Source organism: Saccostrea cucullata, unplaced genomic scaffold (assembly GCF_032062105.1).
Source record: "Saccostrea cucullata isolate Sc308-1 unplaced genomic scaffold, CSIRO_AGI_Scuc_v1 ctg358, whole genome shotgun sequence".
NCBI lineage: Eukaryota > Metazoa > Mollusca > Bivalvia > Ostreida > Ostreidae > Saccostrea > Saccostrea cuccullata.
This window is the reverse complement of record NW_026923356.1, coordinates 8,613-152,791: the sequence shown is the minus strand read 5'-3', so window position 1 is coordinate 152,791 and position 144,179 is coordinate 8,613. Positions and strand designations below refer to the sequence as shown.

The 144,179-nt window shown below is 33.8% G+C and overlaps 9 protein-coding genes and 1 pseudogene across 11 annotated transcripts in view; 5 read left to right on the top strand and 5 right to left on the bottom strand.

Annotated features, from left to right (window-relative positions):
• Positions 1-4,492, bottom strand: part of LOC134263845 (casein kinase I-like) — an 11,444-nt gene extending 6,952 nt beyond the window's left edge. For both annotated transcript variants that reach the window (XM_062746214.1, XM_062746213.1), the window contains exons 1-5: positions 4,199-4,492; positions 3,962-4,068; positions 1,403-1,529; positions 716-814; positions 1-102 (exon numbers count right to left, since the gene is read on the bottom strand). The exon at positions 1-102 is cut by the window's left edge and continues 117 nt beyond it. In XM_062746214.1, coding sequence (XP_062602198.1) covers positions 1-102; positions 716-814; positions 1,403-1,529; positions 3,962-4,068; positions 4,199-4,324 — 561 coding nt within the window. In that variant the 5' untranslated portion in view covers positions 4,325-4,492. The remainder of the gene's footprint in view (positions 103-715; positions 815-1,402; positions 1,530-3,961; positions 4,069-4,198) is intronic.
• A 6,034-nt stretch (positions 4,493-10,526) lies between these two features.
• On the bottom strand, positions 10,527-11,256 carry LOC134263838 (BBSome-interacting protein 1-like). Its single transcript, XM_062746207.1, has one exon. The coding sequence runs from the start codon at positions 11,250-11,252 to the stop codon at positions 11,025-11,027; it is 228 nt and encodes a 75-aa protein (XP_062602191.1). The 5' UTR covers positions 11,253-11,256; the 3' UTR covers positions 10,527-11,024.
• Positions 11,257-16,296: 5,040 nt separating this feature from the next.
• LOC134263844 (exportin-7-like) lies at positions 16,297-46,904 on the top strand. The gene is made up of 29 exons (XM_062746212.1): positions 16,297-16,350; positions 18,393-18,539; positions 18,853-18,946; positions 19,558-19,628; positions 19,837-19,932; positions 20,189-20,266; positions 21,404-21,553; positions 21,923-22,049; positions 22,328-22,401; positions 22,768-22,887; positions 23,227-23,373; positions 24,776-24,951; positions 25,102-25,159; positions 31,565-31,694; positions 32,885-32,990; positions 33,517-33,652; positions 33,881-33,954; positions 34,381-34,525; positions 34,841-35,000; positions 37,263-37,330; positions 37,594-37,682; positions 37,927-38,117; positions 38,433-38,489; positions 38,855-39,012; positions 39,493-39,631; positions 42,026-42,180; positions 42,279-42,377; positions 44,312-44,439; positions 46,344-46,904. The coding sequence occupies exons 1-29, from the start codon at positions 16,336-16,338 to the stop codon at positions 46,450-46,452; spliced, it is 3,297 nt and encodes a 1,098-aa protein (XP_062602196.1). The 5' UTR covers positions 16,297-16,335; the 3' UTR covers positions 46,453-46,904.
• Positions 46,905-52,333: 5,429 nt separating this feature from the next.
• LOC134263837 (uncharacterized) lies at positions 52,334-54,728 on the top strand. Its single transcript, XM_062746206.1, has 2 exons — positions 52,334-52,542; positions 54,139-54,728. Exons 1-2 carry the CDS (start codon positions 52,402-52,404, stop codon positions 54,604-54,606), a joined length of 609 nt encoding a protein of 202 aa, XP_062602190.1. The 5' UTR covers positions 52,334-52,401; the 3' UTR covers positions 54,607-54,728.
• A 362-nt stretch (positions 54,729-55,090) lies between these two features.
• LOC134263842 (uncharacterized) lies at positions 55,091-71,112 on the bottom strand. 2 transcript variants are annotated; one of them, XM_062746211.1, is made up of 20 exons: positions 71,020-71,112; positions 70,613-70,689; positions 68,764-68,877; positions 68,315-68,405; positions 67,926-67,971; positions 66,536-66,663; positions 65,911-66,006; positions 65,727-65,788; positions 65,507-65,597; positions 64,930-65,140; positions 64,167-64,487; positions 63,765-63,886; positions 63,290-63,369; positions 62,673-62,999; positions 62,023-62,219; positions 61,393-61,582; positions 60,644-61,041; positions 60,302-60,427; positions 55,638-55,764; positions 55,091-55,234 (listed from the first exon to the last, which is right to left on the bottom strand). In XM_062746211.1, the coding sequence occupies exons 2-20, from the start codon at positions 70,675-70,677 to the stop codon at positions 55,162-55,164; spliced, it is 2,865 nt and encodes a 954-aa protein (XP_062602195.1). In that variant the 5' UTR covers positions 70,678-70,689; positions 71,020-71,112; the 3' UTR covers positions 55,091-55,161. The 2 variants fall into 2 exon arrangements, with proteins under 2 accessions (XP_062602195.1, XP_062602193.1); XM_062746209.1 differs by lacking the exon at positions 71,020-71,112 and adding an exon at positions 70,921-71,013 and having other exon boundaries at positions 55,092-55,234.
• Positions 71,113-72,742: 1,630 nt separating this feature from the next.
• LOC134263841 (receptor for retinol uptake stra6-like) lies at positions 72,743-81,060 on the top strand. The gene is made up of 19 exons (XM_062746208.1): positions 72,743-72,962; positions 73,261-73,372; positions 73,978-74,038; positions 74,389-74,468; positions 74,659-74,795; positions 75,675-75,838; positions 76,125-76,364; positions 76,740-76,752; positions 76,834-76,893; positions 77,108-77,169; positions 77,287-77,449; positions 77,724-77,799; positions 78,575-78,653; positions 78,704-78,752; positions 78,976-79,090; positions 79,368-79,469; positions 79,721-79,884; positions 79,978-80,151; positions 80,844-81,060. Exons 2-19 carry the CDS (start codon positions 73,263-73,265, stop codon positions 80,978-80,980), a joined length of 1,986 nt encoding a protein of 661 aa, XP_062602192.1. The 5' UTR covers positions 72,743-72,962; positions 73,261-73,262; the 3' UTR covers positions 80,981-81,060.
• A 1,212-nt stretch (positions 81,061-82,272) lies between these two features.
• Positions 82,273-84,659, top strand: LOC134263836 (uncharacterized). The gene is made up of 5 exons (XM_062746205.1): positions 82,273-82,452; positions 82,705-82,801; positions 83,785-83,983; positions 84,084-84,153; positions 84,256-84,659. The coding sequence occupies exons 1-5, from the start codon at positions 82,349-82,351 to the stop codon at positions 84,389-84,391; spliced, it is 606 nt and encodes a 201-aa protein (XP_062602189.1). The 5' UTR covers positions 82,273-82,348; the 3' UTR covers positions 84,392-84,659.
• Positions 84,660-85,515: 856 nt separating this feature from the next.
• Positions 85,516-89,703, bottom strand: LOC134263835 (NF-kappa-B-activating protein-like). The gene is made up of 8 exons (XM_062746203.1): positions 89,107-89,703; positions 88,797-88,886; positions 88,377-88,423; positions 88,079-88,148; positions 87,600-87,703; positions 87,430-87,502; positions 86,241-86,390; positions 85,516-85,838 (listed from the first exon to the last, which is right to left on the bottom strand). The coding sequence occupies exons 1-8, from the start codon at positions 89,673-89,675 to the stop codon at positions 85,670-85,672; spliced, it is 1,272 nt and encodes a 423-aa protein (XP_062602187.1). The 5' UTR covers positions 89,676-89,703; the 3' UTR covers positions 85,516-85,669.
• A 13,419-nt stretch (positions 89,704-103,122) lies between these two features.
• On the bottom strand, positions 103,123-107,286 carry LOC134263840 (uncharacterized; annotated as a pseudogene).
• Positions 107,287-112,514: 5,228 nt separating this feature from the next.
• On the top strand, positions 112,515-136,814 carry LOC134263849 (uncharacterized). The gene is made up of 8 exons (XM_062746221.1): positions 112,515-112,522; positions 112,612-112,817; positions 118,122-118,187; positions 120,450-120,644; positions 126,030-126,167; positions 127,844-128,047; positions 129,648-129,926; positions 135,643-136,814. Exons 1-8 carry the CDS (start codon positions 112,515-112,517, stop codon positions 136,812-136,814), a joined length of 2,268 nt encoding a protein of 755 aa, XP_062602205.1.
• Positions 136,815-144,179: the final 7,365 nt, after the last annotated feature.

Below are 144,179 nucleotides of genomic sequence, written 5' to 3'. Positions count from 1 at the left end.
CCGGGCTGTGCCCGTCAGATTTTTATCCTCGCGATACTGAATGTGCTGTCTCGTTCGACTGTCCCGATATTTTTTAGCTAAGCCAAAATCTATCAAATAAACCTGTAAAATAAAAACAAAATGTACTTATTTATATAAATGTCTCCTTAACATGTACATATGTAAATTTCATTACAGGAAAGTTGATTTTTATAAATGCTAAACTATTTTGTTTATTTGATAGTAAAGCTTTGTTCACATTATCACCTTAATATATTCCTATTTTGGACTCCACCTTTTTTTTTCATTTTGATCCACACCCCAAATTAATGGATTTTTTCTTTCATATTTCAGTTACCATATGTAAAATTTCCTTTCCAATTTTGCGGACTCATTTTTTTCATTTTGATCCACGCCCAAAATTAGTGGATCATCATATTTTTTCTTTCATATTTCAGTTACCATATGTATAATTTCCTTTCCAGTTTTGCTGACTCATAAAGCAAAGTCATATACAATTTGCCTGTACTTAATTCTAATGGGTCACACTTATCTCTTTGAAGGACATTTGAAATAATTGGCAGTTACTTCCCGTAAAAAACTTGGAATGTGTCACGTCTATAAATTTCAGTGCCATTGAAACACAGAAAACAGTTTCCTGGTTTAATTGTATTTTGCAATAAAAACCTTGTTCTACTTGAAGCTATGATATTGGTTTTAAGTAATCTGTGTTTACTTTGTTGCAGTGTCGGCCTATACCCATCAGGAAGTTGTCTGGCTTGATATCACGGTGGATGAAATTCTTATTGTGAACGAACTCGATCCTGTTAATCATCTGCAAAAAAAGAAAGATGAAATTTTATAGTACACATAACAATAAATTTTAAACGATGTAAGCCTCTAAACTCACTAAGCTTGTACCAACTTATGCACACTTTAATTTTAAAGGGGTCATAATCATCAAATATAATATTATAGATACGATAAACGACATTCAATTTTTATGCTTCAAAAATATCCATTTCACTATTCAATCACTGAGGAAACAGGTTGAAACAGAATTTTTTTTTTTTTTTTGGGGGGGGGGGGGGGGGGGGGGGGCACTGCATGGGCAGCACCCCTCTCCACATATATCTTACCAGTGCGCATTCAGTGAGAAGAGAAGCTAACTATACTTTATTGATAGTTTTATATTCTGAAGTTGTGCAGCATGCAGTAACTTGATTTACAATCCAATAAAAGTTTTGCGCAGTGCCCTTTAATATTAAATTAACTGTATTCAGCCTCCCCTCTAGAACCAATCAACTGTATAATATAAAAAATTCAAGTTACATTTATAATAGATCAAAACTGCTTGCTACTGACCCGTCCCTATAAACCTGATTTACTGTATTATATTGTATCATTCAGTGGCCCAACTCACCTGATCTGCCAGCATAAGGACTGTCTTCATACTAAACTTGCGAGAACAGAAGTTAAACAGATCCTCGATGCTTGGACCCAGGAGGTCCATCACTAACACATTGTAGTCCCTCTCTACTCCCCACCATCTAAAAACAAAATGGCAAATATTATTTTAATTTTTCACAGTTAATATTTAACGATAAATATTGTCAAAACAGGCTATCATTAAAAATATTTTTGTTTGAATTGTACTCCAACCCATGCTTTTTAAGGTGGGTAGGTAGGTAATTATTTTTGTTTCTCCTCCTTTACAGTATTGAACAAATTCTCATAGAAATCACAGACTTGAAATATTTATTGATGTTTTCAGTACAAACTGTATAGCTAGACAGATTTGGGTTCTGATTCACAGAAAAAAATGACACGAAAAAAACCTGATATATGGTATAATCACATCACAGAAGTCTGAAGTTTTTATCGTGAAAATTTCCCACCCTCAATTTTTTCCAGATTTTTTCTTTACGATAAAAACTTCAGACTCCTGTGATCATATCTCATAGCAATTCTGTGATCAAAGCTTTTATCACATCATTCATGTTCAACATCATTTCCCTTGGATATCACTCATTGGATATTTTTTTTCATATCCCACTGCTTTGATTTCACAATGGGTTTTGTGAGAACATGATGATTTAAATCATGGTAAATTAATAATGTGTGGATTCATATATAAATTCACTTTTAGAAAGTAGAAACAGTATAAATTCCTAGTGATTGAGGCATAAAATATATGTCATAAAAAGATTTTCCAGAGATTTTTTGTTTGATATGGTATTTAAAGCTTGTGTATTTAATGGGTTAAAATATACAAACTTATTGGATAAAAATCACTTGGGGGGATTCTTTCTTTTAGTATCTTACACAGAGAGCCAATCTGAGCCATATACCGTATAATCCCTATTTACCGCTCCTGCCCCTATAAGCGCCCCCTTAGGTATTTTTTAATTGTCAGGAAATAAGGGCCCCCTGTACAATTATTAAAATCAACTAGAATCGAATCAAAAAATTGGATAAAGTGAAAATAAAACTTGTCTATTATCCAATTTCTCAGTGGAAAATGAATAATTTAGCATAATTCAGAGTTCTTGAAATCTTTCGGTCCTGTCGGCAAAACCGATAGAAACAACCAAGGACCGATTACTTTCCGTTCTGTGTCAGTCCAAATGACCGGACGGTGTTGACAGAGAACTTGCGAAAATCCGACTAAATTTCGTACAAATTCCCTATAATCGATCGATCGTTATCTTTCAGACTCTTTTTCTGCATGTTGTAATGGCTTCTTGATTAATACAAGTGCAAATTTAGAGACAATGTTCTATCGTTAAAATGATAAATGTCCTACGGACCCGGTTTAATAATAGAATTTGTTCCGTATATTCACTATGTCGCAAAATAAACACGGTCAATGACTCGAACTCAGTATATTTACTACAAATATTCCAAGAGTTTTGCAAACATGGCGTGTAAATTTTAAGCGAGAAAAAAACGGAAAGAAAATTAGTTGAATTATCGTCTTTATTTGGATCATAATTAAGGTTGAAAGACATACGCGACCTAAAAAATAGGTTTGTTGTAATTAATTTTGAAGTTATTTCCAGTGCATATCCTTTTCTATACTTCAAATTTGTTTCGGAGCAATTCTGTAACTATTTGCTACATTGCGAGTATAACTGTTATGAGGACTTGTTCCGAGACACAGATTATTCTAACTTGCGCCAAACTATTGGTTAACTGTTAAAACAAGTTTCTTGACGGTGCTAGGGTAAGAAGTGTGCAGTGTTTATATAGACGCCGTGTTTATTGATAATAAAATTTAAATACAATTTTTTTTTCATGTTTTTATTGAATTTATTTTGGACTGATAGAAATCTGTCTGGACTGACAAACTTCACATGGCAGTCGGTCCAAATGACTGACAGCGAAAAAAAGATTTCAAGAACACTGATAATTTGGGTGGATTATCCTCACTTTAAGAAAAGCTATAAACTATTTTAGTGGTTCTTTGTATTTATTTGTTTTATTTAAAGATTTTTTAAGTTAAAATATGACATTAAATATCATAAAGAGAATACAAAAATAACCGCCCCCTTTTCACAATTTTCTAAGCGCCCAGGGCGGTTAATAGGGATTATACGGTAAATCATTTTGCATACTATATATAGTATCAAAATAGATTTACACATTAAAAAAGATAAACCATATATCTTGTTAAAAGGATCCAAATAGTACATTGTCAACATGGTCGAAAACTGCAAGAAAATGTTATGTCTTATATAATCTTTTATCATGCGATAAAATTTAAACTTCTTTAAAGTTTAAATATAGCCTAAGGAAAATCTGTATGCTTATGTCATCCATTTGCTTATGTCATTCATGTTACTGACTTGAGGATATGATGTCACAAAGTACATACTTGTATTCATTTTTCAAAGAACTGTATCATGTAAATAAATGCCCCGCCCCCTTTAATTTTTGATCCACCACGGATGAACATGTTTCTTGAAGTCTTTGTGTTTACCGTATATGGGGAATGCCTACGCCTCCTTGGAGAATTTTGTACAGCTTGCTCTCGTAAATCAGCTGGGGGTGTCTGGCCTTGACGGACTCTAGTTTGACGGCCACTTCCTGCAAACGCCACAAAAACACAGACAATGGAAGAGAAAAATATGGACAAGGAAAACATAACAATACAAAGCAGCTATAAATAAACTTATATGGAAAATTAATTAATTGTATGTCTTCAAATTATACAAACCTCTCCATTAGCTATATTCATAGCCAGATAAATGTCCCCAAAAGATCCGCTCCCGATTTTTCTCACAAGTCGATATTTTCCCCCAACATGAAATTCCCCTTTCGCAGAACTTTTCGCACTAGCCATGGCCTCTTTCTGGACGAATATAACAAACAATACACAATACTAACAAAGTACACTATCCTTACAACATAAATAAGTTCATTTTGCTGAGGTCCATTCACAGTTATTAGTCACGAACCCAAAACAAAGAAATGTCGAGTTGTGACACATTCACAACAAAGAAGAAAGTCGCTGTGCATTATGGGAAATCGTCTTAACTCAAAACAGCTGATCGGCTTCATTGTTGCTAGGGGTTGTTTCCGAATATGTATTGGTCGCTAGGCAGCCAAAATTAATGTTTAATTAGTGTTTTTTTAATATTTTGGTCATCACCAACAGGTGCCCGTTGCACTTCTTCACATTTTACTTTTGAAATGAATAACTTTTGCAACGTTGTACCAGGAACTGCATAGACTAATGCTGTTGAAAGATTTTTGTAAACTTTCGAAGAGAAAAAAATGTATACCGATAATCAATGATCAAATTTAAAAAAATTTATTTATTAATATGATCAAACAAGCTAGACTTTAAATATACAAACCATGATCAGCTGATAATATAAATTAATTTTCAGAAAGACTGGGAAACTGTACAATAGGCCTAATTAAAAAAAAATACATATAGGCCTAATACTAAATGTATATGAAAGAGTTCAATATATTTTATATATTTTGAATTAATTTTTCTCTACCTTTTTTGACAGACTCGTGTCAAAATCCCACTTTTATGTATAATTTTTAAATCTAATCCCAGTCTTAACATAATAATCAAGGTTAATCACACAAATCTTTACAACGTTTATCAACAATTCAAATGTTTTTAGGCATATTGCAAATATATTTGGATATTTTTCTGAATTTATTTTTTTTCGCTAGAATATTTTTAATTGATCGATAGATAATGCACAGGATAGGAAAGAAGTTCAATCAATTAACAACATGCAAACGAAATAAAATATTTTCAAATGCATAATGCTGTAAATATTGATTTATGATTTAGAACATATATATGTTACCACCAAAAAATGCGGGAAAATGCACAAATTTGCTGAAGGTTCGGAATCTTAAAATTATAGCGCTATTTGATATAAAATGTAACACAACCGAACACATGCAAGCGACCGCCCCCCCCCCCCCTCCCATGGCATTCAACCCACAGCCGCGGGCTTGTGAGGTTGGATATGCATTTTTCTCCCCCGCTTCGGTGTCTTTTAGTGGTTGAGATGCTATCATCTCAAATTTATGGTCAAGATTATAGGAAGTAATAGTATATTTAAAAAGGTCTTATAATTGTCACAGGTAATATACATGTATAATATGGAAAACTTAACTTTATCATAACTTTTGAATGGTTAGTGCTTGAGCTCTCATTTTTCACATTACGAGTTATATATTCATTGAGATGAGTCTTTTTTATGCGCCCGGATCGATAGATCCAGGGCGTATATTGTTTTTGTCCTGTCTGTCTGTCTGTCTGTCTGTTTGTTTGTTTGTCCCGAACTTAACCTTCACCATAACTTTTGAACCATGAAAGATAGAGACTTCATATTTGGTATGCATACTCCACTAATTAAGCTCTTTCAAATGACACCAAGGTCAATGACCTTGTGACCTTGACTGTGGCCTATATGCTAAAAATAGTTTTTTTCTGCAAACTTTAACCTTCGCCATAACTTTTGAACCATGAGAGATAGAGGCTGCGTATTTGGTATGCAAACTACACTAATCAGGTTCTTCCAAATGACACCAAGGTCAATGACCTTGTGATCTTGACTGTGACCTTAATGCTACAAATAGCTTTTTCCGAACTTCGTTGCCGCCGGGCGCATTGTGTTTCACAAACACGTCTTGTTTTTGTTTTTTTTGTTTTTTTTGGATATCAGCATTTTTCGATCTCTTGATCAGTTACTTTTGAGAAACTTTAATCTTTGCTAAAAAGTCACATCAGACATCAGTTTTTCACAGACACATCTTGTTTGTTTGTTGTTGTTTTTTGTCCCTCCCTCCAAACACCCCAACGCTTTCGCGAAAGCGAAGGGGCATCAAATTTCATTCATTCGTCTAACTGTACGTGTTAGTTAATTTGTAGTTTTGTCCGTCCATCACTAAAACTTTAACCTTAATGGTTATACATGTATCTTAATTTTGAATGAGAAGAAATGGGTCTTTCATATGCCGGTATTACACATGTGTGTTGCCTGTGACAAGACCTTTCTAAATAGACAATGATTTTTGACTCCGTGACCTTGACTTGAAGTTTGACCCACTTTTTAAAAACTTTAACCTTAATTGGTCACATCTTTTGAATGAGAAAAGATAGGGATTTCATCATAGTATTACACAGGTGTGTTGTACTTGTGACAAGACCTTTCTAAATACACTATGTTTTTTAACGTGTGACCTTGACTTGAAGTTTGACCTACTTTTCAAAAACTTTAACCTTGGTCATATCTTTCGAATGATATGAGGTAGGAATTTCATAATACACAGGTGTATTTCCTGTGACAAGACCTAACTAAATCAATCTAACATCTAATTTTAATTTTATTGTACCTAAATACACTATGATTTTTTTTAACCTGTGACCTTGATGTTTTGATCTACTTTGAATAAACTTTAACTTTGGTCATGACTTTTGAAATCGGAAGATATAGGGCTTTCATATTATACCTGTGTATTAAGTATGACAAGACCTTTCTAAATACAGTACACTATGATTTTTGATCTCGTGACCTTGACTTCCAAGTTTAAGGCAGGCACGTAGCAACAGGGTTTTTTCCTCAACATTACCTTTACTGTAGAAAATGTCCATTGAGAAGATGATTGGCCCCCCCACTTTTTACCACAGTATATATATAGGAAGGCAATATAGGAAAAAAAATTGGAAGTGGAAGGAAGTTGGCCTTGAAAAAAGTTGGATTCTAACCCACCCCCCCCCACCCCCCCACCCCCCCACGAAATAGGATTTTCGGGTTTGGGCAATTTTTTATTTTCCTTTTTTTTTGAGTTTTTTTGGGCTTGTCAGCTTTTTTTAGGTAAGTAAAAAAAAATTTCTCAGGTTGCCCCCCCCCCACTTTCAAAAACGATGCTACGTGCCTGTAAGGTAGTCCGATCCTCAGGTTTATAAAATTAGCAGTTAAGTAATCAAAAATAATCATAAGAATATCTCTGAATCCACAAAGTAATGTAAATTTATCCACAGTATTTCTTTAAAGTTAAAGATTAAAGTTAATCATATTATATTGGGAAAATTGTCAAATCTCCAATATTTTTGCAGAAAAGGCGATTTGGAATATCAGCAATGCATTTTCTAATTGCAAATTGATCAACAAATATATTTTAGGTTGAAAAACGATAGGTATCCAGGCATTCAGATAAATTGTCATGATTTTTATACTTATTTGATAATTTTTGTCTTCTATTTCCGTCATGTATTCTATAATACATAGTGTAAAAGGCTTTTGCTATCATTGCAAGACACCACAAATCACTTCTTATTTCATATCATGCTAATAAGCTTTGGTATCTAAGGCTGGATTCAAGAAAATCTTGTTTCTCTGAAACTGTGTATTTTTTTTCCTTTTATAGGGTAATACAAATGTCAACTTTTATAAGACCTTTTCTAAGACTTCCAAAAAAACCTTGAATCTTATAAAGATGAATAAAATGAAAATTGTTGCATGAAAAAAATTAATTTTCAAGCTTCATTTTGATGTCTTTCAAATTAAATCTTAATTTTTGGAGTTATCCTTCCTGGCTGAGGATCGGATATCGTTAAACTACTTTTCAAAAAAAAAAAAAAATTATGCCCCCCGTAAACGAAGTTTCGGGGGTACTAGTATATAGTTTTTGCCCTGTCCGTCCGTCTGTTTTACAAATACATTCCTTGTAACAAGAGATTTCTTTGGGTACCACCTAATTTGACCTCTTCACCTTGGAGTTTGACACACTTTTACACAAAAATTCCAAACTTTTACTTTGGCCATAGGTGCTGGGACTTTCATACTTCAAATATGTATTCATTGTGACAATACCTAAATGGGATACCAACAACTTTGACCTTGGAGTTTGACCTACTTTAAAAAAAACTTTAACCTTGCCAATAACCTTTAAATGGTTGGTGCTAGGATTTTCATATTTCACACATGCATTCTTTGTGACAAGACCTTTTATTGGATACCAACAACTTTAACCTTTTGACCTTAACCTTGGAGTTTGACCTACTTTTTAAAAATTTTAACATTTGTCATAACTGTTAACTGGTAAGGGCTAGGACTTTCATACTTCATACATGTAATCCTTGTGACATTGCATACCACCAACACTTTGACCTCGACCATGGAGTTTGACCTACTTTTTAAAAAAACTTTAAACTTGGCAATAACTTTAAACAGTTAGGGCTAGGGCTTTGGTACTTTCCATATGTCAGTAATCTTTATTACAAGTCCTTTCTGTAGAAACTAACATTGACCCTTTGATCTTAACCCCGGAGTTTGACCTACCATACACAACATTAACCCTGGTCATAACTTTTGAAAAGGTGGTGCTAGGGTTTTATATTTCACATTTGTCATTTGTAATTCTTGTGAGATGGCCTTCATGTTGGGTATCAACATGTCTGTTTTGCATTTGAAAAAAAAAAATTAACCTTCACCATGATGCCATGGGGGGGGGGGGGGGGGGGGGGAGGGGATCAGTGTTTCACAAACACATCTTGTTTTTTTCAACTTAAATTCTGATTGAGAAGAGATATTTGATATGTGCATTACCTGTGACATATTGACAAAAACCTTGACATTCACAACTGACCTAATTTTCAGAATATTCAAATTTGGTGATAACAACTGAATGAAATATATCATATGATAGGGCATTCATATTTGACATAATATGCTAAAAATAATGACATCTCACCCACAAGGACACCGAAAGCGGAGAGCCACAATTCTTGGAATTTGCTCTTTTTTTCCTGCAATGTTTAATGTCATGTCCATGTTTTTAGCCTGGCAATAAAGGCACATACAAGGACATGTATCTGCATATGCACATGCATACTATACTGCAAATGTAACCTGTGACCAAATTCACATCCAGGGGTCAGGGGTGGCGCATGCCACCCCATCCCTGGATCCGCCTCTGTGAACCAAATAAGTTGTATTCATTTGAAGTTTCAAATATCATGTTTATTGTGCCCCCATAATCGAAGACTAGGGGGGTATAAAGTTTTTGCCCTGTTCGTGCATCTGTCTGCCTGTCTGTTTGTCCACAAAACTTTTAACCTAACTTTTTTGCCTATAACTTTAGAATGGTTGGGTTTATGGCTTTCACATTTTACAGGTGTATTCTTTGTGACAAGACTTTCTCCGGGTTCCACCAAACCTCTTAACCTTGAGTTTGACTTGCAGTTGAAAAACTTCAATTTTTGCCATAAACTAGCAGCCATATGAGGATATCAGTGTTTTGTCCTTGTTTTGTCCTTAAACTGCAGATAATAGGTTTAAAGTTTTTGAAGATGGTCTTATTCCAGTTAAGTTAACTAGAGGAATGGCTGAATAAAGTGTTGAAGTTTTACGTCTATGATGTTAATATATAGATTTTCGTAAAATTTTGTTTTCAAATTTTATGAATGATCCTTGGAGTTTTAAGTATCCACATCTGATTAACACTTCTTTAATTTACTGTTATACAGTGCTGTACTCCTAAAGGCCCCCCTTTCACCCTGTTAATATATTGGTAAGGAGTAAAGAACAAGGCTTGGTACATGTCTAACATTTACTGAAATCTGCTGCTATGCATCATATTTATTGTAAATTAAGAATCTTGTAATTCAATTTGATTATATGGGAAATTTTTTTTAAAACAGACATTGGATTTTGAAGAATTTCCTCCTGAGGAAAGTAGCAATGAGTGTAAATTCGATTACCACTTCAGGATTCTCCCCAAGACCAGGGGGGATTTTCTGCATACAATGATTTAATCCCCTTGTTATTTTGGTATTCCTCCTAAACTGACTTCCCATTAGGGGGAGAAACTCCAGATCCCCTTCTAATCTTTAAATGTTCTGTTTTATTTCCTTTCTTAGGGATAACCTTGCCACTTGCAGAATCAAATCTCAGCTCCTCTAAAATACAATTATAATCCTAACACTGACAATGTTGTTACCTGCTTTCTCAGCTGGGACCAGCATATATTGATTGTGCAGATACAAGACATTCAATGCATAATACTTAATTTAATAATTTTGTACTGGTACAAAGAAAGCATAACACATCAAAGATGACATTGGATGTATTATTCATAGACAGATAGAATCATAAAACATCATACAAAATGAAACTACACAAAGTCATATCAATAAAACAATGGTGGATTTTACTCAAAATATTGTATGTTGTTCACAAAGAAAAAAATGCATGCATATGCACATTCAGAATTCTTGAAATCAAATAATACAACCATTTCTATTTTTCCTAATAAATACAGAATTCAAATGTACAAATTAACAGGCTCATTGAATTAAACTGCATGTTCATATACATTGTATATACATGTTGTACATGTTAAACACAAAATGAAAGATTTCTCAGCAAAAAATCACTGTGGATCTTCTGAACCATAAAATGTCACTAAATAAGTCTTTCTTCAGAACATCACGAGAACTATGAGTAATCACTGAAGAAGTCTAGTTTATCCCCAATAAGAAAGTCTCTATGGTGTTTCCTGAACTATGAGTAATCACTGAAGAAGTCCTGTTTGTCTCCTTGCTGCTGTTGAGCTTCTTGTTGTTTTACTGTGTCCTGCGCTTCACGCTGCATGCGTTCTAATTTTTCTAGTGTCACTGACTTCAAGGGAAGAATTTTAGGCTTACACAAAACCACTGTAGGCATGTCTTCTTGGTAGAGGAGTCCCTGCTTTGGAAGGACTTCTTTGAGCTGCTGTTTGGTTTCTGGCATTTTGGTCCTAAAATATAATGTGCAAGAAATTTTAAGAAATCTTACTATTGTAGAAGTGGACATTTTCATAAGGCAGATGACAGAGCTACAATCTATCTCATTATATTTAAATTAAACAGCTTCCCAGTTATGAAATTAATTATTCCTATATAATATTGTGATTGACAGAGGAGTTCAATCATCTGTGGCCAGATAGCTCAATTTGTAGACCACCTCACTGGGTTTTCAGGGGGCCTGGATTTAAATCTTGTTCTGGTGACTCTGGTCAGTTGCTATTTTCTTCTGTCCTACATTTGGTGCCATGCCCTGGATGTGATAGGTAATTAAAAGACCTAATGGGGAGGACCTGTGTTGTGTCTTCAGGAGCAGAGGACCTTTAAGGAGGGAGTAATATGGCGGTCAGACGGGTTTGATCACCAGAGCATGGCCAGAGAGCTCATTTATTAGAGCACCTGACTGGAAATTATAGGGACCCTGGTTCGAATTATTATCAGGTCCATTGCACCTTTCTCCTTTACAATATTTTCAAATTTCTTGACTTAATTTGACACGGATGTTGAAAAATCATTATTATTGATAATTGATGTTGAAATTTTCTTGGTGGAGAGGTATTCTCCATCTATTATTAAATACTTAATTTTTTATCCTGAGATGGGCAAGAATTACAGGCCTTGTTGTCAGTGCTTAAAATGGAAACAAGATATACACATCTTATATTTAAACAACTTTATAAATATGCATTCTTGGACCTTGGTTTCCATAATAAACATTAGAGGAAATTCGGAATAGTAAAGACGGAATTCTTCCGATTTGTCTCATTAAAACCATTTCATATACAATTTGAACCACAAGAGCATATACATGAACGTCATTCTCGCGTAGTTATTTCTTCTTTAACTTTAAAATGCGAATAAAATGTTACCTTCTTCGAGTGGGGTTCTGTCAAATGTTTGCTTTCTTAATTTTACTATATTTCTAATTTCGGATTAAAACGGAAAAATAACATTTTGGAAAAAAAAAAAAATCACAGTCGCATTCAGTTCACACACGAAACTAAAAACAAAAGATATCGAAGTGAACTGAACTTAAAAGTTTTTATTTAGTTGCGAAAGTATGAGAGACAAAAATAAAACAGAAAGAAAAAAGCAGCATCTCATAACATGCAGAACATAAAGTTTCATAGATTGAACTTTGTCCAAAGTTCAATCGTGACATTCATGTTAAGTAATCCTACTCAGAAGTAATCTGATTAAACTGACACTGAAATGTATTTTTGCTTCTCTACTTTAATTTTCATTACAATATATTTTTTGCAAAGATAGAAATTATACTTTTGAAAATTTGGACTTATCCCCCCCCCCCCCCCCCCCCCCCCAACGTGTCTATTCAATTTGTTTCCGAAATTTCATGAAATGATTAAAGAAATTGAAAATAAACGATTAAATAATAAACAGAACAAAGTAAAGTGAAAAAAAAAACAACAACTATAAAACATAATTTTTTGAGTGTGTAACCCTAACTTAATTTGATTCTTCAGAGAGCAAACAAATTTTAAGCAATTGTATTATAATTTTACCAAATTATTTTACCACGATTTAAGTTGATTGTAGGGTTCCTGCAATCCTGGGTGTATAGGTGATATTAAGAAGTCTAGAAAAAATATATGCGTGAATTCACTTTTTTAATTGCGAAATGAACACTACAGGGACGTAGTATCGTTTTTGAAAGAGAGAGAGTGTGTGTGTGTGTGTAGGGGGGGAGGGGGGGTTCGAAACTTCAGAACCAACTTTACTCATGTATTACCACATAACTCTAATTTGACTTATATACTGTAACAAAAAAGGAGGGAACAGCCGACTTTTCAATGAACCTCTTCAATAATCAATTAAAGGTAATGTTTGGTAAAAAAAATGTAGATGGGTGGCCCCTTTACCCTGATACTTCGTGCCTGATTATTTGAAGGTAGGCCTGGTAGGGTATAAAGAGGTCAATCTTCCCACCTTAAAAAGGATATGTGAAATGTACAAGATAGGGATAACTTGTGGTTTTGTCTAATGTAGAGATTACTTGTGGTGTTTGTACATGGTACTAGATTCATTAGAGATTACTTGTAGTGTTTGTACATGGTACTAGATTCATTAGAGATAACTTGTGGTGTTTGTACATGGTACTAGATTCATTAGAGATTACTTGTGGTGTTTGTACATGGTACTAGATTCATTAGAGATTACTTGTGGTGTTTGTACATGGTACTAGATTCATTAGAGATTACTTGTGGTGTTTGTACATGATACTAGATTCATTAGAGGTTACTTGTGGTGTTTGTACAAGGTAGATTCATTAGAGATTACTTGTGGTATTTGTACACAGTAGAGATTACTTGTGGTGTTTGTACAAAGTAGATTCATTAGAGATTACTTGTGGTGTTTGTACAAGGTAGATTCATTAGAGATTACTTGTGGTGTTTGTACAAGGTAGATTCATTAGAGATTACTTGTGGTGCTTGTACACAGTAGATTAATTAGAGATTACTTGTGGTGTTTGTACAAGGTAGATTCATTAGAGATTACTTGTGGTGTTTGTACAAAGTAGATTCATTAGAGATTACTTGTGGTGTTTGTACAGTAGAGATTACTTGTGGTGTTTGTACAAGGTAGATTCATTAGAGATTACTTATGGTGTTTGTACAAGGTAGATTCATTAGAGATTACTTGTGGTGTTTGTACACAGTAGATTCATTAGAGATTACTTGTGGTATTTGTACACAGCAGATTAATTAGAGATTACTTGTGGTGTTTGTACAAGGTAGATTCATTAGAGATTACTTGTGGTGTTTGTACACAGTAGATTCATTAGAGATTACTTGTGGTGTTTGTACAAAGTAGATTCATTAGAGATTACTTGTCGTGTTTGTACACAGTAGAGACTACTTGTGGTGTTTGTACACAGTAGATTCATTAGAGATTACTTATGGTGTTTGTACACAGTAGATTCATTAGAGATTACTTGTGGTGTTTGTACAATTAAGGTAGAGATTTCTTTCGGTGTTTGTGCAAGGTATAGAGATTAATTACTTGTGGTGTTTGTACTTAAGGAGGAACAGGACCTTTAGCTGAAAAAATTCCTGTCAATGAATTTTTTTCGTATTTTTTATATTACTAATTTAATGTGTACTTAACATTTTAAAACGGTCCTGTCATGGGATTTCTTGACTTATTTAAAAGATATCACCCCACAAATACCACCCTGTGTAGAGTTTGTATGGAGTTTAGATACTTCATGTTTACGGGCCCATAACGGAGTCCATCGTGCGAATTTTTTACGCACAAACGATAAATATTATGGATAATACTAAATACTCAAATATTTCATAATATTCATACGGTTTAAATTATCTGAAAGTAATTGTTTTAATTTTATATAGTATTTGGGTGGGATAATTTCTGCATTTTTCAAGGCAGCTTCAACGACAAAAACCTCATTGGGAAAAAATTCTGTCAATAAATATTTCTAAATTTACGATTGAATGTCAGTCCTTCATCGTAATTATTTACTGCAAAAATATCACAGGGTGAAGCTTAACTCAATATCGCACAGGACATCGTTGAATTAGACGTAAGCATGATAAAAACGCTTCACGTTTGTATTTTCCGAGTGCGGGAAATCAATTGTGACGTCACACGAAAACATAAACATTCAAAATTATCTAAATAGAGAGAATCTCTGCTACTAAACGAGAAAAAATATTAATTAAAACAAATCTGCTTCAGAATTTATCACGAAACATTGACTGTGACCTGTTTATTATGAAATAAAAGATTATGACGGATGTGTGTACTTGATCTCGCTGCACTGAAAATTCAAACACTACGTCTATGACGTCACTGACGTCAAACTGCAGGGTTAAGAGAAACAAATGTGTGGATTGGGCAACTTCATAATATCTAAACGATGACAAGATCTTTAAAAATTTTATGAATAATAATTTCTAAAATTAAATGTTTAAAATACAATTTTAGAATTTAGAATAATATTACGCAAGAACTGTTGATTTTAAGGTCAAGATCTAGTAAATAACTGGAGATACTTTTTGGTGCTAGATCCATTATGACGTCATAATCAATTTCAACTTTCTTTTTCCCGTACTTTACGGCTTTAGCAGAATTCTGTAGAAAATAGGGTATTTTCATGACATTCAAGTTGAAATCATATGAAAAGTAAACTGGATACCCATATTAGATTTGATATTGATTTAAAGAAGAGGCCATGAACATACTAATTACCGTTTTCTGAGAGACTGTAGGCAATCTGGATGCATTTCCTTGGTCGAATATGAGAAAAACTCCCATATTCATGACTGGTTTTCCTAATTTTTCAATGAAAATGACAGTTTAAAATATAGTTTTTCATCTTGTTTACCTTTAAATTATACCCCGAAACATCTTATTTGACCAAGCTAAAGTTGTAAAGCATCAATAAAGGAATTTATTTCTCAAGTTTGATAAATCTGTAGGCACCTTTCATTTACTAGATCTTGACCTTAACAACGTTTAACATGTATATCATCACCGATTATGACGTAATATGTCTTTTTAGTCATGTGACATGTTCCCTGTCTCCCCTTAAGGTAGAAATTATTTAAACTGTTGTGTTTGCTATTAAAAGGTAGAGATTACTTATGGGGAATCAGAATCTATCAAAATATATACGTAATTAAGGTAGCTTGCCTCGAAGTACTTTAGCTCAAAATGTTTTTATGCATAAATTGATGCATTGATGGAGAAAATATATGTTTGAATCAAGTTTGAAAATCACTTTTAAAAATATTCATTTTATCACGAACATTAAGGTTTTTTAATAATGTACTTTTGAATAATTTAGACAAATATAGGTAGAGAATAAACAATGAATGTTGATAATGAAATATGAATTTCTATTCTTCTAATAAAATCTTTTAGAACTATTCTCTCATTTCGTTTGCTATATCGCAATGATTTTCTGACCTTATTTCCAAATTTATCCGAATGATTTTTTCCTCGCGCATGCTTAGCACGTTGAAAAAATTTGAGAGGGGAAAACAAAAATGGCGGAAGAACAGGTAAGATTTGCGTAAATTCATTTGAAAAAGTGACCATGCGTTTGAGCTGTTGATGTCTTTATGATGGAAAAGTAAACCATCGCTATTTTTAGCACCAATGAGTTCCATTTTTGTTGAAGACATTATCCGTTTATGAACACTGAAATAGAATAATCTTCGTTAATTTTTTTTAACCCCATTTCCAAATTTAATTGCCCCTACACTGCAGTTCAGAGCTGATGACCGGTCATCAGAAGTGCATTTAAACACCTCGTATAATTCAGTGTAATAAAACACCTTCAATTGTAAACATTTGCTAAATTGAGCACCTTATTTCTTTTTTCAACAAACTTGAGATGAAATTGCCCTGTGACCTATAAATAATTTACTGAAAGGGCCATTAACCTCTTATCTCTGTGTGAAGAAGTTAGACAATAAGGGCAACAAATTGTTGAACAATGTAAAAAAAAAAAAGCTAAATTAGAAGGTGAGAGTGCAAATGAGCAAGACTGATATCATAATTATAACAGGTTGGGACCAATCGCCCAAATGGGATATAATAGTCCGTTTGGGATATAATATCCCAAATGGGCTATAAATTTACAGTGCAAAAATTGAAAATTTTTATTTTGGCAATAAATATCATAAATCCGCATCAAAACACTTGAAAAGGAATAACTTTTGGTAAGCAAGTTTTTCTGCAACCCAACCATTTGTTAGATTGATCCCCAAGAAGTTAAGGAACTTCCGAGGGATCGATCTCCTAAACAAATGACATACAGGAAAACTTGTCAACCAAAAGTTATTCCTTTTTAAGTGTTTTGATGCGGATGTATGATATTTATTGCCATAATAAAAATTTTCAATTTTTGTACTGTAAATTTATTGCCCATTTGGGATATTATATCCCAAACGGACTATTATATCCCATTTGGGTGATTGGTCCCAACCTGTATAATGTCGTGAGGAAAAGGCACAAGGGTCAATTGTGGTGATGCCACGAGACAGTCTTTGTGTATTATTTACTATTACTAAGTCATTTATCAGATCTGATCTTCAGACCTGACAAATGTACATTGTCTCAGGCCCAATGCCTTGTCTTTTTAAACACAGGACAAGAATGTCTGATGTCTGCGTCCAGTTTTGACTCTTTTTTTTGACAGTCTCTAGTACCATTATGCTAACATCTCAGAGTTCTTGAAATCTTTCTGTCCTGTTGGCAAGACCGATAAAAACAACCAAGGACTGATAAGTTTACGTTCTGTGTCAGTCCAAATGACCTGTAAATGTTGAGAGAGCAACTTGTGAAAATCTGAATAAATTTCGTACGAATCCCTTATAACCGACCGATCACAATCTGTTAAATGTTTTTCAGTATCTTGTAATGGCTTATTCGATGAACGCAAGTACCAAACTATGATTGATTAATTGTGTAAACAAGTTTGTTGACGGTGCTAAGGTAAGCTAGGCGAGAAAATTGAACTAGATTAAAAACTTATGAAGAAAATCGACCTCCTACAAGAATTCAACGAAAATTGTTATACAATGATTAAATCGGCATGAAGTGTGCAGTGTGTATTGACACAAGGTGCAAAATGTATTGATAATGAAATCAAACAAAGTTTTCATCTTTTTATTTAATTCTTTTGGACAGATAGAAATCTGTCTGGACTGACAAACTTCACAAGGCAGTCAGTCCAAATGACTGACAGGGGAAAAAAGATTTCAAGAACTCTGCATTTTGCAGAAGAATAATTTTTTTTTAAATTTAGGATGTGTAAGTTGCTTTAACAATATTGAATGTTTACTAGAGGCAAGTAAATTAAACTTCCTGTATTTATCCCCCTTTTCCATTTGTCTGTTTTTCTGTTTTTTTTTTGTTTTTTTTTTTGCTTTTATTTTTACAAAGTTGCATGACAAAAGCATTATGAAATATTCTCTTTCCTGTTCTCAATCTTTAGTGCTAATGTATAACCATCCCCAACTGATATATTTTTGGTTGCTGACTTTTTAAGTTATGAAATTTGAAAATGGTAATATCATTTTTAACATTATAATAACAGGAGCTGTTACAGCTTGAGCTGCTCTGTAAACAGCTTTATGAGACAGCTGATGCCAATCTCCGCACGGAGGCAGAAAAGGCTCTAGTGTCCTTCGCCAATGCCCCGGACTGTTTGAGCAAGTGTCAACTTCTGTTGGAAAGAGGAAATGTAAGAAATCACTGATAGTCAGTGGAAATTTATGCACTATATGTGTGTACTACATAAATTAAGCAGGGTTCATAAAGGCGACTTTGGTGCAGACAACAATACACTGATTGTGCTAAATTTTTAATACACCAAATTATGTATACATACAGTGTATTGAAAGTAATTATCTATTTGGGTAAAAAATATATGTCCAGTGTTTTAAACCCACGATTAGCATTAGTGCAAAATTGTTGCATACATATTGATAATTTACTTCTAAAGAAATTTTTTGATGCAGTAAGTAGAATTTTAAATATGCTGAACTTTTTTTCAGTCTCCTTATGCGCAACTTCTTGCAGCAACAACTTTGACTAAACTGGTGTCCCGCCCCAACGTTACCCTCCCTCTGGAACAAAGAATTGATATTCGTGAGTAGATGTTGCCAAAAAATCTGTGTCATGAATCCTGAAAAAACTTGTAAAAACTGTTCTGTTAGATTTCACCTCAAGGTAAACCATTGTTCAAAGACTTGGAGGGGTTTTTTTTATTTAAAAAAATGTAAAACAAAAAAATGGATGCTTATTTTGAGTGAATCATGTGTACTTATTCCAACAAGTAAATAAGCTTGCCAGAGAGCAGTGTTTTTGTATTGCCTGAAAGGAGGGCAGGATTCAAAATTATTTGGGCTACATGGCTCTACATAAAGACACTGTTAGGTACAATTTTCCTACCTACATGTAGCAGCTACATGGCATTTCAAGGGTTACACTACACTAGCTGGCCTGCAGTGACCTTTAAATACAGCCCTGTTACCGTAATTTATTTGTATGAACTTTTTTTCTGCTGGAGTTCAATGGAAATTCTCATTTCAAATGGTGTTAAGTTTGTCCTTCTGGATTATAATCAACTAGATTTTCATAAAATTTTTCTTCAAGGCCAAAATTGATAAAAAGTGCAATGAAGAAACTTGACGTTTAAACTTAGAAATAGCTTATGATGGTTACACATTGAAATAACTTTTTATAATTTTTATTTTCAGGGAATTATGTTTTGGGGTATCTGGCATCACGTCCAAAGTTAGTGCACTATGTTTTACAAGCTCTTGTACAGGTAAGTTTTCAACTTATTCACCGTGACAGTTGTTGATAATAATCTTGTACACAATATTTTTAGCTAAGGCTAAACTGCATTAAATACATACTAAATGATACCAACCATCATTATTCATTTCCATAAAAAGAAAACAAAATTGTTCATTTGTTATGTACTTCCTCTGTTCTGTATTTTTTTTATTTGATTTGTTTTCTCATAATTTCAGCTCTTTGCCCGTATCACCAAGCTTGGTTGGTTTGACATTCAGGACAAAGATTATGTGTTTCGTAATGTCATCACAGACGTAACAAAATTCATACAGGTATGTTTTGTGAAAGCAACTAAAAAGTGTGAATTTTAAGCATCTGAAGAAAAAAATTGGGATGTAAAGTTAATCACACTTATTTTGTTGTAATTCTACACTTTATGATTTAAAGTCAACAGAATCTTCAAAAAATAGTCATCAAAATATTCACCGGAAGCATTCTGTTTCCCTGGTTTTTCATCTCGGAAAACTTCTGGTTTATCCAGATTTTGACGTATAGATTGTGACGTAACAACAATGTTTGATTTTACAGAGTGGGTCCACTCAGCATGTGATGATAGGGGTACAGCTTCTATCTCAGCTGGTGTGTGAAATGAACCAAGTCAGTGAGGTAAGGGTCAAAGGTCACAGATCAACTGTGCAGGGAAGCTTATAAATTTTGTTAATTGTTTATTTATTAGTAACAGGAGGGAAATTACTCCAATATTATCAAAATTATAATGCAGAAAGTAGTATGAGTTGGAGATTCGATTTTTAGGTTTATCTTAACACAATAAAGCAATTTGAGTTTCAAAATCACATTGCTAAAGACATCTAGCCCTCTGATACTGTGTAAGTATTGACCACAGAATGTAAGAGATTTTAATTCTCTGTAGGACGATGATGACAATGAGGTAATATCGGGTGAACGTGTGTGTGTGTGTGTCTCTCACTTAGCAAAATCTCATATCTTATATTAAAAAAAAAATTACTGGAGAATCTCATTATTTTTAAATTAATCATTATAATGGAGAATATGTGCCAAAAATTGTTTTCAAGGAAAGCCAAAGAGAGATGTTTTTTGTTGAAATGTTTCCAGAACACAGATCCCATTACATGTGCTTTCTCATAGTTTTATTGTATTACAAAGAGTGATACCTGTAGTTCCATTGGACTGATAATTTTACATAATGCTCAGATTTCCATGATTTTTGTACAGAATTATTTTTCAAATTTAGTGCCCGATTTTCATACTTGTTGCAAGCATTTTTATAAAAACATGGAATGAAATTTCAAGTTATTAACTTGATTTTAGGGGTTGTTACTTTCACGTACCAATGTTTGGGTTTGAGAAAATAAAGTGAACTTGAACTTGGCTAATTTGCAACAGAAGTGATTATGTAAAATTTTCAGTCTTTCTAGATTTGTTTTATTTTTCATTAATCAAAATGACCTGTTCTTTACATGTAATAAAATCACACTGTCATTAATCTTTTAAAAAAAACTTGTCACTTAGGTTTTGTCCACACTTTTCTCACTATTTATTGAAATATCAAAGAGGGTGGGTGGGAGAAATTACATGTTAATTTATAGCATTATGTAAAATTATTGGTACAGAAAGAAAAAAAAAACTTGGAAGTGTTAAGTCAATATCCAGTTTCAGAGAATATGTATTTTTTTAGGAAACAAAGAAGTATCTTAAATTAAAACTGGAGATGGAAAAATCATAGTTACAGACTCTCTTAGATATTTTGTTCCTTGTTTTCAGGCAGACTCCAGCAGGTCCCTGACCAAACACAGAAAGATTGCCTCATCATTCCGGGATTTACAGCTGTTTGAAATATTCCAGTTATCCTGTGAGCTGTTACAGACAGCAGCTGGGAATATAAAGAGCATGGACTTCTCAGATGATTCACAGGTAAATGGATGCTTTATTGATCCATTTATTTGGAAGTTGGGGGCTTGTTTCTGTCAAATTAAGAAAGATAGTTGAATAACCCCCAACCCTGTTAGGAAAAATGCCTTTTCATCAATTATAGGGTGTTATTTTCTCAAACAGATGTGGGAAAATGAATTAAAATAATTGTCATATTAGCAGGGATTGATTCTCAGTTACAGATTTAAGAATATAATAAGAAATAATGTGTCAATTCAACATGGATTTACATTCAATTACAAGGTTGAAGATATAATTTTGAAAAGACTTTTGTCATTTTGGTGTGGATTGATTTTCATTTTTAGGTTTGACGAAACATGTATATTAAAAATAACTAACTTTTCGTTTTAGCATGGCTTGATTTCACATGCTTTACGCTTGGCTCACAACTGTTTGACCTTTGACTTTATTGGTACGTCAACAGACGAGACAGCTGATGACCTTTGTACAGTTCAGATCCCAACAGGCTGGAGGTCAGGTACGGATAAAAATAGAACCAAAGTTTAACAATAATTGTTAGACATGTACATATAAAAATAATTGCTTTTATCATTTCTCTTAAAAAACTGAATCAGGTAGATGACCGTTGTTTATTAATACAGAACCTGTCACATTTCTGGTATATATATATATATAAACGTAAAATCACGATACCCACATATCCTGTCCTTTAGTCAGGTTGCGTGGTATTGGTACCCGTTTAAAGGTGGAGAGTGATTTACATGTTAATAATGGGTAAACTGTGTGTCTTTTTAGCTTTCCTGGATGGGGCCACCATGGAGTTGTTCTTCAGCCTGTATTCTAACCTTCCTCCTTCACTTTCATCAATGGTAAGATCCCAGTAATGGGGAGGGATTTATGAAATGACATTTGTCTTTGTTGGATAAAAGTTTTATTTATGCTTCGGAGTTTTTATACGTGAGCTTGTCCAAACAAAAAACTTGAAACTATGGCCATTACAACACTTATTAAGCATGTCGCTAAATATTTTTAAATACGGCTGGAAAATTAATCTTTTAAAAATAAAATGATTACTTTAGTTATGTTGATAATGAAATCAATTTTCTGTTTGTTCTTTTCATTCATAGTATTAGTATTAGTTATTCAGGAATGATAATGTTTTTGAAGGAATGACACATTTGTGAATACTTTACACTGTCTTCTGATTGTTTTATTTTGTATTCTTTATCTTTCAGGCTTTATCATGTCTTGTACAAATTGCATCTGTCAGACGATCATTGTTCAACAATACAGAACGTGCCAAATTTCTCAATGAGTTGGTGAGGGGTGTCCGCACCATTCTAGAAAGTCCACAGGTAGGACATTAATTTACAGGTACAGGTGGGAGTTTGACCTAGATTTGAATTAAAATTAAATTTGAAATTAAATTGTGGCCATTAGAAGCCATACACAGGCATTGGTGTTTGATAAACATATAATGCTATTTTATACTCTGTAGTCTTTTGGCAAAGATTTTAATGATTTTATTTAAAAATATACTCAAAGAGAGAGAGAGAGAACTTCATACACCTTAGTGTCAGCATCTGTTGCTGATGAGCTTCCACAATATACATTTATTTTCTGTGTTTTGGATCTCTAAGTATTCTAAAAATAAAATCATTCATATGTGTGATTCTAACCGGAAACTTTTTCAGGGTTTAACAGATCCAAGCAACTATCATGAGTTTTGTCGATTGTTGGCGAGATTGAAGACAAATTACCAATTAGGAGAACTGGTCAAGGTGGATAATTATCAAGATCTAATCAAGCGTATCGCAGAATTCACAGTCACAAGTCTGAGGGTAAGAGGATTATTCAGTGTTTTTTCCATGGTTAAAAAAGTAGGTCACATTGAGCTAATTGAGAATTTCTTACTATATATCATATGTTGTACACTGTGAGAAAAAAAATGAATTTTTGAAAATAGAATTTATATGTAAGAGTTAATAGAAACCAAAATCTGTTACTTACAGCAAAATACGCAAGTTTTCATAAATAGCTCAATTATTTAATTTGAAATTCACATTAGGTTTGAATCTAGGTCACAAGCGCGCATCCAGTAAATGTTGATTTCAACGGTATGAAGCCACATATATAGGCCAAAGTGTTGTGCAATAATACTTTTCTTTATTGCAAATATTTTTGATTAAATAAAAGGTATTGTTTAACAAAGTCAGGAAGTTAGCTTTCCACTCCAATTTTCCCACTTTATGGATTAAACACATGTAAACAGAATAATATTATAAATACTTGGAATGATATAAATAACACAAATAAAATGTATTAAATTAATTATGATGAACATTTCTACTCTCATCAAATTTCTCTATATTCATGTCTGTAGCCATTTTCTGAAATTTGAGATTTTGGCTACTTTGTTTTACTGAAGAACATACTATAAGATCGAATTACATTCTTTACATTGATTCAATTCTTACTTTATGTTTCACACAGAGGTAACATAAAAGCAATGGATAATTGTTCAGAGAGTTGAAACCTTTTGATATACAGACATACATTGTAGAAAGTATATCTGTGAATAAAAAAAATAGCAGTTAAACAAAATAAAAATTTTAAAAAAAAAAGCTCCCTCATCTATCTTTATTGCCAATATAAATGATTTTTAAATAAATATAGCAAAATTATAAAATCAAACCAGTGAGTTTATCATGGATAATGAGATTTTGATGTACAACAAATAGTGTAAAAGTTTTGGAAAAACCAATGTATTTGAATGCTCAGATTAAGAATTTTAAATTTAGATAGCCTAATCATACTGTATGTGGCACACTTTTTATGTGGAAGTGACAAACGATGAATTTACCTTGTCAGAGTTTTTTACTGAAAAATATTTGCAATTAAATATGATACAGCAGAACACTTTGGCACATAAGTATAAACTAAAATCACATTTCCCTGTAAAATTTGATTTATGAATTCAAACAATGTGATACTTGTAATAAATTAATATCCAATATGAAAACTTAACCGCTATTCTGTAATTTGCTGTAATTTTTGAAATACATTGCATTGAATTACTAATGTGAAAGAAACAATTATATGTTTTGAAGTTGATTTACATGTACCTAGTGCTTGAATTTCACTGTATGAAGCAGCAATAATGCAAAAGAGCCATTTGATAAAGCTTGATGTTTAAAAGTCAAGTGGACTGAAGTTTTAAAGATTGCATTCTTCCTGTTGTAGCAAATGTGGCAGTTTGCTCCTAACAGTGTTCACTATCTGCTGAGTCTGTGGCAGAAAATGGTGGCCTCCATGCCATATGTTAAAGCTAACGAGCCTCACTTACTGGAGACTTACACACCAGAAATCTTCAAAGCTTACACCATGTCTCGGCTAGAGTCAGTTACTGTAGTCATTAAGTAAGTATAGCTGTGTAGATTTGATGCTTTCAATCTGAGAGATGTAAGTATGTAGGCATGTCACTTCTACTGTAAATTTTCATAAAGTAAAATACATGCATTTCAGAGGTATAGTCACTTCCAGTTCTGTATGTTGTATGTTTGTTGTAGAGATGGTCTAGAAGATCCTTTGGAAGACCAAGGGATGATAACACAACAGTTAGATCAGGTTAGTTTACAAGGAGTAATTAATTCTGTCCAACAAAATATGTTTTAAAATGCCTGGTTTACAAGTTCATCTTTTATATCCCCCTGCTTGTAAAGTACCCGTTAAAGGAGGTTGTCCCATCCATCTATCTCATCCATTCTCATGATCAGCATCTGTATGCTTTGAGAGTACCGATCTCTTATCTACACTCCTCACCACTGAATGAATTTAATGAGACATTTAACAGAATCTTTATTACATATTGCTATCATGCCTGAATAAATACATATCATAGTGTTACATATGATTGCGCCCATGGGAAAAGGGCCCTTATGGCAATTTTTATACATTTTGAGTTTTTCACGGATTTTGATAGAGTAAGGTTAGAAGTTGTCAAATATGAATTTTTATGGGCCTACGTCTACTCTAAGTTGGTTTTTTCTTCATTTTAATCTAAGATACTAAAAAGTTCATAATGACGTCATATTTTTCAACAACGTCAAACGTTTTCAGAGTTAACGTAAAATGATTTTCTTCTGCAAATTTGCTACGGTAATTAATAGTTGTATAATATTTAATATTTACCCAAGCACATTATTTTTATCTCATTGTCTCTTTTAATTATTAATAATTATTTAAAAGTTATATATAATATATAATGAATTCATCAGTGTAGAATTATGAGTGACTGCTTTTTTCACATTTCACTTTTCTCTGACAGGAGGAGACCTGAACAGCGGGCGACATCCATTCAGTTTTTTAAACAATTATTTTCTAAAACAAAATATTTACTACATGCAAGAGTCCTTTGATAAGCCTGCATAATTCATTATTCTAATTTAAATATTGCTCTCGATAGGTCAATATGTAATTTTTTTGCCTGAATTCAGCATAAAACAATATATCTCGAGTTACCATACATGTGAAAATAGTTTTTTTTTTTTAAATATATCTGGAACAACAATACGCTACCTAAATGGTACTGTGGAGTGAAAATTTATTTGATCGTTCCTTTTTCTAAATTTTATATAAAGACAGAAAAACTGTGAAGTGTAATATCATGTTTTTACGATATACAATAGACAGTGAATACAAAGGAATTTCGGTTGATTCGCTGCATCTTAAGGTTGTCTGTCTGCATAGGGTAAAAAATGACACTGCTGTTTGAAAATTATATAAAGGATACACGAAATATTTTTCAGTCTAGCAGTATAAAAAATAGTTTAATATTTACCAATCAAAAAAGTGGAAATTTTATAAGCAAATGAATGATTTATAATCCGCATACATTTACACAATAGATAGACCCAGGATTTTAGATTATGTGTGTGTTGGAAAATTTATTTGATCGTTCCTTTTTCTAAATTTTATATAAAGACAGAAAAACTGTTGGTGAGGAAGGGGGGAGGGGGGGTAAAAATCTAAATGGCAGAAACTTACAATTCTTGTGAACACGAGTTAAAATAAAAATATATTTTTTTACTTCCCAAGTTTTAGGTGCACAATGGGTGTCTCTCCTACACCCAGTACCTTTAACCCTACAACTTGTAAATTCACTTTTTAGCTCTACTGGTCAGAGACCAGAAGAGCTTATGCGATAGTAATGCGTCCGTCGTCCGTCCGTCTGTCTGTCCGTCTGTCTGTCTGTCTGTCCGTCTGTCTGTCTGTAAACAATCTTTCAAAATGCTACTCCTCCTACAGTTTTGGTCTGATTTCAATATAACTTGGCACACAAGTAGACTACACTAAGATACATAATTCTGTGTATCGGTTTTTGATTTTGATTAACGGTGTTGCCATTGTTACTAAAAATAGAAATTTCTGTGAAATTCTTTCAAAATGCTACTTCTCCTACAGTTTTGGTCTGATTTCAGTATAACTTGGCACATAAGTAGACTACACTAAGATACATAATTATGTTTATCGGTTTTTGATTTAGATGAATGGTGTTGCCGTGGTTACTAAAAATAGAAATTTCTGTGAAATTCTTTCAAAATACTACTCCTTCTACATTTTTGGTCTGATTTCAATATAACTTAGCACACAAGTAGACTACACTAAGATACATAATTCTGTGTATCGATTTTTGATTTTGATGAACGGTGTTGCCGTTGTTGCTAAAAATAGAAATTTCTGTGAAATTCTTTCAAAATGCTACTCCTCCTACAGTTTTGGTCTGATTTCAATATAACTTGGCACACAAGAAGACTACGCTAAGATACATAATTCTGTGTATCGGTTTTTGATTTTGATTAACGGTGTTGCCGTTGTTACTAAAAATAGAAATTTCTATGAAATTCTTTCAAAATGCTACTCCTCCTACAGTTTTGGTCTGATTTCAATATAACTTGGCATACAAGTAGACTACACTAAGATACATAATTCTGTTTATCAGTTTTTGATTTCGATGAACGGTGTTGCGGTTGTTGCTAAAAATAAAAATTTCTGTGAAATTCTTTCAAAATGCTACTCCTCCTACAGTTTTGGTCTGATTTCAATATAACTTGGCACACAAGTAGACTACACTAAGATACGTAATTCTATGTATTGGTTTTTGATTTCGATGAACGTTGTTGCCATGGTAACTAAAAATAGAAATTTCTGTTAAAAAATCTCAAAATGCTACTCCTCCTGCAGTTTAAGTCTGATTATGATATAATGTGGCAAGCAGTAGACTATACTAAGAACATAAAGAGACTTAATCAAGGATCATTATTCTTTTTATTGCTGTGGTAAAGTTTCAATTCCCAACTTCTTAAGAACTTTTCTCTTCCTTTGCTATAAGTACAAACCAGTAGAGCTTCAGTCTCGACAGAGACTTCTGGTTTATTTAGGTTTGAAATAATACTGCATATTACCGGGTATTCTTCATTTTATATTTGTACCTTTAATTCTGAACATTGCCATTTTTAAAAAAAAGCACAGCAATCATATGCACTGCGAACCTGGAACTGATTGCTATGAATTCAGTCTTGTTTATCATGTATATAATGACACCCTAGATTAACAATATCTTGTTATTAGCCGGGCTTATTGCTCAAAGAGCAATAGCCGGCTTATGTCATCCTGTTCAAGACAGGAAGTCAACCGCATAGTCACAATTTTAAAGTTACGTGTAAACATATAGTTCTTTCTCTCAACAGCTTTTGAGATAATACAAACCTTAAATAAAGCAACAAAAATAAAACGAAGTTTTAACTAAATAAATGAATATTAGTAGTAATGACTTTTAAAGATTCAGTCTTAGGTCAAAGAATATAGTTTATTACCGTAAGGATTTCTGATAATCAGTGTTATCGTATTCTTACACTTACGTCAGAAAAGCTGGAGAGGGATGACTGGCCTGTTTGTTTACATTCAGTTGCGGTACCAGATTAATTCTGACAAAATCGGACCGTGGTATTAGGATCGAAAACTCACTGTCAGTGTCTTTTCATTTATGTTGATAGTTTTCAAATAATTTTTCATTTAATCTGATATTCTTGTTATTTATCTGTTAATACAATATAACCGTATGATTCATGTAAGAAATTCATTTTCCTCTGTAAATGAGATTCTCTGCACTTTGATTTTTTTAAGTGGGTGGTTTTAGAAGCATACCAATAGAATTAAATTACAGAAACCATTTACATAATTTTTTAAAAAGAATTTCGAACGAAATTGTTTCGTCGTTTTTTTTCTCATAAATTTCAAAAAAAAATATCCAGTAGATAAATCAATAACTTTATCCTGTAATTTTTGGAATCATGCATTTTAATGTATAGATTTTGTAGGGGTGGGTGAAAAATTAATATCATGTAATTGTCCATACCTAAATATACAGTCAGTTACTGTTTTGTATGATATATTTTTCCTGACAATTGTCTGTGAACTGGCTGAGTTTTGAAATGTCAGATTTTTGTAGAGATGTAAGCATCTTAGAAAATTCATCATATTATTTTATGACTTAATTTAAAAAAAATTTCCCTTCATTCTAATGATTTTGTTTTGTAATTTTATTTTATGAAGTGAATTTTACAGAGTATGAATTCCATTCTGTTCACGTGCCAGAAGCTTTGATATGCTAAGCCTTGTAAAGCCTTACATGTTACGGAAATATAAAAGGACACCCCTATCCCCTGCACTACGGCCAAAATAAAACAAAATGCAAGCATGTCGTTGCGGTTTTATGTCATGTATTTTCCGCATTGAATTTTTTTTATGTCAGCATTTTCATGAAGAAATAAAACCCGACCCTGAACTTATATCGGGTTTTTTTTGTCAATCAAAACAAATAAAATCATAATATGTGCTTATACATGTATAATGATATTTATCCATAATTTGATGGCATGTTAAACAATATATTCCACACTGATAAGTGCATTGAGATTATAAGTCCAGTGAAGAAATGGGTTTTTAACTTTTTAGCATGATAAGTGCAGGCACGTAGCATCGTTTTTGAAAGTGGGGGGGGGGGGACCAGAGAATTTTTTTTATTGCCTGAAAAAGTTGACAAGCAAAAAAAACCTCTAAAATCCTATTTCGTTGGGGGGGGGGGGGGGGGGGTAGTAGCCAACTTTTTCTCAAAGGCAAGTTACTTTCACTTCCAGTTTTTTCCCCACATTTCGTTGATATCACTAAACTATGGTAAAGTGGGGGGGGGGGGCAATCATCCTTTCAATGTATATTTACTATAGTAAAGGTAATGTTGGGGAAAAAAGTGGGGGGGCAGCCCCCCCCCCCCCCCCCCGGCCTTGTTGCTACGTCCCTGTAGTGATCTGTTAAAAGACATTCAATGCTGATCGAGCTTTTTTTTAAGACAAAGTTCTTCATGGCTTCAGGGATTTATTTGCAGATAATGCTTAAAACATTTGAACTATGTATAAAAAAACAGCAACACGTAAGTACCAAAGAGTTACAAGTATATTAAGTTTGGAGATCTTGAAAATTAATACCCATACATGTAGTTTAAATAACAAAAAAGATTTTTTTTTTTCATTTTACAGTATTTTATTACTTTCTTTGTTTTGAAAACTCATCTTTTTCAACAGAGTTCCACATATCTCAATATAAGATAAATAGATTCAATATAAATATTTTTATCTATACCCTCTATTCTCTCTCTCTCATCAGATTAACTTGACCAGCTCTATTTAAGTTAGTACATTTAGAACATTTTTTTTTCAGTTTGCTTGTTTTAATTTCTCTAAATTGAAGTGTCTTAGTGCAACAAGAAAATAATTAAGACAAAACAACGTTTTTAAAGTTTAATTTATTTAATCATGATTCATGAAACGGTAGATACTATACATGTATATTTTTTTAAAAAATGAAATTCGTTATTAGATTATGTCATGCAAAAAAAAGTTATGGATGAAAGATTAAAAAAAAAAAATTAAAGTACGTTTGTTCAATGCTACAGTACAGTTTTCCTTTTTTTCTTTGTTTTTCCTTTTCTACATTAACGGGACCTTGTTCCCAAAGTACAACAATATTTTTTATTTAAAAAACTATAATTATGCTGATAATTAAAAGTGTTTATATCTCTTTTATAATCCGGGAGCAAATTCATGCGAATGACAGTCCCTCTCTGGTACCCCTGTTACATCGATTGTTGACATCAGAGTTATCTCTCCTATTTTTTTATTTACAGAAAATACAAACATCTTGACTGTCATTCTTACACATTTTTGCTAAATTTGTAAAAACGTAGAAGATATATGTTTAGTTTCAACATTAGTACAAACAATTTAACAAAAGATTAAGCAGTATGCACCGATGAATCAATGTTCTGTCTATCTGTCTCTGTCTGGATCAATGTTTACATGTGATCGACGCGATAGCGAGAGTGGTGGAGCGGATCTCAAAAAAGGAACACAAATTTTCCTTTGCAATATTTTAACAATATACTCCTGTCTAACTTGTATCCTAAATCTTGTATAAATATGTAAATAAATTAAAATTTATCTATCTAGAGTATAGAGGTTGATTTATAATCCTGGCCTATCAGAAAAGCACCTTGTCGACAGCTTCTCATCTTCGGCGAAGATGACAGCCTAATTCTATACATGTAGGAAAACTATTGGTATTAGAGACGTATAATAGATGTTTGTTGAGAAACCAGTTCCAAATGTTTTTATTTATATCTATTAAAATCAGTGGATTGAGAGATTCTGATACTGATTAAATTAATTTATCAATGAAAATAGATTCCACATGTTGGAAACAGCAATAAAAACTCTGGATGCGTCAAACGTCAAAACACGTGGTTAAAAAAATTCTACGTCGAAGTTCACCGTCAGTCTGCAACGTCACATCTTTATGACGTTATTTCTCTGTTTTAGCAAAAATGCCATAAGGCCCTTTTGTCATGGGCGCAATCATATGTTTCGGATTGTTTTGGACATTGCAGCTTTGTATATTAAAGAAACCTTGATCTTGTAGCTGTCCACCATCGGGAGATGTGAGTACGAGAAGACGTGTGGACTCCTAGTTCAGTTATTTGATGAGGCAGCACAGAGATACCAGGAGGCCATATCGTCAGGAACCCAAGTAGACATCACAGTACAGGAAGGTAAGAGGTCATCACCATGGTAATGTGTAAGCAGGAAGTACAAAGATAAGGTCATCAAACCTGCATATCCCCCCCCCCCCCCTCTAAAAAAAATCTATGTGCTGCATTGAATTTTGAAATTTTTGGACTGAGAAACTTATGCCCTGTTCACACGACGAGTTTAATTCGCAGTAAATTAGTGCGAAGTAAACTAATGCGAATCAAATTAATGCGAATTAAATTGCGTTCACACGACAGCTAATGCGAAGTAAACTAATGCGAATTAAAAATTTTCTTGTGCAATCAGGCGTCAGTAAGTCCATTATGACGTCATTTGTAAATCACGTCATGTATGCAGAGCTATCCTTTGATACATCATGTAGAAGCTAATGATTTTAGTGATTAACATACTTTCCCTCAATTTTTGAGCCAAATATAGCACAAATACCTATATATAACCACCAATACGTGTCCTGTGGCTTAATTCTGGCCTTACGCATGCGTCAAAATTTAATTCGAATTAGCTTCGCTTAGCGTTCACACGGAGCAAATGCGAAGTAATTTAATGCGCATTTAACTAATTCGAATTAAACTAATTCGCATTAAATCCTCCGTGTGAACGCTAAGCGAAGCTAATTCGCAGTAAACTTACGTTTAATTCGAATTAAACTCTCCGTGTGAACAGGGCATTAATTAATTTTTGCAGGCTTAAACCATCAATTATTTGCAACATCTTTTTTTCACGACCCTTCATTTTGGAATCCATTTGAGATTTCCTATTACAGTGGACCTTCAGATATCCGGATGCTTCAGTATCCAGACTATTTTTCATCGGAACGAAATTTTAAAATGTTATTTTGTCTTGTTTAACTGGTGATTCAGATATCCGGATGCTTCACATATCCGGACAAATTGACTGGGAGCCAAAGCGTCCGGATAAATGAGGGTCCACTGTAATTGCGATCTATGCAAAAGATATAACGAAAAATTGGTTTGCAACAAGAATACTTTTGAATAAACAAAGGATATAAAACTTACAGAAATTTCCTTGTCATGGATAAAAGTAACAGTATTTAAATGTGTTTGTCACAAAATTTGTAATCTCCATAAGAACAGAGGATATAATTTCATAATTCACATATTTCATCTACTACTGTTTCAGTTTGAAATAGAGTTACTGAAATTTTAAGCACAATTTTATATTTTTGTAGGTCGTTTATCTTGGTTAGTGTATATAATCGGAGCTGTGATAGGCGGACGGATATCGTTTGCCAGTACGGACGAACATGATGCAATGGATGGGGAGCTAGCTTGTAGGTAAGGGGAGTGAACTCATCAAAACATAGACTCAGGTGTGATGATGGAGGAATGTTCCTGTGTACATGTAATGATAATAATTTGTCAGATACCTTTAGTTTATGATATTGGAATATACATATACATGGATTTAAGATGGGGACAACTAGGGGCTAAACTTGGACTAAACTGTATGTTGAATGAGAAATGTTTTGCATTCCTGGATTTTAAAATACTGTAATTCATCTTTTATTTGCGACAACTTTATTTTGCGATTTACCTTGGGAAAACTGGTTTGTGACGATTAATTTTCGTGATCAAGCCTCTTTTGTATCTGTTGTTGATAGACAAAGAGACTTGAAAGATCGGTTTGCGGCAAGAAGTGTTCACCATGTCGATGCTCTCGCGAAAATTTCTCGCATGCGAATAAAAGTTGATTTAAAATATTGAGGGAAAAAGAATGAGCTTAAAATAAGCTTGATTTATATTGGTATTCTTCTGTATTCTGACACTTGTAAAAATAAATTTTATTTTTTTTTATTTTCAGAGTGCTACAATTAATGAATTTAGTGGACTCTAGGATATCTCAGTATGCGTGTGAAAAGTTAGACCTTGCCATCTTAAGTTTTTTTGAACAATTTAGGAAAATATATGTCGGGGACCAAGTTCCTAAAATGTCTAAGGTAAGCAAAATAAAAACATTTTTTATTTATTGTTTAATATGAAATGAAATAAAAAACTTTTAATGCACAAATTGAAACAATAAAGGAAGAAATTCATTGGTTTTCCACAAAGGACATGGTTACATGTGAATGGATTGTGGAGTTTTCAAAGTTCTTGAAATATCATTTGAACTGTTTTAACAAAACATAATTAGAATGTTAAATTCAGAATGTATTTTTGCTTTATAGGTTTATCGTCGCTTGTCAGAAGTGTTAGGATTAAATGACGAATCTATGGTACTAAGTGTTTTTATAGGTAAAATGTAAGTAGATTTTGTTTTAACTTTTATGCAAATAATTTTGGATGCATTTTCTATCAATGGTGTTGTTTCATTTAGTTTTAATGAGTTTAATTTATTTTCTGTTGAAAATCAAGAGGGGAAATGTAGAAAATTTTATACTTTGGAATAAATTAATTTGAATTTCTTCGGGGGTCAATGTTTGTGGGAAATTAAAATTAAATGGATCAAACGGAGGTATTAAATTGATGGGTTTTTTATTTATATTAAAATAATCAAATGTTTATAAAAACAATCTTTTGTGAGCATGTTAATTTGTAATTGAGTGTGAATGTCAAAATCCACAAACATTGGTCCACTGTGAACAAAGTAGATAAATTTTAATAGAAATCTGAAGGCAGTTGATAATGGATATGAATTATTTATTTATCTCTTGTACATGTTTTACAGAATTACAAACCTTAAGTATTGGGCCAGAAGTGAACAAATAACATGGAAAACTTTGCAGCTTTTAAATGATTTGTCCGTAGGCTACAGTTCTGTCCGAAAATTGGTCAAGTTAGATGCTGTACAGTTTGTGTTAAGTAACCACACGGTGAGTGTTTTGTAAATGCAGTGGCAGTATTTTATGGTGTGTGAAATGGTTCAAGTTAATATTTTCAGGTAATACAATTGTTTAGGATGTTCATCTCATACAGCATATGCATTTAAATTTTAACTTAAAATTTGCATTCAGAAACAAGAGGTCCGATTATTTTGCGTATTTGGAAGAATCAAAATCAATAATATATTTTTGAGAGTCGTTTTAAAAAAAATGTTTGGACATAAATAATAACCAAAATAAACTTCAACCTTTCTGTATATTTGTTGGAAAAATTAATATTTGATAAATGTTAATTTTTTCTTCCAGAATGAACATTTTCCCTTCCTTGGTTTAAACATGAACAATCGTTCATTCGCTGACATGCGATGTCGGACCACGTTTTACACTGCGTTAGCTCGACTCTTAATGGTGGATCTCAGAGAGGATGATGAAGACAAGTTTGAGGAATTCATGATTCCTCTAACATGTAAGTCTGTCTTTCTGCTTGTAATTATGCCCCACCTTCGAAGAAGGGAGGGCATATTGCTTTACTACTGTCTGTCGGTCCACCAAGTTTCCATTCATTTTCTTCACAACCATTGCACATACATGAAATTTGATATATAGATTTATTATAAGACTATCTATGTCAAGTTAAGTTTTGGGTACGATCAAACAATTTTTGTCAGAGTTATGCCTTTTGGACTAAGAAAAATTCCAATTATTTGGGGGAGGGAGGCATAAGTGTTTTACAAACATTTCTAGTTAAACTTAGTATATGTATATGCTCTAAAAAATATTTTAAGGTTCTGAGGTCATCCATTAAAATGTTTGGAATTGATGCCTGGGGAGTTTCCGACCCAAGAAGGAGAGAAAAATTTTATTTTGGTCTGATAAATGGATATATAAAATTTACAAATATGGCTTTTTTTCCCACAAAATTTATCAGATTTTTAGGTCACCTGAGTAAACTCAGGTGACCTATTGCTATCCGTTTTCGTCCGTCGTCGTGCGTCGTCCGTCGTGCGTCGTCCGTCGTGTGTTAACATTTGAACATTTTCAGCTTCTTCTCTGCAACCGTAACCAATTTCAACCAAATTTGGCACAAAACATCTATGGGTGAAGGGGAAATGTGAATTTCATTATTCCTGCCCCCCTGGGGCTTGGGGCCAAAACCATTAAAATTAATGCAATCTTTAAAAATCTTCTTCTTTACCTTTGGACATCAAATAGTCAAACTGTTGGTATGAATGTAATCAGCATTGAGTCCTCTACCAAAATTGTGAAATTCATGGCCCCAGGTTCAGGGGTTCTAGTGCTAGGGCGAGGCTTAAGGTATATGGTGAAAATGCATTATTTCTTTGAAAATCTTCTTCTCTGCTGCTGGGTATTAAATAAACCAACTAAGTAAGTCTTTATGATGAGCAAGAGTGCCTCTACCAAAATTGTGAATTTTATGGCCCCAGGGTCAGGGGTTCTGGTGTTAGGGTGGGGCTCTATTGATTATATATAGTGAAAATACATGATTTCTTTGAAAATCTTCTTCCCTGCCCCTTTGTATTAAATAAACTAAGTGCATAGTTATGATGAGCAAGAGTGCTTTTACCCAAATTGTGAATTTTATAGCCGCAGGGTCAAGGGTTCTGGTGTTAGGGGGGAGGAGGGGGGGGCTCTATTGATTATATAGTGAAAATACATGAATTCTTTGAAAAACTTCTTCTCTGCTCCTAGGTATCAAATAAACTAACTAAGTGCATAGTTATGATGAGCAAGAGTGCCTTAACCAAAATTGTGAATTTTATGGCCCCAGGGTCAAGGGTTTTTGTGTTGGGGGGGGGGGCTCTATTGATTATATAGTGAAAACACATGAATTCTTTGAAAATCTTCTCTGCTCCTAGGTATTAAATAAATTAACTAAGTACGTAGTTATGATGAGCAAGAATGCCTCTTCTAAAATTATGAATTTTATGGCCCCAGGGTCAGGGGCTCTGGTGTTAGGGCGGGGCTCTATTGATTATATAGTGAAAATACATTAAATCTTTGAAAATTTTCTTCTCTGTCTCTGGGTATGAAGCAGATGAACTACCTAAATAGTTATGATGAGCAAGGGCCCTAATCTTGCAGAATTGTGAATTCAAGGCCCCAGGGTCAAGGGGGGGGCTCTACTTATATATAATGAATTAATTGTTTGAAATCTGCTCCTTTATATTTATAAGACATTTATTTATTTTTTGATAGGCAATTTTAAGGGTGCCTTTTTAAAATTTGTGCAATGTGTGGACCTAGGGTCAGGGGTTTATGTCACAGTGTTAGGGGCACTACTGATTATTGCTGAATATTACTGATTAGTTGGAATGCAATATTGTTCCCCTACCCTGCGTATGGGTATTCAGTAACCAACCTAAGCAACTGTTAAGTGTATTGTTATGATGATCAATGGTGCCTCTTTCAAAATTGTGAATGCCATATAGCATCTGGCTTAAAACATGAATCAAATTCAATAACTGGAAAGTTGTTGCATAATGCTCAGGTGACCTATAAGGCCCGTGGGCCTCTTGTTGAAGTTATTTTTTCTTCACATTTGGAAATCTTATAGATTTTACATCAATATCAAGCTTAGGTAGTTGCCATCTCTTTTTGATGTTCAGTAATACTCCATACTTTGTTCTTTTGTCAAAAATTTTTACATTGTACTCTATTACTAGTATTTACCTTTATTATAACTCTGATATATTGTTTTGATTGACAGCTGCCTTTGAGTCTGTGGGAACAATGTTGACCAATATGGACACACCTCAAAAAGAAGATGAAGCTAAGGTCAGTGAATAAAGACTAAAATAGCCAAAGCTGTATTGCCTTTATTTCATTAATGTATTACAATAGAACTTGCACCATATCACTTTTTCCCAAATAAGATTTGCAGTAGATAAAATAGAATTGCAAGTGATTATTTTCAAAAGATTTATTTAAATTTCTCAGTATGTTAAGGTAAATCTTCAGAACTGTTTCAAACTTAAATTAGTAACTATATACATGTATTTAGGTAAGAATGCTATCCATTTACTTTTCTTTTTAAACAGAGAGCTGTTGTAGGACTGGCCAGAGACTTGAGGGGTGTGGCTTTTGCTTTTAATACAAAGACCAGTTATATGATGTTTTTTGATTGGATGTATCCTTTTTAGCTGATTTGAATAGATTTACATCTTGTAATGATAGAATGACAAAAATCTGAGAATGCAAAAATGTCATTAAAAATTCCAAAAATTGTCCCTAAATTATGGTTATAATCAATTAAATACCAATACACATATAGGTAAATTTTAGTCTGATGCTTTTAATTATTGATTAAACCAATAGGCTTTATTAATTGAAAATACTGAATGCTACTCAAGACGTTTTGCTTAATGGTACAGATACCCCTCCTATACCCCTATCCTTCACCGAGCCATTGAGGTGTGGTACCATGACCCCGCTGTCACCACCCCGGTACTGAAACTGATGGCTGAGCTGGCCCAGAGTCGCTCCCAGAGACTCCTGTTTGATGTCTCCTCGCCTAACGGCTACCTCCTCTTCAGGGAGGTCAGCAAAATCATTGACAGCTATGGTTAGTGAAGCTGAAGGTTTTTCATTGTAGCAAAAATGCACACTTTTCTGCATGTTATGCACAAAATGAAATATATGGAGATAACGGACAGTATATAAGCCAACTTTTTAAATAATATAAAATTGGAACAAAAATACCTCCAATAAATTGGAGGTGGGCAATTGCCATAAAGGAATGAGTACCCCTGCAAAACAGTCACACCTGGTGTGCGCGTCATGATTGGGAAATAACACAACAATCATGATCTAATTTTAAAGTGATTCATTACAAAGTTTGCTATTGAGTGTAAATGTCTTATTTCTTTCTCTTTTGCAGGGTCAAGATTATTAACTCTTGGAGAGGTTCCTAAAGATCAGGTGTATACAATGAAATATCCTTTTATTTGTCAGTCACTTGTAGCACTGTCAATGAAGTTTTATTTGAAAGAAATTAGTTTTTAAATAGATTTATGTGATAAATTTTGATCTTACTGGAGAAGAAAACTTGGTGAGAATATTTAGAACTTTGGACACAGTATTTTGAAGTTTGAGAGATGTAGGACTTATTTTGAATGATCAGATATTCCATGCTGAACAGATTAAAAGTTTAACTATTTTAGATATTTTGCACATGAAGAATTCTCAAGAATATTAATTTAAAGTGATAGGCTTTTTTTGAGAGGGAAAGGTTACAATACTGGATGTATTTGGGGATGGTAACAGTACTTGTTGGTTTGACTCCTTAACTGTTCTTCACATTAAAAGGTATCTCTGTGTGTTTCTCTATGCTGAAGGCAGCACTGTGTGGTAACTACGTCAACTTCGGTGTTTTCCGTCTCTATGGTGATAACGCACTGGACAAAGCCTTTGGCATGTTTGTTAAACTTCTCCTGTCAGTCACACAGAGGGACCTAATGGTAAGTCAGTGTGGAATGAGAAAAACGAATTGAAATGAAGTTTGTAGATGAAGTAGTGTGCAATATCAGAGAACTGTTAAACCTTGTTATCTCAAGCTTGATGGAACCAAGGAAAAACAGAGATATCAGATTTTGAGATATCCTAGGTAACATTCTTGAAGAATAAGTTGTTGGGACTTCCAATTTACATATCCATGGAATTCGAAAAATGGGTGTATGAGTTTATAATGAATTTCAAATACATTTGATTTTCAAAATGTACTGTACTTTAGCCAGAAATTTACACCCTCCTCCAATAGTTTGTTAAGAACTCAAGTTATTTTCTGAATATACATGTTAAAGTTCCCAGAAAATTGCATTCACATGTAAAATATTAAAAGATATGTGAACATTAATCCAGAATTTGATGATTCCACATTACTTGTATGAGTGATAGTCATACTCTCAGTGATAATTTGTTGATGTCTGGTTTTATGACAGGACTACCCTAAGCTGAGTCAGAACTACTATGGTCTCCTGGAGTGCCTGGCTAATGATCACATGGCCTTCATCAGCAGTTTAGAACCCCAAGTCTTTCTCTACATCCTGGCCACCATATCCGAGGGCCTCACAGCATTAGGTAAAGTCAGGTCACAGGGCCTTGCAGCATTAGGTAAAGTCAGGTCACAGGGCCTCACAGCATTAGGTAAAGTCAGGTCACATGGCCTCACAGCATTAGGTAAAGGCAGGTCACATGGCCTCACAGCATTAGGTAAAGTCAGGTCTGAGGGCCTCACAGCATTAAGTAAAGTCAGGTCTGAGGGCCTCACAGCATTAGGAAAAGTCAGGTCAGAGGGCCTCACAGCATTAGGTAAAGTTGTTTCACGGAACAAAAAAACAATTTCTGTGTAGAGAGAGATATCTTCTGCTAGGCTATGGTCAACATGCCTGTTTTCATGTATATGCTTTTTCCAAACCAAAAAATTGCAGACAAACAATGAATATGTCATGCTTAGGATGATGTTAAAACGTTGCAGATGTATAAAAAATGAATTATGAAAAATACCTGCATTAGTTCTGGAATCAGATGTAAAAAGGAAAATAATATTGACAAAATCCAAAATGACCATTCAAATAATAGGATCAGAAAGGTTAAAAACCAAGCAAAAATTGTGACTTTTCCCTTCAGATTAAGAATAAAACCTCCGTTTATTTATAGTAAGCAAGTGGAGTTCTATTCAAGGTAAGATGTTACAGGCTTCTAAATATTGTGGAAATAGATGCCCTTTATTTTTTGCACTGTTAATTTTGGGATATGTATCCTGCATTCTGAAAATTGTGTTAGATATATATTTCTTGTATTCAAAAGCTTTGTCAGAAGAAATTTTTTATTTAATGAATGGTTAGAGGGTGGTTTTGTTTATTAGATACTAAAAGTGATGAATAACTTACAATCAGTGTTTAGGTTGCTCAGATTGGTACATGGTTTATTCTCAGACTTCTAAAAATATGTATTTTTTTTAAAAAGACAGTACATGTACAAAATACAGAATTTTTAATGAAGATTGGGGAAAGATATTCTGGAATATTTTTTTTTTGGAGAGTTTATGCAAATTTTATCCTAGCTTGATCCATGTACATGTACATATCCATGTCTGATATTCCAAGTTATTGATTGTGTTTAGATACATATCTACTGCATGGATACAGTACTGAAAACCAACTATTATTTGTGACAACTCTTATCCAAGATTTATTACATGTTTTTTGAAATCCATCAATGGATATTTAATTTATGTAATTGAAGAAACATTTAATAAGAAAAAAAAAAGCACAATGGTTCACTGTGAGAAATATTTAAGATTTAGAATGTCACTGAAAAGTAGGTTTACAGAATCTGATCAAAACAAAATTTAACTTTTTAGGAATAAAGATGTCTTTACTTTATGTAAATACAATGTGATTATTTTTAGCTCACCTCAACGAAGTTGGGGGGAGCTTATGTGATACCCTCGGCGTCAGCGTCCCGGGTTAAGGTTAAGTTTTTTGGAGCAGTTTTCTTTTTAAGTACTTCTATGTCCTATATTGATTAGACATGCATGGAAGATGTTTCTAATGTGTTTCATTGTACCAGTCAAAGTTTCAGATGCTGCAATTTCAGGTGCAGTTTTTGATGTAGGTCTCATTTCCGATTAACTATAAGCCATATGTTGACCAAACTTGCATCGATGGTACATCTTAGGATGCATATTACAAGACTTGCTTCGGATGCTGAATCTGACCTACATTTTCCGGTTGAGTGAACAGGTTAAAATTTTTGGTGCAGGTTTCATTTTCAAGGTACTATGAACCCTATAATGACTAAAGTTGCCTGGATGGTACATCTTAGGATGCATACTACCAGACTAGCTTCGGATGCTGAATCTGACCTACATTTTGTGGACGAGTAAACAGGTTAAAATTTATGGTGCAGGATTCATTTCCAAGTAACTTTGAGCCCTATAATGATCAAACTTGCATGGATGGTACATCTAAGGGTGCATTCTACAAGGCTGGCTTCAGAAGCTGAATCTGACCTACATTTTCTGGATTAGTGAAAAGGTTAGTTTTTTATACACGTTTCATTTCCAAGTAACTTTGAGCTCTATGTTGAACAAACTTGCATGGATGATACATCTTAGGATGCACACTAATGGACTTGCTTCAGATGCTGAATTCGACATACATTTTCCAGATAATAGACCTCGTAAAAGTTATGGGTGCAGGTCTATCACCAAGAAACTATACCAAAGTTGCACAAATGATGCATCAAGGGATGAAAACTCTCAATCTTGCTTCAGATGCTGGATTTTAATTACATTTTCATGATGAAGAACTAGTTTTAAGTTTTTATATAGGTCTATTCCAAGGTATCAAAATTGCATAAATTTTGCATTTTTGGATGTTGCCTTACTTAAAGACAACATTTGTTGAGGTGAGCTCTGTAATCTCTGATTACCTATGTTTTATAGATACAATGATTTTCTTTGTACAGATACAATGGTTTGTACTGGGTGCTGTGCTACATTGGATACCGTCATTACTTACTTGTTTAAAAACCTCACAATCAAAAAGAAGAAACGGAATCACATGCAGCAAAACGAGGCTTTCCTCCGAATCCTAGAACTTCATCCTGAAATCCTTCAACAGGTAACAAGGCTGGAAAAGATTTATTTCTGCAAAACATCAGGTTATATCTGTAATCTGTATTTGGCATATTTAAGGGTATTTTTCTCTCTGTATTACAGATGCTGTCCACTGTACTTAACATTATCATGTTTGAAGATTGTCGTAATCAGTGGTCAATGTCAAGACCGTTGCTAGGGCTGATATTGCTCAATGAAGAGGTACTTTTTTCTTCTTTTGAATGTTTTATATCCTTGCTTTTCAAAGTTACTAGTACTGAAGGACTTAATAGCTTTGGTATAGTTTTCTAATGGATATTGTGTGTGTTAACTGTGTTTGTGTGTGCATTGCAGAGGAAATGATTTCATGTTTCTCTATACATAACATTAAAAAAACAAAATATACAAACTGTTGTGGTCAGAAATGCATAAGACCAATGAAAAAATGCTATGTATCATTTATACACCAGCGAAAGTCTCTCCATCTGGAAAGTCATTTATTTGCTCAGATGATTTGTAAATATGGAAAAGTTTGCCTTTTCTACAACTTGCTTGATACACTTTGAAGATTTTTAGGTCACCTGAGTCACTCAGGTGACCTATTGCTATCTGTTTTCGTCCGTCGTCGTACGTCGTTCGTTGTCAATCGGTCGTAAACTTTTGAACATTTTCAGCTTCTTCTCTGCAACCACTGAACCAATTTCAACCAAATTTAGTACAAAGCATCTATGGGTGAAGGGGAACAAAAGTTGTGAATTTCATGATCCCTGTCCCCCTGGGGCCTGGGGGGTGGGGCCAAAACCACTTAAATTAATGCAATCTTTAAAAATCTTCTTCTTTACTCCTGGACATCAAGCAGTCAAACTGTTTGCATGATTGTAATCAGCACTGAGTCCTCTACCAAAATTGTGAAATTCATGGCCCTGGGGTCAGGGGTTCTTGTGCTAGGGTGGGGCTAATAAGTATATAGTGAAAATGCATTATTTCTTTGAAAATCTTCTTCTCTGCTCCTGGGTATTAAATAAACTAACTAAGTACATAGTTATGATGAGCAAGAGTGCCTATACCAAAATTGTGAATTTTATGGCCCCAGGGTCAGGGGTTCTGGTGTTAGGGCGGGGCTCTGTTGATTATATAGTAAAAATACATGAAATCTTTGAAAATCTTCTTCTCTGCTCCTAGGTATTAAATAAATTAACTAAGTGCATAGTTATGATGAGCAAGAGTGCCTCTACTAAAATTGTGAATTTTATGGCCCCAGGGTCAGGGGTTCTGGTGTTAGGGTGGAGCTCTATTGATTATATAGTGAAAATACATGAATTCTTTGAAAATCTTCTTCTCTGCTCCAAAGTATTAAATAAACTAACTAAGTACATAGTTATGATGAACAAGAATGCCTCTACCGAAATTGTAAATTTTTATGGCCCCAGGGTCAGGGGTTCTGGTGTTAGGGAGGGGCTCTATTGATTATATAGTGAAAAAACATTAAATCTTTGAATATTTTCTTCTCTGCTCCTGGGTATTAAGCATATGAACTACCTATATAGTTATGAGCAAGGGTCCTTATCTTCCAGAATTGTGAATTTCAAGGCCCCAGGGTCAGTAGTACCATAGAGGGGGGTCTGTACTGAAAAATAATGATTTGTTTGAAATCTGCTCCTTGGTATTAATCAAATACTTTTGAAAAGCAAGGATGCCTTTTCAAAAATTGTGCAATGTGTGGATCTAGGCCTAAGAGTCAAGGGTTTATGTGTGGAGGCGGCACTACTAATTATTGCTGAATATTACTGATTCGTTGAAATGCATTCTTTGTTCCCCTATCCTGCCTATGTGTATTAAGTATCAGAACTAAGCAACTACAAAGTGTATAGTTATGATGATCAAAATTGAAAATGCTATAGCATCTGGCTTAAAACATGGATCAAATTCAATCACTGGAAAGTTGTTGCATAATGCTCAGGTGACCTATAAGGCCCATGGGCCTCTTGTTAAATGCCATTTTCATAAGGTGTTGAATATGTTGAAGAAAGAAACTTGCTTATTGGAGATGTATATCTCAGTGTATCCCCTCCCCCAATGCCTCTTCAACTCCACAACTACAGCTTGTCATGCTATTTTGTTACTCATCCTCTGTAATTCTGATTTTATCATTTCAGTACTTCAACAAGTTGAGGGACAGCATTATAGCTAGTCAGCCTCCTGATAAGCAGCAGACCATGATGCAGTGTTTTGAAAATCTGATGAGTGGAATAGAAAGGTCACTCCACACAAAGAACAGAGACAAGTAAGAGTTACATTGTGTAAAAATATACATACAGTTGAACTTCAGTATCTTAAACACTAATAGACGTCCCAAAAATTTTTTCTTTAAGCATTTAAACCTTGGTATCTCTAATATCCAGACATCTTGAAAATTTCTCAGTCGTATTGAGTTTGAGATAATGAGGTTTGAATGTTTTTCTAGTAATTATACCCCACGCAACTAGTTGCGGGAGGTATAATGTTTTTGACCCGTCCGTCAGTCAGTCAGTCAGTCCGTCAGTCAGTCCTCTTTTTTTGTCAGCGCAACTCCTCATAAACCGCTGGACAGAATTTCATCAAACTTTGCAGGTATTTTGGACACAATGTGTAGATGTGCATATTACCAGGAAATTCCGATTCCATTATTTTTTCCGGGAATTTCCGCACTTTTTAACTTAGGCATTTGGCCATACCTTGAATATAGAGATGAACAGTTTGTCAGCGCAACTCCTCATAAACCGCTGCACAGAATTTCGTCAAACTTTGCAGGTATTTAGGACACCATGTGTAGATGTGCATATTTCCAGGAAATTCCGATTCCGTTATTTTTTCCGGGAATTTCCGCACTTTTTAACTTAGGCATTTGGCCATACCTTGAATATAGAGATGAACAGTTTGTCAGCGCAACTCCTCATAAACCGCTTCACAGAATTTCGTCAAACTTTGCAGGTATTTAGGACACCATGTGTAGATGTGCATATTACCAGGAAATTCCGATTCCATAATTTTTTCCAGGAATTTCCGCACTTTTTAACTTAGGTATTTGGCCATACCTTGAATATAGAGATGAACAGTTTGTCAGCGCAACTCCTCATAAACCGCTGCACAGAATTTAGTCAAACTTTGCAGGTATTTAGGACACAATGTGTAGATGTGCATATTACCAGGAAATTCTGATTCCATTATTTTTTCCGGGAATTTCCGCACTTTTTAACTTAGGCATTTGGCCATACCTTGAATATAGAGATGAACAGTTTGTCAGCGAACTCCTCATAAACCGCTGCACAGAATTTCGTCAAACTTTGCAGGTATTTAGGACACAATGTGTAGATGTGCATATTACTAGGAAATTCCGATTCCATTATTTTTCCGGGAATTTCCTCACTTTTAAACTTAGGCATTTGACCATACCTTGAATATAGAGATGAACAGTTTGTCAGCGCAACTCCTCATAAACCGCTTCACAGAATTTCGTCAATCTTTGTAGATATTTAGGACACAATATGTAGATGTGCATATTACCAGAAAATTCCTATTCCTTTATTTTTCCGGGAATTTCCACACTTTCCCAACTTAGACTTTTTGGCCATATTTAGAATATAGAGATGAACAGTTTGTCAGCACCACTCCTCTTAAACTGTTGTACATAGTTTCTTTTATCCCAAAGAGTTTTGCCTATTATTCAAGAAAATTTCATACCCCCCCCCCCCCCCCATCTTCAAATTAATGTTTGGATTTGTAGAATGCCAAGAAATTTTGATTCCATTATTTATCTAGAAACTTCATTCCACATTTAAATGTCCTCATATGTAAGACATTTTGATGTGAAGATTTTTTTTAGCAATATTGCCCTTTTTGATCTATACTATATATTTAAAATGCACTGTGCCTTTCATTATGTGTTTCACCGTCAAGTTTTGGGGGAGCGTGGGGTATGTGAGCTAGCTCACTTTTTCTTTCATTGATTAATGCATGGTTAAAAAGTTCAGCATTAAGTTGCAAGATACTTTTATGGCAAGGAATATTTGAAATACAAGAAAAATACATGTATATTAGAGCACTTTTGATAATTTTCAAGATTTATTCCGCAATATACATATAATTTAGTTTTAACACATGTGCATATCATAATTGATGCTTTTAAAACTTGAACTGATTTATTTTTAGATTTACACAGAATCTGTCTTTGTTCAGAAGAGATGTGAACGATTCCTTGAAAGCTCCCAATGGACAAAGTCCCACAAATTCAACACAATTTCTAGACATGATGAGCTAGTACAGGGACTATCACTCTGTGATCATGTGACTTCTTTTTGACCATGTGACAGAGTGAGCCAATCATATGTGTTCACACATTGACATTCCTGATCATGTGTAAAATGTGATGAGATTGGTGAATAGATTAATAATGTAAAAAGCAATGTGATTGGTTGGTTGATATACTTAAGCTTTCATATTTGGTGATGAAATAAGTGCATGTTAGTGCTATTTAATACAATAATGTCATTTGTGAATTGAGGAACTTGGATGAACTAATTTCTGTGAATGGATGTGGTATACTTTATGGGTGACTTCATCTGCTATTGGTGTTACTAAGTGCTACTGTGTAGGGGGGTGTACCAATAGTGCTTTGTGTTTATTGTTATGGGTTTTTATTTGATGTTATAGTGCCAAATACCTGGTACTAGTGCACCATATGGTGTGGAATAAAATTCAAATTAAATTTGATTGTTTTTTGTGTTTTTCTTAAGAACTGTAACATTTGAATGTACATTATTTATCATGATAAGATACATTGATACAGCCCACTATATTTTGGCTCTTTGCTACTTTTTGTCTTGTTACACTTGCAAACAATTTTGTTTTCAATTTGCCCAGAAAGATTTTAGAGATAATGATGTCCTTATTAAATTTGCTGTCAGTCTTAAATTCATCACCCACAAGAGGGAAAGGGGAGAGTGTAAAATGAGGGGAAAATTATCCTCTATTCAGTATTGCACCATGACATTGCCGTTAACTAGTTGAGAAGAATTTCAGGATTCTTATGTCCCCTTATCTTCTTTTATATATTAAAAAAAATCAGTTGGAGGTGGGGCTCTCTTATTTCACAAATCTATTCTTTGTGAAGAGTCCTTTCTCTGGTTACCCAAATATTTGACATTTTGACCCCTAGATATGAAGTTAAAATGAATTTTACCAATTTTTGTAAACATGACTTTATATGAAGCAAACTTAATTTAAAAAACGTACATGAGAAGAAAAAACCTTCAACTCAACATTCGATGCATTTTCAGTTAAAAACGTGTAGATATATTTCCATTCATATGTTGACCCGATATACCCAAGTGAGCTACAAATAAAAGATAACATTGGATATTTGGATGTTTTACAAGAAAAAGACTTTAAAAAATGCTAATCCAACAACAAAACTTAATGGTAAATGTGATGACTTCAACTTTCCTTCTTACGGATATACCCTCATCACCTCATATGGATTTAACATCTCCCAGGTTAATTTGATATGCATACAAACATTTCTAAAACGAGGCAAGCTATTGACAAACAAGTTGATGAAACAAGAAAATCCCCAATCTCATTTAAAGTGTTACACATAGCAATTACAGACAAACATCATTATCTCATTTTTTTTTTTTTGCATGAGACGATTTTGTACAGTTTATATGTAAAGTTATAATTTCTAATAGGAAGGAGCTCAAAGTCATTTATGTCTCCGGTTTTGTGACCGAGTTAAGGGAGCCGACTGGGTTTCATTGTGTGAAAACTACAATAGAGAAACTCTTTATTTTCATACCATATAACTTACATTAACTTCAGTGTACATACAAAGTTTTGGGAAAATTCTACCGTCCAGGAGCCCGTTTCATCAAAGGTCGTAGATTTAAGCCTTAACTTAGGTGTACTTCCGGGACTTTCGCCAAAATTTAGTCAGGCGTAATTTGCGTTTCACTAAGTGGCGTAAGTCTAGTCGTAAACGATACGCTTAGTCGTAGGACTAAGTCCTTGACAACGTTGCATTGCGCAGGCGCAAAAAATATAAACATTGTCCACTGCATACAAACATGTATATAATTTTAGCCCGTAAAAGAATAGAATAACACAAATTATAGAATAATAAATACTTGCACTGATTGAAACATGCATTGATTTATAGGGTCATGTAGGACACATGTACCTTATAAGAAATCGATTTAAGGTTTTTACAATATTTCAATGGACAAGTCTTATAAATTGAAAGTTAAAAAAGGATCGTAATTGTATATCAGAATTTTATTAAAAGCTAAACTGTTTATTTTGGAATTTTAATTATACACAGCACCCCCCCCCCCTTCCCGAAATTGATACAGGTTAATGACTTCGCGCCTTTGATAATCATTTCATGATTCGATAATTACTGACTCTACTGATAAAATACTAATAAGTTTGAGAAAGAATACGATTTTAAGGAAGGTCCATACTTTTACGGATCCGGTTTTAATTTTACACACCAATATAAAATTCTTATTATCACTTGTCAAAAGAAATAAAATCTTTTTTGATGATTGATAATAATATAGTAAGTATATATTTGTGTACTACAGTGTTATTGTGCATACAAAGCATTTGATAAACATTTGTTATACATTTGTCATGGAAATTAACACTTTGTACTCTGTTCATAGGATCTATATGTCATTAAGTACAAACAAAGACGCATCATTCTTAATTGCCTTTATGGACCTAAACCTTTTTAATTTTTCAAACAAACTAACTAGAGATCTTTTTTCATTTATTTTAAGTATGTATCTCCTTTTTAAATTTTCCTTTTTTAAAATTATGCAAAGAATGATTGAAAAACTTGATATACCAAAATTGGGGGTATACGTGTTCAAAAGGCTGTTTTGTTAAATTTTTCTGGTCAAGATTAATAAAATATATGTTTTTGTGAACCTTAGATATAATTCTTAATAGTTTTAAAGAAAAAATGGCACATAAACAACGTAGATTTTGAGATTTTTAAAAATAAAGAGATTTTGAGATTTTTTTCTGATAGACTTGGACAGATTCAACATCAATTTTTCAATGTTTTTCAGAGAAGATTTCAAGTATTTTCCTGGAATATTAATTATTTTTGATTTTCACAAGATTTAACATGAATTTGATGTGATTTGGTGCATAGCGAACTAAAATATGATATCAGACTTCTTTATGTTCACTTTTTGCTGTTCAATTTTAAGAGGTAGGTGCTCTTAGACATGTTGTATGAAAATTAATCTGCAAAGATATGTCTTTTATGAGTGTTTTAGTTAGTTTATGAGTTATTTAAGAGATTTAAATAAAAAAATTATTAGTTTGACAGAATTTTTTGAAAGTACGGACCAACCTTAAAACATTATTTTCATTAGATATGTATACTGAATTCAAAGCAAAAATAATGTATAAAAAATGCAGTTAACATATGTACACATTTTGAGTCAAGAAATAAGTTTTACACGTTTACTTCTAATGCACATGTAAGATAATCCTTTCTAAGTCTATTAAATTTTTGTCAAACGATTCATTATAGTTTTTTATTGACTATAACATGTAAAATGTCACAAAGGTACATGATATAATTTCGAAATACTAGACTCTAGTACAGTCAGTTATAGACAAAAATTCTTTACTATCTGCAGCTTAAATTTACTGTACCGTTTTACAAGTATGCAGAGAGAGAGAGAGAGAGAGAGAGAGAGAGAGAGATGACTACAAAGATATTCTTACAGAAAGTCTCTGCTTGCGTGGCCTCTCTATTAGAAATTAAGTTACACTTAAGTCTTCATTTTGTTTTTCATTAGAATTTAAGCTATGCAGGAAATAAAAAACATGTATATTGTTCTCTTACATGTGCTTTATATTCACTCAGATTTTCTTATAGTATGTAAAATTTACTCTTTTAGACGAAATCATGAAAAATGAAGATGTCTTCTGCATCAATGTTTGTCTGAGAAAAAAAAATTGAGGAATAAATAATTTCTTGAACTTAACTGTGTAATTATGACCGTCTTACATCGATATGATAAAAGTAATAATATTTTCCCAATTTAAATATTTCTTATTGTCTATGAAACCCCTATCAGCGGGTTTCGTCTTTGATTCTCAGGGACTTCACTTGTCTCAGATACACATTTACCTAGAGGAATAATTACCTTCGCCCCTAACTGAAATATTAACATATTAAATGTTGATAAATCTGCAAATTCGGGAGGTTCTGAACCCTCTCTCCGATCCTTTCGAAATCTACGCTTGTGGACGAGGAGTAGATAAAAATAGACTCTTCGAACCTACCTGGTTTTAAGGTTTATTTTTTCTTTAAGTTAAATGTAGAAAATGACTAGAAAGAGGATGACTATGTTTTTACGACCGATTTTTTTTTTTCAAAAAATATATTTTTGCGATTTTTTTTCTTCTAAAGAGACGATTTTAATGGATCTCCCGCCTCCCATATGAATATAATGGCAGTGTCCATGTTTTGCTATGGTAAACACAAAATATGAGTCGGACCAAAAGTAAAATAAGACACAATGGCACCCCAACGCGTAACAGACGGACGGACATCCCGATTACTATATACCCTCCCGCTTTTAAGGCGGGGATATAAATATATATAGTTATATATTAATCGATTTACAATACCTTATACATACAATAATCAAATGTGTGTGAATGCTTTGTGTAAACGTAAGAAATGGTGGTTGAAGAAATTTCTATTGAGACAATCTTTAATTTTCTTCTGAGAAGATTTAATTAAGTATGTTATTACTCCAATCAACTACGCCCCCAAGTGGTTGTAACCCCCCCCCCCCTCCCCCCGCCTCTTCATAGTATGTATAATTAAATAATACAATGTTTGGATTTAAAAGACTTTTTAGAACCGTTCTTTTTCTTTCTTAAGAATTCGCTTATTTGTTTTCAAATTAGTTAAATTACTTAATTTAAACTTTACGCCCGAACTTACGCCTACCCATGAGAAGACGTAGAATTTTGGCCTAAATTTAGTCAGGTGTAACGATACGCTCTTTAATGAAACGCAACTCTTCGTGCTAGTCCTGACTTTACACCGGCGTAGCGCTACGGCTGGGCGTACGACCTTTGATGAAACGGGCCCCAGGTATTTTTAAGGGACCATCTCAAAATTCGGGTACATTTACTGTAGACTTTATAGGAAAGTCCCAATTTTTCCCACTTTAAAGCAAATTATACAAATACTACAATTACTTTTTGCTCAAACTATAATATATGAGTAAAACTATATTGTACATGCATGTATGTAAGAAACGCAAAATTCTACCGTCTTGTTTACAGAGGAAGCATCTTAAAATGCCAAAAATTTCCCTGTTTTTATATAGAGCACTAGGATATATGACGGATAGAAACGATTTATACAAAAAAAAAAGATGGAGAGATTCTCAAATTTCTATGTTTTATTTATCATAACGTCAAAAACACACTATTATGACATCAGCCTATCCTACCTATCGGTTGAAAAATATTAAAAATCAATTACATAAAATTGTAATTGAATTGTTCAATCTGTAGGTCTAGGAATTCTTAATTTTGTTCAATTCGTTTGTGAAATAAATGCTTTAAAACAGTAAATACGCTTCATGAGCAATGGAAATCCCAGCCGCCTGACTGTCTAGCTGTTCGTCCGTTTGTCTGTCATTTGCGATTTTAAAAAGTTTAACCTTGGTCATAATTCAAAAAAAAAAAAAATAGAAGATAGGGCTATATATCACTGTTCACCCACGGTGACAACTGACAAGACATTTCAGTGTGTAAAATCATTAAGCTGTCCATGATTTTTTTTAATCTGATGTTTTTTTAACACACCCCAATCCCTCTCCCGAAAAATATTAAGAGCGGCATTATTGCAGAACTCTAGCTACATCATAGATCTACCGTATAGATTCTTTTATTTTTATCTGTTTCGCACATGAGTCGATCGCACCTAATAGTACTATTTTGGTTAGCTTCGATGATTTTTGGAAGATTTTCTGCATCTGCCATGCAAAATATAGTTATATGACAGGCGGGGGTTTGCGACGATGCTCAAGACCCAGTGAATCAAATTATCAATTCGTCGAGTGCAAAAAGGTCGAATTCTTCAAATGAATATTGCGTCATAATCCGATTTTATGACAGGCAAGATGGTGCCGCAAAACACAAAGACGAGAAATGAAATAATATGAATGCCATCAGTATTCAAGAGATTTTGGAACAAATAATTGAGTTAGAGAAACGTATTATCATCATGGATGATATTTATACCATTCTTTTAGAAAGGGCCCATGCTTTGGAACAAATTGTGGAAGACTGCATATTGAAAGTAAGTCGGCACACAGTAGATTAACGTTAATGTCTGTGTCTCTCATATAAAAGGGGGATGATTGAAACAGCAAAAAAATTTCAAATGAATGTCAATGCATGATTATATGCTATGAAAAATGAATCTGTCTAAAGTTGAGTTACGATAAAGGACATAAACGGTGTTGGACAGTCATCCCCCCTCCGAACCCCTTTTTTAAATAAAATAAATTTTGTTCGTACCTTTTAGTTTTCGTATGTATACTTAGTTAATGTACGAATCTGCATTAGAATATTATGAAGAACTGACAAAACATTTGGCTTAATTTTGTCTTGTTTATCTGACCTTGACTTAATTGCTGAGTATGTAACATGATAATTTCAGATGACTCTGACCCCCTTCCCCAAAACGAAGTTTATGTCAGAGCCTAGCTATTATGTCATGGCACAGGCTAATGTTTCTCAAATGCAAGTCAAAGCCATTATCAAATAATGCCTAATTAGAATTAAGATTTTCAAAAGTATTTCAAACTAAAGGATCAAGGTCAAAGGGTCAAAATATTAATGGTGCCAAAGAAAAGATATTGTCTTAATGATAAGACATTTGAAATATGAAAGCCCTAACACCAATCATTCAAAAGTTATGTCCAAGGTTATAGTTAAAAAAATATAGTATGCCGTGTGTACTTTAAATAAATCACATCTAGATGGACACAAATGTAGTTCAGACTCCAAGGTCAAGGACAAAGGTTTAAGATTATTACCAATATGAAGGTCTTGTTACTAGAAATATATTTCTGATATATGACAGCACTAGAACCAACAGTTCAGAAGTTACAGACATAATTAAATTGTTCAATGGTAGGTCAAGGTCAAAATTGTCAGGTGACTTGGAAAGGTCTTGCCATTAGAAATACACCTGTAAAAAATAAAGCCAACTATTCAACAGTTATGACCAAGGTTAAAATTTCAAAAGTGGATCACACTCAAAGGTCAAGTTCAGAGTCAAATCTTGATAACATTTAAAAGGAGGCTATGCATTAAACATGAAACCCTTAGCACCAACCACTAAAAAAGTATGGTCAAGATTTAAGTTTTTCAGAAGCGAGTCAAACTCAAAGGTCAAAGTAAAAAGACCTAAGTTGTTAGTACCAGATGGAAGCTCTTGTTGCAAGAAATATACATTTAAAATATAAAAACCATATCACGATTTGCTCAAAAGTTATGATCATAGTTAAAATTTTTCAGAAATGGGTCAAAGTCCAATGTCAAGGTCAAGAGGTTATATGAAATATATTGAGATATTTAACAGTATTCTAGCTCAAATGTCCATTCAAACTGTACAAATCAGGAGTAGAGTAAACACAAACTCCAAAACATAAGTGGTGGGATCAAGTGCCCTAGAGGATTGAGTATCCGCTGCCAACTGGCAAAGTTGAACTTGACGATACCAAAGGAAAGGTCTTGTTGCAAGAAATATACAATTAAATGAATTTTGAAAGCTACATAATGTACAGTGTATGTAGGATACATGTACTTTGAACCCTAATTTTTTTTTGAAAATGTATGTTGACAGACTTGGTTAATATATAATTTTATACTTGCATGTCTTTTTTAGTACAAGATGGAACAGAGTGAAGTTATTTTACAACACCTCATATCAGACACATCTTCCAACTATTCCAAGCTACTTAGGATCCACATAAGGACATTTTTCCAGTTTGTTCACATGAAAATCACAGATCACTTAAGACCGACTCCAACAATGCAAGATGTATGGAACCAGTTAAAAGACTCAGATTATCTAACAAGATTCAATGAAATCCTGAGAAATCTTGGTTTCCCTGAGGACCAGTTAAGAGAGGTGTGTCTAGTTCTGGAGGTCGTCAGAGGGGATGAACTTTGTGACACCTCAGCCTCTTTTAAAAAGACATTAGCTCCGCCCACTGCCCCGCCCAATTCACCGATTGACAATGTCACTTTGTCTGATCTATTAATACATCTGGATTTGTTGGATGACCTTGATTTAAGCTTCAAGGATGCATTACAAAGAATTGTGACCATCACCTCTCAGAGCTGGGATTGATGCACAGTGACAACAAAAATGTGTGTCTTTGTTTAAGCTATCAATTGTTTATTTATACTTTTTTGTATATTAACAATTAACAACTGGTACATATAAACTGAAAAATAAATAAAAATGGATGGCAATACATGTTGGTATTATTAAATTTACAAAACCACTAACTATCAAAGCAAATAATTAGAACCATAAAATAAGAACACAACTGGGATACTCATATAAATTATTGGCAAAAAGTGTATTGTTACAGTGTATTTCAATAATTTTTAAATCACTTATTTTGAAACTCACAGATATCTGTCCAATATGAAAGGTTATTCCTTCCAAAACGTGAATAAGAGATGCTTATAATTTGAGTGCATATGCTCCAGTAGATTGTAGTGAAAAAATATAAATAGTAGACAATAATCAAAGTCCATCTGAACTAAGTCATTGATTATGAAAAGTGAGCCATCATATAATGCTTTGGAATAGTACACTGACTAGCACTGTTAAAGATCACTGATTTTTGTTTTGACAAAAATTGTTCCACACATTTTCATGCAGCCAATCTGGATTCTAATGAAGAGCTTTGACCTCATTTTCTTCATCACTTTCTCTTTCTTCTTCATCGTCCAACAGTTCATCTTCCCTAAAAATATGAAACCATATATAAGCAAAATTAAACCAGTATTAAATACAGTAAATATCATTTTGACAGTGTTTGGGAGATAATAAAACAAACACATGTTACTTTTGTGGATTTGTCATTAATACATCATCATGCACCCATGAAGAATGCTGAGCATTGAAGTTGATTTTTGATTATTTGACACTTCTGTATAAAGGTCACTAGTAACCCATCAATTAAGTCTCCCAGATTTGAATCTAAGCTCAGCAATTCATTGCATATTAGATTCCTGTGAACACCAATGCTCATATGTTATATTATTAACTGTATAATTTAACACTCCATATAAATTCTAATCAGAAGGTCCATTAACAACATTAACAGAATGTAGGCCTGATGCTCCTCATTGTCTTATAATCCTGACCTGAGCCTGGAGTTGATGTCGTAGCCCTGATCCTGCTGACTCATCCGACTGAAGGAGCGACTACTTCCTGTGCTGCCCTCGTCATCCGTGTCTGGCAGTATACTCATCCGAGATATCTGGCCATCAGCTGCTCAAAAATAATATAATAATAACTCATATGAGATATCTGGCCATCAGCTGGAGAAAATAATGTAATAACTCATACGAGATATCTGACCATCAGCTGGTTAAAAAATAATGTCATAGGATGTAATAACTCATACGACAATTAAGGCCGTCAGCTGCTCAAAAACGAGAAATAATGAAAATAAATGATACGATTTGGAAAGTATCCAGTGCCTTAATGAGAGATTTTTTTTATTGTTTTTAAAAAACACTTCTGCTTTGAACAATAGGTTTATGAATGTCTGACTCTTTCTCTCTGACACCCCCTCCAACAACTCTTGCCCATAGTGCCTTTGATGTCTGTCAAAAACACCCCCACCCCCAACCCCCACCAACCAACAACAACTTTTCTGATTGTTCTTTCAGGGCCTGTAATCCTGACTGTATATCCCATGTAATCCTTGCCACAATACAAATCATATGTGACGCGCCAAGCAAAAACCTCCCTTATCTCTATTATGACGTAACGTCAAAAGACGCGTCTAAAGTCAACAAGGTAAAATCGACGTAAAAACGCCTCCTCGAGAGAACTGAGAAATTCTACCCCAGCAAAACAAGGAGATTATTTATATGCTAGAAGGAAGATTTTTGGGTGTGGTTTGATGTACTTCATTCTGTAAGAAGTTAGTTTCCGTCAAGTGTCTGTGTGATCTTTCCTTTTCACAATTAAGTGTTTATTATTAAAGATGTCCAGTCGTGGTTAATAAATTCCTGTAAGGCCGTTTAAAAAAAAAAAAAAAAACTGTTTGCCCTCTCACTATTCGGGCTAAAATAATTGGCGTCGGTATAGGTAGGTCGAAATTTTTTTGTCGGAAATTTTCAATGTTGAATAAAACTAAAGGCATTTCTGAAACAAAAAAAAAAAATAGTTGTTGATGGGATGAGAAAATTCCGGAAAGAATATTTTGGAGGTTTTGAAAAGATTTTAGTCGGTTAATCTTAAAAGGTCAAACAGACAATTTTTTACAGATAGTAAAATTTATTATGCAGCTGTTTCATCATTATGCATATGCAAGAAAAAGTAAAAAGGAGTATAACTAAAAAAGCATTTTTTTCAAAAATAGCGATGCAGTGAAAAATGACCTGAATTACTTCTCTTTTATTTAATTTTACAGCTACCCAATTTATGATATAAACTGAGCTGGGCAGTAAACACTGCAGTTTATATTTTTAAAAGGGCGTAAAGTGTTCCAACACAGTTTATACCATATAAATTGGGTAGCTATTAATTAAATTCGTTAAAAAAAATTTTTTTCATTTTATGTATGAAAAAAAAAATTGGGTTCCATTAAAAATCACTTCAAATTGTACAATATTGAAATGTAAGGTCAGGCGGATCGATATGTTTTTGGCGCATGTGATTGAGACTGATAGATAATCAAAATTATACAATAAAAAGTTATTTCTTTATCCAACCAATTACCGCGTTATAACTAGAATTAAATTATTACATCTTTTTACTTCCGTAGATGATGTAAGTTTGAAAACTGCATCGCTGTTTATTGTTCTTTTCTGTGCAAGTAGTAAGAACTGTATATAATCTTGGATAGCTTGCCAAGGATATTGATAAATAATTACGTTTAGTTAAAAAATGTAATTCTCTCTAGATACAACAGAGAGTATTTGTTTTGGATACTTCTTCCGGGATTAGTTTTTAGCCGTTGATTTAAAATGAATGTTTTGAAGAAAGGCATTTTGAGCTTCTCAATTGAGTTTGTTATTGTTAAATTGTTTAATACCTTGTTATGTAGTACACAAAAATGTAGAAAAAATTCGGACACTCCCCTTCTCTTATGTGTCAGGTGTCTTCCAACTCTTTGGCGACTTCGTGCTTTTGTCGGGAATATATACAGATGCTCGCATACATTGTAAGTTACAGTCCCACTTTCTAAGATATTTCATGAATGAGATTAAAACAGATTGGACATATTTTTTATCGACCTTTTCCGTCATTTTGCTACAATTTTATGTCTTAATAATCCGTTTGCTGAGGTTATAGCGGTACACACCGATAATACATCGAATGTGAAACTGGCAAACATGATACATCGCTAAAATGTTACATGAATAATTAGATCTAATACACATCGTTACAAATTGTTTGAACACTGTAAAAACATCCCATCCTATTAAAATTTTGAGCAAGGTTTATCTGCCAAAGAAAAAATTCGGGAAGAGATGACTTTAAAGTTTTGGATTCCTGAAAACAGCATAAGTTCAGCCATTCATAAAATTGCTGAATCAAGTTGCCGCATGTAGTAACGCAGTCTCCGGTGCTCATTTAGCCCTCTGAACCTAGAACATCAATGCAGGATGGAAGTTTAAATTAAACATTTTAGAGGTTTTAAATTTTCTTTGTAATGATTTTATTTTAACCTTCAATATTAAGGATTTATTTAACCTGCGATAAGTATATCCCCGATAAAGATTTTACAACCAACATTTTATAATTAACATATCTAAACATTGGTAAATAGAACAATAATCTTATATTTTCTTCTGTTGAATTGCAAGTAAATGAATTATCTGCATTTCAAATAATGGAGATTAACCACCAATCACACGAAATTTGATACATATACATGTAACAAACTTAAACAATATCAATAGTTTTCATGTAAATTTGATTGGCTTAAATTATTGCGTGCTTGATCAACTAACCCATTCACACCGCTTCAAGTTTATCAAAATATGTGTATAATTACATATTATGTATAAATTAAAACAATAAATTCATTTTTTTAAATAACAAAATTTACAACTTACGATTGTTAATGTGTGCCTTTCTTGTTTACATAGTTCAGGTAATAGATTAAGCATGGATGTCCATAGCAGAGACGACACAGCCCCCCCCCCTCCCCCCGTTTCGATAATGGAAGAATATTAAGTATGTTTTGTCCGTTCTTTTCATTTCTGTTGCGATTTGAGACAGACATGCCGTGACGTAACATCGTTTCTGAAAAAAAGGGGGGGGCAGCTAGAGAATTTTTTTACTTACCTGAAAAAGTTGAGTAAGAAAAAAAAATTCCCAAACTCCAAAATCCTATATCGCGGGGGGGGGGAGGGGGGAGGGCAAATTTTTCTAAGGCCTACATCCTTCAGTACCAATTTTTCGGCACACAATGCTATAAGAAGTGTTGGAGGGGGGAGGGCAACCAAAATTTCAAGGTATATTTTCAATAGTGAAGTTGGGATAAAAAGTGGGGCGAGCCCACCCCCCTCTTTGCTATAAGTGCCTGGTATGTTTTATCCTATACAAAAAAGCAACTAGTATTTGATCTGATTAATTGTGTGCACGTACTTTCTCAGGAAAGGAATAAGCTTATAGATTAGGCCTCATATTCTACGGGTTGTAATTTCCCCAAAGTTATTACAATCATGTGGATTTCACAACGACACCAAAAGAAGAAAAGGATCGAACCGCACTACAATAGACAAATAAAATTTATTCGAGAATATTAATAAGCCAATCAAAAGGCTTTAAAAATGAATTCGTATTTCTGCATACATTTCCCCCGCATTAAAATATTTGAAGCTAAAACATTTAAATAGTATAAACTTGTGGTAAAAGAAATATTATTGTAGCCTGTAGGTAAAAAAAAAACCTATCGCACACTTTAAAAATTAAGGTACATGTATTTAAAATGTAAACTATGACTTTCTCTTTAGTCTGTGGATTTAACAGGCTGTAATATCCGAGGGTGGGGTGGTAGGGGGCTTTCTGGAACTATTTTAAGATAACTACTTTGATAATGTAACAGATACAATTAAGTGCCTCTGCTTACCGGGTAATTCGGATTGAACCCGAGGCCTCTGGCTTGCCAGTCCAGTGCTCTTCACCGATTGAGCATCAGGCTTAACCCACCAGCCCAAGCTGTTTTGTATATCGTTTAATTGTACTACCATAATAGGATTTTTTCATCTAAATATTGCCTTTTTCCTATTACTGTTGCAGTGATGTATATTTCTGCGGTTTTATTGCATTAAGAAAGCCATAAATTGGAAGATCTCCCAGAGAAGATTTTCGATTTTGATTTGATTTTTTTTTTTTTTTTTTTACTTGTCAATAATTTCTGTGCCTCCCCCCCTTCTTTTTTTAAAAGATATAGTTTAGAATGTTTATTTTCTATTATTACGATGAAAAGATTTTAAGTGTTGATATTTTTAAGGGAATCAAATCAAAAGTTTAAAAGATATGAATATCATTAAAATCATTATATTGCTTAACGTTATTTTACGGTTTTACGTTATGAAAATCAATGCAGTTACACACGTCACAGAAAATATACCGTCATTGTCATGCGATTTTTTATACATTTATACACAGAAATATATGTCATACTATATATCAAATGAAAGAGAAAGAAAAACTCTACAAGAATCAATAAAAAACTGAAAATGTCAAAATTCTTCGTTAAGGGAGGTTTTTGCTTGGCGCTTCACATATACATGTATCTCTGACTTTGTGCTCCCCTCTACGAACGGTTTCTGCACAGTACCTGTGATTCTGCCAGACTCTGAGGCCAGCTCCCACTCCAGTTTATTCAAACTCTCCTGGTCTTCCATGTTCCTATTTTCCTGGTCCCCAACAGCATCATAAGATGATAAATCCTCCCCATCCACAACTATAAAAACAAGATTAACACTTGTTTACCTATCAATAGAAAATTGGGAAAGCCAAACCTCTGCTTTAAATGAGGTCTGGAGAATCTCTGTCTTAAATTTTATCTGCCTTTCTCTTCTCTTAATCAAACTTTTGCTTGTTGAATCTTGATTGCAACTTAAGGTTGATAATTCTACAGCAAAGATTTTAGGGTTGTGAGAAAAGTGTGAGGCCCTACCTATAGCCCTGGACATTGGTCTCTCTAGTCCCTCAGCCCTGGGGGTCTGACCTCCAAAGCGTGACGATGCCCTCGCAGATCTTGGAGTTATACCAGTACCAGATCTACTGACAGATCTTGCCCCCATTTGATCTACCCCTCTGCTATGCGAACGATTTCCGAAAGTTGTAGAGGATTGTACATCAGTAGGTTCTAGGTCATCAGAGGGTTCAGCCCCTGGGGTCTCTACTCTGGGGGTGAGGGTCCTATGGGAGGATCGGCTTTTTGAGTGCCTGCTGGGTTGTCTGAAGCTTTTCTCTCGTGGAGGTTCAGGGGATCTTTGTTTTGTTGATGGATGACTAAAGCTGAAGTCTGGTAAGGTGGAATCTCTCAAAAGAGAATCACTGCGACTAGGAGCTCTGAAACACCAAAGTAGGGTTTAAATATAAAATGTTCAGGAACTGGTAATTTTTAAATTACGGCTGAAATCAGAAACAATTATAAAACTTAGAAAGAAATCAAAGTCTCTTCAATCATTTTTTGTTATCTGTTCATGGAGACTAAGACTTATGATTTCTTTCCTCTTTGGGACTAATATTTCATCTTTTTATGGCCAAGTATTCTGTTCATACCAGGTACTCACTATAAGCAAGTTTTTTGCTGTTGTTTTTCTTCTAGCATTTCTTATTTTGTGTCAATTTGTCAAAACATGTAAGTGACAAGTTGAATTAATTGTACATTCCTAAATATGATTAAAAAGCCATAGAAACCTTGGTGTGGGTGTGTCAGCATCTACTATTTCAGCGTTGCTATGGTAAACGTTAGCACCCATGACCATATCAATGGCATCAGTTTCCATGGGAACAGCTAAAGGGTCCTCCACAGGTTCTACTTGTGCATCTGGTGCATTTTCTGCGAGACTGCTGTCTGGTCTCCAAGAGCGAGGGGCCATCTGGTACACTAGATAAAGAACAATCATAGACTTTTATTGTATGAAAAGTCGGCTCAACTTATAAATCAGTACCACATAAAAATAAAGTGTTCCTTTCTTGGAAAACATTTGATAAATTTTCAATTTGACAAAATTATGAAAAGCTTAATTGTTTATAAAATTCTGTAAACTAACATTCACTTCTTGAGGAAATCAAATGAAATAAATTGCATTTACTAACTGTGATATGATAATTTAATAAAATTATTCATCAATTAATAAATTGTATCAACTTACATGTATATACTGGTAGTCAATATAGTTTTTGAAAGCTTATGTATTTGGAATTTAGCATGGTATTACACAAAGTAAAAGCATCTCTGGACAAAATATTTCTCAGGACAAAATGTTTTTAGATGCATGGGCATCAAAAGACTCTGACAACAGCTTTAACTTCTGGCTTACTCACATTGATTGCTAACTCTTATTTTATCGTCCTTGGCACTCTTGGCCCTGGATGGGGTCATGACTCTGTCTTGCTGTACTGGGGTTACACCAATCATAAACAGCTCCTCCAATGGTACACTCCGTTGAACTTTGACCTCTGCTGACATCTGGGCCACCATACTCAAGGCTTCACTGGGACCCTTAGTCAGACAGCCTTCTCTGTAAATCGTTATGTTCTATGAATCTTTTCATCTTTTCTTTTTGAAATCAATGAATACAGATTCTTTGAAAAAAAAATGCATATAGCTTCTGTAGAAACACAAAATTCATCGGCTGCCAAATTAAACTTTGTTTTTTCGAAGTCAATCAACTTATACGATACTTGTCATATAAAAAATTTGTGTGGCATTTAATTTTGTTGATAATTGTTCACAGTTAACAACAAAATAAATGAAATAAACAACATTATACCTAAATAAACTGGTGTTAAAATTTGCAAATGTCTATTTATTAATGATGTGCATTATAACCATTTATTTTCTGCCAGTTGAAAAAATAACAGCCCCCCCCCAAAAAAAAATATCTGTCTATGAACTAAAATATTCCTAAATCCTTGTATATAATCAGACACTCGTATACATACTTTTAATAGAAAAGAATCTGAAATCTTACCCTTCCATCCTGGATCCTGCTCTACTTCTTGTTTGTGATCCGGGTCTCTGAGAATCTTGTCGGCTCTTTGCTCTACTGGACGGTGGTCTAGATTTGGCAGAGAAAGGTCGCACTCTTCCAGACTTGACCCTACTCTCTGTCCTTGATTGGTCTTGATGACTGTCCTTGACCTTTCCTGACCCTAATCTATCCTCAGTTTTGATTGGTGGTTTGGCTGACACGTTTTCATTTGAGGGGATAATTTCGTTTTCTGTTTTGGGATCTGCTCTGCGTTTTGAAGGCTTGGGTGGTTTGCTGCTTCTCTGGGTTTCTCTAGCACTGTCCTCACTTACAAAAAAATTTTTTTTTAAAAATAGATTGAATGCATATACAGCACAACTTCCATATCTTTAATATACCGGTAGTTTAACCTCAAATACCATGGATATGTAAAAGTGATTTGGAAGTGCCAACCATTTATTCTTGTAAAAAATTTACCCTTAATAACTCAAAACTTTGGATAATTTTGTTTTGTCTGGTTGTGTTGGAGATAATGAGAATTGACTGTAAACAGTATAGAATTTTACATTATTTTAATCAAAGGAATGGGAAGAGGTGGGAGGAGGATATAAACTGACCTCTCTTTGACTGTCCAGGCCTCTAAATCACTGACCTCCTGAACTACAAACTCTGTAGTCTCCTCTATTGTAGGATTGGTCTGTAAATGCAGAGAATAATTGATAGAGAACACATTTTATTAGGATGCTGTATAAATGAACTACTGATCTCATTCATGAAAATAATTACTACTGGTTTGTTTTTCTCACCCAAACCTTGAAATAAAGAGGATTTTCTTTAAAAAAAAAAAAAAAAAAAGGACATTTCATTTCTACATTTCATAAAAATGTTCATGATGCAAAACCATGATGTAGATCTCAAGAATTGATTTCTGTAGTAGGAAAATGCTCACAATTAAAGGTCCCTTGTAAACATGTACATTAATGATTTAAGGCCTTGGCTAAATCTTATCCCTAGAGAAATGGATGTAAGAATTGCCTATTCTAAATCACTCTAGTCCTCATGACCTTGACCTTATGTGAATTTTGAACTTACTGTTACAGAATCCAGTTCAATGATAGAAATGTTGTCCTCATCATGGCGAGCTTTCCCTACACTCGTCTTGGAGGAGGCCTTAGACAACTCATACAGAGCTTTAAAATTAACTCTTTCTTCATCTGAAACACAGAAAAAACATTCATTTCTAAAACTCTTTAAACCAAATATCTGCCGCTTTTTTGACCTTCTTTTACACATGAATATTTCATGCCACAAAGTTTGTTTTGTTTTATATTTAAAGAATAATTCCTGTAACAAAAAATAGTTGTCACAGATAGATTCAAAATAAACAAACTGAATAAATTTTGTCTTATGTTATAATTGGTTTACACAGTACATTCCCTTTTCATATCTTATTGACATTTATTTCCGAGCCTGCAGAATTAAGGTAACACATACCCTCCATGTCCTCATCCTGCCCCTGGTCTTCCTCTGCTCTGCTCCTCTGGGGATAAGCCTCGATACGAGGAGTCTGCTGGCTCCGAGGGGTGAAGGGCATCTGTACCTCACTGTAATTGTCCTCAGGCATGGAGGGGAAGTTCAGTCGAGGAGTCGCAGGCAAACTGACCCGAGGGGTCTCAGTCTTCTCTACGTCTGTCTGTCTGTGTTTCTTAAGGAGGAGTCGTTCAGCATAGGTTAGGTTGGAGGAAAACTTTATTTCCACAGGAGGAGGTTTTTTGGTTTCTGTGCCACTGTCAATTCCCATTGGAACAGGTTGACCTAAATAAAACAAAATAGCTATTATTTTCTACTTAATCATGCAGTTGTTATAGGTTGCTATTACCAACCTTCAGTTAGAGTATTTAATGTGATTACATGTATATAGAAATTCTATTCTGAAATGAAACATTCTGCTCATCTATGGTTACTACTCAAGTGGAGTCTCAACTTCACAAAAAAATTGAGGATGCTGGGTGATGGACAATAATTTACATCTTATTTCCACTTTGAGACTTAAGGTTTTCTAATTTTAAATGTTGACTTATGAAGTTTTTAAGAATTTTAGAACTTGAGGTTTTCTGTGGTGTACTGTGTGTCTATGACTTATGTGGTGTTTCGACTTCAAGAACTTGAGGTTGTCTGTGGTGTACTGTGTGTATATGACTTATGTGGTGTTTAGACTTCAAGAACTTGAGGTTGTCTGTGGTGAACTATGACTTACGTGGAGTTTCCACTTTGAGAACTTGAGGAGGTTGTCTGGTGGTCGACTCCTGAGCTGGTTCCCCACCCTCAGACTTTCCTGTCCTCCAGGCAGCTAGGGCCGCCTGGAATGAAGCAGCACTCTCAGCCTCGTTGTAATCCCCATCAAACAGGGAGGGGCCATCAAAGGATCCGCTCGCCCCCTCAGGACTGTTCCTTCCTTGATCGTTGAACTGATAAAAATCATAGGTGTGTCAAATGCATTGTATACAACTTTGTAGTCTCAAGTCTGTTCCTCCCTTAATCGTTGAATTAAAATTTTTAAATTAATTATATCAAACCCATTGTATACCACTTTGTATTGTATTCTTTTCAAGCTATCCTGAATTCAAGATTTTTTTTTCACCACCTCTTTTGATTTATGTATTGAGGCTATTTTAGGCACATTTATCAGTATCTTCAAGTTAAGAAAACTTCAATATAAAGAAGGAAGTGGCTTGAAATACACATATAAGAAGTTGACTAAGAACATATGTGAGAATAATGCGTATCTGCTGCTAGCAGTATAAAATTAATATAGACACCTTGTATGTACTTACTCTTACTCTGTTAATGCTGGAGTGTGCAGGGTGGATCGCATTTTCTGAGGGGTAACTTTCAAAATTTTCGGAGGTATGATTGTCATAATCCCTGAAAAGGGAGAAAATTTAGAGTATAAAATGTGTTTTGTACATGTACTTTATATAAAGAAATGCAAAAACAAGGAAATGCACCCCTCCTTCCTTTCAGAGAAAAGAATAAATTCAAAAAGGACTGTACCCATTGCCATTTGTAACTGGAGGTGCAGGTCTTGGAGACATACACTGCCTTGGCCCTGTTGCCTACAAATACACAATAAATTGAATTTTCTTTTCATTCCAGAAACTCTAATGGATTTGTATCAATTGTTAATAATTCTATATAATTATGTAGTAATCTTAAGTTTCAAATTAAATGAACTCACAGACACTGGAATGGACCTGTGCTTTTTCAGGGCTCCTTTCAAATGGAATGCTGCAAAACAACTCGGGCAATACAGCTCAGAGCATTGGATGCAAGACTGAAAACATTACAACGAAAAGTTCATAACGATATAAAACTAGTCATAATAATACATTGAAATTATTCCTTATTAATATGCAGTGCAGCAAAAATAATAAAATGATAATGGATAATATAGAAAGAGCAAAAGCTTAGTCTCTGAAGTCCAATGAAAATTGGTTTCCCTGAAATCTCAGTTTACTAAATAGGTTTGATCCAGGCAATCAGAATCTTGCTTAATGACAAATTATTTCAATTGTATAAGATTTTGGAATTCAAAAGCAAATTCAAAAAAATTTGGGATGAGCACATATTAATGAATTACTCTTATAATGGTGGAAAAAATCAGTATGGGTATACATGTACATGTAATAACTTGCTTCAAGACTTTTGCATATACTTCTGAAATTAAGCACGTTTCATTTTCAAGCATTTTTAAAATATAAACTCCAGCAAATAATAGCTGGACCCCATATGTTCTAACTGATTTTAATATATATATTATTCTGTTAAATACATCATTTAAATAAAGGAATTTCTTTCCATACCACAGCAGCTTTTTTCTCCTCACACTGGCCACACTTGGGACCTTTGACCTTCTGTCGTGGAGTGGAGGATACGTCTTGTTTGGCAATGTACGCCATTGTTCCTGGTTGACTTGGTCTTTCTGGGATGTCTGTTAAAAAAATCAATTTTACTACATTGTTCTGTTAACAAAATAAATTATACTACATCTGTTAACAAAAAAAAAAAAAAAAAACCAGAAGTCTCTGTCGAGACTGAAGCTCTACTGGTTTGTACTGATAGTAAAGAAAGAGAAAAGTTCTTAAGAAGTTGGGAATTGAAACTTTACCACAGCAATAAAAAGAATTAAGATCCTTGATTAAGTGTCTTTATGTTCTTAGTATAGTCTATTTGCATGCCACATTATATTATAATCAGACTTAAACTGCAGGAGGAGTAGCATTTTGAGATTTTTTAACAGAAATTTCTATTTTTAGTTACCATGGCAACACCATTCATCGAAAACAAAAACCAATATACAGAATTACATATCTTAGTGTAGTCTACTTGTATGCCAAGTTATATTGAAATCAAACCAAAACTGTAGGAGGAGTAGCATTTTGAAAGAATTTCACAGAAATTTCTATTTTTAGTAACAAGGCAACACAGTTCATCGAAATCAAAAACTGATAAACAGAATTATGTATCTTAGTGTAGTCTACATGTATGCCAAATTATATTGAAATCAGACCAAAACTGCAGGAGGAGTAGCATTTTGAAAGAATTTCACAGAAATTTCTATTTTTAGCAAAAACGGCAACACCGTTCATCGAAATAAAAATCGATACACAGAATTATGTATCTTAGAGTAGTCTACTTGTGTGCTAAGTTATATATATATATATAAAAATGTAGAAGAAGTAGTATTTTGAAAAAATTTCACAGAAATTTCTATTTCTAGTAACCACGGCAACACCGTTCATCGAAATCAAAAACCGATACACAGAATTATGTATCTTAGTGTAGTCTACTTATGTGCCAAGTTATATTGAAATCAGACCAAAACTGTAGGAGAAGCAGCATTTTGAAAGAATTTCACAGAAATTTCTATTTTTAGTAACAATGACAACACCGTTTATCAAAATCAAAAACCGATATACAGAATTATGTATCTTAGTGTAGTCTACTTGTGTGCCAAGTTATATTGAAATCAGACCAAAACTGTAGGAGGAGTAGCATTTTGAAAGATTGTTTACAGACAGACATATTAACGGACAGACAGACGGACGGACGACGGACGCATTACTATCGCATAAGCTCTTCTGGTCTCTGACCAGTAGAGCTAAAAACCAAGTTAACTCAGGATCTGACCATGTTCATAATCATATTCATAATCATATGAAGTATAAAGTTTAAAAAAAATCATTTACTTACCAAGAGGAGTGTCCTTTAGGACTTTGACTTTCTTTTTACCAGAACTCTGAAGAAAAAAATGAAAAAAAATGAAGGCACATTTCCTCTAGTAAATCACATCTTTCCACCCCAAAGCAATAAAAATGTAATATTCTATATTTCATGTTGCTTTTCTTATAAAAGTGAAAAGATATTCAGCTTTATACACAAAACAATCTATAGAAGATAGAATTTATAAATGTACAAAAAAACCAGTTTCAAATCATCCAATTCAATTACATGAGCATTGTTAATTTTCTTAAGGACCTGCTCTACATTGTGAAAGACTTGAACCTGTGAATACATATTAAAAAAACAAAACAGATACTGTGTGTGTGGCAGAAGAGAGATTACGAGGGACTGAGATCTACCTTGGAAGAGGAGGGTTTATTTAGGACGTCCGTGGCATAGGAGTTCAGGTTCCCTGTCTGACCTCTGGACCAGTAACCCCCACCTTGTCTCCTGGAAAAAAAAATTAGAAATGTTTTACAATTTATTTTTCATCAAGTTTACATTTATTTAATTATGTTCATACTGCTTTTACATCAATATTGAAAAAAAAATTCCTGTTGTTTTTTAGGTTTGTATTGGCTCTACTCATAAATTGTAGTGTAGAAATGGACCTTAAATTTGCACATTGTTGGTTATCTTTACATTTCTTGATACACAAATATTTTAGCAAAATATAATGCTTTAATGGTATAATGGTGTTTTTGTGTAATTTTGTATTGCATTGATATAATGATGTTTCAGCGGCAGTGCTATAATATACTTCTGTATTGTTATGGTATATTATGGTGTTACTGGCTGATTTTCTTACTCTCTCTCCTCCTTTTCTTTGTTCATCGCCAGTCGGAGTTCTGCTAGCCTCTCCTCCATCTTCCTACTCTCTGTTTCCAGTTTGTGAGTCTCATCTCGTGCCCGTTTGACATTGCTTACAAAAGAAAAATATTAATTTAAGTTAAAACATTGCTTTTAGTCTGAACTTTATGTTAAGTGGCATATGTTTTGCTCTGAATGTAAAACTTTTCAGTCAAGTTTAATTTCACTGCTTGGTAATTAACATTTTTAATTGAAATGTGTAACACAATACATTTGTTTAACTAACTTTTAAGTCTTTCCAACTAAGAATACAGAGTTAGAGATTGAATTTTAACATATTTGTCATGAGAAGTACATTGTTATTTACAATTCTAGAAATGTAAGTACAAGACTTATTCCCTATATATTATAATTCATTCTGCTAATTATTTATTGAAATAAATAAACAATTTAATATCTAATCATATATCATTAATACTTCAACCATTCTTACAACATTTTTGTCTATATGCACATGTAAGAAATACAATTTGACACATTTTATGTATTTTTTAAAAATTTATGAACAAAACCCAGATCAACTCATTTACCAAACCACAGCATGCAACGCCAGTATTCCTATCACAATGCCCTTAAGTTTGTTGTTTTAACTGATTATATCATACACAGTGCATAGCAGTATAAAAGAAAGATACACATGCACAAGGTGTCAGTTTCCAGCTATAATTTAGATACAACCATTTAAAACATCACAGTCATAAAGTGTTTTGCAAATCAAGACAATTAAGACCTACAGCTATAAAGACAGATTTCCTGAATAACTATTATATCATTATAATGTGTACTTACTGAAAACGGGATCTATATGTATTATAAAAATTTAGAATGTACAAAAACAAGTCTGCGAAATAAATCAGTAAATTGAATAGAAAATCCTTTTTCACATTTTCAATTATTGGTTAGCTAGCATATAATTATTTATGCTTCAATAAATGTAGAGTCATTTTAAAAGTGTTATTATATTGAATGCGGGTGGTTTGCCTCCGTATATACACCATTTCGCGCCGAGTGGATAAAGCCAATATTCACACAATTACTTTTATCTCATACGACTTTCATTTTAACAAAACTTCGCCCCACGTGTATATTATACATTAGCTTTGAAGTTTTAAAGAATTTCTATTAGTATGAGTGCTTATAATGAAGAATATTATTCTATTTTCTAATTACTGATGTGTCTCTATGCAACTTGAAGATTGATTGCCTTTGAAGTTTCCTTGTTCTACTGTACATAATTTAAACATTGTAAATAAATTTAATATTGTAAATCAACTGAAAAACAATGACAGCCTTCATTGAAAAATCAACGCGATTTGTGAAATAAATAAATGTATTTTAATATCCAGTCCTAAATTATTCCAAATTAGACGATCAAATCTGTTCAAATAGTCATAATTTGGCTAAAAATGGCCTCACTTATTGTATTAATACATATTGGGATAATTCACATAACACGACATTAACGCTTGGGGTTAATTAATTACAAGCTACCTGACAGGTAATAAAATTTTGGCGAGGGATCGTGTCACACCTGCTATTGATAAAGCATTACCTGTAGATAAAGCATAAGTTTATCCAACGGCGCGATACCACACGTATGCGATAAATTATTTATGCTTCAATAAATGTACACCATTATATTAATACATGATGTGGATAGTTATAACACTGTGTAAATAAGTTAATACATCCTTAACATTGTTACATTTCTTAAAATTAATACAAACTAAAATAAGGCTTTACTAGACTGATAAATTTGTTATTTTATGTCTCTAATTCCCACTTACTGTTGTTTAAGTCTAAAGGATATATCCTCTTTAGATCTAGTGTTTGTGTTGAATCCAAATGACATGATGAATCTTAGCTGTAATAAAATTAATTGTAAAAAATGAATATGAAAGCATAATATAATGCCTTAATAGATTCAAATCATATTGGTTAGCTTATATTGGTTAGCTACCCGGTAACAATTTTTAAAGGAAATTCGCGCTATCGAAAAATGGGAATTCTCTTACTTTTCGGGTACTGTGTGTATTGCATTGTATAAATTTGAAAAAAAACAATGATATTTATGATACATTTATCTTGAGCTTACCAAATATTCCAACAAAAATGAGTTATTCAGATGTTTGTTAGTTTTAGCACCTTGTTAACATGGTAAACAAAAACGGAATGCAGAATTCTCGCAAGTTACCTAATCTCGCGATATTACATACCGTAACCGGTAGCGAGGTGATTCAGCTTTACTTGATTTCGGACCGGAGTCGCAATCGCTCTAAATTTTTTTTTCTCATGTGAATATTATCAAACAAATAATTTCAGGAACATTTAATCGAATGTCCATGTTTTCATTTTTTTGATAGATCTATGAGATTTTTTTAAACGTCCTATGATAAAAAACTTCACACATTTCCGAAATGCGGATATGTGAAATTGGTATGAAGTCTTTGGCATAAAGCTTTAATCCCACCCCACCCCCCTCCTCGGTTGACTCAGCCACGGTCCATTGAAGTTGGTGTGCAAGGTACCGAAAACTTTAGTTTTTGTTTATTGTTAATGTGGATCTTTGTGAAATTGGTATGAAGCCTTTGGTATATGAAGCTTTCAAAGTCAACACTGAACCCCAGCTTTTGCAATGAAATTTAGCATAGCAACTCCCTATGGATCACGAAATCATTGATTTTGAGGTCAAAAGGTCAAAGGTCAAGGTCATAAATAAGCAAATTCTGTCTGTTAAAACACTTTCGTTTCCACACGATATCTCCCATTTGAGCTATAGCAAAGAAATTTTACCATTCAAGTTAGTGTGCAAAGTTCAGGTACATTCTGTCTGTGTGTAACACTATCATTTCGATATTTCATAGGGTTTGTTTTTTATTATTGTTAGTTTGTTTGATTTCTGTCACTATTTTTAGCTTTATTGTCAAAAATTTCTGGACTTGGATTTTTTTCTAAATAAATCAAACACCATGAATTGTGTAAAATTTTTAGAATACCGAACATGAAAAAATGAATATATACTTGTATGTGACTTCAGTTCTGCATATACTTCACTCTGGGTAAAGCGACTCCCTAGTGGAAAATTTGAGAGGTACTGGGATCGAATTTCGCCTTTTTTTTTAATTTTTTTTTTTTACCAACGCATGTGAAATAAAAATTTATGATCTCTCTGTGATAAATATTCCATATAAAAAATATTCTATACACATAATAAAGAATAAGCAATCAAATCTTTATATGCATATTGACATCATGTATTTTATTTGCTTCAGTATACATGTATACATTTAATAATTCTACAAATTCAGTACATGAATTCTCTGAATTAGCTTGTTTTTCTTAGCTTAATGTCAAGAAATTTCTGGATTGTTTTTTTCTTATCCGTTGTCAAAAAAATCCTGGATTCACATTTAGTTCCCGAAATTTCAGCTTTTGTACGCAGATTACTTATATAAAAATATCCACATTCAGTGCATTAACATTATATATGAAAGGCGTAAGCTGTCAGCATCCTGATTTTACTTTGCTGACAACGTCATTGCTTCCAACACAAAACATGCATATTCTTGTTTTATCAATTTGTTTGTTAATAGCTCGCCTCCTTTTATAAATTGTTCGCGCATAGGGCATCAAAACAGGTATTTGAGACATACGATCCAGGAGAGTTTCGGAGAATTACGTGTAGATCTATTTGTATGCGTACACACATATGACTGTGTATTCCATTGATGGGCATGTATTTCTTTTCTAAACACTTACTAGATTTCCACATTTACAAGTATATATACAAACATGAATCAGCATTGCCCATTTAAAGTGAACTCCGATAAAAAGTGCAAACATCTCGACCACGGCATCTCCAGCTTCCGATTTCTAGAAAAGCGGATGATCTTTTTGAAGTAGGATTACACAAATAAAGCGATCGCTCAAGATGACCACATAATACCATGTACTTAATATATTGATATTGCTCCAATACAATGGGACACGATTTTTATAGGTTTTTAGGCCGTACAAGTTTATCGATATTTAGGAATTAAAATGATGATTTTGATTTGGAATTATTATATAAAGTGATCAAGGGTAATGTATTATAGGAATTATATATTGTTTCTGATTTCCATCGTGACTTTCAAGGTATTACAATTTGATTATGTTTCATTTTATTTGAACATGTAATAATGGACTTAAACAAAATTGTTTTTCATGTTAATTTTAAAAGTTTCATTTTTTATTATTTCAAAATAATTATAACTTTTTGAACACCAATTATAATTTCCCCGATTTATTTGACCTCAAAATTTCCATGAATTTAACTACAATTTTGTACAATAAATATGAAAATAAGCAAATACGTGTTTATATGTTAAATTTTCAAAATGACACTGAATTTTTATGACAATACATGTAAATTTATAACCACAATCATGTACAGAAATGAATACCTCGAATTCAAGCACGGACACCAGGTATTACTACGCCTCAGAAGTGGCCAGAAATCTACGCAAAGCATTCCGAGAGGCCTGGGCAAGAGAAGTAATACACAGGTAAATATAAAATTAAGATTTTTTTTTACGCTTCGGAATAATTATTTCTATGAGTTGAATTAATTTATTTAAAAAGTTATGTTGTCTTTTGGAATTTAACTTCCATAATAGTAAATTAAGACAATGTTTTCCAATGAAATTACAAAGTTAGGATTTTGTAATGTAAAAAAATATCGCGGTAGTGTAAAGTAGATTTTATCTTTTTCATCTGACATAGTTTTTATCTGACATATCCAGAGAGAGAGAGAGAGGGAGAGAGGTATACAATAGGGGAATTGTTCAATCCGTTGTGTTTGTCTTCCATCTGCAGCAAAATCCCCATTACCCAATCGCAACGTTACCTGTTATCAGAATCCATGTATTTTCAAAACATGCAGCAGAAAGGTATATTAATTACGTCATCTACGTTACAGGTTTCCGTGCTTATGTGGGATTTCTACACTTTGAGAATATGACAACACATCCGGTTTTATTGACATTTGTCCGTCTGTTGTTAGCAAGGCCTGGGTGATTTGAACCACCCCAAAAATTAAAAGCCAGTGTTAAGGCATCCGTGTCACATGGAGATGAAAAAAATACTTTAATTATGGATTTTTCTGTTTCAGAAAAGAGTGTGAGGATCCAATTGATCACCAGGACATGTACGTCTTTCTGCTCCTTCCAGCCGTACGTCATTTTAGTATTTTATTTAAAAAAATTAATTAATACGATTAAATCGCAATATAGATTGAATTGACGACGGATTTTTTCCGTTATTTTCTTATCATGACAATTAACGAGCACACGGCGGGTGTGACCGGTCGGCAGGGGATGCTCACTCCTCCATGGCACCTGATCCCACCTCTGATTTTTCGGAGGTCCGTGTTTGCTCTGCTCTTATTTTGTATATTGTTTAATGGACGTTGAGATTGAATACTGTTCGTTATCTCCATATCCTTCATTAAAGAAAAAATGAAGTCTTTTAAAGGGTTACAAGTATTTATGCATTTAAGGAAGAAAAATATGTTGATTTTTAGGTTCTGATCATGATGATTTTATTCGTCTCGAAAACGGAGGTTGTCGAACGAGTTTTACATGGGAAAAATGTCCCGAGAAAGTAAGAATATTCAATCAATATCTCTATATAAAACATTATATACTCAATATTATTGAAGAACTCAAAAAGTAAAATCTTAAAGCATGCAAAACAGTTTTTTTGGTTTTTTTTTTTAATACACATTAAAATATATTTAATTAATTTCTCATTTTTTATGTCCCTGTCTCAATGTCACATTGTTTGTTTACAGACCTAAAGATACCTTTGGGTCAGACCGGTTTTCCTTTGCCGCGATATTTGGTGCTTTGACGTTTCTCTGTTTTGAGATAGCTGTAAAACGACGTTACGTCGTACGAAATGCCAATGACGGTCCATTGAACATACAAAGTAAATCAATTTGAAAACATTTCTTGTTTTCAAAGAATGTATAAAATAATATTTATTCTAATTTTCTTTATTGACACATTACTCTATTTCTGCAATGTTTAAGAGTGACATATTTGTCATTGTAAAACCTTTGATATGATTGGAAGAACAGCAGAATCATATATTCATGCAGAAAGTACAGATAAGAACAGTTAGCCATCTCAAGAATTAAATCTATAAACAATACATATTTGTTAAAAACAAAAACATATGGTACGTCCCCTGCAAATGGGAAGGTGCCTAGGAGGAGAAAGCATTCCCTGTTGGCTGGTAACGCCGTGAGATTAATGCCATATTATATATACATTAGAATATGATTCAAAAGTTTGTACATAACGAAAAGTCCAAAAAATATATTAAACCAAGTTATATTTACTTATGATGTAAACCATAAAATTCTTTATTATACCTCTGTTTATTTTTTCTATATAAAAATAAGACGAATAAACATGCTATTTCTTCTAAACAGTCTCTACCGTGAAATAGTTTTTGTAAAAAATGGTGAATAGTCCTCAAAAAACGCAGCATTCTTTCCCTCGCTTTTCATCTCTGAAAAACTTCTGATTTTTACATGGATTGTGACGCGTATATATTACGACGTAACAAAAGTTAAGTCAGCACCGGTATAATATGGAATATCATAATTGTGTGTACCCTGGACTTCCAAAAGTTAACAAAAGTTAAGTCAGCATCGGTATAATAAAACACCTATTTACTGACTATTCGGACACATAGCAAGTTTATCGTCCCCCTCGACAGCAAACTATCTATGCGCCTAAAAAAAAAGTTTGCATATTTACATAAACTTGGTGTAATAGCCATAAAATTGTATAATAATAGTTCTAGCTGCTGTTGTTTCCATTATTGTATACACGCTGGATTACTTCCCTTTGTTGACTGCTCTGGCAGACAAGACAGTGGTAGGAGACATGGCGGGGACGCTTTATATCTGGACGATGACGTCACTGTTCATTATCCAGAGACTTGGTTGTTACGGCGAAGAGGTGAATTTCATAATGCTTTGTTTTGCAATAACTGGATTCGTAACTTGGTCTCGGGACCATTCTCAAGTTAAAATTAAATTATTCAATATTATTTATAGAGGGAAAAAATTGCAAATTGATACCAGTTGTTGCCTATGCATAACGGCAGCGTCATTTGTATAATACGATTGCTTTTAGAACTCGCCTTTTGGTCTTGGTAAATTTGGATCTTCTCGGGAAGCTATATCATCAAGTTAATTAAGGGGAAGCAACTTGTGTAATTTGAACGATACTGTTTACATTGCAGGGGAGGCGACTGGTATTATTCATACAAAACATTCCCATCTTTATGTGCCTCATTTTCCTGGCGGTCAGTTTTCCAGCAAGATTAATCCTGTCAGTCCGTAAAATTCTGAAGAAAGTGGACGGTACATACGAGGAATTTTCTGAGCAGGAGACGGACATCATAAGACAAACTCCGCAGGGGAGATACGTCCAGAGTCTCCTTAGGAAAAGACCCAAAGAAACATTGAAAAACAAAGTGTTAGTAAATAAAATTCTATGTACAAATACATTAAATTTGCCTGAAGTACATCTGTAAAATGAATTGATTAAAACAACATACAAATAAAATGGGAAAGTAACAGATAAATTGTTGAAATAAAAAAAAGAATAAAATAAAAAAAAAGGTGAGAAAAAAGCGAAGTAGAGTAACCGAGTAACTGCCCATTTCATTTAATTAATTAAAAGTAGTGAAGTTAAAAAAGGTGTAATACTGTAGATCACTTAATTTTGGGACACCTTATTATCGCGAGATTGTCATTGACTCTTTATAAGCGAGAAAAAATTTTCACGAATTGTGGCTATTGCTCTATATAATCTTAAGGAATTCTATCATATGTGAGAATGAAATTTTCGCTAGCATACCGCCTCTCGTAATTACGCGAAAATAAAGATCTCGCGAATTAAAAGCGATAAAAAAAAAATGTGACATACAAAATCATTTTATTCCAAAGGGCTATTATATTTTATTAAAATGAAAATAAAACAGAAAGTAACTTACAAAAATATTCCAGGTATTTGTATTAGATTTTATTAGTATACAATAAGTTAATTAAGATTATAAATTTTTTTCATTATATTCTTCAATATTCTTTGTTATTTAATTTTCCTTCTTTACTTGTTTCAGTAAATAACGTCTTTGAAAAAATAAATTAGATTTTACAGGAGAGAGAGTTTGTGATTACGATTTCGTTTGCAATTCTTCCTAAAACCTTTTTCTTTGCACAGAATTTCGTTATTCTCTGAGAATGATGGGTGTCGTAGTTATTGGGGTTCTCCTTATTTACATGGTAAGGAAATTTACATCTATATTTCATATACACTGATATACATTCAACTCTTATTTTACCGAGATATCCACAAAATTCATGACAATATCTTAGATATCCGCCGATTTTTTTTTTCAGATATCTGCGGAGGTTCTTCTTGGGTTGATTCCGATTCTTTCCTACATAAAATCTCTAATTTTGAGGAAGATCTCGGCGATTGAAGGTTTCTCAGAAGAACACAATTATAACTTTACTATTACAGTGCTTAGTGTGACAAGGGACGTAACCGTTGCTATACAAGGTAATCAATGCACCAATTTGTGTCCCTTTGATTTTCTTGTTAGTATATCGGTGGATTCAAAATGCAAGAGTATTTTCTGTATGATTTTTTTTTCATTTACCCAATTGCTGGACAATTGTAAGGAGGACAGCTGCTAAAAATATTTTTGGAAAAGAATTACCCGACAATTCAAATAGTAACATGAGAAGAGATGTGGAATTCTTCTACTTGCCGATTTCATGTTTACAAGTTTTTTTTTTATACAGATCTAGATGTACTTAATTTTTTTCTTCAGTTTGTGCTATTCTGTCCTCGTTTCTGGTGTTCTGTATTGGTCTACTGAATATCATCCACACACTTATTTCATACAGGTAAATATAGAGGTTCATGTAAATATACATGCTAATGTACATGTAACTTCTGGGCAATTTTTAAGATATTTTGAGTAAGATGAATTAAATGGAGGTAGATCACTACATAATAAGTTGATATAACTGGGTTTCTGCAATCTCTTTTAATTGAATATAGCATTTGGCAATATTAATTTAATCAATTCCTTTTCATGATCTTGTTTGCAAACGCAATCTATTCTTTGGTCGTAATTTGCAGGACATGTTTCATAACAATTTTTAGTCCATTGCTTTATGCTGATGTTGAATGATAATTTTATCGAATTACCGGTACTGTTTACGGTACCAATCAATGAACAGGGATCTGGGGATGCTGAATTCTCTTTGGCTCCTGATCTCCGTTGATAGACAAATTTTATTATGTTTGAATTTTAAGAATATGTTTATTTCCTTCGCTTTTATCTACAGCTGTTTTAACGAATAAACGTAATCTCAACGTGCACATAAATATTAAATGATGTTGAATTCCCGTCTTCCAAAATTTATACAATAATAATTTTAACTATTGCAAAAACACGATGGAATTATCATATACAGATCTAGAAATACACAAATTTCGAGTACACATACCCGTATTTTGATAATATTTTCCATTTTCGTTAATAGAGATAGTTTAATAGAGATATCAATAGAGATATAGTAAGACCGTTCTTCTTCAGGAAAATAAAACATTATAGAAACATGGATAAATTTTGAGTACATCATACCCGTATTCTGATATTATTGTCCTTATCAGAGATAATTTAACAGAAAAAAAAAAAGATTGTAAGATTGTTCCTCTACTGGAATATAAAAGCCTGGATAGAGATAAGGATGTATTTAACTTCAAACTACAGTAAATATACCCGTATTACTTTTTTTCCAGGTGGGAAGCATGCAGTTTGCAGGTTACCAAATAGGATTCGTTATTTTTGGTATGCTATTTTTAGCAATATATTAGCAAATTTAATGCATATTTTGTAAATAAACATGCAAATTTAAAATTATCTGTGCCTGGAAATTTTTAACCTTCCCCACTGGAACCGATGTACAAACTTTGGCATTTGTTTCTGCGTCAAATGATGATCAAATCCATGTTTAATGAATGAGAAACACACTAAGTAAAACTTTTAAATGACAATTCTCTTTACTTTTTAGCTTATGCCGTGCAGATTGTGATTTTGTTCTTCTCGTCCTTCGGAATAGCCTTGGTGTTCATCGTTATAAAGTACAACCGTGAAAGACCGATCCGAATAATTGTGGAAATGACATGGTACGATTAGTATCATCTGGCAATCTTTATAGCTAAGCTTTTAAAAATCTATTATTGACGGTATGCTGTAAATTGACTTTTATTTGCTTGCGAGAAAAATTGAAATTAGCGAGTGCCGCAATCTATACTTAAATTCGCGAATATTAAAAGCCGCGAACCTATTATGAAGAGAGCATCGTCCTTAACCACGGGTTTTGTGTATATTTCTATTTCTACAAATTTTCTATTCGTGTGATTATTTACTAAATTTACTGTTTCTTTTAACATTTGTTTACAGGCCTATGGTTGTTTTCTCGATACTAGTGCGACTTCTTCAGATCATTACTGCAAAATTTATTTTCCTTCAGGATAGAGGGAGAGTGATGGCGATTAGATATCGGTCAGTACATAAAAATCCTATTTTTATGAGAGGTGAAATATTTTTTGTACTTTGAAATATTTAAAAAAAACATATTTATACAACAGCAGCTTTAAAACGTTTAGACATCAACCTGGGAAATCTTGAGCCCCCCCCCCCCCCCCCAAGTCTTTCAAATCAATTATGATCCTGTCCCGAGTAGCTCACCTGGGCACATTTTTAAGTTGAAACAACATACATATGTACTATGTATTTTAATTTCATTTTTTCAGGCGGAGTTACCTTGTGTTTCTGTATTTTACTTTCATTTTGGATATTATAATTGGTACAATGCGCTGTCCGTATCGCCTTGTTAAAGCAATGATTCTCGGCTCTCTCACACTGTCAAGACTGGATCACAGCGCCCTCTCCCGGGAGTTCGAAACTTTAGATACTGGTTAGTTAAGTGGTCTGTTAAGAGCAACATATATTGCAATCGTTGGGCCATTTTCCCTCAATAGTTAATGAATCATATTTTATTCTAAAACAGGTTTCCGTGCTTATGTGGGATTTCTGCACTTTGAGAATATGACATCACATCCGGTTTTATTGACATTTGTCCGTCTGCTGCTAGCAAGACCTGGGGGATTCGAACCACCCCAAAAATTAAAAGCCAGCGTCAAAGCATCAGTGTCACATGGAGAGGTCGTCATATCTGAATTGGGTAAACATATCATTTGACGCAATGGAATAATTTAAAACCATAACCTCCGCCTCAATATTTTTTAAAGGCTATATAATGGTGGAATACTATATATTTGTTATACCTTTAAAAAATTGTTCCTATACAAATCCGTACAGAAAAAAGTCTAACATGTGTAATGTTTTGCTGAGCGGGCATGAAAAAATCGATGTTGGACCGCTGAGTGAGATGTTGGACCGCTCGGAGAGATATTGGACCGCTTACGTCACAGAATGGGCGGAGCTTAATCTCATTTTCATTCTTTGGTTTTAAACAGTTATAAATCTAATGTTACATTACGGAGTATAGTACAAAATACATGTATGTCAAAAAATATATAATAAAATGAAAGGTATAACAAAACATTTATTGACAGAGTTCTCCGGCAAAATGCGTTTTGTCGGACCCTCGAACCAAACTGTCTGCCTTCGGCCTAACGGCCTCAGGCAGACAGTTTGGTTTTTGGGTCCGACAAAACGCATGCTGCCCTCGAACTCAGTCAATAAATGTATATTAATGCATCAAAGAACCTTACTAATCAACCTGGAATAAATGATATTTTTTAATGTGTCTCTCATGGAAGACATATATAAATTTTGAGGATATCATGGGGAAAGTTATGAACTTACATTTACTCTCGACATTTTTACCCAAGCATTTTTGTTAAATTTCAGGGAGCGCATTTTGGAAGGATAATCAACTGACAAAGAGAGCCAGAGCACAACATCGCTGGCATTTGTTGTACACTCTACACAAAAATCCTCAGCTTCAGTTTCTACGAAGAAACTCATTTGATTGGTTAGAGGATTAAAGAAATACATAGTTACCGAGCAACCTAAAAATAAAAACTGAAAACTAGACATTGTGGGTTATGTTTTTTGTGATTTTCAAAGCGCCTTATACCTATGTTTTAAATAAATGATAAAATCAGTTAGATTTTTTCAGATAATTTCCGAATGATGCACATCATTATTTTATCAACAAAATAATTTAACTTGGTTGGATTAAATAAGTTGATATTAATTAAAATCTTACCTTCGTAATTTATTATTTATGTATTACTATCAGGATCGATGTTTCAACAATCATGTAGGTCCAGAATTTTGCACAAGAATAAATTATTTACAAAATTTTATCTATTGTAATGTAATACATTTTCAAGCAATATAATTGTGAGATTAACGATATAAAAAAGGCATATCTTTAAAATAGGAGCTCTGATTATATCTTCAAACGTCAGCTATTTAGTTTTTATCCCCAGAAGTGGATCTATGGATATTTTTAAACTTAACTATACAAAGAGGAAATTTTAGAAATCACGAATTTTAATGCACCAGCAGGGTCATATTGACTCAGGTGAGTGTTGTGGTCCATGGATTTCTTGTTTTATTTTATTAGAGAGGAAATGATTGAAGGTATTTAAAAAGAATACATGAGAAGCATCCCCCCCCCAAAAAAAACAGATTTAAATGGTGAAGTGACATTTGAGATTGTATCAGACGGAATAAAATGGCCAAAAAAATATCATTCGCTATTTATAAAATTATTAAAGAAATGGAATGTGATATGATTTCTGTCACAGGCACTTGTTTCGAATACGGGGTACACCCTACTCAACGTGGTACCCCCTACTTGAGTAGGGTGTACCCCATATACGAAACAAACAAGTTCCTGTGATTTTTGTTTATTAAGTATATTTTTTCCGTTCGTATCGTTTCTTTATATATTAATTTAGGTATTTTCTCGGCCAATCTGCCCATGATAAGAAACATTTACGTATACATTTGTTTTCGCTATATGCTTCCAGTAAACATTTCAACGAAAAGGAATACGACAATTATTTATAATTAATTATAATTATATGGTACACTTGTTTTAAAATTGAATAAATACACAATTATAAATCTTATTTAAAACTGAGTTTTTCCTCATAAAGTTGATAATTTCATAAAGAAATATGTCCTATAGAATGTTATAAAAGAATCATTTCATCATAAAGAGTTGTAGCTGCAGAACATATGACCAATAAAAAATCGTAAGGCTACAGTTTTGCAGATAAAAGAGTTGTGACGTAACAATGGTCACTATGACGTCATTGCATTGTCTTTCTCTATTAGAAGTATTTCTTTGCGAGTTGTGATAGTGAATTTTGTTTGAATAGTATTTCAAGCATTGAATCATGGCTTTCTATGTCTTCAACTGGACAAAGAGAGAATATATACTGGCAGTTTTGTCTTTGGTATTGCTGGTCATCACGGCCAAACACCAAGAGTACTTCTGCTGGTAAGTAAATTAAAACATACTTAGCCGGGGAAGGGGGGGGGGGGGGGGATTCTACATATTACTTATATATTGTATATCATAAACAAACGTATACTTTTAAGATGGGGACTGCCAGCGAGTTGACATTCACTTTTGTTTATTATATCAACAATATATATATTTCATATTAAGTAATCATTTTATTTCTTTCGTTTAAATTTGATTATTAATTATTTTTCTTTTAACTTCATGTATTGTTAAATCGTTATGCAGCAAGGAAAAGCCGCTGAGTAATTTTGAGAAGTTTGGGATTTGGCTTGGTTTGGTGGAGGAGCCAAAACCATGTCCAGGGGAGGAAGAGCTCATTTCTGTGAGTATAGGTTTTATACAATAACGACTGGAAATAAGCTCATTAAATAATTAAGTCGTGACATTTTATATATACATACCACATTAAAAGAATAATGATGCATAGTGATTATCTATAATTGAATAAATTAAATTGTCTTACAGATATTTGATGCTATTTCAAATACTGAGTATTTTACTCTAAATTTTATTACGAGCCCTTACAAGTTACAAGCAAAACTTTAGAACTTAGCATTATGTTGCTATATATTAGTCTTTGACCAAATGATATTAGCATACGCGAATCTATAGAGGGGAGGGGGTCGGGGTCCGGACCTCCCTTTCTGGAATTTGCAGAGATACCCGGTATTTATATATTTAACCAAGTAAGTGATATTACATCCTCACCCCCAGAGAACGGTCACCTCCAAAAACACGGATCTATTGTAATATTGGTATGAAAACATCAGTATGAAGCTTTGAAAGTCATCCTCTAACCCCCCCCCCCCCCCCCTTCCCCACGAAATAGATTTTTAACGATTGGGAAATATTATAAATTTATGGGTTGGTTTTTAGACACCCCCCCTGTTAAAAAAATTAGATCCGCTCCTGTATTATGGTCAAAGACTAATATATAAAACCATATCACTACAGTTCTGCAACAATCATTAAAGGAGTCAAGCAATGAGCCCACCCAAAGTAAATCCCTGAGTCTGCTAACGTTATAATTTCTTTCTACAAATTTTAAGAGAAAAAAAAATTACACCGAATTTTCTATTTTGATAAAATTTGTGGGAACACAGTTAACTCAAAGGGCATCAACCATCCTACCCTGATTCATTTAACATTACTATTTTCTATACAACTTTTTTCTTTCATTTTGATCAATTCTGGATTCGAGTCTTTTAGTGCCACATGTCGAATTAAGCACAAAAGCTTAACTTTAAAAGTCAATTTGAGGTTATTTCATGGAACTAAGATTTTTTTTTCTCATTTTTTCTATAGATGGCAATAGAGATGGGCGTTGCCAGTGCGGCTGTGCTGGCAAGTACAGGCATACCCAAATTGTGGAACTGGTCCAAGATGGGCGTTGCCAGTGCGGCTGCACTGGCAAGTACAGGCATATCCGAATTGTGGAACCGGTCCACATCTATTCTGGGTCACGTTGGACAGGCAGTGAAGAGAGGATTCCAGTATCTGAAAGGTATAGGCAAGATAGCCGAAGTTTGATTCAGTGTGGACTCTTTTTAAGAAATAAAAATTTACACGCAATTTTTAAAATATTTTTTTCTTGTTCATTGAAGATCGTGTACCATTTAGAAAGGCTACCAACCACAATCCCGATGAGTCACCTCCGAAATACAAGTATTTCTTGTGAGTATATCCAAACACTCGTTTTAAATAAAAATTAATTTGATGATATTCGCCACAAACCAGTGGAGTAATTAATTGAATTTAATTTTTTTCCTACCATAGTTTCCGGAACGCCTATGAACAAAGGAAAATCCTAATGGTTGCTAGAGAGGGAGAAGTCTATGAACAGATATTTGTCTACTCTCCCGAAAAGAAGAAGATGGAATGTGTGATGTGCTATCCCAAAGGGCTTATCTAATTAACAGAGTCCAATTATATCAGTGTAGTATTGCCATTTTAAAGAAGTCTGTTTAAATAATTGTCTTCATGTTAACAGTTTAGAGAAGTTTGTTAATATCTAGTTTTTATCTATTTACACCATAAAGATAAGCTCATACTAAATCTTAAATATAATATTAGAAGAATATTATATAATTATTTATATCAGTGTAATAATATTGTCATTTTAAAGAAGTATATTTAAATATTTATCTTCATGTTAACTGTTAAGAGATGTTTTTGTTATCTAGCTTTATCTATTTACACCATAAAGATAAGCTGATACTAAAAATTGAATATAATATTAGGACAAAATTATTCATATTTTAAAGAAGTATATGTATACATAGATTATCACATTAACTGCAAGTTAACAGATGTTTGTTATCTAGTTTTTATATATCAACATCATAAAGCAAAGTTGTTACTAAAAGCTGAAAATAATGTTGGAAGAATAAAATTGAGTACATGAATAAAACTTGGTTTTTATTTTTAAAATTACTGTTAATGCATATGGCACAAATTAAAGAAATATTATATATGGCTATCTGCAAGGTGTTGGAAAAAAACACTAAAAGTGCCAGACATACTTTTATCCAAAAAAAAATAAATCAGTTTGAATGCAAACTTCTAGTATGCATCTACTCTGTTTGGAATATTTTGGGGGCAAGTTTCAACCTAATTCTCCTATATTTCCACAAAGCTTGATCATGAAAGTCCATTGCTGTGATAAAAAAAATATATATATACATATATCGTATATAAACCATTTGTTATAACATAATTTCAATTTCACAAGCTCGGTCATTTTGGAACCTGATATGGATTGCTAAGAATACCTTTTGCCATTCTTAATAATTTAGTCTTCCACAATATTTTGGCAAGCATATCTATGCTTTGTCCATATAGAGAGATGCAGAAAATTCAGGTCTGAGTTATGTTATCTGCACAGCTGAGGCAGATTATAGTTAGTCAGTTGCTGAGTGGCCTCATTAATACATCAGTATGCTTAAAGTCAACAGTACATTCAAGTAATTTATCAAAGAAATCTAAACAGAGCTTCAATAAGTACAATATACATGTAAACATATTTTCATCATGAAATCACAGATTTTAGTTATATGTACAATGAAAAAAATACCATGTACATCTCACTTTGGAAATCCGAGATTTTTTTTTACAATATGCTCATTAGCATATAACATTTCACTGGAAATCTGATATTTCTTTCCAATAATCCTTTGTCCATATCCTAATTCTATTGTTTGTTTTCCGTTTTCTTTCGGATCATCTCCTTGAACTGTGTGAGGATTTTCTTCTCTTTCTTGGACCTCTCTTCGTGGTTGAAGTTGGCCAACGCTCGCTTCTCGTCTGCGCTGTAGATCTGGTTCTCTTTTCTCAGACGGACAGCCTCCATACGACGATGTCTGGAATATGACAAGGAGGAAATGTACACCAAAATTTTGAAAGAGATCAACTTCAATTAAATCACTCTCAGATAGTAATACTGTAAGTTATTTTTCAATATGTGGCAAATTTAAAGCAAACTGAATTATTGTTCTTTTATGGATAAAATAACACATTTTAGCATATTACACAATTAAATTTCTAAATTACTTTTCATGGCAAGCAATATCAAAAAAAAAGCATTGAAACTCTTCTATGTAGGAGATAAGAAAATTTGTGGTATGTTACCTTAATTACAACTATGTTTTGGGTAAATTTAAAACGCATGCAAATTGTTTTTGAGTATATAGAGCACCACAGAGTGAAAATAACTCTGCATTTAGTACAAACTAAGTGAACTAAAATTGATGATTTAAACTGACCTGCTGCCGCTCATGACGTATCCAGATTGCTCAAAGCTGGCTATCTCATCGCTGGTCAGTCCGATTTCTCCTCTCCTGGGGATTCTTTTTCCCTCGGCGATATACGCAGCCATAGCAGCACCCTCACCAGGCAGCAAGGCTTTACCATAGCTGATTAAAACAAGGTAATACATTTAATGCATGTATATGTATTTGATTTTATTCTTGTTATTAATAAATGAGGTGAAATTACAAGTACATGTACAGACCAGTACTACCAGTATTGTTGAAGTACAAGAAAAAGATTTTTTTTTTATCTTTTATAATTTTTTTTTCCTTTTATTTATATCAACATGTTTATTTGCAAAAATGGGATTCAAGCTTTGCTTCTCTTTATAAATTTGATTTTCTTCCCAACAATAAACAAGATTTACACAATAAACTTACAGTAAAACTGATGATTGTTCTTTGTTACTGGTAATTAATATTTTGGAGACAAAGGACAAGATAGGGTAACAGCCGAATTTTTGATATAAAAATCAGAACACTGGTAAAACTGTGATAGTTTGTAGTTAAAAAGTTAAAATGATGCTTACTTTAAGACAAGCACCAATTTTGATTCAAAGCTTACATGGAAGCCACTAGAGGGTTCAGAAATAGGACATTTTCCCGAATTTCCTCAATTCTGGTGGATTTTCATCATATTTGGGGTACATTTCTCTTCGGAAAACATAGAGCACACGCTTGCCTATCTGAGATTTTTACACATATACTGCATCTGATATCAGTGTATAAAATATATAAATTTGGTAGATAAGCAAGCGTGTGCTCTATGTTTTCAGAAAGAAAATGTGCTGTAAAATTAGTGAAAATTTGCATAAAAAATGAGAAATTTCGAAAATTGACCTATTTCCTGACCTCACTGTGACCTCTGTATATCCTAAATCTTAAAACCAGCACTCATTTTGAGGCAGGGGTGAAAACAGGTTTTCATGGATAAACTGTTGGATCATTCTGAAACACCCCCAAAACCGGGGGCCAAATACTGGTCTTACCCTATCTTGTCCTTTGTGTCAGAATACACAGGGTGTCAGATTTCAGAGTTCAAAGAACATGGAAAAAATAGTAAAAAAAAAAGGGGGGGGGGGTCTGAATTCACAGGGAAACAGATTTGATAGCTTTGGAATTAGACAGTGTATATTGTACTTACTCCATCCTTGCGACAGTGTTCTCTGGTTGGTATGGCTGTGGACCCACTACATCCTCCTCTTCCACTGTCTCCACTGAAAAAATAAAGAAAATCATTCCTCTAAACTCATTTCTCAACAAAGAAAACTTTCTTAGCTAAATTTAGTTTTTACCAGGAGTTACTTGCATTACCTTTTTTCTCAAGCCACATTTCTTCTTCACTCTCCGACTCACTGGCACTCGAGTCTGTCTCTTTTTTCTTCCTTTTCTTAGATTTCTTTTTCTTGTTCTTCTTACTGTGTAAATATAAGGGGAAAGTGGTTACAACGGCCTTATTATTGAGCACCCGTATGAAAATGAATATTAAGTCAGCAGTGAACACAAAGTGAAAATTGCTATTTAGTGAATCTAGATTTCAACTCTTCTAGCAGTTCCTTCTCTGGAAATCTTGGCAAATAAAAATCATTCAATGCTAACCAGTTTCTGTTCATATATCACTTACTTATTTGCTTGGTTCTTGTAAACTTATAATTGTGAAAAAAATATGGTAAATATGCTTGTTTAATTGAAAAAAACCAAACAAACAAAAAACAACAGATAATTCTATGAGAAGGTTTTCATGTTCTAATTCTCGACTAATGATTTGCGGAATAATATATACATGTACTCACTTCTTAGCACTTTTCTTCTTGTGTTTTTTCTCTTTCTTCTTTTTCTTTTTGTTTCTTTTCTTTTTGTCCTCTAAAGGCAAAGTAAAAATAAATAAATAAATAAAAAATAAATAAACAACCCCCCTCCTGTTTCTTATACCAATAACAACTTCTTCTTCATAGGCTTAGGCCTTTATCTGACTTTAACATTGAATAGTAACTTACAATTGTGTGTGTTTTTCTTCCTAAAAGCATTAGTATTGTTTACTGCAAACATCTGACAAGCATACTTGTTTTACAGACTCTTATGAATTGTTACCTGAAGAAGAACCACTGGCAGCTGACTTGTCACTGTCTGATTCCGATCTGAAAACAGGAGTAACAAAGTTATACTACATGTAATACACAAATAAAAACAATGCCTTCTCTGTCAAGCATACTTGTATAAACTGTTTATTGCTAACACAACAGCATTAACAACCATATTTTTTTTTTGGGGGGGGGGTGTTTTGTTTTTTTATTTTTGAGAAAAAAATATGACTTTAATATTAGTCTATTCTAATCACTCTAGAATATGTGTTTATACTTTAACTTGAATTAGGGACTATAGTTCCCTGGTGTTTTTGTCATTATTGCAAAGCAAAGAAAACAGATACAAAATAATTTTGTTTATCAAATCCATGTTTCTTTTCAAAATTGTAAAATTAGAGTGTCTATCGGTATCCTATTTTTCACTTACTCTGAGTCTGAAATAGTGGCATGTGTGGGTGACTGGCCCCAACATTCAAAGATTCCCATCTCCCCTATTCTTTCTCTTTCTTCTCGCCGTCTAAAGAGCAACAACGTAAAAATAAATGGTCAGCATATAAGCACTATATACAATTCAATATATAGATAAAAGACTCTGAAGAAACCCAGTTCATGTTTAAAATGAAAATAATTCTTCATGAATAATGAATCAACATTTGTGCAGGAAAATAATTTAAACAATGATGTCTGAAATGTGTATCCCTTCAACTGAAATTATCCAATAGTCCTTCTTCAGTTACCTGTCAAAAAAGTCGGGGAGCATGCCATTATGACCTCTGTTGTAGCGCCCCGTTCTACCATGACTGTGAAAATGATGTGATCTGTCACTATTCCCCTCCTCTCTGTTGAATCTCCTTGGAGATGACCTATCATCATGTCCATACATATCCCCTCTGGATGAAGATGGTTCAAAAATAGGTGACCTTGACCTGTACCTCTGAGGTGACTTAGCTGAACGTTTGTCTGAGTGTAAATAACCATTAGAATTCCTTCCCCTTTCAGGTGATCTAGATTTCTGGCGCCTCTTTCTATCAAACGACCTTGACCTTGAACGTCTTTTCCTTTCAGGTGAACTTGACCTAGAACGTGAATTCCTTTTTCTCTCATATGACCTTGACCGAGAACGTCTTTTTCTATCAAATGATCTTGATCTTGAACGTCTATTCCTCTGACTGTTCTTAGATTTCTTTTGTTGTCTGTCTCGTGACCTTGACCTTTTTCTATCGCGTGAACTGTCATCAGAGGAATCACTGCCAGAGTATGAAGCTTTCCTTCTTCTGACGTCAGGGCTGGAACTGTATCTCCCCATTTCTAGTGGTTTAAACACCTGACTTTACGCCTGAAATGACAGAAAATCTTACTTGCTTTTGTGTTCTCTGTATAAGGGGGATCGGCTTGCTACCTAAGAGCGACTGTTGATGCTTGCAAAGCAAGCTCAATTGACTATGGTGTAAGAACAGAGGAAATTTAGATTGAAATCTGTACATACGTCAGGCAATTTTATGTGTGAAACATTCCCAGAATTCCTTTGCTACCCAATACCCTTTGCACAAATAAATAAATAATATCATGAAGCATAAAAGGCTTTTAGTTTGTAGAAACAAAGTATAACTCTGCAATGTCTTTCGACAAAAATTGCACTAATTTCAACTAGACGCTGTTTCCGTAAACCCTGAGAAGCTCTTGTGTGACATCACAGTCTAGAAGCCTCGTGCGACTTGACATTTGAAGTGGTGGATCAATGTTTCAGGTGTATTTTTAAAGGTACAACTGCGTTCACCCCAGCAGTCACATTGTAAAACATATTAAGTCATGTATCTTTTTTGAGAGGGCCCATTCCCAATTTGATAAAAGTATCTTTCTTCAATCTGAGAGTGTTGTTTAGTGATGAAACGATTGTCGCCGACGATCGATTGTCGATCGTTTTTGGGTGTTCGATTCCGATTATCGATTACCTTTTTCATAATCGATTGTCGCCCAAATAAATTCACCCAAATAAACTTGTATGATTTGAACGAAACTAATACATACACATTTACAATACATGTAAAACCAAAGGAAGTCAACAAAAATGGCGTCCGAAGGCAAAGTTAACAACAATCAAGTAGAAATTTACACATATCCAGGGAATGCATTATAGAACATTCATCGTTAAAATGATATTTTCCTATGGACCCGGTTTAACGATAGAATTCGTTCCGTGTATTCGTATAATGTAGCAAAAGAAGCACGGGCAATAAATCATACTCAGTGCATTTACTACGGACAATCTAAAGAGTTCCGAATGTAAACATAGCAGGTAAATTTGAAGCGAGAGAAAATCGTTGAGAACATTAATTGGATTTACATCTTTATATGGATTACATTTTGGGATAAAATGCATAAGCAATCTCCAAAAAGATTATTTTGATTTATTTGGAAGTTATTTCCAGTGCACATCCTTTTATAATCTTCAAAATCGTGTCGGAGCGTATCCGCTCCAATTTTCTACATTGCAAGTATATGGGACGTATTCTAACTGTGGTGAGGGCTTGTACCGAGACACAGTTAGATTATTCCAACTTGGGAATGCAAAATCTGATGTCATGACAAACATTATTAGTTTTATGAGCAAATAAGTAAAAAAAGAAAAAAAATCTGTTTCTTTGTTACTTAAACATCAAAAAAGTTGTCTTTAGAATAAACTTGATAAAATTTTATTTTTAGTTTGTTCCATAAATGATAAATGCAGTAAAGAAATAGAATTTTGTATTTGAAATTTGAATTACCAATAAGTCGATGATTGATCGATTAAGCTTCTCCGATTTTGACCGATTATCGATTATGAAAATTTCCCGATTATTCAACACTAGTGTTGTTGTAAATATTTTCGATATTAAACATGCATCTAACTATATGGATATATTATATCTACTTATGTTTCAGCATAAAGACAGATTTTCACAATTAACAAACAACAGAAAACACAAAATATGATTTTTACAAAATTCACTTCTCCCTCTAGTAGATCCGTCCTAAAAATAGAAGGAGTCATACACTGTAATGGATGTAATCTTCACAACCGTAATCTATAGTTCTAAATCTGTAAATATACATATGAAATACTTACTTGATTTACAGTACAATTACTGAATTAGTCAATTTTACAAAACGTTTTTCACAAGAACTGAAACAGGAAATTGATACCGAAACCTAAAAAAGGTATATTATAAGAAGGAAATAACAAACCCGGATTTATGACGATGTTTTTCCACCTCGCCAGTCGGGTGATTAGGTACGACATTTTACTTTTCAGATGAACATACAATGGAAAGAATTTGTCGTTTACGACGGTGTATTCGCATTATATAGGCAGTGAAAATTGGAATTTACCTTTTTTGTTGCCCCCCCCCCCCCCACTTTCTACTAGCCCCCTCCCCCTTTTCAATTTGCTTCCGACGCCCATGGCATTTGAAATGTCTGATCAATGATCCTTCTGAATCCATGCTTGGATGTCACGAGTCTCATATAAAAAAGACAATTAAGATAGGGTAAGACCCTATTCTCTTTAGGGAAGTGGACAGGCTTGACATCCATCAGTCCATGTAGGAAAGCCTGTCCACTTCTCTAAAGAGAATAGGTAAGACCACATGTTGGCCCCTGGTTTGGGTGTCTTTTACTATTATAATATTTGGGTTTAGAATATAGTCTCCTTTAGTATTTCCTAGGGTAATGTATCTACGTTGAGTAAGTGTAAAGTTAACTCTTAGAATCACTGGAGGAGTGGAGTTTGGGACCCCCCTCCCCCTCCGTGTTCTGTACCCAAAAGTAAAACAGTTTTAGTGTAAGAGAGGTTTTTTTAAGTAAAAGAAGGCTAGTTTTAACTTAAATCTAATTGTGGATTTTTCACTAGTAATACTTTGTGGATATTTCAGAGAAAAAAAAATTATTTCTAAAAGGTCAAAACCCCTTTGGGTACATAACGCGGGGTTGTGGTTTTGGGTGGTGTCTTTTCTCCAATTACCTGGGTTGTGAATGAGATAAAAGTTGTTGGAATACCTTTATTTTTTCCACACATTTTTTAAGCGATCCAAAGGCCTGTGGTATACATGTGTGATATGTTCCATCCCAATGTAGAAGCATAATTGAAAGTTCTTTTTTTTCATTCAGGTTTTTGTTTTAGAATGTTGACACCTAAAGTAGCAAGAACCAACACTGAACGTTCCGTCAATTTCAATAATGCAAAAGTTACTGGTTGAGTTGAGTTTAAAATGCCATTTCATTTGGTGCTTTGTTGTTGCTTGAAGTAGGCTCTGTTTCATTTTCTTTTCATAGTTTTATTTAACATTCCTAGCTGGCACCGGATCTGGCACTAGTCATGCTAGTAGCGCTATTTGAGGTATTACGTCAATACTTCCGGTGCGCTTTTAATCAATGGCTGTCCCGTTTCTACAATGATACTTCGTATATTTAGTAAAAACTAGTATAATTTATACTAAAAAAAATAGGGGATAATGAATTGGGAAAGACAATGAAATGCAGATCCTGAGGTCAGGAAGGAAAGAAATGACGGAAAAACATTAATTAACGACGTTCGATCCTGATATATAAAGTCCTAAACTTTTTTTTTCCCAAGTATATTTTTAGTTTCTAAATACATAGCTTAACTAAAATTCAAATAAAAAAAATGGGGGTCAATACGCTTGATTCTTTTGGCTCTTAAATACATTTAATATGACCTTTTTGCACTGAAATTTGTGTCTTAAATTAAAATTTTATTTTTGACTTTTTTACTCCAATATTTTTATTCAATTAAAGCATGAAACAATATGAACTCTAAGTTTGTTTTAAAAAAGACACTTAAAATTTGTGACTAAGAAAAGGTTTTAAATTGCTTCGCATAATCAATTATTTGACCTTTCTCATACATGTTAACTCTCCCGATTTAGGCGGGAGTCTACCGCTTTTTCACTCCATCTCCCGCCTACCGATTTAATTCAGAAATCTACCGCTTTTCTACAAAAGCTGCGTCTAAAGTATTTTTGGTTCGCTTGGGTATCCATTTTTGAAGCCACTCTCATAAAATCTCGCTAGATATCGCGTGATTTGACTCGGAATCATACAAACGCTTTTTTTGTACATAGATTTCAAGCACGGATTTGACAACGACAACAACATAAGACTACCGACTACCAGTGATTACATTGGTTACGATAAATAATCAACATCCCTGCCGTGAAAAAGGAGATACAGCTTTTAAGAATTAGATGAAAACATTTGACATCGTCTTTAAAAGCACAGAAGCTCACAACTTTATCAATAAAGTCAATAGAAATCACTCGATTGACCAAGCCATGTGCCACATCTCTACTTTCGTTTTCGATCATCGCGGGAAATCTGATTTATATAACGAAAGATACGAACTTGTTTTAGATCTAGATTAAACCATGCCATCATTTGTTTTGTTTAAAAACTGAATGAACATTCAGAATTATTGCTTCTAGGCTATTTCAGCAAAGATCACTCTTCAAAAGGCTAAGTAAAGCAGCCAATCCAAGCAAAATGATGAGCATGAAAAATATTTGAATTTGTACAATTTATGTCAAACTTAAGGTGTTTCTGTCTTCTTCTTTGCTGTTGATATTTAAGATTTATAAGTGTAGGTACCTGATTTCATTTAAGGCTTATAATATACATGTATATTACATGAAAATATCGATAATCCAAGCGTTAAACAACACGCGCTCAATGCTACCGCTTTTGAGGTCTGAATCTCCCTCTTTCTCATCACAATAGGTTAACATGTATGCCTTTCTGCACTAATAAAAAGTGATTTTCTGGCATTGAAAATTAAATAAGCAAAATATTATTTTAAAGTCTTAAACTTTTTCTGATTTTAAGCAAATAGGCTAAATTTATCTTGAATATTTGTAAAAGAACATCAAAAGTGGGGGTATATTAATGTAAATTTTCAGATTTTACGAAAAAAGTGTCAATTTTACGTTAAAATTTTTTTTCCGGATTTTCAGAATATATTTACCATATTTGTCACACTTTGTTGATAGAATTCATAAGATATAATCTAATAGATTTTTAAGAGCCAGCATAACATATTTAACTGCAAAAAACAGCTTTTTGTGCAGCCAGGATGGAAAAATAGGAATCCAAAATTAACAGTACTGTTATAGTTCAAAATGGAAAAACTGATCATTTTTGTCTAAAAAACCTTCCGCCACAAAATATAGTCCCTAGCTTAATTCTCTCTCTCTCTCTCCACTCACTACCTCGATCCCTCTCTCCACTCACTCCCCCTCTCACCACTCACTCCCCTCTGTCTCTCCACTCAATAGCTCCCTCTCTCCACTCACTACTTCCCTCTCTCCACTCACTAGCTCCCTCTCTCCACTTACTACCTCCCTCTCTCGACTCATTCCCCCCTCTCTCTACTCACCCCCCCTTTGTCTCTCTCTACTCACTCCCCCCTCTCTCTCCACTCGCTCCCCTATCTCTCTCCACTCACTCCCACCTCTTTCTCTCCACTCGCTCCCTTCGTTTCACCACTCACTCCCCCTCTCTCTCTCCACTCACTCCCCCCTCTCCCTCTCCACTCACTCCCTCCTCTCTCTCTCCACTCACCCCCCCTCTTTCACCACTCACTCCCCCCTCTCTCTCACCACTCACTCCCCCTCCTTCTCTCCACTCGCTCCCTTCCTTTCACCACTCACTCCCCCCTCTCTCTCACCACTCACTCCCCACCCCCTCTCTCTCTCCACTCACTCCCCCCTCTCTCTCTCTACTCACTCCCCCTCTCTCTCACCACTCACTCCCCCCTCTTTCTCACCACTCACTCCCCCCTCTCTCTCTCCACTCACTCCCCCTCTCTCTCTCTCTCTCTCTCTCTCTCTCTCTCTCTCTCACTCACTCCCCCTCTCTCTCTCTACTCACTCCCCCCTCTCTCTGTCTACTCACTCCCTCTCTCTCTCCACTCACCCCCTCTCTCTCTACTCATTCCCCCTCTCTCTCACCACTCACTCCCCACTCTTTCTCTCCACTCACTCCCCCTCTCTCTCATCACTCACTCCCCACCCCCTCTCTCTCTCTCCACTCACCCCCCCTCTCTCTCTACTCACTCCCCCCTCTCTCTCTCACCACTCACTCCCCCCTCTCTCTCTCCACTCACTCCCCCTCTCTCTCTCTACTCACTCCCCCTCTCTCTCTCTACTCACTCCCTCTCTCTCTCCACTCACCCCCCTCTCTCTCTACTCATTCCCCCTCTCTCTCACCACTCACTCCCCACTCTTTCTCCCCACTCACTCCCCCTCTCTCTCATCACTCACTCCCCCCCCTCTCTCTCCACTCACTCCCCTCTCTCTCTCTCTACTCACTCCCTTCCTTTCACCACTCACTCCCCCCTCTCTCTCTCTACTCACTCCCCCTCTCTCTCACCACTCACTCCCCCCTCTTTCTCACCACTCACTCCCCCCTCTCTCTCTCCACTCACTCCCCCTCTCTCTCTCTACTCACTCCCCCTCTCTCTCTCTACTCACTCCCCCCTCTCTCTCTCTACTCACTCCCTCTCTCTCTCCACTCACCCCCTCTCTCTCTACACATTCCCCCTCTCTCTCACCACTCACTCCCCACTCTTTCTCTCCACTCACTCCCCCTCTCTCTCATCACTCACTCCCCATCCCCTCTCTCTCTCTCCACTCACCCCCCCTCTCTCTCTACTCACTCCCCCCTCTCTCTCACCACTCACTCCCCCCTCTCTCTCTCCACTCACTCCCCCTCTCTCTCTCTACTCACTCCCCCCTCTCTCTCTCTACTCACTCCCTCTCTCTCTCCACTCACCCCCCTCTCTCTCTACTCATTCCCCCTCTCTCTCACCACTCACTCCCCACTCTTTCTCCCCACTCACTCCCCTCTCTCTCATCACTCACTCTCCCCCTCTCTCTCCACTCACTCCCCTCTCTCTCTCTACTCACTCCCCCCTCTCTCTCTCTACTCACTCCCTCTCTCTCTCTACTCACCCCCTCTCTCTCTCTACTCACTCCCCACTCTCTCTCTCTACTCACTCCCCCCTCTCTCTCTCTACTCACTCCCTCTCTCTCTCTACTCACCCCCCTCTCTCTCTCTACTCACTCCCCCTCTCTCTCACCACTCACTCTCCCCTCTTTCTCTCCACTCACTCCCCCCTCTCTCTCACCACTCACTCCCCCCTCTCTCTCTCTACTCACTCCCCCCTCTCTCTCTACTCACTCTCCCCTCTCTCTCACCACTCACTCCCCCCTCTTTCTCTCCACTCACTCCCCCCTCTCTCTCTCTCACTCACTCCCTCCTCTCTCTCTCTACTCACTCCCCCTCTCTCTCTCTACTCACTCCCTCCTCTCTCATTCTCTACTCACCCCCCCCCTCTCTCTCTACTCACTCCCTCTCTCTCTCCACTCACCCCCCTCTCTCTCTCTACTCACTCTCACCTCTCTCCCCACTCATTCCCCTCTTTCTCCCCCTCAACCCCCCTCTCTCTCTTCACTCACACTCAACCAGGGGAAGGGAGTGTACTTGGTTTATTTTACTGTCTAACTAATTTCTTTCTTTTCTCTGGAAAAATATATGTAGTAAATGAAATTCAAAAGTTATTACTAGTGTTTTCAGTGTCCTACATTCTAATATCTAAAAATTTTACATTAAATTTTACTTTGAAAATACTACAGTACTTAATCCAAATCATTATCTAGGCTTTCTATTGTTGCATGTTTAGGATATTGTTGAATAACGAAATCGCCAAAATTTGCATTTGTCGTTTTTTTTTTTTTTCTCATAACCCCGCAAGCTTGAAGAGTGCATTGTATCGCTTATTTTACGATTTTTGATGACAGTTATTTTCAGGTCTTCCAGAGAAAAACATTGATTTTGTCATTTTAATCATATGGGGGACGGGAGTGTCATATAGTGAGCTCAGTGCTCACACCTCTGTTTATTTTTTAAAAGCGAAAGATACATTTTTAAAATCAATTAATAAATCAAAAGAAAGAAATTATATATCAAACAAATTTCATTCAGTGATATAAGAGGAGTTGCGGATAAGAGATGGGTGCCCAAAGCGTAAGCTTAAGAGACAGACGGACGGACGTACAAAGGGACATACCGATTACTAAATACCCTCCCGCTTTTCAAGCGGGGGTATAACTAGAGGTACTGTGAGCACTGGGCTCACTAAATGATACCCCCCACCTTCCATATCATTATAATGGTAAAATCCATGTTTTGTTCTGGGAAACAATAAATGTCAGATCCAAAATAAAATAGCGATACACAATGGCATTATGTACTGGGAGTATCATTAAATTTTATTCAATGGTATAGTAGTTGCATGCAGATCTGAGATGGGTATACCATACAATATTTTAGAAAAAGCAGTGTTTATGTTTTGCTATTGGAAACCCAAAATATGTGTCTGGTCAAAAAATAAAATAGGAAGTGCACAATGCCAATAAGTTATAAAGGTTTTGTGGAAGTCCATTAAAATTCATACAGTGGTGAGAGGAGTTGGGTACCCTAAAGCGTAACTGACAGACAGACGGACATTCCCTATATTCACTATATACCCCCCCCCCCCCCCCCACACACACACACATTTATTTAATAGATTCTTAGAAGTTTTTATCTTGGAACCCTTTCGAGATGTCGAGAACCTTAATCAGGTCGAGACCACTACCTTATAAGGAAGGCAATTTTCAACACGTGACGATGTCCTCGTCACGCCCGTTCTCCAATCAAGTGAAAGAGTCCCAAAGCATTACAGTCTGCCACGTGTTTACGACTCAATGGCTACACGTGGTTTTCGTCGGTTTACTGCACAAAATTTAACTCGTCATCGGAAAAACTGTAGAGCTTCTCATAGGCGCTTGGGTCAAGGATACTGTATTTTTTCTATATAATGTATTGTCGAGGAAATTCGAACTATACTCGTCACATTTTTTTTCAGTGTGCAGTGTTAATTTTTAGTTTTTTGTAAACCTTTCTGCTTCATATTCACTAGAATGTCGCGGAAATTCGATTTTATGCACGCTTTAAAAATGACATATCCCACTGTATACTTTTAAAAAAGATTCTTTTTAAGTATACAGTGGGATATGTCATTTTTAAAGCGTGCATAAAATCGAATTTCCGCGACATTCTAGTGAATATGAAGCAGAAAGGTTTACAAAAAACTAAAAATTAACACTGCACACTGAAAAAAAATGTGACGAGTATAGTTCGAATTTCCTCGACAATACATTATATAGAAAAAATACAGTATCCTTGACCCAAGCGCCTATGGAGCTTCTTTGTAACTTTATTAGACCGAAATTAAAGATTATATTCTAAAGACACTGCTCCATGCTCACATTTAATATTAGAGTTGTTTTAGATGATTAACAGTTGCTTCGAATATCGTACAAACGCTTTGACTTTTGCATATACATAAAACACTTTCTGATAATATTCAGGGGTTAAATAATATTGCACACTTTCTCCTGTTGTCTAAAAACAAGGACCTATATACTACCTGCGAAAGCTATGTACACGTATATCACGTGAAAAAAACTCAATGTTTTATCGACACAATAGCACTTATAAATACGTCTCTTTGAACGACGGTATACAAGCCGATGTATTATGAGTTGATATAAGGCATCATAAAGAAAATTTTGTAAATGTGAGCATAAAAATGAAAGATTATACATCATTTTAAATATTTAATTCACAGATTTCAAAAAAGAATTGAAAATAAGTTTCCAAGGGACAATTCAAGTTGCCTTTAATTTTCAACACAGCTAGGTACTTGTAGTAGCCCACAATGCATTGCGGTTCATTCAGCAGCAGGTAAAGTAAACATATTAGCTAATTTACATGCAAATTTATTCTGACGTCAGAAAATCTAGTGGTCTCGACCTGTTAATGGCATATAGTCTTGTTCAAACAGACTCTCGGTCTCCGATGATTTACGAATACAACCGAGTGTCTGGTTCAAATTGTTACGAAACCAAAGAGGAAATCATTTCCCAGGAAATCCATGATTTGTGTCCCATCGATAACAAAATGCAAGAAATGCAAGAGATCTTTGAACGTCACTCTCATATATTTTGCCTCAGACAACCGAGATTTTGTTTTACGAATCATCTCGGGTCTTTCCGAGCAATTGCAACAATTGTTTTTCCGACTTCTGACGGTAATACCCGAGACTCGTTTTGTAGGGTATTTCCCCAAATGGCCCATTCGCATTCCACTTTCGTTTTGAAATACTGTCTAGAGTAGCAATATTGATCAAGAAGTTTGGTTGTATTCTATAGCTACAACGCAAAACATGCAAACAATTATGTGACTGAATTTATACAGGTAATATAAAACTCTTAAAATGTAATTTTGTCGATGTTTACATTCTTTTGAATACGAATTCCATCAATAATTGGAAGTACACATCACCTTGGTAAATAAATGGATACGAGTTTTATACAGAATTTATTTTCAAGGAGGAATTCTTGTCATATATATATATATATATATATATATATATATATATATATATATATATATATATATATATATATATATATATATATATATAAAAGTTAATATTTTTTTCCTCTCATACTCATACTTTCAATATTTAATAGAAATAATTAACGGAGTTTAAAACCTAGAGATTGTATTTCTGTTGGAATAGCAGCAAATGAAAAAAAGAGCATGTATCTGCTTTTCTACTCCCCAAATTAATGAATTCCTGGCTTACAAGCTAAAAACTGTTGTCAATAAATATAAACGGACTCTTTTGATTACCCTCTCCCCAAGAAGTGTTGTCTGAATTGCAATCGTAAAGGAAAAAAATCCTCTACAATAAGCTTATACATTAAATATTCCATCGTCTTAAGTCCGACCAAAATCAAAATTTTCTGGCTTTCGAGCTGTATAATAACACAGTCACTTATGTTACATATTTAAAAAAAAAATAATCTCAAACATCTATTTGATATGGTCTTATTATTTTTTTTTATAGTATTAAGAAAATATGTAACTTATGTCCCTGTGAATATAATCAAGGATTATTTACACGATTTCATTTTTTACCCCTTCATAATTATTTTTTAATCAGTCTTTAACTGTCAAAAAATTGATCTTTACACCTGTCCACTATACTGCGTTTCACAATTACGATTTTCCAAAACTAACATATGGGATTTCTGTTGTCTTATGTGGTGTATCTACGCTTTGTATGCATAAGTTTACACGATGTAAAATGCACGCAAAAAGTCAAGGATTATCCCAAAAAAGGTAAATTGTGATAAAAAATACAAATTAAAGAAACAAGCATTCTGAGAGTATTGCATAAGCAATGCGTGTTCCATTTTCTCTTTAAGTTGTCATTTTATATCCTGTTTATGAGAAAGTTCCACAAAATGTGGACATTTTTTTTTTAATGAAATATCTCAAAAATAAGTCGATTCGTCGTACAAAGAAAGACATCTATGAATGTCATTATACAAACATGCATGCTTTGATCAAAACAGCTCATTTTACATTGTTAAAATACGATTATTAAAAAATATCAAACAAGTCCTATGGTTTGTCACTTAGCTTAATCTACCTGTGTCTCGGGACAAGCCCTCACCATAGTTAGAATGCCTCCCATATACTCGCTATGTACCAAAAATTGCAAAATGAGAATCGCTCCAAAACCATTTTGAAGAATATTAAAGGGTTTGCATTGAAAATATCTACAAATTTAAAACATTTTCTTTGCTTGTCTATCCATCATGCCCCCCAAAAATAAAATTTTATTTGAAAGCATTTGTGTTCTAGTGCAAAAGTTATGACACATGTTTCACCGGTAGGGAAATAATAATTGAAGATAGCTTCAAGCAATCAAATGTTATAGCACGTTCTACGAATTCCGAAGAAGAGACTAGTGAAGAGGCAAATACCGTGTATTGTAAAGATAGTCGAAGATACCGCGCAGTATATCCAAGTATCTGAGTTGTTTGTGCATATATAGCAGAGAACTAAGTATTGGTACCAAGTGTATCCAATTCAGAGAATTGGCAATTTATTTGTGTAGCCAGAGACATTACCTCGTGTAAAAATACGTACTTGTAACATGTATTTGAGATTTCTCTTTGTGTACTTTATAGTAGCACAAAACAAGTGACAAAAATCGAATACCTCACACTAGACAAATGTCCACTGTATTTTCAACAAAATACATGTTTATTTTCCGCAGATTTTCAAATTCTTAGGCAACATAGTTTCACTTAATTTTTTGATACTTCTATGGACCCTTTACAATTACTGTAGTGTATTATTTAAACAATAAAATGCTCTCTTTGGTTACAGGAGTCTGAAGTTTTTATCGTACAAAAAAAAAAAAAAAAAAAAAAAAAAAAAAAAATCCGGAAAAAAATTTCCCAAAAAAAAAAAAAAAAAAAAAAAACAAACAAAAAAAAACTGTTTTTGTTTTTTTTTTTAGGTGAGGGTGGGAATTTTTTTTATCCGAATTTTTTTTTTTGACGATAAAAACTTCAGACTCCTGTGCTTTGATTGATAGTGCAGGAGTTATAATCGTAACTGTTGTAGAAAAAAAAATACATAAGCGGGGTTTTTCTGCAATAGCTGCGACATTAATTCCCGTTTTGACAAACAAAGAAAAACAAGTTGTTTATATTTACATATATGTGAAGAAAAAATTCAAAGTAAAATAAAATATATTAATATTGTAATATAGACGTGTGTGTCATATGCATAAATGATGGAACAGCAGTTGTTCAAGAAATCTAGCAGGTGACTTGCTTAGTGTCGTTTATGGACTGATAAACGGCAATGATCTTCATAATAAATAAAGGAAATAATACTCAGTGCATGTAAATGATATACTCAAATGAACATAAAAATATGCAAGTATTGAAAACCGAATTAGATGTTATTTCCCGAATAACGAATTGTACGACATTTCCTGTAAAAGATTTCATAAATGGCAAATATTTCAGTATCCTTTCTGTTTGAAGGCTAATATAAGATTTACGTCTTTCAAGTTTCAGATGGCGTCAACCCTTAAAAAGATAGAAGTAGAAATATGCCCAGACAATGAAAATGAGTTTTGGAATGCCTCCAAACGCCTGGGTTGTTTAGTGGATGATAATGGCCGAACTAGATACCTTTGTCTACCTAACTCAAGAAAATCCAAATTGCTATGATTTTTATTGCTACTTCCAAAAGATGTTTTAAAAGGTTTTAAAGTAATCTTAAAAGTGGCATTTATATATATAAAATGCATTTTGTAAACTTTAATGGGAAGAACAAAATTTAAGCTAAAGAATTTCAAATAAATAAAAATTTGAATTTCAGTTGTCCACATACAAGACAGTCTTAAAGCTCCAAACCTTTATTATGAAAACAAGGCTGTGCCTTGACTTTGCTTACATCTGGGTTAAATATTAATATGTGTTTGCTCAAAGTAGATTTTTTTTCAATCAAAATGGTATTTATGAATATGATCTAGTGATTTGCTGAATATTGTTTTGGTATAAATATGATATTTTCTACATGAAAACAAAAACAAGACACGAGCTTGTTTACATTATGAAGAATTGTAAGTTCTAAATTTCCTTTGTAAATCAACAAATGATGTTCAAATTTGTGCTGATCATTTGAAGAAATTGTAAATATTAAAACTGGTTTTAAAATATCAGTTGAAACTGTATCCTTGTCCCTTCAAAAGAAAAGTTTATCATTACATGTGTATCTCAGGCCTCCTTTTCGTCCTTTCTTTGATCATTACAGCATAATTCATATGTATATTTTCCCCCTATGAATCAAAACAAAGAGTGCATATATGTTTTCAAATAGCTATTAAAAAGCATTTTTGCACTCACTCTTATTAGCCTTGTCTTCAGTTCTAGGGGTAAAATAAGGCATATTAATGCAGATATTGAAGATAATGAATTACAAATCCAGTTCCCATTTAATGATGTCAGATGGAACCATCGGAAGTTTTTGAATTCATACAGAATTAAGTCACATCTTTCCTTATAATTGCATACTCAAAACTAGATAAAAGCCATTATTACTTACATTTGTGTTTTTCTCTAAATATGCTCTTCTTTATACCTGGATAACAAGCACTAGAATTCATTAGTTTTAATATCATTTCAAGGAACATGTATAAAGTTTTCATTTTAGCATAATTGCAAATAAAATAAGGGGAACATTTTGAATGTGAATATATTCTAAAAAGCTGGTCTTTCAAGAACCTTTTGAATAAATAATTCTCTGCAGAACCCCAAATTATGCTAGCATTCCAAAAGGCAATATGATTACTGCTTAAATTTTAGGGGGAATTCTATGAGCAAGGATGTTGAAGAAAATTTCAATTTTTCAGAACCTAACTGGCCTCCAAAATAAGAATGAGATAATAAAAACCTAATTTTTTTCATCAGTTTTATTAAAGCAATAAATAGATTAAATTACTTGATTAAATCTCTATAACAAGATTGCAATAAAACTAGCACTTGCACTTGAAACAATGCAAAAAAAATAATTTTTAAAATTATTTTTTAATCTATATGTGACAATGGCATATATTGCAGTCATTAAAATCAAAAGAAGAAACTGATAATTATGTATCTAGTATTTTGAAAGAATTATAAAAATTTCTATATGTTTTTGGCAAGACCTTTTGAAAGTATCATATATTTAATTTTATTTTTAGTTATCATGGCAACAACCTTCATCAAAATCAAAAACCAAACAGAATTATGTATATTATTTAATTCTACTTGTGTGCCATATTATATTGAAATTAGGCAAAAACTGTAGGAGGAGTTGCATTTTGAAAAATTGTTTACAGACAGACAGAAGGATGGATGATAGACATATTACTATTACATAAGCTCTTCTGGTCCCTGAGCTAATGAGCAATGTACCTAAATCTGTTTCCTGTTCTATCTCCTCACTCTCATCAGTTTCATATGGTACTGGATGGCTTGATTGAGATTGATTTCCAACTGAAATGAATTTATTTTACCAGACTGTTCCCAATTTATGCAAGTCAGAATTCCACAAAAATATAGCAGCGGCAAGTGCAAAAAATATACCTACCTTTTAAGGAATTGAGGCGTACTTGGAGAGGGATTTCCGTCAGTTTGTCTCTCTACATATATGGTGATACACAGGCTCCGGGCGTAACCCAAGCAGAAACCAAGAAGATATAGGCAGGAATTTGAGGCAAAAAATGCAAATAAGTTACGCTCGGAAAACAAATGATGCCCGGAAAAATATTACGCCTGGAAACTAAAATGTCGCCTGGAATATACTTACGTCTGAAATGTCCTTATCATTATTTAATACTATATGACCTAAAAACCTATATATTTACCCTGTTGATATACAAAAACATTTTGATTATGATTTACAATGTTAAAGCTAAAAATTTAGCTTTAAATGTTATGTAAGAAAACATAAAGACATGTAATTAACATAGTATAGAAATATAACTTAATTTTTGTAAGGGACACTAATACACCAACATAATTGTGTGTTTAGACTTAAACAAACTTTTTATGTAATACCGCCGGTATTATACCGGTACATTTTATCACTCCAATAATCATATTAAAACGTATTAGTTACCCAATACAGTTCTTCATTTACTCTGAGTTTACAGTTTGAGACTCACTGCAGCATCTATCAGACTATTATTTCTCAGAATGTGTGCAAGGAAACTCAAATATCTAAAGTAAATGTTAGGGTCAACAAGTTTCAAGTATATCATAGTGTACAAAATGTACATAATTATAATAAAATTTACTCAAATAGGTACCAGATATTAATTACCACACCTACCAGTAGATACTGTGACATCCAGAAGAAGTGTATAAGCCTTAACATTGATATATCTGCATTTCCTGTTTCACTCACACTAAACTCCCTCCTTCATGATTGAATTCAAACTTAACCTCCTATCTGACCCTTAATTGATAATTAAATTGACCAATCAGAAGCTTTTACTTTTTTTCTTGAAAGTTCTAGGCAATATTTTTGTCTTTAAAAATCTTCTTCTTTACTCCTGGAAATCAAACTTTCAAATTGATGCTGGAAAATTAGAAATTACGCCTGTAGGACGTCACCTCTACTGAAAATTGTGAATTTTATCCCCCAGGGTCAAGTATTCAGAGCGCTCTAATTTGCCATTATATAGTGAAAATGCATTATTTCTTTGAAACCTGCCTTTAAAATTCATGCAGAACCCTAGATAAGAAAAAACAAGTTATATTGTACCTTCAACATCAGTGAGCATTTTCCCCATGACACACAGAGTCCTGAGTCCTTGTGGGCACTGATAGTTTTCTTTATTGATGCCTTTATCATGTCCCATATGCTCCAAAAATATCTCCTGATTTTTGGGGGACATATGTAAGCTGGCATATATGGATGACAGCCTGTGTCGCATCTTTCCTGCAGTTATTGGAATATCAACATCAGCTTTGATTGACACTTCTCTAAGACCATGCCACCCGGAGCAATGAGATTTTCCACATTTAGTTGCAAACAAAAATTGGTTCTGAGTGGAAATCCCATAGAGATTTCTGTTTTCAATAAGTATCCTTATTCCAGGAATCAAATCTGTGGGAACGAGAACAGGAACATACTTTTTGCCTTTTCCTTTTAAGTATATGAGCTTAAACTGGCCAATCAAGAACTGTTCTGCTGGATCTGCTACTTTCTCCACCTGATCTTGTGGGATCCACACATCTCTTTCAGCATCTCTCCATTCTGAGAGTAGGATTCTAGAAGCTTCTTCTCCACGCCTGGCATTAAATAATGTTAATCTCGCAACAATAAGTGTTCTAAGCCAGGCATATTTCTGAATGGAGAAATCTTTAACTATAGCTGACACTTCATAATTAATGAAGTGTTTAAGTATTGTAATATATATTTGGAAGATTTGCAAGGGCTTTTCCTTAATTTTTGAATTTCACACAAGTTTGCCTGGCACTTGTGAATAATTCACAAGACTTGTGTTTATATGCATCTTTAAAATGCTGAAGCTCTTGTGCCTTGGCGTCTTGCATGGTCTCAGCATAGTGGCCATGGAGTGCTTTCATGGATCTTAATAGAACTGCATTCAAAAACAGCTTTTGCCCATGTTTTTCTGTTTTGTTTGATTCATCACTGCTGCTAACCTGCGACTGGATGGCATCGTACAACTCTTCCAAATGTTCCCGATGGAACATGTCCTCTACAGAAACCGAACTTTGTGGTTCACTTATATGACAAATTTCACAAAAAGTCAAATATAAACGTGCCAGTTCCCTCATTTCTGCCATCACAACTCTTTTAACTTCGTTTTCTTTTCCTTTTTCATGTCTTCTTAGGTTAAAATGCCTGTAACCGATAAGTTTGATGATTTTGTCAGTCCTGCAGAGGTCTCCAACTTCCCCATCTCTAAAACTGTTCAGAATCTCTGAAAATTCTTCATCATTATCTTGTCTCGTTTTACATTTCTGCAAAAGTTTTGGCTTCAAAGCATCTGCCTCGTACTCAGAGGTACATTTGTGTCGAAAAAAAAACCTATTTGAAACGAAACTTTTGCATGCTGCACAGACACGTAGCTGGTCTTCATGTTCTGGTCTTCTCTCCCTCATCACTGCTTCCTCATTATTAGATATTAACTCGACATTATATTCATAAATACCGTCCTTCCTCTTCCTCTCAAAAAACACATTCTGGACATCTCTACTTTTTTTTCTTATCTCCACCACTTCAGGCTCTGCTTTATGTTTCCTCATAATATGTCGCTTTAGTTTTCCATTCAAAATGATTTGCTTACAATAAACACAGAATCTGACAAGTTTTAAATAATTATTTTGATAATTTCTGATAAAAACATTTGTAATGCCAAAGACCATTTTGTGCCTATGCTGTGGATCGAACCTGGTACCTCTGGCTTGCCAGTCCAGTACACCCGTACGACAGTTTGAGGCGGAATAGGCACGGCTTGGGCACGGCTAAGACACGGAATCCGCGCGGGCTTTTAAAAAGATGAACAGGTTCTGCATGTCCAAGACACAGACACGGCTTCCGTGTCCGAAAGTGAGGAATCCTCACTAACAGAAACCCGTGTGGGGGCACGGAATCAGCATCCCAGGGAGAGGTTTTTAACTCAGGCGGGTTTTGCTTCAAACTATTTATTTATATCTCAGGGCTTTTTACTGAGCATGCTCAATCATAACTTCCTTTATTTGAAAATTAAATTGGAGGGATTCATGGTCATGAGCTAAGAATGTGTGTTTTTGCTCTAGTTAAAGGATATTAAACTAACAGATGTCAGATGGAATTGTATTTATGTCAGTCTTGGATAATTTCTTCACTTTTGAACTAAATGCAGTAAGTGTAATCTAGAATAAATAAGTCAATTTTTCAATTTCAATGATCTTCCTGTATTGCAATGTTGACAATGAACATGATGAAATAGTTTTTAAGTTTACTTAAGTGACTTTAGTTGGACTTTCACCAATCCTTTCTAGTATATATTTTATGTGACAAACTGTGCTAGCTAGTGAAAGTTTTATTTACCGTATATACTTGCCTCAAAAGTTGGATTTTTGGGGGTTAATTTCTGGTCAAAAACTATATGTCCAACTTATAAGCAAGTTATAAAATAAAGATTAAATTACAATATATAAGATTATACAACCGACTGGTACATTATCATTAAAATCTTAATTAAAATTACTAGATTAAATTACAATTGAATATGTACATTATCGATAAAGTTAATTAAAAACTTAGCATGGATTGTAACTAATAAAGTTAATCCTTAACAGAAAGTGAACACATTCATATAAAATTTTAATGCTTGAATTCTAAAACTAAGCATTAATGTAAAGCAATGTGAAGTTTAAGTTTGGTTTCAGGCACCATTTTGGCATCCACAGTTACATCAGGAGATTCTCTAAGGGCATTGACCTAGATCTAAATAAATGCACAGATCCTTTGACTCCTTGTATGGTATATGGCACGGCTTTTTTGACACGGGTTTCCAAAAAACCGTGTCTCCATATATGGAAAAGGACACGGGTTTCAGACATGGGTTTACAGAATCCTTGAGTCCATATATGGAAACTAGCACGGCTTTCTGACACGGGTTTTGTAAAACTGTGTGATCTCATTTAAATAATTCGGCCAATATCCCGTGCTGTGTCCGTGCCTCTACCACTTTCAGGCACGGCTTTCCATACATACTTTACATAGGAGCACGGAATGCTAAAGCACGTGTTTCTCAAGACGGAAACCTTGCCTGAGCCGTGTCCAAGCCGCCCGGACTGTTTCATACGGGCAGTTATCTAATTATTCAAGAAATTTTGTAATGTTCAATACAAAAGTACTTTCATAGTATTAAATGGTCAAATAAACTTTTGAATAGTAAGATAAATGAAAATTGGACAATTATCCTATACATTTGTAAATTGAATAATCTTTTAAGACCAAAAGTGGCCAAAAGTAGGGGAAAAGTTTGGGGATAAAATGTGTTTACTAATATTGCTCTAAAACTAATGTTTGGTTAAGTCCGCATTAGGAATAATGCCAAAAGAGGAGGGGGTACAGGCAAATACATATATCAATCTTAATGTTTGTTATTGCGTACTTAATCATAATTTTGCTGATCCCTGATTATCCGACCCTTTTTTTCGTTTGGAAAACAAAGCTTTATTTATCAGCTTATTTTGTTTTATCTATGGATTGTTACATCAAACTCAGGTGACCTTTAAGGCCCTTGGGCCTCTTGTTACTTTTCTATTGGTTGAAAATGTGAATTCAGTCATTTCTGTGTAAGCGTATTTGTCAAGGATATTTTTTTCTCTTTTTAGCTGGATATTGCCCGCAGATCCTTGATACAGACCAACTTAATGGCGAGACGTGTGCGAATTTTACATATGGTTGTCCAATTGAATTGTATGATATGCAAAAACTTTACCAATGTAAGTATGCGAGTAAAATGCGTCGAAATGGATACCAAAGATTGATTTTGAAAATAAACAAGAGGCCCAGGGGCCACATCGCTCACCAGAGTAACACCAGCTAGGTAAAAGCAAATATCAGTTCAGTATTGAAAAGTTTAAATATATTTAGTAAAAGTGGGTTCAGGGGGTGTATTTGAACAAAAGTAAATCAATACTTCCTACGGATGCTTTTAAATTAATATACAAAATGGCTTTGCTGTTTATAAGATGATTTTTTTTTATTGATATAGCCTTTTGTATCACTTTGTATAACTATGATCCACTTTGATGCCTCCTCTGTTAGCCTGGTTGGCATTGAATTGATACATTACCTTTTTTTAATGCTTCATATTGATGGTCAATCAATACTTTGTTGTCCTTGTGAAGAATTGTAACGATTTTGCCTACGTATTCCCCATTGTGGCCCCACTCTACTGCCAGGGGTCATGATTTCAACAAACTTGAATAAACACCATCAGAGAATTTTTCCACATGAGTTGCATTTTCCTGGCCAAATAGTTCTTGAGAAGAAGGTTTTTAAAAGATAACATTCGTTTTATACTAATTCATAATGATATCCCCTTGAAGGAGGGAGTGACCCTTCATTTGAACAAACACGAATAATCTTCTTTACTCAAGAACACTTTGTGACAAGTTTGGTTAAAATTGGTCCAGTGGTTCTTGAGAAGAAGATGAAAATGTGAAAAGTTTACAATGACGACAACGCCGACGATAGACAACGGACACATTTTGATCAGGAAAAATCACTTCGGCTCAGCTGAGCTATAAAGGGAATTTAGGATTCCCCCTTTTCTATGGTTTGATGACTTTTAACCAACGAGTTTTGTGTACGTTTATCCCCTAGTTATCATATTTGTTTGGCGTTTGAAAACCTTTAACATTTCACTTTTCTCTCAAAAGACAGTCAATCTTGCCCCCACAAAGTTTTGTGAAGGGAATTCAAGTTTGTCAAATTAAAAACAAAGCCTCTATCAATTGATATATTTTATTTATTTAAAAGAAGTGATAAAAATGTTAAACTGAGATTTTCTTCCATAGAACAACTTTGTCATAAAAAAAAAAGAGTTTTTTGACATAGTATGAGCTGAAATGTATTCAAAGCATAAAGATAGGATTCTGCAACAATAGATAATATTAGACAATATAAGCAAAAATCATATCAATCTTCAAGCATCGTCAAAAATTTTGTAGATTAGAGTATATTTGAATGAAGTCTCCAGAGTATAAAGCTGGATCACGGTATTTCAAGTTTCATATGTGAATAGATAGATAGGCGAAACGTGTTCGTCTTATGAACATTAAGGTCATATCAAGTAACATATATGTACATGTATGTTCCAGTAAAGTTCCCAAGGGTTAAGTTAACGTTGGAGCTAAATTAAGGATCGAATCAGCGTTTTTCAAGGGACTGTCACTATGTATTTGCAATTTTTTCAATGTTATCAAAGTCCGTTAAATTTGCGACACGTAATGTGTGCGTATTTATTTGCAATCATTTCTAATTTGTTTTTCCTTCAACTTATGCATTCCTGGTTTAGAGCCTTTGTTTGAAATAAATGCAAGTGTGCATGAAAAATCGTTCTTTTAGCAGAATAATAATGGCCTCTCTGTTATTGTGATTTTACCATATCAGTGTTTAGTGAAATCAGGTGCATATTTTAGAGAATAACGAGTGTTTTATATTTAAAGCGACACAGGCATTTAATTTGTGAATTTACAAATAATTTTTTTTTAAAGCTACAGTTTTATATTATATTTTTTTAAAAGAAATAATCCCAAGTGAGCCTTTGTTTTTAGAAATCTTTACTGTAAGGATCGTTTTATTCGATAATAAGGATATAATTCTGTTGATTTCAAAATCCGATATTTGTTGAATTGATGAAAGTATTTACACGCTTTGAATTGGTCCTTAAATACATAATACACTGTAGATCCAGCATGCCTTCAAATTGATATGAAACGGGGGTGCTATTTGGCTGATCCCGAATGTATGTATACAAAAAGGTAAGAGAATATACGGAAACATATCGTTCATTTCTGGTTATTCACCATGCAAAGAAATGTAAGACAGTTTAAGTCTTACTGTATCTTACCCAAAGTTGAATTGATTATTATAAAACTTATTTAATGAAACATTAATGTTAATGATGAAATTAAACTTGCTCTGCAATCATTTATATGTTTTCACAATTTGATAATCATTAATTCGACAGACTAATGTATTTATCTCAATATACCGGTGTATCATATTTTTGCTGTTGAATTTTTTGTTTGTAAGGGCCCCGCTTGGCGGGCGCCTTATAGTGATCAGTCTGTCCGTCCATCCGTCTAGCTGTCCTTCAATCCGTCTCTCCGTCCGAGATCTCTTGTCCGGAGCATATCATCTCTCTCCTTAAACCAATCTGGCTTATACTTCACCCTTAGAGTGGCTTTAGGTAGAGAGCGTGCAGTGACCTTGAACCATGTTATATCTCTAAGGTCAAGGTCATAGCAGAATTATACAAAAATCCTTTTCTGGAGCATATCTCCTCTCCCCTTGGTCTAATGTAGCTCATACTTCACTCACACAGTGCCACTGGTCAATTTATTTGCAGTAACCTTAACAAATTAAAGTTTCTAGGTCAAGGGTCAAGTTCAAATATAGCCTCTCTTAAAATTCTTGCCTGGAGCATATTTTCTTTCTCCTTGGACCATCTTGCTTATACTTTACTAACAGTGCATTTGAATAAAGGATGTGTAGTGACTTTGAACCATGTTTCAAGTTAAAGGTTTAAAAATTGTATGAAAAATCTTATTTGTAGCACATCCTCTCTCCCCTTGGTCCAATGTGGTTTATATTTCATTCACAGAATGCCACAATGGATATGCAGGGACCTTAAACAAAGTTTCTATGTCAAGGGGTCAAGGTCAAAAAAAGCAACTCTGTTTGAAATTTTTGTTTGGTGCATAATTTCTTTCCCTTAAGTTTTGTCAGCCTCAAACTTTACCAACTGTCTTAAGGTACGGAGCATGAATTTGTGATTTTCTATCCATATTTTGAAAGAGGATATTCAACAATATTCATAGAGAATATGCAACTTTCATGATTTTTGTGCGGTTTTTTAATATAGGGTATGGAGCAGTACACAAATATCCATCTTCCTTACATTTTCATGTTTGTTGTTGAAAGCGGGGCCCTTTGAGATGATTCTTATTCATTTTCTTTGTCAGGGTGGACACACATGATGGTTTGAGCACAGACCCAATCACTACCACCACCACTACCACCAATACTAGTAATGTCCAACCTAAAGCAGGAAACTCGGGGAATCTCATCACCATTGTCGCACTTTCCGTCTGCCTTTTTATTATTACGTGTGTCTTAATCATATTGGCTGGTTTTGTAATTCGCAGATCATGGAAGAAAAGACGAAAAGGTTATTATCTATATATTTTTAATTTATAATATTTATTTTATGAATTTTCAATGTGCAACAAACATTCACAAATAATACATGTGAATCAAAACATGGTTATCAAATTAAAGGATACTATAAGTTGCAAATAGGCGACATATGAAATGTATTTTTTGTTGCAATCATTTCTAAATTTCAAAAACTCAAAATGTTATTTCTTATTAATATTTTAAATATTTTAATTCAAAAATCAAAATTTACAAAGAAGACCGGGGATAAGGCGGACAGAATGCCTATAGCATCAGATATCATGAAATCACATTTTTTATGAATTGAGTATTTAAATTGACTTCTCATTATTGAAGTTTATGAAATTTTGAGGAAAAAAAAATTCTAAATGAAAATTAATCTCGTAAAAAAAATCATTTATAAAAATGTTAGATGTTATACTTGTGATTCGATCCCCAGCAATAAAAATCCGAAGTATTATACTGCTCTGAGACTAACGCGCTAACCAGTCTATGCTACATGGCTCATGATGATATCGGGCATTTTAAACATGTTTGTGATATGACCCTTGACCTAATGGATTTGAAGTATTTCTCGGAAAGATGCGAATGTTTTGTCAGAAATGTGTACTTTTATAGTTTAGTTTTATAGCATAGTTTTAAATATCACTTAGATTTTTGGTGACTGCGTATTTATAAAAAAATGACTTCATTTTCTTGATAGTCAATGCATTATGACGTCACAAAATGGGCCAATTTCCTCATATTCTGAAAAAGTGTACAAGAACGGCCTATTTTTAAAGCTACTTATTGATATTTGATTTAAAAGCGCAACATCTGATCTAAAATATTCAACTAGTAAATGATAGAACTATTTCGGAGGATTAATGGACATGTTTTATTTTTTAGATCAGAGAGTGCGCTCATATATTATTTTCTTCATTGAAAATACTCAATTATACCTGTTTACCTAAATATTCAAGAACATTGCAATTTCATGAAGCCAGTAGTCCTAGACCTGGAATTTTAGATGAAATTTTTTTATCGTATATGAAAGCACTAAGTCTCTATTTTATTTTAATGCTTCAAATAGAAAATCAAGTGTTAAACAATAAATTGGTATATCTACAGGGCCATTTTATGCATAAAAATGAACGGAATTCTTTGATATTTATTCCGGATTTTAATCGCTACGGCTCGAATTTCAAGAATTCCAAATATTTTATAATTAATAGATTAATTTCTTCCAAAAGTTTTTTTTTCGTAAGGAAAAGTTTCGTTTTTCATTATTTCATAAATGTCAATAGAAAGAACTTTACTTTGAATTCTTTATTCACAAATTGAATAATTATGATTTTTTTTATCTGAAGTTATAGGCATTCTGCACGCCTTGTTAAATATTACACGGACCGTGAGGAAGGCTTAAAATATGAACACCTACAAACCCCAGGGGTGGTTACCGTTGAACGGTGGCACCGTTGTGAAGCCTTTCTATTGATCACGTGATCACGAAAAGGTCACACAATTATTTATGCGCATTAATTTGCAAGATTTGTTCAATTATAAATATTATTCAAAATATATTACATAAAAAATCATATCGCCAAGGTCACACCTGATAAAATATATGATAAAAGTTAAAGTAATTAACCAAACAGTTAAAATTCAAGTGCAAAAAGGTCAACTTCACTGTAATGTAAATCAGTACGATGAACACTGACCCCCGATTTTCTCTGTGATTTTGAATCACTTTATATGAATTCTTATCCAAAATGTTCTTCTGAAAAAATCCATGATTTAACAAATTTCACGAGTGACATACCTCAAAAGAAGCTTTGGTCAACCACAATGCAACCTCATGATTAGTTATCTTTTAAGTAATTATTTTGACCACAGAATTAACTAAATGTCGATTTTTATTCTCTGTAGCATCAATTTACCATCCATCACTTTAAAAACTAGTTGTACTCTGAGTAAGCTCTAAGTAGCAAATAATTTGGGAGACATAGTGATAGTCTTTCTCTTTCATCACATTAGTTTAGTGAAAATGGAAGAGTATATGGTTTGTATTTTGTGTTCTTATTTCTGATCAGAATCTTGTTTCTAGGACACCCAATCCATTCTGACAGAGTTTTCAGGTCTTTCTTTATATTTAGCCCAGTATTTGGCATTTTTGTAAGAATATTACTTTATAAAACTATTATATGGCTTCCCTATACAAAACCATAGCTATTAATGATATAGAAAATAAATTTCTTTCTTTTCAAATTGATGACCAACAATTGTTTGAACAACTATTATTGAGCATATGAGGGGCTACAATAAGTAATTGTTCAAGAAAGAAAAAAAATTGAGTTTTAATACTAGGAAAGTTATCTAAGCTAGAAAGTATTAGAAACATTGATACCGGTAATTTATCTGTTTATAGAAAAATTAGAACATGTAAAAAGGAGATTGGAAGACATACGAAAAGAATATGTTAAAGGTGTGTTCGTGAGAACAAAAGTAATGTGGATAAAAGAAGGGGAAAAGCCGACATGTATTTTTTAAGCTTGGAAAAAAAAATTTTATAAACAAAGCAGTCATCAAACTAATTCGAGATAGTGGTAATATAATAACAGAACAATCTGAAATTTTATCAGAAATTGAAAACTTTTATAAAAAGCTATATGCATGTTCGGATGATAAATTACAGGATATCGACTTAAAAAGTATTTTGAATATGGACAATGTTAAAATTCTAAATAAAAAAATCGTGGTTTCAGTTAGAAGGTACGTTAACTAAAGCTGAAGTCTTAACAGCATTAGAAATCATGAAACATGATAAAAGTCCAGGAAGCGATGGAATTACAGATGAGTTTTAAAATTTTTTTGAAAGATATTGGGCAGTTCCTTATTAGATTAATTAACTATGGATTTCAAAAGAGAGAATTATCCACCACTCAGAAACAAGGAATTATTACAATCTTACCAAAAGGTGATAGGCTTGAACCAAGATATATATATTTTTTAAAAATTGGCGACCAATATCTTTGCTCATATTTCATATAAAATAGCTTTTGTGTGTATTGCAAATAGAATAAAATGCATAGAAGATTATGTTATACATAACAATCAAAAAGGTTTTCTTAGAATAGATTTATTGGTGAAAATACACGTATTATCTATAACGTACTTCAAAGCAAAAGACAAGAAATATACCAGGAATTGTTTTACTCATTGATTTTGAGAAGGCTTTTGGTACTCATGGAAATTTGTGTACAAAAAGACTTTTAATTGTGGTCCTGAACTTATCAAGGGGTTACAAGTAATATATATTCAAACTCAACTATTTGTAATTCAAAACGGTATATTTTTCACAATTCTTCAAAAAGGTAGAGGATGTCGCCTAAGAGATCCTGTCTCTCCATATATATCTAACCTGTGTGAAGAAATTGTGGGATATATGATTAGACAAAATAAAAATATTATGGAAATAAAAATAGGTGAGGATAAATATGTTTACTTCAATACGCAGATGACACAGATATGTTTTTAGATGGTTCAGAAAAAGGCCTAAAAGGACCTTAGATCTTCTTTATCAATTTTCAAAATTCTCAGGACCCAGAACCAGATATTACTACAACAAAATCAATATGGATTGGTTCTGAAATAAATTCCAGAGAAACTGTATGTAATAAAACAGGACTTCAGTGGACAGTGGGACCTTTTTCAGTTGTTGGCATCACGTATACTGCTGACCTAAAAATATGGATCAACTTTTATTTTGAGAAATGTTTTCAAAACATTAAAAAGGGACCCATTTCATGGTCAAAAAGAAATTTAATCCCACTAGGAAGGGTTAGAGTAACGAAAAGGCAACTCTTAACTAAACTTACAAATTCATTTACTGTTCTCCCAAAGCCGAATAAAAGTGGATAAAGGAATTGGAAAAACTTTTTAAAATAAATTCATCTGGAACAAAAGAACAGAGAAAATCTCGAGAAAAACAATGCAACTTTCCAAAGAGAATAGTGGTGTAAAAATGACAATATTGACTATTTTACATAAATCTCTAAAATTAACTTGGATCAAAAGATTATTATTTACAAAATCTTATTGGATCCAACTGCTTTCTGAATTAATAAAGTGTATTATTATATAGTCTATATATTTACCTATATAATCAATACAAACAGTTCATAACACTATACATATTCACCGGATTTTAGGCAGTATTCACCGGAGGGTCAATACGCGTGCAACAATGGTTGCAACGGCCGCAGTGAACTACATATCTGAACAGGAAAACAATTATTCAAACCAATTTCATGATTATTTTTTAATATTTGTACGTCTTACACATAGCGAAACTCGGTAAGGAAAACACGGAGGTTACAAACAGTAATCTGGATATATTTTTTTATTTTTAACAATGGAAGATAGCAAATGAATATGTTGTTGTCGTACAGCCTTCATTGTCTTATCTATTCAAATCCCGACTATATAATAAAACAATTATGGACTCTTTTGGTTTTGAATATGGTTTGTTATTCATCAGAAAAATATCCATATTGACCTCGGCTTCTCCTCAGTCTTCAATTCATGATATTGAATCAATTACACATATATTTTTTATTGTCCTAAAGTAAACCCAATTTGGTCTCTTTTAGAAGACATGGATATTTGAAGAAACTGGAAAAATAATAAAATTTGATATATGTACAGTTATACTTGCTTCTTCAACAGAGGACACAGCTTATATTGCTGCTTATTAAACAATGCATATTTCAACAGTCAAAGTGTCATTAAATACTTATGTGTTTATTATATATTTGAAGAAAAACTGCATAAAGTCAACAATGAACTTAATGTGTATAAAAGAAGATGGAAAGACTGGAACCACATATTTGAAAAAAATAAACATCTAAATATAATGTCATCTATTCTATCATATTTGTGAAATTTGTCAATTCATATTTTTTTGCTTTGATATTTCAAAAATGTACATGTTATCTCTCCCAGCCATGGTGTGTCTGTGTACGTGTTTGTATGTTTTTGTAAAGTCAATAAAAATTCATTAAACTATTTGTTAATCATCCATCGATTTATTGTTAATCAAAACCAAGAAAATCGAATCTGAAATTTACTTTCTGATTGGATAAGTTTTATATTAAATTCCGAATTTCTTATCTCAAATATTATTCCAATCTTAAATGTCCCCTCAAGTTTCATATTTTATTTTTCTGGGATTTTATACAATAAAAGTACTGAGTATGGGGGTATATCGTCATGATAACTTTTTTTTTGTATCTTGATATTTTATTTTTTTTAAAAGGTAAAGGTGATTTGGGGAAAAAAGATGGTGTCCACAACATGCCAGAAGAAATACCATTGATTGAAGGTAAATCAAAGTATAGGTCAAAATTTGTAGCTCTCCAACGACAAGTGCATGATGGTGTCTCCATGTGAGTGAAAAATTCCCAAGAGGGACGTAAAACAATATAGAAACAATCAATCTTTTACTACTTTGATTTAAAAAATGATTGAGCATCAAAGAGGGGTAATTGAGGGACCAAGAAGAAAGTTTGAAAAGGTAAGACTTTGTGACATTTAAAGTGCATCGCCAGATTAGTATCAAGTCTTGACTTTTAAAAATATGAATGCTTCAGCATCAAGCGGTCTATAGCTTTCTGAGCTATTCTGACTCGTCATTAATAATTATTAATACGATCCGGGTTGTCAAAAACAGGTTTTCTTATTTCTGTAGCAATATATCTTCATCACCTGCATGCGAAGTTTATAAAGTGTTTTTAGTTGCCTTAGCAAGGATGAGCCAGGGACCAGGCTAACGTAGAACATGCTCTTGCATATCGAATCAACTGAGCTATATCAACTCCGCATGCAGGTGATGAAGATATATTGCTGCATAATCAAGGGAAGTTGACAATAGAAAAGTTGAAGTCATCATGTTTATCATAGAGCTTGGTTGTTAGATTACCAATAGTGTCTTATTCAAGTAAAATTTCCAAATATGAAACAGATTTGTCTGATTCTGGGGTGTCTTTTAACTCAAGCTCACCAGGATCGATATATCATATTGACACAAGATGAATATTCATACCGGTATTAGATAAGTGACACCTTTAACAGTTCAAAATAGCTCAAATGTGGAGATTTTTAACCGGGTGGTAAATTCCAGGTGAGGGAGGGGCTTATTTTGTACAGGTGTGAATGCCTTGGGGCTAGCAGTCTACCTGTGGTCATCTGTCTCCTAATCCCTATACACAGGAAGTGATTTAATACACAGTGAAATACCCCAGGTGTCAAACTTTACCTGTGTTGAGGATTTTTAGACAATTTTAAAATTAGAAGTAAAAGGGTTTTTCAATTACATATTGATTTATTTTTTTGTGTTTGAAAACACCTACAAATTTAAAAAAATTGTGATATCATACTGTAAAATCAAATATTTATAAACAAAATTGGCATATGTGTTAATTAAATAACAAGTCCTGTAACAACCAAATTTGACTTAATTCATTTATCCACAGGATCCCATATACATGTATTAATCAAATGAAAAGAGGCCATGTTAACTACATTTCATTAAAAAAAAATATCTAGATTTATCCTACCCTTTAATAAAGCTTAATGACCATGAAAATGCCAAAAGATTGCTTGTAAATTCTGTCTGATTAAAAAAGAAAAATATAAGTGACCCATCATTAGAAACATTATTTTTTTATTTACTTCACAGAGTGCTGCTCTGAACTTTTTCAATAACATTTCCACTTTAGGTTCACTATTTAGCATATTAAAATTATTATCGAAATTTTACATGATTTTATTTGAAAAAAAAAGTTTTTTGTACCAAAGGTTAATTTTATTTAAAAAAAATGCATATTATATTATAATCCTTTCAAGTACTAAAGGTATATTTGATTCTTCTATTTTATTAATTTAAACATTTTCATAGTTTTAAATACAGTTTCTGTATACCATGTTCAGTAAACATAAAAGGATCAAAATTTAATTAGAAGGTCCCCATGAGACCCAAACACGGTATACAGGGTATACACAGAAAGTAAATGTCAATCAAGTTCCAGCATCCAATGATGGACCTTCACGCACTTGATTGACAGGGCTACCCAGACCAAGTATTATTGAAGGCGGTGCTTAAAATCTCTGCCTTTAAAGAAAGATAGAAAAGTTATATAATCTACGAGACATTATTATATCCCTTCACTATTAAACCTTTTAGAAACAAAAAAAATTTTGAGAAACAGCATTCAAATAGTCATTTTAATTTCTATTCATGAATATTTACAGTTTATCAAAATATTAATTACAATTAATTTACATCTAGGTGATTGTACACGTAATTCACCACCCAATGGTATTCGCGGTTCACTACCAGAAGACGACAGTCACGATGCAACATTTGATGGTGTTAAATATGATTCAACACGAGATGGCAATAGACATGATTCACTGTCGCATGCATTAAGTCATGATTTAGTTTCTGAATGTGATAGGCAGGATACACCACCAGATGTTGATAGACATGATCATGAGTCACAACAAATAAACTGTAAAGTTGATTCAACATCAAACGACAATATACAAGATTCACCTCTCGATGGTAATGGGCATTGCTTATCAGATGATGTGAATCACGATTCAACACCAGATGGGGTTATTCAAGATTCGGCGCAAGATAATGATAACCACAATTCACCCACAGATTGTGTAAAACACGATACATTATCAAACACGGGTAGACACGACTCACCATCAGGCGCAGAAGGACAGGTGGTACCACTAGATGGTAATAATCACGATTCATCACCAGATAATGGTAGGTTTGAAAATGGTACAAGTACACTACTAACTTAATCATAAAAGTTCCAGGAATTTATAAAACAAAACCAATAAAACCGTATCAAAGGCTCCAATTTTAGCTCATCTGGGCATTTCAGAACAAAATGTCTTTGTTGTATATAGTTGTCGATGTTATCGTCGTCGTTGATAACATTTTTACAATTTCATCTTCACTAGTTTAATACCAAACAAACTTTAAACGGTGCATCCCTAGACAAAGAGAATTAGAGTTTATTCAAATAAAAGGCCATACCTCTTTCCAAGGAGAATTAATTACTAATTAGTGAAAAAATTAATGGATTCTTAAAAATCTCAAAAAGCAAGTGACAAAAACTTAAAAAGATTTGCTAATTAAGATTTAAAAAAAATAATAAATTTAAAATTTGACCTTTTAACAAATATGAGTTGCAATTCAAATGAATGTTAATTTTAAGGTTATTTATCTGGAATATTGTTTTACAAACGCCATTGTGTAAGATTTAAATAGTTTTTATTTGTCTATGAGAAACAAGATATGGTAATTAAACAAACGTCATTTTAAAGGTGAAAATAACAAGCAAATTCAAAGAATTGTGGTCACCCGCTTTCGGTGTCTTTGTTGGTGAGATGTTATTTTTTATGACATACCGGTATTGTGTCTAATATGAACATCCTATCATATGACATTTATTTAGAAATTATCACTGAAGGCGATTTTTTTGAAAGATGAAATCCCTTATCCTGACCGTCAAAAAGTTATGGCCAAAGTTAACGTTTTTTTAAAAGAAGGTCAACTCTAAGGTCAAGATCAAAGGGTCAAAGTTGTTGATGAAATGCTTTCTCACAAGGATTACATATGTGAAGTATGAAAGCCCTAGCCCTTACCGTTCAAAAGTTGTGGTCAAGGTTAAAGTTTTTACATAAATACGTAAATCTTTAAGGTCAAGGTGAAAAGGTCAAAGTTGTTGATAACCAATGAAAGGACTTGTCACAAAGAATACATATATGAAATTAAAAGTCCTAGTATCTACTTTTTAAAAGTTGTGACCAAGGTTAAAGTTTTTAAAAAGTAGTTAAGACCTCCAAGGTCAAGGTCAAAAGGTAAAAGTTCTTGGTATCCAATAAAAGGTCTTCTCACAAGGTTTACATATGTGAAGTACAAAAGCCTTAGTCCTCACCGTTCAAAACTTATGGTGAAGGTTAACGTTTTACCATAAGTGCGTAAATCTCCAAGGTTAAGGTCAAAAGGTCAAGGTTGTTGGTATCCAATAAAAGGTCTTGCCACAAACAATACATTTGTGAAATATGAAAGTCCTAGTACCTTCCATTCAAAAGTTATGGTCATAGTAAAAAATTGAAATTTCGGTGTAAAAGTGGGTCAAACTTCAAGATCAAGGTCAAAAGGTCAAATTTGATGGTACCCAAAGAAAGGTCTTGTCACAAGGAATACACATGTGTAATATGAAAGCCATAGCTCTTGTAAATCAAAAGTTATGGGCAAGGTTAAAGTTTTTGTGACGAACAGCCTGACAGACTGACAGACCGACAGACTGACAGACAGACGAATGAGATTTAATGTCCCCTCGCTTTCGCGAAAGTGGGGGACAACAAAATGTTATAAATCTCATGAATTCAGTAGGGAACAAGAATCTGACCATTGTAAAAATCAGGGATCGAAACAGTTGATAAGGAGGCCTAAGCATCCCTGTCGCCTGATTGTTTGGGTACAGGAAATAAACTGTATATGAATCGATTAAAAATATATAAAAATAATCATCTTTCAGCTCGAATGAATTATGCCTTTTCACATAACATTTCATCCCATCGATGGCTATGTGGCAACGCACTTTGAAACAAGCTAATTCAGAGAATTCGTGTCCCCCGCTTAGGGAAAAAGTCGGCTCCCCCTGACTGAATTTGTAGAATTATTAAATGTATACATGTATACTGAAGTAAATAAAATACATGTATGTCAATATGCATATAAGGATTTGATTGCTTATTCTTCATTATGTGTATAGAAGATTTTTTATATGGAATTTTTATCACTGTAATGATGATTTTATAACATCATAAATTTTTCATTTCACATCCTGAATATACGACGGCGTATTCGTGCCATTTAAACAATGTAGAAATATTTTTTAAAATCGTTTGTACGATTTAATAAATCGTTTGTACGATTTGATAAATCGTTTGTACGATTTGATAAATCGTTTGTACAATTAAGTTAATCGTTTGTACGATTTAGTAAATCGTTGTACTAAATCGTTTGTACGATTTAATAAATCGTTTGTACAATAAAGTAAATCGTTTGTACGATTAATAAATCGTTTGTACAATTTAATAAATAATATTTTAATTTCGTAAAATCGTACTAACGATTTATTAAATCTACAAACGATTTAGTAAATCGTACAAACGATTAAGTAAATCGTACAAACGATTTGTTAAATCGTACAAACGATTTAGTAAATCGTACAAACGATTTAGCAAATCGTACAAACAATTTAGTAAATCGTACAATCGATTTAGTTAATCGTACAATCGATTTAGTTAATCGTACAAACGCTTTAATAAAAAAAATTCTACATTGTTTAAATGGCACGAATACGCCGTCGTATGAATACTATCATTTAGTAAAAAAAAAGTATTTAAAAAAAAGAAAGGTTCGACCTAGATTCGATCTCGGGACCTCTTAAATTTGATGCGAGAGACATACCGGTAACCTCTTGAGAACCTGTTTTATACGCAATAACTCCCCTCATGCCCCTGCGCTAAAAATAGCAATATATAGTACTATAAATACTAATAAAACAAACGGGGCGGGGCACTTTGAGAGGAGCGAGAGGCCTCCTAGGGAGTTTTTATATAAAATTACTTTGCATAAGCTCAAAATCTTCTTGAAATATCGCCCGGATTTTAGGATTTTTGGAGTTAATTGTGTTATTTGTTGATTTAAATGGAGATTTATTGACTTATTCTAATTGAAGAATGTTTTTACAGATTACTTTCATTCAGAAAAGTTGTCTTGTATGTAGTTATTAGATTTTTCTATAGACTTTGCTGTTAAGGGGAAATGTCACGAGAGATTTTTCAACGTTTTCCAACTAGTCCAACAGTTTCCAACATTTACGTCATGTTATTGTATAAAAGAGAGACATTCAAGGAATTTTTGCTCTTCTGCTAAGTTGATTTCTTTAAAGAAGTCGTGTTTTAGGGGTAAGGAAATAGTATGGGTTGGGCGTTTTTAAATTAGATTTAAATTAATAATGACTTTTTAGTTTAGTTGAAGAAGAGCCAGGGTTATTTTAAGGATTTTTAGGAACTCTTTGACTATTTGTGGAATTTTATAGGAAGTTTTGGTCAGGTTTTAGTGAATTTTAACTGAGGAATTGGACTTAGTTAAAATTTGTTGGTTGTTTGAATTTTTGGTAAATTGTTGATAAATTTTAGAATACTTGAAATAGTTCAGGTAATTTATACACTTAGCTAAGGAAGCTAGTGTATTTCTAAATTTTGCTACTGTTTTTAACTGAAATTCAGACTTAGGAAATTTGCAGGAATTACTGGTGTTTGAAATTTGTTAGGAATTAATTAGGTTAAAGGGATTAAGTTTTAGTTATTGGTTTTTACTTTCATCCAGGAGGTCTGGAAGGAAGTTCTGAGAATTAGGAGTTTTGTGAGTTGCATTGAGGTTGGTTTTAGACAGATAAATCAGGACTAATAGGTGACATAGACAGACTTAGACAGAGCTTAGAATTTGTTTGTTGATTGTTCATTTGAGAGATAATTCTTATAATAAATTGTAAAACTATATTTTGTCTCATTTCCAAGTACAGAGATTTATAAGGTTTTATCAAAGTGTGATTTTCCAACAAGATGGAAATTGTGGGATATAAGAGTAAGAACAGAATAATGAGATAAATGAGTATTCAAGAATTTTAGTGACTTCCGTAGGTCTAAGTTGTAATGAGCTTGACAAATCGAGAAGAAAAGCTGAGAGATTTCGTGTATTTATAAATTTAGTATAACTTAGAGAGCGCAGGTTAATAATAGGAGGTATAAGTTTTGGGCAGTGGGGTATTATCTGAGTTCATTGATTAAAGGGAGATAATTTAGTGTGTTGTGATATAAGAATTAAAGAGTATTGAGTTTTGAACCACTGCGCCATATTATTCCTCCTGAGCTCGGGTTGAGCTGTGTAAAGCAAGCCTTACCACGAAAGATAAGACAGCCCCTATAGATAGAGGTGAGAGAGTGACGGTGGGTCCAGGAGTAGTAGAGGATTGACCGTTCTCCGTCCCTTCCCCCGTTACAATATTTATGTGACAGTTTGTTGAATCTTATTTCCTAAACATGGGGAGCTGACATTGGAAACTGAAATCATGGGGTCTTGCCATACAACAGTTGCTTCTAGTTTTTCTCGTTATCGTTTATGTTCAGTAAAACTTCATCATATCATGAAACAGATGTAGTGAATCTGCTATTACAATCATATCTTTATGGAATATATGGCTCATCATTTCAATCTAATAATTTAAGCATTTAAGGAAAAATATCAAGTCATACCTATGATTAATGACTCAATTAGTATAGATCTCGTAGCAGTACGTCTGTATACGTTTCTCGAGTATATTTTTTTACCAGTCATATTTAAAAAAAAATGACTAGATATTTTTAATCCTATGGTTTGAGAATATATATAAAATAATTTCTTAAAAATCTAATTTTCAGCGTAAAGATCTTTCGAGAAAGATTACACGGCTTTTAAGTAAAATATAGTAGGAGGTAGCTTACTGACAGAAAGGATGACTGCATTGTTATAGAAAGAATGGCAGTGTCCGCGTTTTGCTCTGGGAAACCTAAAATATGCATGTCTCCAATCCAAAAGTACTTTTTCGTTATTCAATAAATGAAAGAGCAGCGAAATCTTCAATATTTGGGTTAAATGAAATTATACTTAGTATCATGTTTAAATGTGTATGTATGTCTATATATTTACGTTTCGAGTGTCTTTAATTTTGTTCGAGATAAAATTACAAATTGTTGAAATACTTTATTTCTACATAAATGTAACGGTTCATCGAATGGCGCGGTTAAAAAAATCACGTGCGGGGCTGGGCTAAAAAAGATTGAAGCTGGCTTTGCGGAATCTAAGGCATTCAAATATATAAGGATAATTGTCAGACTTTTTCGTTTCACGACGATGATAAATCGATTAGCTTGTGTGATAATTTTATGCAAAAACGCCTTTGATGTTTTATGCAAATATCACACAAGCCACTCAAAAGATCACATCGTGAAATAAAAAAAAGCATAGAAATATTTCTTAATTATTTGCATGCATGAAGTTCTTAATGATTTTTTTCTTTAATTTCAGATGAAGAGGCATTTGATCAATGTACAAATATTGACACAGATACGGCTATCAAAACTGCAATTAATATGCTTTTGTTCAAAGACATAAACGAAAAATTAGAGGAGAAAGATATAGATGATCTGCGGGACTTCACAGAAGGTACAATAATTTAGAAAGATGTGTTTGAGAAACACTGATGCCCCCGAATGGGAACATAGCGAAAGATAAACTTTCTCAAATGCATTTCTCAAATACGTATGTTGGTATCTAAAGGAAGGCCTTTTCACATGAAAAACATGTGACATATAGTATACCATCTGTTCAAAGTTTATGACCAAGCTTAACTTTTTTAAATGTAAGACAAACCCCGGGGTCAAGGTCAAATGGTCAAGGTTGTTGGTTTCTGAAGGAAGGTCTTGTCTCAAAGATTACATATGAGAAGTATGAAAGCGCTGGTCCTTACCGTTTAGTGGTTATGACCAAGGTTAAATTTTAAGCTTGTAAAAAAAGTAGGTCAAACTCCAAGGTCAAATGGTCAAAGTTGTTGATATCCATTGAAAGTTCTTCTCTTCTCACAAGGATTATATTTGTGAAGTATGGAAGCTCTAGTTCTAAATGTTCAAAAGTTATGGCTAAGGTTTAAGTTTGTAAAAAGTAGTTCGAACTCTAAGGTCAATGTCAAAGGGTCAAAGTTGTTGCTATCCAATGAAAGGTCTTCTCACATGTATTAAATATGTAAAAAAAAAAATGAAAGCCCTAGCGCTTACCGTTCAAAAGCTATGGCCAAGGTTAAAGTTTTTCGTAAGTACATATATCTCCAAGATCAAAAAGTCACAATTGTTAGTTTCAAATAAAAAGTTTTGCCACAAGGAAACCTAGTATCTTCCAAAAGTAAACATTTTGATTTTATCTGTAAAAACGGGTCCAACTCTAAAGTCAAGGTCAAAGAGTCAAAGTTCTTGATGCCATATGAAAGGTCTAGTCAAGAGGATTAAAAAGGATTAAAAATGTGAAGTATGAAAGGCTTAGTCCCAACCCTTGAAGAATTATGGTCAAGGTTGTATTTTAAAAGTAGATTAAACTCCAATTGCAAGGTCAAGGTCAAAGGGTTAAACTTCTCGGTATCAGATGAAGAGTCATTTCACAAGGATTATATATAAGTAGAAAATCCCTATCCATCACCATTCAAAAGTTTTGGCCAAGGTTTTTTTTTCATAAAAACGGAAGTCTCCAATGTCAAGATCAAGACTGTTGGTACTCAATCGAAGGTCTTGCCATAAAAATACATAATTATATGAAATATAAAAGTCCCGGTATCTTCTATTTAAAAAAAGTGGCCAAAGTAATTGTTCAGAATATTTGTGTAAAAGCGGGACAAACTCCAAGGTAAAGGTCAAAAGTTCAAATTTGGTGGTACAAAAGAAAGTTCTTGTCACAAGGAATACGTGTACGTGTGAAATATAAAAGTCATAGCTCCACTAAATTTAAAGTTATGGGCAAGGTTAAAGTTTTTTGCGGACAAGCAGACAGACAGAGAGACAGACACAAAGAAAGACGGACACGACAAAAACTATTCCCCGAAATTTTGTTTACAGTGGCATGAAAAGGTCATAACGCTTTTTTGGATTATTATGAATTATTAATAATTTCTTTTGGTGGTGGAAAAAGATGACGATATGTTATTGCTAGCAGGATGAGTTCGATGTTACTTACCATGTTTTCATCTAATATAATTATATGATTGAGACTTAGAAGAAAAAAAATCTATTTTTCTAAATGAATACTCCTTACCTTGTGTATGTCTTAAATAACTGAAAGAATTTATATATTGTTAGATCTTTTATCAGAAGAGGAAAGGAAGAAACCTCGTAAAGATTTCTTACGTTGCCTTGCTAAAAAGATAGACTTGAAAATAAATCTGTATTATCTCCAAGCTCTTCTGCTTAGAATTAATAAGCACGAACTTGTGGATGAATGTGCAAAAGTAGCAGAGGCTCTCCCTATTACAATTTATTTAGAGCGTCCAAAGACGCCACCAGGTATGTTAATAAACTATTTGAATATCTAAAATCAAATCTTTTTACATATGTTTTTTTTTTTCAAATCACCCGAGCGAAAGCCTCAAGTGAGCTTTTCTGATCAAATTTGGTTGTTGTCTGTCATCGTTGGTGTTCTTGTCGTTGTCATATTTCTTTCTATTTTTATCTTTTTCAAGAAACACTTGGCCAATTTCAACTTGCCACAAAGTATATCCTTCGGTAAAGGGGATTCAAGTTTGTTCAAATGAAGAGCCATTCCCTTTTCAAAGTCGAGATATTTATGAATAAGTGAAATATTAATGGAATCTTTTTAAAATCTTCTTCTCAAGAACCACTGGACCAGGAAAGATAGAATTCATGTTAAAACATCCACATAGTATAAAAGATCCGTTCATGATCAGTAATCCCCTCCCCGTGGGGATTCGGGTTAGAATAGGTCCTTAATGGAGTTTTATGAAGAGACTAACTTTTACATTCGACAGCTTACTTGGACATTTAAACCTGCGTCATGTACGGAGGTACGGAATTGAAAAAAGAAAATAGAAAACATCTCAAGAGGTGAAAGTTATTGTATTCGGGGTTTAGAAATAATTTGTCAAACAAAAATTATAATTGATGGTAAAATAAAATTTATTTGGATACTTTATTCACGAGAATTAATATATCCTTTTATTTCAAATAACTTAAGAAATGAAATAACTGAATAAAGAAGAAGACACATTTCGGTAGGAAAACTCGGCAGAAGTTATTCAAGACTTAAAGGGAGGGTGCTGAGGGTAGGAATATTGCCATTTTCGTCCTAGACAACGTAATATGATCTTTGAAATAGCCCGTTATTATCATTTTGTTAAATATTGAGATCAATATATTTTCACAAAAGAGCTACCGTATATTTCCCTGTTGTAAAAGTAAGCCGTCAACTGTAAAAGTCAGTGTCTTCGCAAAAGTCCAGTACCACGTATAAACCGAGACCCCATGTCACAGCAGGTGTGTCACGATAATGATCCCTCCCTGCTCAATGGCCCTGAGTGCCGAGCATAGGCCTAAGTTTGCAGCCCTTCACCGGCAATGGTGACGTCTCCATATCAGTGAAATATCCTGGAGAGGGACGTTAAACAGTATACAATCAATCAGTAATCCCCTTTACCAACGTAATAATTACTGATATTATGTATACCGGGGAGTTTCATGGCTATATTTCATCAAACACCCAATTTTAACACATAAGGGCATAAAACATTCAAAAAAAACAACTTGCCCTGTACAAAATTTACTTTTAAAAGCATTACTACTTTTTTTAGTCAGTTTGTTGATATGCAAAATGTGGGGATGGGGGAAGGTATGGGTTTGGAGTTGGGATCGGAGCTAATTCCACTTTACTATTTATTTTAAACTGAGCACTTTACTTTGTTTTTGATGATCCTTGATCATACTTTTAATTTTGTTTATGGGTAACATTTTTAACTGTAAGTGTGTTTTGTTTGTTTCATTTAACAAGATGCGTAGGCCTGAGACCTGCTGTTCAAGTTTCGTCTCCTGAAATAAACGAAAACATTCTCTGGAAAAGATCAATTTAAATATATATTTTTTGCCTTGACAGTAAACGGATTTAAAGACATTTCTCTTCACGTCAACTGTAAACGTATATTGACAACAGGAAAGATCGAGGACATAAGAACACAACTTAAGCTAATGCTGAAAGAGCCTGTAATTTATAGAGGAGGGGAAAAGACAAACAGCTACTTGTTAACATACATGATACCAGAAGCTAAAGTCCTTTTGCTTAGAAGGGAAATACTAAAATTTAGTCATAAACTATTAGCTTTAGATGTTGATTTCTTCTTGCTGGATGGAATGAAATATGAACTTACAATTAAAGGTAAGCTATTGAATGATTTTTTTCTTTATTAACGAAAAAGCAAATATAAAAGTATAATTGTTACCAAACACAAAAGTCTATCAAAACAATACAAGTTACACAGGCAAAAGTGGCTCACATGTATTTCAATTTCATGTGAATTCTTCGCATAAAAAAGACACGAAAAACAAGACATGTGAAATTTATGTGAAAACTTCATGTGATTTTTACATAAATTTCATATGAATTTCATATGAAGAGCATATCGCATAAATATCATGCAAAGGAAACTTCAAATGAAAGTTAAAAAAAAAGATCTGAATTAAGAAATAAGATATCATTTTTAGAGTTTCATTGGGATGTGACATGAATTCGGTCACGTGATCAAATTCTATAACGCCCGAAGAAAATAAGTAGTAATTGTTGTTACTGATTAGGGTTGATGGTATTGTTGTTCTTAAGAAAATTACTTCTATGCCCCCCCCAAACTTCAATACCTTATTACAACTTATCCTTTGGGCAGTGAAGTTCGGTACGTATATTAAGGTAATACGATAAGTTCCTCAAATATTTGGTTTTGTATATTTTTGAAATGTATGAAAAATATTCAAAAATTTAATTACAATTTTAATCCAGTTTCTCATTGTCTTTAAAAAAAATTGCAACATAGTATGGTCCGATTTATAGAAAAAAATACTTCTAACGGTAAATAATTAATTTTTTCGTCCAGCATACTTTTAAAACCAATTTCGGGTATGCTGAATCCGAAAAAAAAATATGCTGACCTTCATGAAAATGGCTTTCAATGGGTCAAAATTGTGATTCAAAATGGCAGACATTCATTTTTTTTTTCACTATAAAACATTACTTTAATTCAAAAAATTTAGTCGTTTTTACACTTAATTTGAATTTTCTTTATGTTTTCTTTTGATTTATTGGTCTATTGTTTCTATATTCTGTTTTGTTCAGGATTTAAAATTTTGCAAATATCCATACACTGCATATTTGTATTTCTTCCTCTGCATCTCACTATTCTGCAACTGAAGGATGGTGAAACTTTAACTTAAAATTCTAATTTTCGAAAAAATCTCCGCAATGGCCCATTCATAAGTTTGCAGCAAACAACCAAGAATTAACATCAATCCCATCTCATTGGTCTTAGTAATGTGGGGCTGCCAATATGTATCACATACCGGTACTGCCTGACATAGTGCTTGCATTGCAAGAATAATAGGAAGCGTATAATGTCTAAATAATTTTTGATCCACGTGAGTCGACACTGTGTATTTGTTACGCAAGACAATTTTTTTGTCAGTTAATTTACCTTCTCCTCAATCTTCTATTCACATGTATATGTACTACACTGTACAATAAGTGAATTATATTCAATACATTTTTTTCTGAAGCTCTGGAAAAATTTGGAATAGTTTACAAGGAATAATTGCAGGCTTTAGAAAGGTCTATCCGCATTCGCATTCTACATGTGCATGTCTATCTCTAGAAAGAATGAGCAATGACATATCGATATACGATATGCTAGTATGATAACAGCTAGAGGTACAAGGGGGTACTCAAAAACAGTACTAGAACACTATTTGAAGAACTAAAGACTGCTCCACTCAGCGAAGAATGATTTAATAACCCTCGAACTACAATCATGAGTACAATGTTCACTCGCTTTTAAACTCAGGAAATACTGTTCTACATGTAAGTGTAGTTTAATTGTCATATTGTCCTTTAAAAAGCAATCATTGTATGAATATAGGTAAGACCTTACCAGTCTACATCCTTCTACTTATATCTTCATAAACAGGTCGAGACCACTACCTTATATGGAAGGCAATCTTGAACATGTAACGATGTCTTCGTCACGCCCGTTCTCCAATCAAGTGAAAGAGTCCAAAAGCCTAACAGTCTACCACGTGTTTACGATTCAATGGCTACACGTGGTTTTCGTCGGTTTACTGCACAAAATTTAACTCGTCACCGGAAAAACTGTAGAGCTTCTTTATAACTTTATTAGACCGAAATTGAAAGATTATATTCTAAAGACACTGCTCCATGCTCACATTTAATATTGGAGTAATTGTTTTAGATAATTAACAGTTGCTTCGAATATCGTACAAACGCTTTGACTTTTGCATATACATAAATCACTTTCTGATAATTTTGGGGGGTTAAATAATAATTGCACACTTTCTTCTGCTGTCTAAAAACAAGGACCTATATACTACCTGCGAAAGCTATGTACACGTATATCACGTGAAAAAAAAAAACCAATGTTTTCCCGACGCGATAGCACTTATACGTCTCTTTGAATAATGGTATACTAGGCCGATGTATTATAATTTGATATAAGGTTTCATAAAGCAAATTTTGTAAATGTGAGCATAAAAATGAAAGATTATACATCATTTTAAATATTTCTTTCACAAATTTCAAAAAAGAATTGAAAATAAGTTTCCAAGGGACAATTCAAGTTGCCTTTAATTTTCAACACAGCTAGGTAATTGTAGTAGCCCACAATGCATTGCGGCTCATTCAGCAGTAGGTAAAGTAAACATATTAGCTAGTTTACATGCAAATTTATTCTGACGTCAGAAAATCTAGTGGTCTCGACCTGATAAAGTAAGTAAAACTTATACATGTACTAGCTTCTACCTTGACGGCGTGCATGGGTATGGGCGGCAAGTAATTTAAAACAGGTTTTTGTTAGTAGTGAACATCATTCACTCACTCTATCTAACATTTAACATCTGGCTACATATTCCCCCTGCCAGGATCAAATGGCTCCTGACATAACCTCATAACCTGGCCAAGGGTACCAGGGCATGGGTCAAGTAGTCATAAAAAATATACAAGCTATCCTACATCAGTAGTAATACTAATGAAGAACAAACTTCATTGTTGTCATCATATAATATTTGCACATACCTGTAATTATACACGTAGTAAAAAATGATTAAAAATATAACTTTATGAAACTATCTATACCTAAAAACAGACACACAATCTACACAAGTGTTTTAACTAATCACACCTCTGCTTGTACTACACATGCAAGTGTCTCTAAGTAAACACATTGCTGATTCACATCCTGGACATACTGCCACTCCCCATATCTCTCTGGCGGTTTACTGACTCTAGTTGATCTTCTGGGAGGTGGAGTACTAATACTTGGCGAATTCACTGAAATTGAAGATCTAAAATAAGAAGATGGTATAGTAGACTGACGTAAAGAAGAATGCTTTGTAGATGACTGTCGTAGAGATGAATGGTTTATAGTTGACTGTCCATGCAGGAGAAGAATGCTGGGGGTTTTGTCGACGACGACGCTGTGGTATGATGTAAACTCCTCTTTTGCTCTCATCTGACGAACTTTGAGATGAATCATCTGAAGGAATAGTGGCTATGGTCTGATGACTTCGATTCTTTTTGCCCTGTTTGGAAACTGGTGAAGAAATAACATTAGTAGGAATTAGGGATGTGAACGAGTACCCGGTTAACCGGGTACTCGATCGAACGTCCGAGTATCGAATACTAAAATCGGTACTCGGTTACTCGGATGTATATTTTTGAATATTTCTAAGCTTATTTATTAATGCATTAAACAATCTGTTTTAAAACGTAAAATACTCATTACACCTGTACATACAGTAATTAGGGTTTCCTAGTCCTCTAAATGACCGTTATCGCCCGTGGCAGTGTTTATACAGTAATTATCGTGACCAAGCACCTGTTACCTGGCTTTTCTCACCTTCGGCCGTCTTCTCCCCTTATTTTTTATTTTCTTGTATTATTTGTTTTCACTGAACATCTTTAAGGTCTGTTAGGATTGAATAAATTAGATAATTTTGTCAATTCTTCGAGAAGCCGTAAATTCTCGGGAAAAGAGACAGATGATATTACACGCGCGACTGTTGATATGGTTCTGTTTGATTACATGCCCATACATGTACAAATAGTTGACGACAAAGGCTTAAAAAAAATGATGTCCATCGTTGCACCAAACTACAAAATACTGTCCCGTGATACTATAAAATCTATAGGATCGAAAAGTATACGAAAATCGTAAATCGGCTCTGTTACATCTTCGCTAGCCAAGGGTTTCTGATACGCTACTCTCCTCAGAAACCCTTGGCCTACGGTGTTCATAGAAATTGGGATTTTTTTCCAGAGTTCTGATTGGATTTCAGTACACCCAGTTCGACCAATCAGCAATTGTTTTTTGTAAATGACGATATTTGCGTTCGGGATACATCTTCACTCTTTAATCTCGGAAATGAAAAACGCAAGAAAACAACGATCCGCAAGATAACATTCAATTCTATGAATAGCCATGGTGTCATTCAGTATCTTCTAAATAAGTGATTAAGAATCTATATTGAAGCTTCAGATTTGTTCTATAAATAATGAATAAACATAACTCACTCATTGCTTCTTAATTATTCTTGAAAAAACGTTGATTTCATTTTTTTAACACGTGTCTTTATTTCTGGCGATGACGCAATCTGTGCGTACCTGATAGATTCGAGATCACGTGACGGAAAACAATCCCGTCTTTTGTGAACACCGTATGCCAAGGGTTTATGAGGAGAGTAGCGTATCAGAAACCCTTGGCTAGCGAAGATGGCTCTGTTAGAACTTGGTCAAGTTCAAGTCAAACTGTACGACTGATATATACCTTGACGTCAAATGCAACAAAGAGTTACATTACAATTACGTGGTAATTTTTTTTAAAACAAAAACACCATGAAGCACTTACGATTTTATTTCTTGTGTTTATCTGATAAATAAATTGAACTTAAACTAGAGGTACTGTGAGCGATGAGCTCACTAAATGATACCCCCCGCCTCCCATATGGTTATAACTGGTGAAAAAGTCCATGATTTCCTGTGGCTGGGAAACCCAAAATATGTGTCGGATCAAAAAGTAAAATAGGAGGTGCACAATGGCAATATATAATAAAGATTCTGTGAAAGTTGCATCAAATTTCATTCAGTGGTATGAGAGGAGTTGCGGATAAGAGATGGGTACCCCAAAGCGTAACAGACGTACGGACGGACAGACGGACGGACGGACGGACAGACGTACAGACTGATGGAATTAACGATTACTATATACCCTCCCGCTTTTCAAGCGGGGGGTATAATAAATGTTGTATTGAATTTTGTCGGACACGAAGTTCTAATCATTGTTTCAACAGAAATGCATTAATTTTACGTGTAAACCTCATATCAGAGCATGTGGTTTCATTTCTACAAGTGTTTACAATGTTTTACATTCATCAATTTACTTGTTCATATTTATTTACATTTTTACCGAGTACCCGGGTACTCGATCGGAAAAACGTCCGAGTAACCGAATATTAAAAATTGACCGATTTGACATCCCAAGTAGGAATACAATTAAATATACAGCTAAATATTTCTTTTTTGGTCGACTTATCAATGTAGCTGGCCTACACGGGCTTCCCTCTCTTACAATGTACAAAGGCTGTTTTGTTTATGTAAACTACGCATATACTTATGAAATTTGTAGTTTTCTAAAGGTATATACATTTATGAGTAGTATAATAATTCCAAATCCTACTGGAAAATTTTTACAAGCCTTTTTTATGATGCGTTGAGCCGTACAGTCATTCAGTAGTCACCGGCGACAATTTGTGCAAGTCGACAATATGCATCTCACACAATCTAATTTATAGTTATATGCATGTATTTTTTTTGTACACAGGTTCAACGCTCATTAAGATGTCTGAGGAGCCTTTTGCAAATGAATGCAGAATTGTTCTGATTGGGAAAACAGGGAGCGGAAAAAGTGCAACAGGAAACACAATTCTTGGAGAAAAATATTTTTCTTCCAATATATCCGTAACAAACAAATGTAAGCTAGGTATTGCTAAGAGATTTGGAAGAGATCTACGTGTTATTGATACACCAGGTCTTTTTGATACAGGCGCTTCAAATGAATTTATACACAGAGAAATTTCAAAATGTATTGCCTTATCTTCCCCTGGAGCACATGCGTTTGTAATAGTATTAAGCATAGGCAGATATACAATTGAGGAGGAAACATCTATCAATCATTTCGTAAATCATTTTGGAGAAGAAATTTATCGCTATTTCATTTTGCTTTTTACACGAAAAGACGCTCTAGATGAAGATAATGTTACCCTAGAGCAATACCTGAATTCAATGCCAGAAAGCTTTACAAAATTTTTTGAAAAATTAGATCGTCGATTTATTGCGTTCAATAACAGAGAAGAACTCCAAAGTCCCGCAAGTAATGAACAAGTCAAAAATTTATTATGTCTTATAGAAAGCAATGTCGTTCAAAACGCCGGTCGCGTTTTCTCAAATAAAGACTATCATAAAGCGGAACTGAATTTAAAAGACAGAGAATTAGAACTAAGAAAACAAAAAGAATGGGAAATTGCTGAACAAAAAGAAAAATATACTGCTGAAACTGAGGGCAAATTCTTTGCTGATTTCAAAGAATTGCAAAAAAGAATCCAAGATTTTGACGCAGAATTAAAAATACGAAAGGAAATACTAAAAGGACTCAGACACAAAGAAATTTTCAAACAACAAAGGGATACAATTCAGAAAAAAGTTATGGATATCGACATCTCAGTAGACACAGAGTTAGCCAAGATAATGGAAAATCAGGACAACAGGTACCTTTTACGAGATGAAAGAAAATGTGAAACACAAAGACTAGGCAAAGACGTAGTTAAACTAGAGCGAGACGAAGTACTCCAATCAACTGAAGAAAACATAAAAAAATTGCTTATGGACAGAGAAAAACTCATAAGAGAGTACCAACTACGCCTTAAGATACTCCAATCCTCAGGTTCTGAATATCAAGCATTGACTACATGGAAATACACACAAAAATATCTCTGAAAGTAACGTATTTTTACCCATAATAATTCTTCAAACTTCATCTTTCAAGTTAATCATATTATATAGAGAAAAGTAGTAAATCTCAAATATATTTTCAGGAATTGCAAATAAAAACATCTGCTATGCATTTTGCAATTCAAATTTGAACAATTAACACATTTCAAAAATAAAAATCATAGGTATCCAGGCTTTTGAAGAAATTCCACAATTTTTATACATATAATGTACTTTTATTTCTTTTATTTACTTCTATCACTTTACAATTCAAAGTGTATAAAGATTCTCCAGTTATTGCAAAGCTCCATAAATCACTTCTAATTTCATATCATATCAATAAACATTGGTATCTATGGTCAGATTAAAATGAACATCAATTTTGTGATATATGTAATTTATAAATGCTTTTACGGGATAAAAAATTCAACTTTTAATTAGACCTTTCTGAGAACTTCAAAGAACCTTGAAACACATTGAGAGGTATATAATGAAAAGTATTGCATGAAAAGATTTCATTTTCAAGCTTCATTTTTAGACTTTTTGAATTAAATTATAAATTAAAGAGTTGTCCTTCCTGGCTGAGGATTGGAGTCCCTTAAAGAGAAAGAGAGAGTAGGAATAAGAAGATTTGATGAATTTGAATTGAATCTTCAACAATTAATGCGGGATATTCAAGGAAGAGAAACGGGACTTTCGGATAGATTTATAGGTAGATTTTTACATGGAATAACCGATGCATTTAATAACCCTCTCAAATTTCTATTTGAGCAGAGAAAAGACATTGTAAAATGACACAAAACAATTTTTTACTTCTCAATTTTTATTTATTGTTTACACATTATTAAAACCATCTATATTAAAGACATTAATGACGCTGTGATATGATATAACTATTGCTGTTTTGTTCGGTCAATACGATGATTTAGACACCTGAGGAGTACAATTTTCACTGATCCCGAAGGGCGGAGTGAATATTGTACTTCGAAGGTGGCGAAATCATCGTATTGACCGCAAAAAACAGCAATAAATGTTTTATTATATGATTAGATGATAGCAAACTCCTACAAGACTATTTCTTTACTTTAATTGAAAGTTTTAACAAGAAATTTCAACAAGAACACATTGTAACAGAAAAAATGGAACAGGTCAATAATTCCTTATATTGACCAGCAATAATTCCTTGTGTTGACCTTGAACGTCACGTGAATGTCAATACAACGTAGTGTTTTTCTACCATAGTTGGATCTCAGCCAATCAGAGAGAAGGAAATTATTCAATCATATAATAAAATAAGTTCATTTTTGTTCAAATCTAATATCGACTTCCTGTTTATCAATGCGTCTGTCCGTACCATACATAACAAATTTTCGTCGCAGTTTTTTTTGCAACTACTCATCTGCTTGAGTTTCATCATGCTTGAAATTTTAGAATACTCTTTGTTGAGGCATGCTATATGGTTGGATTCATTTATGTATGAATCTGATGTCAACTTCCTGTTTATCTGTACATCTGCCCGTAATTGAACTTCTGTACATGTATATGAACATGAAAGCGTATATTCACCTTAGACCGGGAGTATTACCAGTGAACATTGACTCACATACTTCTTGTTTATTCATATTTGAAGAAAAGAATTCGAAGAGGGGAAAATACCTGAATATTGTAAAGGACCTTCGGTTTCTTCAAAGGTTCATTAAAAGGCTGTAAATCCCGTTTACCTCAGAAAATTTTTCATATAGGTCATTTTTATGTATTGTTTAAATCAATAGGGCATTGACAACCCATTCATATTCTCTTTTAATTGATTGATGCCTTGATATCACTAATTTTATTCTACAGGTCTGATGTATGCGTTTATGAAAATAATACCTGAAAGAATACGCATGTCTATAAAAGCAAGAATAGTTGGTTTTTAGGTCAGCTTGTCAAAGACCAGAAAAGATTATCCGAGCGATTAAAAGAGGCCCGTCGTCCGTCCGTCTGTCTGTAAACACTTTATTCAAAATGCTACTCCTGCTACAGGTTTGGTAAGATTTCAGTATAATATGCCACAAAAGTAGACTACACAAAGATGCATAAAGTAGTGCATCGATTTTCGATTTGGATGAACGATGTTGCTATGGGTACTAACAATAGACATTTCTGTGAAATTCTTTCAAAATGCTGAGAAAATTTTTGTAGGCAACATTACTCTATACAAGTAATCGGTAATTTTCTTCACTACCAACCCTGATCCCTTCCATTTGGATCTCAGCTTTAAGCATTTATCTTTTGGTGTTGATGCGTCTAAGATATATACGCATCACCAACAGAATATTTTTGTGTAAAAGTTTTATTTCCTCTTCCAAGCATCAACATCTTTGGCGTAAACCCTGTACTTCGATTGACAGAGGATCTTATTGCACTAATTGCAAGTTGTGGCAAGTACGAGACTCGTTCTACAGTGTTGGAGATCTACTTGTAAAACATCTCACAACATCTTAATCTTAAACAATTTTCTTCTTAAAAACAGCAAAGCTATAACTAGAGCTTAAAGTGTTTAATGATCTACACCTTTCAGACCGTATTATTCTTGAGAATTTCTTGATTTTTGCTAGCGCTCTCGAGCGCCAGCAACTACGATAGTCCATACGTCTGGAATACGTTTGCTTGGCTTCACGGTCGGACATTCTTGGAAAACTTCACAATGGCAATCCTTGGTTGACTCCTCCTATTCACTGTGCTTGGTATACGAGACACCGAGCCAAGGAGATCCGAGTGAAAACTTCACGATCATCTGTGAAAACAACCATAGATAGACAGCAGGATAACAATTTTGCTGTATCATGAAATAACACTGGACTTTTCTGTTTGATTCTGAAGTTTGTTTATTAAGGTCTTCCGTTTCCAACGGAAGACCTTCTACTGAATCTGTTGGTAAAGATTATTATTAAGGTCTTCCGTCTTCAGCGGAAGACGTTATTGTTTTTCTTAGGTTTCTTTTCCACTATTTTTATTAGGTCTTTCCACCTTTCTGTGGAAAGACCTATTGAAATTGTTCTGTTTATTATTATTATTTTTCCGCCAAACGTGTTTATGAGTTTCAAGATTTATCGAAAAGATTTATAGACCATAAGAATGTACTTCGTAAATGATTTTCGCAGTTGACCCTGCGTATATGAACTTTGACCCTTAAAGGAGTTATTGCCCCTTTTGCAAGAAATGCTTGTTATCGCTACTCCTCCGAGACCGTAAACCGCAGAGATACAAAACCTTCAACAATGTCTACGACTAATTTAGTACACTCTTGGATCTATTCATTGCGAAAGGATTCGTCAACCCCTACAATGAATTATTGCCCCTGAATGTTTGCGGTGTTTACGATTATCAAGATCTTTTCTTAAACGACAAGGCGTAGAGACATGGGGCCAACTGCAAAAGATTCATTTACCTTTGACCTTGAAATTTAGGTCAAGGTCAAAGGTCAAGGTTATTCAAAATATGTAAAATTAAGCATTTTTTTTATAGCTCTTTTGTTCTTTACCAAATTCTAAATATCTTTGCATCTTCAATATGTACTTTTAAAAACATTTCAGAGATTTCATGCTTGTCCCCTAAGATTGACCCCTCTAAAGGTTAGTGCCCCTTCCACTGTAAACCCTTGTTATCACTACTCCTCCGAAACCGTAAACTGCAGAGATACAAAACCTTCAACAATGTCTACGACTAATTTAGTACACTCTCGGATCTATTCATTGCGAAAGGATTCGTCAACCATTTTAAGTAGTTATTGCCCCTTACAGATTCTGATGTTTACGAAGAACTAAAAACTTTTTAACGACAAGTTGAAAAGACATGGGGAGAATGCATGAGATCTTTTGACCTTTGACCTTGAAGATTAGGTCAAGGTCAAAGGTCAAAGTCATTGGGAAAATGTAAAAATTGCTTATATGTGCTTTGGGGGAAATGACCTTGACCTTTGACCTTCACATCTGACATTGACCTTTGACCTTGACCCAAAAGTTAAATGATATATTCATTACCTTTACCTAGATTCAGCTTCAAGTTTAAAACTCAGGTTTATAAGGGTTTTTTTTCTTTTTTTTTGTTGTTGTTGTTGTTTTTTTTTTTTTGGATGACCTTGACCTTGCTAAATGACCTTGACCTTTGACCCCATTGACCCAAAGGTTACAATCAAGCTTAAGTATGTGGAGGTATTTTCAACTCTCACTTTAACAAATGTTTATAGAATATACCCCCCCCCCCCATCGGTCCCTTAAAAAAAAATCAATAGCTATGTAGAAAAAATTTTTACAAGTCAAACAACACCAGAGATCGACATAAGATTAAGGATTTGAGTAGAAGACACCTTAAAGAAAGTGTCCTAAGAGTTTTACGGCGAGTCTTTTGAGTATAATGAAATTCTACTGATTATCGGCAAAAACTACATCTTTTTTTCTGTCTGAAATTTAAATTCTGATGGGCATAAAATGAATTAAAGCTTGTATTGGCTATTTCTTCATTTGTTGTTAATATCACTCGATTCTCCTGTTCTAATACGACATTTTAATACCAAATATTCTAGCTTTCTGTAGTATGTGGAATTTATTTCAATTTCATTTAGATTTAATATTAATGAAATGAATCTTGATTTCATTTGAAATTTGATATTTTTTTTTCTTAAATAACACAATCCCAAGAAATAGCGACTTTCAGCATAGTAAAAAGAAATACACGTTTCCTCCCCGTGTTTCCCATCTAGAATTACATGTTTGGCATTTTATTTATGCTACTTACAATGAATTTCATGCCTATTTCGGTCAGGAATGTTAAAATCCGAACCCGATTCTCTGTTTTCCTTTTTCATAATTACAAACTGCCTTGCATCTCTCCCTCATCTTTCTCACATGCTCTTAAATAATTTATCGCCGTCCATTTCAAACATAAAACAACTCAAATCGGATATTTTCAAACATCTCTTTAATACATGTATAATGCACATATGATGCAGGTACAAATGGGACATTTCACAACGTTTTCACTTACGCTTCCGTCTTGATGCGCAGATCAAATGCATGTAGTTTATATTAATAGGTATATCATAACTTTAATCAGACCCTACCCCTTACATCTTAACTCGAAAACAATCTCATTCAAGCTCATATATACACCTAGGAGCGTGCTACAATGTTTTAAACGTGCTCTCTTTGCGTAGTCAATGAATTCCTGTTTATCCCCGAGTCGACTCGTATAATCCAGGAAGTCTGTTTAGAGTGTATTTATACCAACTGCGAGCCCGATCTTAAAATCCTAGTAGAGAAATGAGAATTTTGCTGTTTTATTTATTTTCTTGCTTTTTTTCCTACTTTTTTCAGCCCAAATGATATTGAAATGCTTAAAAAGGTGGAAAGACCGGTAATTGTTCACTGAACAATTAGTCTACTAGTTATGTCGCCCCGAACGAAGTCGGGGACGACATATTGATATTGTACGCATGTTTTTTTTATCCAGGCTGTTTCTCGGAGATGGCTGGGACAATCTTCCTGAAACTTTCCTCAAAGGACGATCACTGGTTGTAGTTGTGCAGTGAGGTTGTTCAGTTCCAATATGTCTACCGTTGCCATGGAAACCTGTAAAAAGCGACAAATTTTGTCCGAGAGTGTTCTCTCTGGTCCCTTAAACGTTCGTCATAAAACTTTTCTTATCTTAATGATTAGTATCTGTAGTTATGCAACTCGCATTTAAAATTTTCAAATAATCGATTATTGCCATGGAAACCAGGTGAAAGTTAAAATTCTTTAATTTCCATTTTCTCAATAACTACGCAGGCAATCGTTTTGAAACTTTCAGTGTTTATTCCTTGCAATGTGTCAAAGTGATTTCTACTTTTAAAAAGATTCAGATGTACACATGTGTTCTCCAAGGTCTAGGTCAAAGGGTCAAAGTTCTTGGTGTCCAATAAAAGTTCTTTTCACAAGGATTACATATTTGAAATACGAAAGCCCTAGCCCTTACCGTTCAAACGTAAGGTACTATGTTCAAGACAACCCCCCCCCCTTTTTGAAGCGCACTGCCAGGTAGAATACACAGATATAACATATACAATTTACAGGTAACGTTTTAAAAGTTTCATTCATAAAATTCAGTTCTCCTGATGTGATTTGATAGTTTGCCAACAGTCATTCTTCTTCTGTCTTGTCTCTAGATTTTATAATTATTTTGTTTTTTCTATATAAAAAATAACGATTGTCAACTTCATTTATTAGCATTTCGCGTTTTTTGGTATATCTATTACTTGTATATTATTAATTTCATTAAATAGTGCAAGAATAAATTAGAAAATTGGTACGTTATTTCCATAGTTTTTATTCATTCATAAATCTTTGGATCCGCTCCTATACAGGTGCGCTAAGCCTTGATCACTACTGTAAACAAAACATTCATCTCGCCGAAAATGTTCATGATTCCGCTAGACTGAGAAAGTTTTCACATGATTTATCATCTCATAAGAAACATCAGACCTGTACAGTGCAGAAATGCTTGAATTGACTGTGGCATGTCAGATTCGTTTTCCGGCAGAACCTCTACAAATTAAAGTGAAAGTAGGGAATTTTCTGAATTCTCACTGGCGTTTTAATACACAAAATAATTCGGCTGATCTTCTTAATAAATAATATTTGCCAAGCATTTTTGGTAGGAAAGATACTGCCAATTAACAAGTATGAGACTCAGTTCAGTACATCTGCCCAATTTCTTGTATGCAAGTCTGCAATTTTGGACTTGTAATTTTTTTCCTGCACTACTTTCTTCTCCTACAGATTCTAAAAATAATGAGTGGGATGTACCCAATTAAGGTCTTCCGTTTCTAACGGAAAGAACTAATCATACGACTGGATGGTTGTCAAAGCTTAGCTAATGGACCATTGTTTTAGTGATGATAAAAATGAAAGTCTTGTCCAAAACGGGGCGACATATGCTATTGCTTGCAATAGCAGACTTTCTAGTTATTATTGTTTTTTTTTCTTACCGATTTTGTACGCACGATTTCTCGAGAACGGCTTGATCGATTTTCATGAAACTTTAAGGTCTGATAGAACATCAAAAAATCTAGATATATATATTTTATTTTGATGACGTCACTTCCAGTTCGGAGTTTTCTGCGATTTAGTGATTTTTAGAGGGTCACTTTGTCCGGCAGTTTTCTCACAAAGCACTTAACACAGAAGCTTGAAATTTTCAGTGATGATAGAGCAACTTTTGGAGATATCACAACTACCGGAAGTACGAAGCGCCGACGCTCGCTATGGCCCGAAAATAGTCCTATCAAGAATTTCAAAAATTTAAGCACCTTTTCAACGATAACTTTTTACCTAGAAATATTTTGCTAAA

What these genes read in the sequence shown, in the direction of transcription:
- LOC134263837 (XM_062746206.1), top strand. Translation starts at nt 52,402, where the DNA reads ATGAATGCCATCAGTATTCAAGAGATTTTGGAACAAATAATTGAGTTA. An exon ending in TGGAAGACTGCATATTGAAA is followed by an intron (nt 52,543 to 54,138) that starts GTAAGTCGGCAC and finishes TGTCTTTTTTAG; the next exon opens with TACAAGATGGAACAGAGTGA.
- LOC134263838 (XM_062746207.1), bottom strand. Translation starts at nt 11,252, where the DNA reads ATGCCAGAAACCAAACAGCAGCTCAAAGAAGTCCTTCCAAAGCAGGGA.
- LOC134263836 (XM_062746205.1), top strand. Translation starts at nt 82,349, where the DNA reads ATGGCTTTCTATGTCTTCAACTGGACAAAGAGAGAATATATACTGGCA. An exon ending in GGGAGGAAGAGCTCATTTCT is followed by an intron (nt 82,802 to 83,784) that starts GTGAGTATAGGT and finishes TTTTTTCTATAG; the next exon opens with ATGGCAATAGAGATGGGCGT. An exon ending in CCGAAATACAAGTATTTCTT is followed by an intron (nt 84,154 to 84,255) that starts GTGAGTATATCC and finishes TTCCTACCATAG; the next exon opens with TTTCCGGAACGCCTATGAAC.
- LOC134263849 (XM_062746221.1), top strand. An exon ending in ATGGAAGAAAAGACGAAAAG is followed by an intron (nt 112,818 to 118,121) that starts GTTATTATCTAT and finishes TTTTTTTAAAAG; the next exon opens with GTAAAGGTGATTTGGGGAAA. An exon ending in AGAAATACCATTGATTGAAG is followed by an intron (nt 118,188 to 120,449) that starts GTAAATCAAAGT and finishes ATTGCTTATCAG; the next exon opens with ATGATGTGAATCACGATTCA.
- LOC134263841 (XM_062746208.1), top strand. Translation starts at nt 73,263, where the DNA reads ATGAATACCTCGAATTCAAGCACGGACACCAGGTATTACTACGCCTCA. An exon ending in AACTTACAAAAATATTCCAG is followed by an intron (nt 76,894 to 77,107) that starts GTATTTGTATTA and finishes TTCTTTGCACAG; the next exon opens with AATTTCGTTATTCTCTGAGA. An exon ending in GGTCGTCATATCTGAATTGG is followed by an intron (nt 80,152 to 80,843) that starts GTAAACATATCA and finishes GTTAAATTTCAG; the next exon opens with GGAGCGCATTTTGGAAGGAT.
- LOC134263842 (XM_062746211.1), bottom strand. Translation starts at nt 70,677, where the DNA reads ATGTCATTTGGATTCAACACAAACACTAGATCTAAAGAGGATATATCC. An exon ending in CCTAAAGGACACTCCTCTTG is followed by an intron (nt 66,664 to 67,925) that starts GTAAGTAAATGA and finishes TTTTTTTAACAG; the next exon opens with ACATCCCAGAAAGACCAAGT. An exon ending in GCCTGGACAGTCAAAGAGAG is followed by an intron (nt 63,000 to 63,289) that starts GTCAGTTTATAT and finishes TTTTTTTGTAAG; the next exon opens with TGAGGACAGTGCTAGAGAAA.
- LOC134263844 (XM_062746212.1), top strand. An exon ending in CCCAACAGGCTGGAGGTCAG is followed by an intron (nt 22,050 to 22,327) that starts GTACGGATAAAA and finishes GTGTCTTTTTAG; the next exon opens with CTTTCCTGGATGGGGCCACC. An exon ending in AGACATCACAGTACAGGAAG is followed by an intron (nt 31,695 to 32,884) that starts GTAAGAGGTCAT and finishes ATATTTTTGTAG; the next exon opens with GTCGTTTATCTTGGTTAGTG.
- LOC134263835 (XM_062746203.1), bottom strand. Translation starts at nt 89,675, where the DNA reads ATGGGGAGATACAGTTCCAGCCCTGACGTCAGAAGAAGGAAAGCTTCA. An exon ending in GCCACTATTTCAGACTCAGA is followed by an intron (nt 88,424 to 88,796) that starts GTAAGTGAAAAA and finishes TCCTGTTTTCAG; the next exon opens with ATCGGAATCAGACAGTGACA. An exon ending in AATGTGGCTTGAGAAAAAAG is followed by an intron (nt 87,503 to 87,599) that starts GTAATGCAAGTA and finishes TTATTTTTTCAG; the next exon opens with TGGAGACAGTGGAAGAGGAG.